General features: G+C 38.8%; 1 protein-coding gene across 1 annotated transcript; it reads left to right on the forward strand.

Moving 5' to 3' along the window:
- Window positions 1-1,241: 1,241 nt before the first annotated feature.
- On the forward strand, window positions 1,242-116,035 carry BANK1 (B cell scaffold protein with ankyrin repeats 1; the record flags this gene model as incomplete). Its single annotated transcript, XM_080343330.1, has 16 exons — window positions 1,242-1,278; window positions 5,506-5,904; window positions 11,656-11,721; window positions 22,683-22,831; window positions 24,002-24,140; window positions 26,100-26,242; window positions 32,953-33,073; window positions 42,411-42,607; window positions 94,779-94,875; window positions 95,960-96,262; window positions 98,469-98,750; window positions 108,080-108,148; window positions 109,797-109,981; window positions 111,256-111,319; window positions 113,048-113,118; window positions 115,991-116,035. 16 exons carry the CDS (start codon window positions 1,242-1,244, stop codon window positions 116,033-116,035), a joined length of 2,367 nt encoding a protein of 788 aa, XP_080199456.1.
- Window positions 116,036-117,046: the final 1,011 nt, after the last annotated feature.

Consider the following 117,046-nt stretch of genomic DNA (forward strand, 5'->3'; position numbering starts at 1 on the left):
CTTCTGTATGTATTCACAGGACAGATCAGAGAGGCCTAAACCAGGGAATAAGGCCATGTCGCTCTTCAGAAGAAACAGCTTTTTAGGCATAATGTTGGCTTTGTCAGGTTTGATAGTCAGGTATCTTTCTAGTGTACCTGGGTCAGGTCCATGCTTTGGAAAGGTACCCCACAAACTCATTTGGCTCTCTGTTCCTGTTGGCACTGTAGAGAAGGTCAATGGGATTTCTTCACAGAGAAAGCCTAGAAGATTAAGCCTAAACTCATCCCATTTGGAGGAAAATCATTCCTCTCCATAGAACTTAATTTTGCCCCTTCCAGAACTCACTGAGCTTAGTGGGAATAATGATGAGGACAGGAGGCTTGATTTTATACAGATAAAGCAAGTACTTGTTTTCACACACAATGTAGCAATTAGTAACAGAAGGTACATAAACAATGAAAATGTTCTTATTACGTGCTAGTTAAATAGGCATTTGAGAACAGTAGTGCAGCAGCTCTGCTGGCTGATGTAGTGATGGCAGGAATGTCCCATGCTTTAGGATAATTGCTTTAATTGAAACAGGTGTGCCACAGTGCTGCAGCAATTTAGCTACTTTGTGATCTCACTCTGAAGTTTACAAGCAGGCTTTTATAATTTTCATTCCATTAGTGGAACATCTCTGAGAAGCAACATAACTGACTTGAAAACATTTTCCATTATCTGCAAGTAGTTCTAAAGTGCTTTTTGCTGTCCTTCCCATTTTTGCTTGCTTCAGGGGATTTGCCTTGCAGAATTCCAGCAACCAAGATCTAGAGATGCATTTTGAGATACATTTACTAGATGTATAACAGGTACACTGACTGGGAAAATCGATGCCTTGTGGATGCGTGGGGGGCAGTTTATTATGCTAAGGCTACTGACTAGTGTTGAATTAAATGTTCTCATTCTGTTTTCAAATGTTAAATTGCAGGGTTTTTTTGAAGTGCTGGTGAAACTTTTTCCATAGTTCCTTATTATATAATTTTAAGTGATCAGGGCAAGCAATATGAAGAGGGGCCAAGAGATTAAAGGTCTCTTGTTTCTGAAATCTCATTTGAACTAGTATATGTGCTTGCCATTCTCATCCTACATACAGCCCAAATGGAAATGATTTTTCTTGATATTAGAAGGAAGGTTTTGCAAATCTCCAAGCAAAGATGGGAGTCTAGGTCTTTCACGTTGCCTTATATTTCTCATTTTCCTTTTTTAATCATTGCATCATGACCCTTAACTATCCTGATAGTTTTATCCTACAAGGTAAGAAGAATATGGGGGAAAGGGAAAGTAGAGATGTCTCAGAAGGAAAACAGACATTTTTCAAACCGTAGTGGTTTTGAAAACCATGGACTTAAGACTCTTTAGATCAGGGGTGTCAAGCTCGTTCTCACCAGGGGCCACATCAGCCTCGCAGTTGACTTTAAAGGGCTGAATGTAATTTTAGGTCTGTATAAATGTTTAGTTCTCACAAGATTCAGCAGGTCTTTTCAGAGAACGCTTCCGATGGCATATTTCCTGAGGTGTTCTTTTTTGGGCAACTACATGCCAGTAACTAGAGAATAGTTCTACTTGTCAGAAGAACCCTTTCAGGTTATGGATGACTGCATAAATTCTCTCACTGTCTCTCATTGCTGAACTAATAATACATTTTATTTCTAACTTTGAGTCAGTTTCCAAGTAGGAGTAGTTGAAGCATGGCTTAATTTTGTCAGGATATGATAGTTTCTATTACATTAACTTTCAAGGGAACAAAATTCATCTCAATGTGGATTATATTCCAAGTGCAGTAACTTCAAATAAATATTCAGTGGGAGATGAAAATAATGAAGGGGGAAAAACTCTAAGTTAAGCATTGTTACTGTGTATTCAATACTGTGTAGTGTTGCATTAAAGTTAAACTTCAGATTTTCTTGTTTGAAGTTAAAGGGATTCTGTTTTGAAAGCAGATATTTGGGTGAGCTTTAAGTAGTCTGCACGCAAGCATCCGCATCTTAGTAAAATTTCTGAAGACAAAAGCATTGTGTAACAGGAAAATGCTAAGGCACATGGAGTAGATTTAGAAAGGGGACTTCATGACTATTCCTGGGGTAAACTGTGACTCTACATTTAAAGTCAGATAAGCATTTAAAAATAGTGATATTTCACCTTTTAATACAATTTTGGGCAAGTAATTTGTAGGTATTGTATTCCTGCTTAATATCAAAGTTAACTCTCAGTCTGAAAGACAGATAAATCAATGGCAGAATAAAAAATCAAGCATATAATTCAAAAAAACCCCAAATTTGGTTTCCCACAGGTAGCTTGATAGCACTAGCTGCTTTCTTCAAACCAATAAACAAACATTGCACCAAACTGCAGCATGAAATACCTTGCTCTGACAAGTTTCTCCTCAACACCATGACTCTTCCCTCTGAATATAGATAGAAAAGAGAAATTAAATATGGCAGCCATATTAAATTAAAGTTTTATGAGATGTATGTTGCAGAGCTTTTCTTCCATCAACTGTGGTGTTAGATGTATTTCACTCCCTTATACAAATAAAGCTTTCTTTCTCATATATAAAAATAAATATAGTTAAAAAGAAATGCAGTCAAGCCTTCAGGAAACATCTTCGAACTCCTTTTGCGTTCATGCTTATCTAAGGCCAAAGCTGCAAACTTAGGTGCAGATAAACGGTAAAGAAATAGAATTACTTCATCTTCTTTTATCATTTAGATGCAGCTTCCTCACTTCTATCTTTAGAATTTCTTGAGTAATCAAGCCTTGTACTGTCCATTTGCACAGGGCTGAACTTTATACCTTGTGCATATTTTTATTATCATTATTATGTAAATTCAGTTCTGTAAGAATATTTCTACTGAAGAGACTGCACAGGAATGAGGCGCAGTTGTGCACCATTCATCACCAGTGCTCTCCTTCTACTTGGAGAGAAAGCTTAGACTCTTGGTAAAGTGGGTGCTGTGGAAGACACCAGCAGATCCGTCTTCTGCACATTTAGGACACCAATATTCTGTGAAGCTGAGGCCTGGGGTGGGGGTGAATTACCTTTTCAATTTAAACATGCTTTTTTTATCCCTTCCTGCAATTCCACTTGGCTATGTCCTTACCCAAATCCATCATAGTAGAAGGAAACACAGCTGAGCATGAATTTAAAATGAGACCTTTTAAGGTAAAGACTGAATGTGAACTTTCTGTGCATATCTGAGGTAATCTCGAATGAGATTATTTTATTCTTCCCATACACTGTATCAATGGAGAGTTCACAAAAGTGCAGAAAGAATGGTAGTAGTTCTACAGAACCTCTCTGATAGTGGGGAGAGTAATAATCCCAGTTTACAAACTCTAATGAAGGCAAGGCTAAGAGTTGCTTCATGAGAGTCTGAAGACCTTAGGGGGACAGACTTCTGAGGGCAGATACTTCTTTGAGTTTGCAGAAGTAGATAAAACTATATTCTGTGACTGGAAGTTGAAACTAAGCAAATTCAAAGTGTAAAGAATGAATTCTTAAATCTTCTTCATAGGCTAAGCATCCTCTTCAAATCCATATTTTTAAGGACCACTACAGTGCTTTTAGAAAATAAGGACTGAAAATAAAAGGTGCTTGGTGATTCTGTTTCTTGTGATAGGAAATGGTGTGGTCAGTCTGAAAAAGCCTCTGGCCTTACAGCTCTGTTAATGTAATATCTTCTTTTGAAACTGTGCAGCAAGTGCTTTTTTTCTACTTTTTATTTACACAAGTTATGGAAAATGCTGTGAGATTGTGAAAATAAAAAACATTGCAGCATTGCATCAAGTAGGTTTCTTGTCTTAGTGTCATATATATAACTTTGCTCTGAGTTAAACTGGAAATATGCTACTGTTTATTTTTACAATTAAACCAGCATTTCAGCAGAAACTGGCATTTTTCAGAATGCTTTAGTCGGGGTCAGTCATCTTGAAGTATCATCACCCACTACCATATTGAACTTGGTCCTGTGTGATTTCGTATGACAGAAAACTTTTTGAAAGTATGAGTATTCACATTTATTTGAAAGATGGCAGCTATCCCCCAAGCAGCTATAGAATTATAATGAACTCAAGAGGCAAAGCTATTGTGTCCCTAGTATACAAGTTTCAGCCAGCCTTCAGCAGGATAAGTATTTCCTGAGTAAAGAATGAATGAACAAAATTTAGAAATAATTTCTTCTAAAAAGAAGGAGACTTCAGTAATTAAAGCACTAATCCTGGACATCTAGGTTCAGTTTCTTCTTTTGTACAAGAATTTATGTGGGATCCTTGATAAGTTTGTTCTCTTCAGCTACATCTGTACTATGCTTTCAGTGGTGCATCCCACTTTCCAGAGCTGTTGTGTGCCCAAGAAACATTTTAACTCTGTGTATGCCCACCACTTCCACTTCTCTTGATATTCACAAAGAAGCAACTTACTGACCTGCACTGCAGACAGGTGCCAGGCAGGTTGCCTGACCCATTGGGAACCTGGGAGACACACTGAAGTTCAATGGAGGTGGAGTTCAGCAGGTGTCTCTGTTCTTGAGTCTGTTACTGGTGCTTCACTGCACTGTGATTGTGAACTATTGCGGGGGTATTAAGCTACCCTGTTATTTTAGTGTATATTGTATCAGTCAGCAAATCAGGGTTTTTTTATGGTTACACAGAATGATTAAGGTTGGAAGGGGCATCTGGAGGCCGCCTTGTACAACTGCCCTGCTCAAGCTAGGCCACCCAGAGCCGGTACCTGTCCTAGCACCTTTTGAGTAGCTCCAAAGAGGGAGATTCCACAATCTTCCTGGGCAACCTGTGCCAGTGCTCACAGTTAAAAAATATGCTTCTTGATGCTCAGAGGGTGCCTCCTGTGTTTCAGCTTGTGCCTGTTGCCTCTATTTCATATTGTTGTCCTAGTAACACTATCAATGACTATTAGTCTTACTAGCGTCACATTTTATGTCTTAAATAGAAAGCAGAACTAAAAAAAAAAAAAAAGTAGTTTTAGATTTGTCAGGTTCATAACTAATTCTGTTAGAGTAGGGGTAGGAAACGATCAGTAATGACTGTCGTAATACCATGCTGCCAAAATATCTTAAAGATACCAGTCCTGTTTCTAATGAAGTCAGATCATGTCCGGTGTTCAAATATATGGTTTTTATTTCTACCTTGAAAAGTTAACTGTAGCATTTTTAATAGTATCACCTATTTGTCAAGTATCTAGGAGTGAGCAGAATGAGTGGATGCACTCTGGTGTCTACACTGCCATTTCAGTATTCATTCTGAAATACTAGTTGAAGCTATTCTAAACATATAATATTCTGAGCTATTTTAACAGCATATCTGTGGATGATCTTTCTGCCTTGGTCATTTCAAGGTGATGACCTGTCTTGTTTCTTCAGAAGCTCAAGTTTTTAAACGGGGAGAAACTATCTGTTTTCTTATATTTATAATGGATTAAAAACGTATTTGAAATTATTTGTTTGTTTGTTTTCTTCTCTCTAGAAAATATGAAGGATATTCTTGTGATATATGAACAAGATGCAGAAGAGTGGGCTCTGTATTTAAAATCTCTTTTTGGACACATTGTGAATGAAGGAGGAATCTTGCTCTACAATCTGGAGACTTCATCTTTCAAGCACCAGGAGCTATTGTCTTTACCCTGTTATAAATGTAAACTCCTGATACTATCATGTGGACTTCTTAACTGCCTGAATCGAAAAAGAAGTTATTTTCTAGAGAAAGTTCTAAAACCTCCGGATGATGTGGTGATTCTGCTTTGCGGGGTGGAGAACTCAGATATCCTTTATGAGATACTGACCTTAGATGGAGGCAGCAAGGAGATTTCTACTGAGCAGGAACCTGAAGAATATCTCTCTGTTGTTACTGGAATTATTCAACCAGGTAATCTAAAAATGAAAACTTTGTATGATTACTAAATAGTTCTCTTAGCTGTATTGATGTAATTTGGAAGATTTTCAGATTTTCTGGATAAATTCTCTCTTCAGCTTTGTCTAACAGTTTTTGTTGGGTAGTGCATTTTTCATTGAAGTGTGATGAAACTGTTGTACTCTTAATCCAGCTTCATTTTCACAAGGAAGCAGCTTTGTAAAGTCTAAAAGCTGCCTGTGGCACCTGTGAACCTACCATCACCATTTCACAGTAAGATAGAAGAGCTGACAACGCTTTTTTCTCTTTTTCAAACTCTACAAGACTATGGGTTTATGCTTCATCTCTTTCAAAATGCCTTAATGTGGCAGTGTATAGGATGTGGATAAATCTGACAGAGAGAAAAATGATTACTGAGACCCAGTTTCATGGATGGTGTCACTTTCCGTTTGACATGCGAAAGCTCTAAGAGAAGAAGTTCCCTTCCCCTTTTACTGACCCATGTAATGAAGCTGTACTGGAAGGACTAAAGCTATCTGGTTTGTATGTGTTTGCACGTCCATGGAAACTACAAATAAGCATTAATGTAAATATTAACACTTATGGAATGCAAGAAAAGCCTGTGTCCTGAGGGTGAGAGGTACTGAAATGGCAAAGTTTGTGCACAGGGTTTAGTTTAACTCAAAGTTTAACCTCTCCAGGCTGCACAAATGAAAGTGAGAAATCGCTTTAGAAAGACAGATAAGTGGACCACTTTGGCAAGATGATGTAATTGTGCACAGGTTTCTGGTAGATGTCTGTGTGTTTTCCTTTGAGATTATGTTTACTACTGCTTCTTTGTAGTATCTAGGTCTTTTACGTCCTCTCAGCTCTTCCTATTTTGTTATGATTTTGTCTGTTAAGCAGAACATTGTGCTTCTGTCTTTGTTACCTGCAGAGTGCCTAATAACAGCACAGAAGGTTGTGATTGAGAGAGACATCCTCCAGTTCAGGAGTTTTACTTGGAGATTAACTGGTTTTAAATGCAGATGAACAACCAGGAATATGCTTTTGAACACAGGGATAGAGAGATGCCAGCTGAGTCAGAGTGACCTAGCTGGTGGATGTCCTTGCCGCCTTGGGCTTGAGGACATCAGCAGAAGCATAGTATAAGGCTTTCAAACCTGCCTAGAATGTGTCTACACACAATTTGGCTGTATCACATCAGTGTTTTCAAAACAAAATTTAGACTGTTCCTTCCAAAACATCTTCTGTTCTAACATTTCTTGCAGATGGGCATTTATTAACCTTTTACTCAGTATATTTATTTTTTTTTTAGCATCTCTCAGACTTTAAGTTTTGGGCCTAATTACAGTTGCCTGGTTTGCTTTCAGGAGATAATGTTTGCAATTTCTGACTATGTCTGATATTTAGCTTCAGATTGAAGTTCCTTGGCAGCTTTTTAGTGGAAGGAAAACAGTGGGTCTATACTATGCATGTCTGTGTGAGTATACATGTATATATATAGGAAGGAACTGAGCCCAGAGACAGTCAGTTGACACATGCACAGGAAATTGCAATGTTTTTTCAAAGATAAACAGTTTCCTAGAAGACAGATGAAGATTCTTTGCTTAGGTCTATGCATTCATTAAAATATTTATTGTATGTACCTTTGGGATTTTACTACATAGTAATGTCAAGTGACTTAATAGCTCAAATGATCTTTTCTTTGGCAGAGGTCAGTATCAGCAACTTCAGAGACAAGTGCAAAGCTGAATTAATGAATAGTTTTTGAAGGCCTCAGTCTCAGTGCATACATCTTTACCAGGGCTGCGTAGACTGTGGCTGGGATCAAACAAGTTGAATTGACTGAACTAGATCCAAGACTGCGATTAGTGTTGCTGCCCGGTGCTTCACAGTGTAAACCCCCTCCGTACACACAGCTGAGAACTGTTCTGGCTCTGTTTTTTTCTGTACTGGTGCACCCTGGCCGTCAGGCAGGCCAGCTCACATCAGTGCTTCCTAGGAGAATTCTGCATTGCTTTCTGTTGCACACTGCAAGTATTCCAAGTGGGAGATTTTTCTGTCACCTGGGTGTTGATTTAAGCTCTGAGGAATGAAGATGCGCGTCTTATCATTATTTACCTTTGCTTAAAGATAATGGTGACTGCTTGCAGTGTCTGTATTTATGATACTCTTTTGTAGAATCCTATTAAGCTCTTAGCATTTGTGGTATCTGTGGCAGGGATTTTGACAGATTACTCATCAGGGAGAAAGATTTTTTTAAAATTATTATTTTTAAATTTATTTATTTTTTAACCCTAGTATTTAAAATGGCTTGCTTAGAGGTTATTGAGTATACTTGGATTATTTTTTCTTTGCAGCATTTTTTTTTATGCCTTTCTTCAGGACTATGTATTCAGAAGATTTCCCATCTCTGTGTGGATAATCACCTGTCTCTTTTAATTGTTTTCAGTGCCTATCTCTTGTCCATTAGACTTCTGGTTTTGGAGGCAGAGATGAAAACACTTCTGTGTGTTTTCCTAATGCTTTTCCATTCCTTTTTTTCCCTGAGCTGTTCATTGCTGTTAACTTGTTCCTCCATGCATTTGTACCTTCTTGTCTCTGAACTAGACTAGTACTAACAAGAGTTGTATGCTACAGTATGGACCTCATTTCCATTTTGCCCTGCCAATGAGTCTTTGAACAGCTCTGCAGGGACTGCTGCCAAGATTAGCAGATTAATGAATGTTACAGAGGTGTTCTGTTTCTCCATCTCCACACAGAGTGATTGTTGGGTTGCCAGTGCAATGAGGATTTGTAACGGGGGTGACTGTCAACAAAAAACTGTGGTTAGTGTCATTAACTCGTTTCATGTGGTACATGATCCTGGCTATTTCAAACCAGAAGAGAAACTGAAGTGACAGCCTGGAGGTGGCAACCATAGACATGATGTTGAGACTGCCATCCCCTGCTGCTTAAACTGTTTAAGTTCATTGTTATTTCTTCTCTTATTTTTGCAAAATCCAGAGGAGCCTTTATTCATTATAAATCAGATTTCTTAGCAGCTCATGTTTTGATCTGTCTAGCCAGTCACGGTGACCTGTACCCTTGGATTCTGAAGTATGCAGCGTGTATGTGATTTTTTTAATCGTATTTTTGACACTAATTGGATGAAAACTGCTTACACCTTGAAAAGTGAATGCACTGACATCTTAAAATGAATGGTTTTTAGCAGCATTTAGGACAAGCTCATAAAAAGTTTTATTAATAATAGAAGTCAAATGATTAGAACATAAGTACTACTGCAGCAGCATGTACTAATATAAATTAATGTACTGCGATTTTACTGTTGTTTATGTTATAATTTTTTATTTTGAAAATGAATTAATGGATTTATATTATCATCATTAGTCTGCTGTTTCAAGGTTGCAAGTGGACACCATCCAAATCTATGTCTTGTTTATAGCACAACAGTCATCAGTCAGTATTTAGTTGCAGTTGTGAGGCTATTTCTATAGCTTACAAATAAGTTTAAGATTTCCAGCAAGTATTTTGCAGCTAGAGCTGTACATCTTCAGGAAATGCATTCTTTGAATATTTTTTGGCACACAAGTGTTGTTATAACAAAATTGCTATTTGCAATTTCACCATGATGTATTTCTGTGAAGTTAGTGTCAGCTTCTTGGAAAGAGGATAAAAGAAGGGTCTTGTTTTCCAGATTAAAAAATTGTAACACCTATCCCTGAAAAAATTAATTGTAGCATTTACTTAAGTTCATATTGAAAAACAAACAAACAAACAAACCCCCAAAACTAACCAATATTAGGATAGAAAAGAACAACTTTTTTTTTTAATAGAATCAGATTTTGCTCTGGCTTGGGCTTCTCTGTAGTTATTTAAATGGCTATGAGGACAGAACTTGGTCCAGAGAATGTTATTACAGTTATGAAGTTAGGTGTTCAAAAGCCAAGAAGTTACAGGTACAAAGTAGCCTCTTAAACTTCAGTTAGAACCCTTGTTCATAGCATTGATTGCCTTTCATTATATAAGTGCATTCTTCCCTCTCTCCACCTCCCCTGGCAAGAAGCTGCCCTCATTAGTACACAGGATAAATAGTACTCAGTTAATTAGCACTTATATGATACTGTGTTTTGTGTTTGAGTTTGCGGTTGCATTATTTATGTATCGAATGTCATTCAGATCCTGTTGAGAAAACAGAATTTCCTAACAAGCCAGATTAGGGTCAGGCATTTCTTCCACTTCTGATACCCCTTTAAGATATTACCTTTCATAACACTTACCAGTATACAGTATTTGTAATGTCCATATTCAAATTCCCTTTAATTTCAGATGTGTTTGTGTCTGCTTGGAGGTCTGCAGGTCAGCTGTAAGGTCTTTCATGGAAAGTGCTGTACAAAACTAATGAGCACTTCTGAAAAGCATGTTTGAAAAGCCTTCTGGGCTTTTGCCTCAAAGCTTCAGTATGGGAACCTGAAATTACTTAAATTCTCTAGAGCAGCAATCAGCTAATCTCTCTTACTGGAATCCTCTCCTCGTTCACTGGGCTCTAGTAAGAGGAATAACTGAATCAGAATACGGTCAACAACACCTTAAGTACAAAACCACAAGCCAGTGCCAGCGTAGGTCTAACCACTGTCCGCAGTACAGATCATTTTAAAAGAAATAAGTCAACAATATACTACAAAGGAGAGAGACTACTTTTGAGTGTTTGGTTTACGCAACCTTAATAAAGTCATTGTAAAGCAGTCACTTTCCCAGGCTCCTCATCCTAGCCTTGGTGTCTTTACCCAGTGACTCTTCAATCTTGATCCCTTGTAATAATACTGGTTGTTCCCTTCTGGAGCACCCAGCGATATGTGTAGATGCTATACAACAGCATTTGTGTTGAGTTAGCTGGATCTCAGAGCTCAAGCAGGCCTTATATCTCTCATGTCAATGTTACCTCAGATGTGGAAAAACAAGTGTTAACTTGATCCAGCATAAAGAAAGCATGGCATAGACAGATACTGCATAATATGGCAGAAAGTCTCCTGGTAGTTATTAAGCCATCGAAATAATTTCAGCAAAGTGGAACTGTCAGAGTTTTTTAATATTTGACCAGTACTTTACAGAATGTGACCATTGTTTGTTTCATTTGTTTTTTACCCAGTACTGGGAACTCTGTAATCAGATTTATTGTATTCTCAAACACAGCCCCTCACAGTTGTCTTCTATGTCTGTGTCCATTTTCCATTTCTCACTTTCCTGCACATGATTCTGTTATCTTTCCTTTTACCCAACTCCTCTCCCATCTTTTGCTATATTGACTTTCAGGGAAACTTCTCTTCTTCCTTAAGCCCGCATTTCCTACCTGCTATAGCAAATGGAAAAGATCAGTCACAGGGGTGTTTAAGAGGATAACTACAATTCCATTTAAAGATCTCTCTGGACTTGTTCCACTCCACTCCCCGTTGGATTTCTTTTTCTCTCTGCAAAACTGTAGCTTTTAAACAGCTTTATCTTACATCTAAAATAACATACAGAATTTAGTCTAAAAAAAAGAAAGTGAAAATCAGTGCCATGGTATCATTTTGTTTGTTTGTTTGTTTATGCCTTTTTTTTTTTTTTTAGCTTGATTTTTGGTGCTAATATCTTCCTTGGAGCAAACTAAACATTCTGTGAAACAATCAACTAGGATAGCAATGATCACTGTCAAGAGAAATGATGACCATTTTAAAGATATTTCCAAGTAGATACCATTAAAGAATTATTCTTTTTTCCTAGATAAGCAACAGAGCGAAAATCGTGGAGACTCTTTGTCTTACATCTATGAAGCAGTTCTTGCAGATGGTGAGTTGAATTCACCTTGCATTTACTCAAATAAAACCAGTGCTCTTCAGAAAATTAGATTTGTTTTCTTACATCTTGTCAGACATGGAATGCAATAAACTAATCGTACCATAGCATGCAGTTGTGTAGAGGAACGTGCCTTATTCTCAAACCTCTATTCACACCTCTCTACTCACACATTCTGGTGAGGAGTATGAAAAGGGGAGGGGATTCAATAGGGACATTCTTTTTCCTTTCATTTCAGAGCAGAGGAAAAAAAAGAAGACATGGAGAGCTTTCCTTTTCTGTTCCCAGGATGAGGAGTGTTGCTTGTAGTAAAGAGAGAGCTGATTTGAAATTTCAGATAGATCAGTCCTACTTGCACTATGTTTGTGGCATCATTCATTGGCAGCCAGTAATTGGGAGAAGCCCTGCATCCCGACTTCAGTGCGTGTTGACACCGGCCATTCTGGTTTATTTATTTTTGTGAAAGCCCCTAATATTAATGGGGAAAACAGACTGACAAAATCTCCACTTGCATTTACTAAAGAGCTACATAACGTGTTTCCTGTCCCCAGTTCTTCCTTAAACACCTTTATTTCTGGGTTGACACATTTGTGAGGTGTTTGGCTTAACAGCACCAGCATGCTGACTGAGGGAAAAGGATGAGTAAGTTATTCTGGAATTCCTGGCACAGACGTTTCTGCTGCTGGACTCTGAGGTTACTGGCTCTGTGGGTCTATTTTGCTGGCAAGGTGTAAGGGCAGAATGATGCTGCAAGCTCACTGGCTCTTCCTTACTAGCACAAATTCAATATACATGTCAGTGATGTATGGAGTTTAGAGTTTTAGCTTCTTCAGTTAATTTCAAGACACGAGCATCAGCCAATGTGTTTTTAAACACTCCAGTCATTCCCATTTTCCATGTGTTGGTTCACAGAGCTGAACAATCTTGGGGCATGTGGATTTGATTCCTTTCAGATAAGTGCACTCAGGGAGCTCACTAGGTGCAATTCGGACACTAAAAGGTGTGCATTCTACAGGTTCAGAGCAGAGTTAGTTGGAAATATGCCCCTTTGAAATATGTATAGTGTGGAAGGGAGTATTTAGTGCCAACCATTTCTCTCTATTAAATCTTCTCCTATTAGTCCCTCTTCCTTTCCAATAGAGACTGTTTGTGACTCTTGACATCTTGGATGTACTGCTGTGATCTCAAGCAGAAAGCTGCTGTAAAGCTGCCCTATAGACCTATTGCCAAGGCTCCTAAGGATGTCTTTTTTGGTCCTGTGTTGAATGTGCTGTGGATCAGTGCATTGAAGAAGGCTTTTTTGTAGTTACTTGTTCATCATCGAGGTGTTCAATAAGCTGGCATCACTGTTACTCTAATTCATTATCATGATGTCCAAAAAATGAGATAGTAAAGAGAAAACAGAGAAAATGGAGAATCTCAAGAAAACAAAAGACTGAGATGTTCTGCCAAGCTACTCCCACGAAATAAAGAATTTTTACTAGAACCCTATAAATTCACAAAACAACAGCATTTTATAAAGTCTTAAGCAGAGACTGGCGTGCCAAAAGCTGAAGTTTGTTTTGAGTATACAGATACTGGACAAAAAAAAAGGATAGGCTGAGAGAAGATGGAATTTAGACTTGAACTGGAATGAGAGTTGAACAGATCAGAAGTATAAAGCTTAATGAGAAATCTAAAGCAACAAGACTGGAAAGAGCAGTGACTGGATGACAGGACATATTAAAAACAAACCAAAACAAACTATATCCAATAAAACAAAGATAGATGGGGAATGAGCAAGAGCCAACAATCAATAAGAAGTGATTGACTAAAGTGAATTGTGTAAGGCCTTGAGGGAAAAGGTCAGATAGTACATTGGAAAATGGAAAAACAATATGATCACTGAAATCCTTTGGGGAAATATGAGCTACAAACAGATGTGAAAGCAATTGATTAGCTAGTGAGTGATGGAAAAGATCCAGTTGTGGAATGCTAATCACCATGATACGAATGTATGAGGACTCATTCCTGTAGGTGATAACTGAACAAATCAGCTCTTTGGCCACTTACAAATGTTATGTGTTTATTTCTGGTTTCTATATAAGAAAATTAGACTGTTTTGGTTTTTTATTATTACTAGAAAACTCTATTTGAGAAATTCCCTGTGGTTCTTAAGGAATTTTTTCTGCTCTCAAAGAATCATTATTTATAGTTTGTACTACAGTTGGAAAAGTGAAGCAATATTACTAGGAACTGAGTATACAACCTTGTAACCACATAGATAAAATGTGAATGCCTTATTGTGGAACTGGTATTCATTATTTTACCTGCAAAATAGAGCAAACCTCAGATTTAGATACCAATTAGGTAATTTTCAGCTTTAGAAAAGGCTATTCTTCTGTGGAACAGCTTTGTCTTTTTTAACATTTTCTATTAAGGCTTGTATCCTAGCATTCATTTACTGAACCAATTAGGGATGGGCAAGCGGAGCACAAAAAGGTGATTTTGAAGTGAAAGAGCTGTCTGCCTATTCAAACAGCAGACGTCTGTTGGTACTGCCCAAGAGTCTCATCAACTAACATATATGTGCATACTGTGTTTCCAGTATCCTTTACCTAATGAAATTGGAGAAAGGCCAGCACTTTAAAAAAAAAAAATAGTAGGTGGCATCCCTTCTTCAGATAAAGAGCTATTGGGGCACCTCTGCTATTCTTTCCTATAATGCTATCTGAAATCCTGGTTTAGTAAAGTGTGCCTATTCAGGGGTCTAGGGTTTAGATTCAATGACAGTGCCTTAAAAGGTAAAGACTTAAGATGACTTTCAAATCCATAACCCTAACAAAAGAAAAATAACCAGAAGTTAGAAAACAAGCATGTTTTTCAGATGTCCCTAAAAGTATCACTCCTGATGGTGTTCCTGAGAGAGCTGTGTACCCTTTTAGCTCACTTTATGGGTCAATAGGTTTTAGCTATTTCAAACCAAAGGTGGGAATAAATTGCAAAGCAGCCTGTCCCCCAGTGAGTCAGTCTTGCTGACAACTCACTTTTTTTCCCTTCTTTAATAACAAATGTGCCTGGTGTAAGTCTTTCTGCTGACAGTAGCTGTGGCAGCATGGCACGAGGCGACATGTGGTCTCTTAGATAGACAACTTCCATGTAATTTGGAGCTGTACAGATCAAGAACAGCATCATAAATTTTGTCCAGGCACTGATAAGAGCCCTGTGCAGGTATCGGAGCTCTGCTGTCATGCTCAGACTGATACACTATTTGGCAAATGAGCTGCTGCAGTGCAAGCTAGCTTCTGTTACCAGATTGATTTAAGAGATGCTATAACGTGGAGCATAGTGTCTTATGTCAGTAAATATTTGGATACTATTAATGATAGGTATCCTGTACTTGGAGTGGGGTGGAGTCTGAGAATGCCACCTGTCAGTATCTGTCCCCTCAGCCTCTTCCAGTGCAGTTGTTTAAGGTCTTTTCAGTTACATTAAACTTCATTCATTATAAGAGACTTGAATTGTAGTTTGGAGACAATAGAGACAGCAGGCAGCTGCAGCTAGCCCCTCTGGAAGAATAAGGAAGTTGCAGGACCGTTTGATCAGGCAAACAAGTTTTGGAGGTCTGCTCACAACCCTGGATGCTCCTGCTGCCAGTCTTTTTGTCTTGAGCAGTAATTTGAGTCAGCAGCAGGAGGATAACCTGTCTCTATAATAGCGCAGCTCAGATTTTATGCAGTGTTTGGTGCTGTGTAATCCTTCACTGAAAGAGAGGTGAGATATGTGTTTGCTAATACCACAGAGAAATGGAACAAAAATGCCGAAGTGTTCTTGCTGTAGTAGAACTCCTCTAACTCTGAAGTGAATAGATGGACTCTAATCAAACATTGGGCTTTAATAACTGAGAACTGTTGCTGCATACAAAGGGCCAGACTTCAGTTTGCCTCTCCCTGGAGAAGAGGCAGGATGAAAGTTTGCAGAATATAGAAACTGGAAATAGCAGCCTTGAACTCCATCAGCAGTCCGCTCAGCACCGAAATAACCTCAGGCAGATAGTTATTATTTCCAAACTAATCAGTGTGCCTAATAGTTTAGAAACTCTTTGGGACAGTCCTACTATGTGTTTAAGGCTCAGCAGAGTGCTCATGTTATTAGTGCTGCTACTGCAGCTGAAAATTATATAGTAAAAGATAAATTTAGTCCCAAAAAGCTTCTAATCTAAATGCGTGCATCCTAACCGAAGCACTGATTGCTGAGTTTAAGTCAAATTATGCTTTCCAGCCACAGACCAGGTAGGAACTAGTTAGTTGTCATAGCCATACATCCTCTGAATATACAGTTAAAATCAGAAGAAAGTAATATGTGTATATGTGTAAAGAAATGCCTACAGTCTCATGCAAATTATTTCTTAAATATTATTGATGGTAAATTGTGGGGGTTTTGCAGTTTTGGGGTTATTTGAAGGCAGGATTTTTTATTTTTACTGTGAGATCCAATATGGCTATACATAATAAGACTTCTACATTGTGTTTAGATGCTTTTATGGTGACTCCATTAGGCTGCAGTTATATCAGATTGGTAAATTGTTGTGTACAAAAACATACCTGATAATATGAGAACAAGTGAGGATGCACCTTTCTAGTCAAATCAGTCTTTGCCTACACATATATAGTAATGCATAAAACAATAGATGTGGGGGTGTTGCAGGGATTCCTCTGTTACAGGAGAGAAATAGATGTGAATGAACCTTGCAATACCATCTGTTGCTAAAATGACAGAATCACCAACTCCATATATTCAGAAAAGAAAAAAACTGATCTTTATAGACTTAAAAGAACTGTCAATTTGATGCTTATTTGCAAGAAAAATTGCTCACCATGAATGAAGTAATGGAAACATTTTGGAGACCTGGGCAAAACAGGCCAACTCACAGAAAGCTACTCGTTTTGACAGAACAACTCAGCCATGCAGGAGAAACTGAGACTGAGAATGTTTTGGAGAAAAACAAAGATAACTGTCAATGTAGTTGCAAAAGATAGACGATTCAGCATAGAGAGAGATTATTTATAGCTTCTTCAATAAGGAATATGTTTCTTTTGGTCTGGAATTTATGCATGATAGAAAACAAAGGGGAAAAAAGTCAGATGTTTATATGTTTGAGTATGTATTTAATTTTTTTTTTTTTTTAGAAACCTTTCCATCCTAAGCCCTGTCTCACCATCATTAAACAAACAAACCAACCTTTTCAGCAGAGCAGAGAAGGGAATTTGCTTTGAAATCCGATCTTAGAAAGCGCTTATGGTAAAAATGAATAAATGCCATGTTCGTACTGAGTAAAACAGGCTCATTGACTGAAGCCCAGTGTGGTGGACGTTGTCTACCTCCATGTTTTCACAGCCTTTCTCAGATCATTTATAGAGCAACTTGTGCAGTTAGAGGCTGCCTTTCAATCTCACTCTGCTGCACTCTCTGCTGAGTTCATACAGCATGTACGAGTACATGTACTTTAAGGGGAATAAGTCATAAATGTCTATGTTAAACTTGTGGTGGAAGGGAAGAAGAATATGATGTGCCTGAGTGGTTTTTCCTCATTTTTCCACAGTACAGAAGGTTACTTTGTGGGTGCTTATTGGTTGTTTTGGGGTTTTTGATTGTTGTTGGTTTGTTTGTTTTCCTGTATGGCTCTACTTTCATCCACATTTCTGCAGAGTACTCACACATGTGTTTGAGTTTAAGCTTTTGAATTGCAAGGAAGTCGCTTATACACCAGCATCTTTTCAATTTTACCTTGTGGGACCAGCTCTGCTTTACCTCACGTTGTGCTGAGGAGTGGTCCTGCCATATGACATGGGATGACTCCTGCACTTAAATGATATGCTGAACTTAACCTAAGTGCTCTTCCCTTTAAGCCTCTTTATTTTAATCTTTGACACTAGAACACCTTGTCTTTTCTTTCATAGTAAGTTGGCCACATGTACTTACTAACTTTTCCTTTTCTTGTCATCTGCCTAACCCGATTTGCCCATATTTATCATCCTCTTACATGTTGTGTGATCTAGGGGTAAATGAGGACCTTTATTGTAATATAGTTCCAGTTTTCCAGCTAGCATTGCTTTAGCAAGACTCGAGGGAGAACTGAAATTTGTAAAGCTAGCAGGCGTTTTGCTTTGTTAAAACCAACTAAATTTTGGCTGTGAAATTCATTCCATGGGTGGCCTTAGAAAACACATAAATCTTTCATAAGTTTTTCTGCTATTTTTAATACCCCAAATCTGTCACATACATTGTTGACTCAAAATATGTAGCAAGTACCAAGTAATCAAAGACAGGCAATTTATAATCCTCACGTAGACTGCAATAGGGATAGCTAAAGAGTTTATTTGAAAAGTTGGAATTTGGGGGGAGTGGGGTTGAATGTGGCATGAAAATTGTTCAGAAGCCATTGTGGGGAATTAATTGTTGAATCCACAAGAGACTAGAGAGGCTTAATTACAATTTCTCAGTTTATGCGAAGGAATGCAATTTTGAAGTCATTTCATGAATTCAGTTTAAAATGTTAAATCAAAAGCAATAATGCATTCCAAAAGATTTTTGTGTAAAATATACCAAATTGATGTATTGAAGTTATATGAATTAATAGAGAACATTAAAGTAAAATTGAAAACATCAGCACTGTGCCCAATTAAGAGAATAACTCTTACAGTAAATGTGTATAATATTTTATTATTTAAATATGAACTTAAATTTAAGATCAATCCTTTCAATGTGACCATCAGTAATAGATATTTGACAGAAGTAAGCCAACAAAAGTAACCTGATGGAAATGGAGCATTAGCCTCTACAATAGACAATAATTCCCGGTAGGACTGTCCTGAATACTCAAGGGAAGATTATAATAGATTTTCTTTCCTTTTTTTGCTTCTAGCTCATACTGCTGTCTAAGCATCATTAGATATACTTAATAATGTCTTATACTTCGATCCCACAAGAAAGGGTCTGGTTTTATTCATCCATTATTTTAATTGTTACTGCTACATTTTAAGAACCTCATGGATGGGGCACCGTTATATAAAATATTTGAAGAACACATTCACCAAGAAACAAATACCCTTTAATAAATCGCCTCTCTTAGATATTCCAGCATTATAATGATGTTCCTTTCATTTATTTAATTTTATTTTAAGCTAATCTTCACTTACAGTTGAAAAGTCTTGTTAAATGATTATTTTTCTGAAGGCCTGTGCAATTGGTGGAGCTCCCTAGCCATTGCTTTCAGGTTAAAAGCAAGACTATAAAGAGGATTCACAGTGAAGATGTCCAAAATGTAAGTGTTCAAAAGACCTGTACATCAGGGGACACCTTCTGCCTACATTTAATTAATATTGTCTAGACGTTGCTCCATTTGTGTTACTAGAATATTACTGCTGTAGTATTAACCCCTTGTGAGTTACATTGGTTTAGTTAGTGCCACCAAACCAAGGCTTGCTTAATCTCTTGTATATTGCTTGTTCAGCATTTACAAGTAACACTTCATGTGGTGGTTTCCTGTTCCACATTTTAGGACAGATAGTGTGCAACTGCCCTTGGAATCTGAGTGCTGGAGATGGTAGCTCTGGAGTTTGGTTATTAACTATACAGTAGTGATAATATAGATTCCTGTTATTTTTGGACTGCTGTACATGGCTTTCATTGATTGTCAGGTAGACCTGACATTTAGTGAAAGACGTCTTGCTTGATGATTTTTAGCTAATAAATTGCTCACCACTTTCATAGTCAGCAGGGGAATCCCTCATTTTCTTACATCAAAGATGGGGATATTGAAGAGCCACATTTCTTAATAATTTATCTAAAGTCTGGGGCTGTGCAATCCCAATACTGACAGGGTTGGAATCCTGATGCTGTAGTTATATGTCACTAGGCATAATAAAAACATTAAAATAAAATAAATGTGGCAGGAAAACATTATCCTAGTTTAAATCAACTTGTTAGCACTAGCATTGGCCTTCTCAGTAGATGAATTATTATGGACATTAAGAGGTGGAAATGACTACTGTCATCTTCAATAAGTAGAGTGCAGACTATAGAAGTAAAGCTGTCATGAACTTTACGTAGATCAGAACGTATCCACACGATTCTTGACGAATGATCACTGATGGAAAGCTGACATCTGAGAACACAACGCCTGCCAGATTTGTTATTCACTCCTTAGATTTTGTCCATCGTATAGTGGAATGTTTCTTGTCTTTGCGGGATTCTTTTGCCTAAAGTGATAGAAAAAAAAATCAGAAGCATGCACCTCATATGAGTTGTCTTCTGGAGTAAATTCTGTGTGTTTAAGATTTATGAGTGACTTAAAATATGAACACATTCCCAAAGTACATGCTGTGGGCATACAGTATCTTGTTCTCCTCAGCAAGGGCTCAGGCCTTCCTATTTCTGAAGGGTGGTGCTAAGTAAAGTCTAGTCTTCACTGTGATAATCAGAGAAATTAATGTGCTTTTTGAGCTGGATTAGTTAAACTACATAAAACTGGGGGTGGATTCTTATTCAGAATCAAAATAGCCTTGGTTCAGTGTAGTCTATTTAACTTTCAAAATAAATTAAAGCAAATGGAATTAAAACTACTTCAGTAAAGTATGTCTACATATAAGTTTAGTGTATTTTAACAATCTACACTTAAATTCAGAATTAATTTGCCTTAAAGGCATGAGAATATAAGCAGGAAGAGGCTGGGGAAATGTAATAGCTGGTGATGACCACTGAACTCGCCCACCTTAGAAGTTCAAAGAACCTTTAGGTTCCTCAACAAAACATGGACAAATGAGATTTTTTTTTTCTTTCTTCTTGAGATCTCTGTAACAATCAAAGCACATCTCCAGGAGAAAATAAAGATAAAATCTGTATCAGACATGGCATACCCCAGTTTCACTACTACGTTCCCAGGCATAACTCGACTTAGCGAGCACATTTATTACAGAAGTAGTTTACTAAAATCTGTGCCTTCTTGAGCAAGGCAAGTTTGGTAAGGAAAGGGAACATTCTGTATCAGACAAACTGGTACATACGGGGAAAATAAAGGCAAGCCAGAAGTGGGAAACTAGTTGTAAATTACTAATACTGATGCTGAATGCAAAGAGTTCTGTGCCTCTTAGGAGCATTATGTGGTTTGTGTACCTCGTCACTTGGGTGTTTTTGGAAAAAACCCAAAATGGCTGTGTTACTAGTTTGGGCAAAGCCAAATTGCTTCTGTTCTGTATTCTGCCCATCACTAATTTATACTAATATTCTACATCCACTTAAGAGGAAAAGATGTGCCTGAAAAGTTATTTGTGTCCTTGAATGTAATTGACTGTGAGTGTTCCATAATTTACAGTAACATAAGATGCTGTTGATGTCTCTCTGGATATTTTCTCACCAGCCAGTCAAGATTTTTTAACTCTGAGCTGCTTGGAATGGTATCATTAATCTAACTAGGTGACTGCAATATGCTGGGTAATCTTGAATGATGAAGAGCTGCTGCAGTCCTTTGAGATGGGTAGCAACAGCGTTTTGTACAGGGTAACAGAGTGTCTGGAAAGGAGTAGAAATGATACAGCTGAGAAGTAGCAGGTGTGAAGAATAGCTTCCCTAAAACACAGGCTTAGTCAGAGCTCTGCAGGTGTACTTGTCAGTTCTTTTAGATTTCCTCATTAAAATTCTGTGATTTGGTAAAGGATTCACTATGGCTTTTGGGCCTCTACTGGTACAGCAAAGAAGAGAAGAAACTGGTTGTAAGCTATCTGTATGAATGGTGTAGCATTTCTAAATCTGGAATATCTTACACAAATGTCATGGTTTAAACCCAGCTGGCAACTAAGCAGCACACTGCCACTCGTTCACTCCCCACAGTGGGATGGGGAAGAGACTTAAAACAGTAGAAGTGAGAAAACTTCTGGGTTGAGATAAAGACAGCTTAATAAATAAAGCAAAAGCTGTGCACACAAAGCAAAAACAAGGGCTTCATTCACTACATCCTGTTGGCAGGAAGGTGTTCAGCCATCTCCAAGAAAACCAGGCTCCATCACATGTAACAGTTACTTGGGAAGACAAACGCCATCACTCCAAATGTCCCCGTCTTCCTCCTCTTTTCCTCAGCTTTATATACTGAGCATCACACCCTATGGTGTGGAATATCCCTTTGGTGCGTTGGGATCAGCTGTCCTGGCTGTGCCACCTCTCAGCTTCTTGTGCACCACTTGCTGGTGTGTGGTGTGAGAAGCAGAAATGGCCTTGACTCTGTGTAAACCCTGCTCAGCAACAGCAAAAACATCCCTGTGTTAGCAGCACTGTTTTCAGCACAAATCTGAAACACAGCCCCGTACTAGATACTACAAAGAAAACTAACTATTATCCCAGCTGAAACCAGCACAACAAAAAATGTACACCTTCAGTCTATCATTTTGTCCATGAAAGAAAGCAAAGTCTACGAAGTCTCTGAGGAACATCTCTATCTACTCTCACACTTACCTGGTCACAGGTGTCACTGCCTTTACATAAATCCTTCCTGTAGACAGGTGGGCTGATGTTGTAAACTTGTAGCATTTCCTTGTTTACATATAGGGAAAGCAAGAGTGGTAAAAATTCCAGTTTAACCCAGTGTATGAGAGTTTGTTCTTCTGAGAGCTGGCTGATCCCTGATCCCTCATTGGTCATGAGGACTTTGGTCTAAAGGCCTTCTCCCTTTGGATTTTAGTATGAGCAGAGCCTGTTCATATAAATAAAGGCTGTGGGATCAGAACTTCAGAGGCAAGCTCTTACCAAAGAGGGGAACCTCACCACATTTACATGAAAAGGAATTTTGCCAGGCTTTCGTGCAGTAACCTTAATATGACTCTAAATGCCATATGAGTCTCTAATATGTTGGAAACCACTTCATTGCTATGTTTTATTGATCTGGGATTATTAGTAATGTCCTCATTCCACATTATTTGTTTCAGATCACCAGAGTAGCTCCAACGTTACCTTGTCAGATGTTGGGGGAGCATCAGAAAAAATAGACCTCAGTGTTAAAACAGAGATACTTTCTGAAGCATTAGAAACTAATGAACAATCGATATTGGTGCTTCCAGGAAGAATACCATGTGAGGTAAGGTTTTTGAATGCTAAAATCTTTGGGATAACAGTCAATATTGTTCTCCTCTTCCTGCTGCAATCTTATTCATACTATAACAGTTTGGAAAACAAATAGGAGGTAAAGGGCCAAAAGGAGAGTGCATTGAGGCTGCAATGGGATTTATTTTGCCTTTGTGTCACATCAACACTGCAGCCAAAAGATTTGCAAAGAAAATAGTTTTGAGATACCCTCTGAGGGATTTTATATCTATTAGAATAATTTTGCAGCTTGGGTAGACATATCACTGTCATTTAGACCTTGCAGTTTAGAGGAACTGTGTAGCCAGGCACTTCCTGAGAGAGATGGAGTGGTTCTTGGCAAGAATCCGTGATAGGTGTATGGGTACACGCATGTGTGCCATACCGCGAGTTACACAAGTGCTTGTGTGAGCAAATAGCTTGTCTGATTTTAAAATAAATCAGAAATATTTGTATATTCATACCTGCATGCATATCCGATGGGTACAAATGTTTGCATGTGTTTGTTTTTAATCAGAGTTGCTGTGAGAAAATGTATGAAAATGTGCACAGAGGAGGTACAATATCTAGCACTGCATTCCTTTATATAAGAGAGTGGCCACAGTCAGATATGGAGGTTGCGATGTACGTGGAATGTCACGTATTTTGTTTGCCATCTGTCTTCAAAGGTGACCTACGCCCATCATTTCATTGCTGAGATCAGTACAGTTCTAAGGGAGTAACATTCCCTCTGGTTCAGAAGGCAGTAGAAGGGTTTTGTCTCACATTACCTGCTGCTTCTGTCTTACTGAACTGACAGCTTGCTGGAAGAGTTTAAATGAGTTTAAAGTATTTTAGTGTTTTCTTATTAGGGTGAATGTCATTCTTTTAGACTACAAAGTAGAATGGTCTTAGGAAATGTAACAATTCACCTACACATGCATTTAAAATACTGTTTTAAAATATTGTTAGGTAAACTGAACTTTAAATTCTACATTAATTTTTCATCGATGTCAGTAGAATACTAAAGGGTAACACTGAGGTAGCATCATGTTTTGGTGTTGTTTTTTTTTTGTATGAAGCTGTTGGTAAATGAACTTTCCTTCCAACTCATGTTTTCATTTACATTTTACACTTTCAGTATAATTTTCTGACGGACTAATGGGAACATATTTTAATTTTATAGAACCCTGGTGAAATATTCATTTTGTTGAAAGATGAAATAGATGATGAAACTTTAGAAATTGAATTTATAGCAGATAATCAACGAATTAGGACACAGCCAGCCTCTTGGAATAAGAAGGTCAAGTACATGAAAGCTTTAGGTAAGACAAATATTCTTAAAGTAAACAGAACATTTTGGACTCCCTTCACTTTTTCTGATAAGTAGTTTCACTTCCCACTGTTTTGTAGGTATTTCCTGTACATGGGTTTTGCACGCAGAACATTTATTAATAATGCAGGGAAGCAAGGCCTCGTGATTTATGGGAAACTAAGTACTAATAGTTTGGTTTTGTGTGGTTAAATGGCAGGTGGCAGTCTTAAAATGTCATTGATTAGTCATAGATTAACATTCTTCAAAATCACTCCCATAAAATGCAAAGCTAATATTGTCTTCTTTTAACACTGTCACTAAAATGTTTCATTTTATATTTAATGCAGTAAAATTGGTTTTAGTCCTCTGTATCATTCTTACTGACACAGGAAATAATTTCTTTACTTTGCTCATGTCCATGTCATTTTTCTATATCACTCAGCTATGCTGGATTCTAATGATTTTTTCAGCTGCTCCATCCATAACTAGTTGCCAACAGTTTCTCTTAGTTTCTGTGTGGATTTAAGGGCCACACCAATCCCCACTCACTTAAATTTTTTAATTCTTAACTCACATTTTCACCTACGTATTCAGAGTGTAGCTTGCTACCCCACTGCATACTGTGAATTCAAAGGAACTTACATATGTTATTCTAAAACCATTGCAATACAACTTCAGGGAGGAAGAAGAAAAAAAATATAGGCTACAGTTTTCAGCAGTGGCTTCTTGGAGCTATGTTTAGGTAATTTTGTGGCCTGATTTTCATCCTGAACACATATGGCTTGAGAGTTCTTTATTACTGGGACGGTGCAGGGAGTTTGTCTTTAGAGACCCTGTGATCAATAGGAAACTCAACTGGATTTCCGAGAAGGAAAGCTGAAATCCTCATTTACAGATCTTTAAAGATGCTTCCAGAATTATTCTTTGAAAACATTGTTGATTGCAGGAAGGTTTCTGTAGCGAATGAAGAAGTAAAATATGAACAGTAGATGAAATATGAAAAATTTGGCAGGGACCTGCAGCCCAAGTATAATTTTGTTTCTTATATCATTTGCATTCAATGCATCTCTCTGTTTCAGTTCTCTCTGTTTCAAAATCTAGAAAAGCTGGAAGTTTGGGAATACTCCTTTTTAATAAGGATCCAGCTTATCTGACATTATAAGGAAAATGTTTATTTGTTTTTCTTTTTTTAAAAAAGGCATTTGGGCAGTTTCCATTCAAGTGATTTAAGATCATGTTCTATTCACTTCATTTCTTTGGCCCTATTTCTCTTCTCCATTTTCAGGGTTGCCCATTTTTATTGCTCTTTTGTGTGCCGAGTTGGAATGTGAAGAAAACCGTGCTACTGCTGGTGTGGTACAGCAGGATGCCTGGCACAGTGAATCGTAATGAATTATAAAATGTGCTCATAAAGAAGGCTCATGCTGCATACGCAGAGCAAGTCATACTTATGTAACAGACTGTACAAACGCCTCTTTCCTTTGCTTTTACTAGGTAAACAACTGCAATGGAAGTAATTATACTGCAATTTCTGCAGCCTAGTTCAAATCTGATTTGAAGAACCTTGCCTGCAATTAAGAAATATGTTACAAAAGATGAATAGCAATTCCACTATTTGTAATAAATGAACTTTTCCTTAATTTGTAGGCATAAGGGAGCTGATTATAGGTCATCAGTCTATCAAAGGGAAATTGGAAATTTGCAGCATACTGTTTTCATCTCCTTTCTAACGTGAAGTAATACAATAGCTTTGTTTTATTCAGATTTACAGATATGAATTTTCTTTTGTCAGCTTTTTAATGTTAGACTGAAAGACCTCACTACACTGAATCATCTGTGAAATGCAAATCCAGTTCATCGACTCTATGCATTTTCTGTGATATTTTCCCATTCTTTTACCTGTTTCCTGAGACCTCTGTCTGAGATTGTAAAATACTTTCAGCTACTGTTCTGATTTGTGTTTTGTAAGATTTTCCTGCTGGCCCTGTGTATGTAAATGTCTACTGTGGAGGAGTCATTAAGAGCACAGCGCAGATCGAGTACTATACTGCACTAGAGGAGATTGAGCACATTTTTAAGAAAGTGGCTGACCCAATAGCTTTCACTTGTCAGGTAAGTTGACTTCTCCATTTTTATTAAAAAAGATGGAATGTAAGTGTCAATATGAGCTAAAAGATAATATACTGTGTTGTAAAGGTTTCTTTTGATTATACAGTAGTGAGTAATGGCTCAATAATAGGCTCAGGATTCCAAAGGCCTGTCTTTGAGGTGTCTAGCTGTAAACAAGTCAGACAAGTGAAATCAAGTTTTCTCTCTTTTTTTGTTTTGGTTAGAGAGTGATATGAGCATCCTTTGTGGTACATACTCCAAACAAACAACACCCTGCATTACAGAGGATGAAAATAATAACAAACACTAGCGATGTCCCTCTTCATTGAAAGTGTTCTTTTTAGTGTGTACTAAAGCCAATACAAGCAAGTAATCTTAAATGACATTGTATTTGGAGGATTATTATTCATTCATCAGCAAACTGGGTTTTTCTGGCATGGCTTGTATGGAAGATATAGCTTGTATGTTGCTATTCATATAAGGTCCATTTACAGCTACTGAATTATCATTCATGTGGTTGCTGATGGCCATGCAGCTTCTTTCCATGTATTTAGAAGAATTCAGGTTTTGAGCTGGATTTTAAATCAGCACAGCGGGCTGTAGTGCTCTGCAGCATGTCCTTTGCCAATGGCACATAAAAAATGGTAGCCCAAGTAGACTTGTCATGATGTCTATATTGTAATTGCAAAGCCAGAGCAAAAATAATAGTCTGTGTTTCCAGTGCAGACAGTCTCAATTTCCTGTGACAAATCTACCATATCTACCAGCTAAGGCATTACACTCACAACGAAAGTATTAATAAAAAATGATATATTGCATTATTAGTGTTCTATTAAGCATGGGGGTAGATTCCTTCCAAGTAGAAGTCACTTCTGTTCTAGGAAAACAGCATGTTGCACAAGAAAAATAGTGCAACTCTTAAGTATGAGCGCGTTCTTAAAATCTCCATAGTATCCATGATTCTTTAACCTATATTCTGAAGGACATAGAAGTAAGCTTCTAACAGGTTTCATGTTAAAATTTTATGCATAAGAGTGTGTTATAATGATTAAAAAAATTCTAATTAACATAGTAACGTAGTTACCTACATCACACCTGGTATTTCCTCTGGAGAATTATGTGTGTTATTCAGGAATTTGACCCTTCATTTAAGCAGCATGGCTAAGATTTTGGTTATGACTATCAGGTATGTTTAAGAATTTGCTCACTTTTAATCATCTGAATAATAAGCAAGAGTTTAAATGAGGAGACACTGTTGCCTGCTCTTAATTTTATTATGGCAAGTGAAAAATTAATGCTGAGAAAATTGTTATAATTGGATAAGTTTTACAATGCACACAATATCATGGCTGCTCTGTGGGGAAGTAGACTAATGGTAATTCTTTTGCAAGTGTACATACACACTGGAAGATTTATCATCATATTTAATGGTACCTGCTGAGCCACAGTGAGGTGCACTAACTCCATAGGTAGCTAAGCTGTTTCCACAAACTTTTTTAATACTTTAAGCTCTCATGCAAACCTGATTTAAGGGCAATAAGATACATTGTAAAGATGCAATTTACAGAACATGATTTAACTTACCTTTAAAAATATGTTCACACAAGGAAAACCAAAACTGACTTGATACTAATTAGAATTCCCATCAAGTAGCAGGAGGAGTAGTAACTTTTATTTAACCAGGATAATTAAAACCTTTGAGACCAGCAGCTTATTTGTAGAAGTATCCTGGGGCAACAGTGGTTTATCTATGCAAAGTAACAATCAAACACAATGGAAAACAAAATTAAAATAAAATAGAAAAGCTTACAGCAATTATTGATCAAAGCAATATCATTCTGTGGTTCAAAGAAAAGTTCAAGATTGTGACAAATGCTAGCAAGCTGAGAAGTATCTCCTTATTAAAATCCTGTGATGAAAGCAAATTGCTGCAGTAATGCACACCAAAGACACAATGCTTTGGTAAAATGCTCTCATTGTATTGTATATTGTGTTGTCAGCCTTTCCAGCCATTCTAATGATGGTATCATCATTGAGATTATTGTCCCCTTCTCCATTTTCTGCCCCAGTAAAGCCAAACAGATAAACATAACCCAACAAATAGGCTTACAGCTATCCATTCCTTTTACCCATGGTCAGCTCAGTTCATGTATCTTAGTGGGAGACCAACAAAGTATAGTACTGCTGCACTTCTGAATTCCTGTTTTGAGAGAGGAATTAAAGATTATTGTAGATGAAAGATTTTTACAAATCATGCCACATCTGATAGATTGTCATTTTCTATGTTCCAGATTTGTCTGAATGTAAAAAATATTTACCAACTTTAGCAAGACATTTTAAACAACCAAATAAATATTTTAAAAGTAAGGAAATAAATAGGTTTTAAAAATGTAAGAAGTTTCCTTGCATAGATTTCAAGAGAAAAAAAAAGAAAATTTGCAGCAAAGTAGGAAGGGGTAGCCTCAAAAATGAATCATAATGCTGAATGAACTTGCTATCAGAATATATGAGGGTAGGCATTTGCTACAGGCCATAATTCGTTTTGTTCTCTCAGTTGCATGTAATTCTGCATTGCAGAAGCTCTTAGGGAATTTGTGTTCTTACAGTAAGCCAGTGTACAGACTGATTTTAAGTTCTTAAAATTCCTAATTGAACATTCGTATTTTGTCTTTTACTTTTCATTAACTTCTCATTTCAACATTCTGTGGGATTACACGCTGTATTGAGTTTTCTCTCAGACTTTCTACCAAATGCGGCTGTTGATTTAGTTATTTAGTGCTGGGGTTTCCTGGTACAGGCTTCATAGGAATTAAAAAAAAAAGATGAAACTAAGGTCATATCCTTCTTACAGAAATTGATAGGTTCATGTTGGTTTGAGTGACTTAGAATATCTCAAAAGATTCAGGAAATCTTTATGATGAACTTTGGTTAAATAATACTCTTATGATTCTGAGAAACTTGGTATCTTGAAGGATGGTTTTATCATAGTCACCAAACAGGATTCCAGTTACAGTATGTATTGAAAAAGAAAAATGCAAATAAACTTCGGCAGCTGTTATTTTTAAATGTTTCTTTCTTTTCCTCTAAGGATGAAATCTCTTCATATTCTGTCACTCACTAGCATTGTCAGAAATGCCTAAGTGATTTTTAAGCCTAGCCCATTCTCTTTGGCAGAAGTAATCTAGATATTGAAGTGCATATAAAGTAGTGTCTGATACATAAGAGCTACCAAAGAAATTCATGTTTATGTAAATGTAACCTTGTTAGTACTGCTAAGGCCAGTGAGAAACATGTTAATTTACTGGCTGTGTACCTTGCATTTTATTGGCACACATTTGGGGGGCTTTTTTAGCAGTTATTAAATGGTCATCACGTTCACAAAAGTAGCAAAATATGTACTTGGTCTTTTCCATTTTCGAGGATGTTTTTGGAAGCCAGGGTGTGATGGCTGGGGCTTGGGCCTTCACTGTTCACAGCTGTGCCCTGTTGCTCTGAAAAGTGGGTGGGGGCATGGAGATATTGCTTACACCCAGGCAGGTGGTGCTGAGTGAGGATAACCTGCTGCTGCTGAGCTCTAGGGCAGCTATGAGCACTTGCAGAAGGACCAACATTGAAGGGTGGAGCAGAGAGCAGCTGGCTGTGCTTTGGAGAGCATGGCAAGAACTGCCAACAAACTCACTGGCTTAATTCTAAGTGGCTTCTGGAAAGAACAACTTACCTGCAAGGACAGAGGGAGAAAGGAGTGCTTTTACTTCATTTCTGTTGTGCTTTAAATCTTTATTCAGATGCAGTGTGGGTTTTCTCAAGCTGACTGCTCCAGTGTTCACTTGCAGTGTCTTTAAATACAGTTCTACTTCTCTTGGCTTTGGTGAAGACTCAGCATGAACTTTAGGTGCGTAGTGTTGGTGGGATTTCTTTGGAAGACTTCATGGGCCTGTAGAAGTTTATATAGGGTAAATCAAAACATGTAAATGAAGCATACTTGGCGTCTGGGAATGCTCTGGAGCACGAATGGGCAGTAAAGGAAAGGCTCTAAACTTAATTCCTTCTTGGGGGAGGTGACGTTTATGTTGGTATGGAGCTGCAGAGTGGTCCTATTGCTATTTCTGTTTCACTGTTATTTCTGCTATTATCTTCATATAAGTACTGGAAGAGACCTTCCTGTACATGAGATAAAAGACATTAGCATAGACTTTTTAAAAATAACTAAGTTTTCCTGCTGTGTCTTTGTAAAGTAGCAGAATAAAACTACTTGTTATGGTTTAGTTAATGAGATAGCTTGTTAAATCATTGCTTGAGACTTCAGATTTTAGATCCCTGGAATAAGAGGAAAAAAAAAATGAGGTGGAAACCTTGAACCAAATTGTACCAATAACTCTGTATAACAAGTATATTGTGCCTGGCTTGGAAATTATAGAAATGGATAGGCTTGTTGTCAGAAGGCAGGCCTGATAAAGCATAAGAAATTTAGCTTTAATTTAATCTGTTCCCATTGGGAGATCAGACAGTCTAACTTCTGTCTCAGAAGCTTGTAAAAGTTAGCTAGCCTGATGTGGTTAAGCTGAGCAATTGTTTATGGCCTTGAAAATTTTGCTGCAAGTTGCTGAAGTTGTGTGCTCTTCTCATTTCAATACCTTGCTCCATCTTAGACTGTTAAACATCGTTTTCTTCCATGTAAGTTTGGTTGTCTGAGTGTAAAGTAAGAGCTCTATGCTCTTTAAGGTACTTCTCCCCCAGATTCCTGCCTGAGTAAAAGGGAGAAGAAAGGGTTCCTCCCTCGGCCCACATTAAAAACCAGAGGAGCTTTATAGGCAAGATTACCTTGAGTGCTTGCTGAAAAGAGGCTGCAGGGTTTTATTTGGCTTTGATATCCAAGGATTCTCTCTACAATCACTCTTCAGGCATTTCAGGGCAGGTGGTGTTGGGGTGGGTTTTGTGGTGTCTTTGTGTTTGTCTTGTTTTCATGTTATTTTTAACAGAGAAGGCTAGATAGGTAGCAGGATGCGTAGGGGGTATCCCTGCCATTTTAAATGGAAATTTAAAATGTTACTTCAGATGTAATTTGTCTAGAAGCCCACCTATATGTTTATTTTCTATATAGTGGAATTTCTGCTACACAGTTGCTTTAGTGAATAGCAGAGGTTTTGAGCTGCTTTTTTCATGCCACAATTTCCACATATATGCTTATCTGAGCTAGTTCCCATGTTATTATTATTGTCCTGCGCTAGATTGGACTCTGTTAATGTAGTACCAATGATGATACCATATCTAAGGAGAGTTCAAGAAAGAGAGAATAGTATGGTTTCCTAACTGAAATTTAATATTATTTCGCTAATGATTTTTAAATCTGATGTGGTTGTTCATGTTAATAGAGGCTTTTTTAATAGATATTTGGGAGGTTTTGCGTATCCTTTCTCAATTCAAACTGTAAGTCTGGTATTTAGAACAAGCCTTAAAGATTCCTTTTTTCAATGCTTGTTGTTTTGGTTATTGTGGACTAAATTAAGTAGTCAATTATTGAGTAACAAATAGAAGGAAATGGTGAATCATGGAAATAAATAGGTTACAGGTTACTAAATATTACGGTTTTAATGTATCATAATAAATACTGTTAACTATGGGAAAAATAAAAAATCTCATTTTATAATTGGTAGTTCCTTAAGTGCACTAATTTGTCTTCAAATTCTGGGTCATTCCTGTAAGACTCAGGTGAAAATTGTATCCTGCCTTGTGTATTTAACATCTTCTAATCACGTCACACTTATTTTGTTATTCATTTCCAACAGCCTGGGGAATTAAACTTCATGTTACATCAGCAGATCCCTCTCTGTCCTTTTTCTCCTCACTGTGGCAGTCACAGAGTTCCATTTTAAGTGTATGTGCTTTATGTGTCTGCAGATGTTCCCTGTTAGTCATCCCACAATTGTCTTAACCAGAAACAGTTCAGCTGTGGGAAGGCAAAATGAATACAGGGCTGCTGCCCTCTGAGCAGAGCAGCTTGGTGTAAGATATCCTTACTCTTCAAGTCTCTGTGCTCGAGCTTCTCTTGTCTCACCCAGCAAAGAAACAATTAATTATGGCTACCTTTACAGTCATTAGCAATAGGCCTTCTGTGCAGAAAGAGGTAAACAAAAAAAACCCCACTTTGTGGCAGTCAATAAGGATTTCCCTTGTCTAAAAACTGTGTATTTAAATTAGTAATCTAACTGATTGCTATCAGTTTCTTGGCCTGTCATCAATATTAGGTTTTGGCTGATGGAACTGAAGCCGTTTCCTACCTAGCAAAATACGCAATCTTACTGTGAAGGGTTTGGGTAACAGAAAGCTACTGTAAACTCATCCTGAATTACTGTCATAGTAAGACGTGGATTTATTGGCACCTCACATCTGTCAGAACAGTTCTTGCTTATTACACTGCATTGTTATAGTTAAATTGAGAGCAAATAAATACAAATACTTTGTTCTTACCCTTCGTCTAGAAGTTTTTTCGTGGCTGAACTTCATAATACCTGTTTCTCTTCAATTCCATCATGTTATAATGATCCTTCTGCATTAGAATATCACTTCTGTAGCTTTCAGAAGCTATGCTGCTCTTATCAAGAGTGAGTTTGTAATAACACTGTTTTAAATAATTTGATTCACCAACACTCTGAGGATAAAGTTAAACAATACATATGTAACAAATGCACTATTTTCTTTTTTCTTTATAACAGGCTTTTAAATTTTCTTCTGTAGAGAAGCTGGACAATGTTCTGACTTTGTTATTGAAAAGCAAAATATCTACTTACCAATTCAGTCCATTCCAAAGTGAAGAAGAGCACCATCAACAAGCTAGTGAGTCACTTCTTGTATGCATTGATTTTTATTACTGATGCTATGGTTATTACTTATAAGTGTTAACAAGACAATCTTTAAATATTTAAAGCCACTAGTGAAATGCAGGAATCCACAATAAACAAAACATAAACAGGAAAAATGGGGGAAATAATTCTGTAAATCATTGCTTCGTGACTCGGTACTATGTATTTATACTTGTCTGGATGTTTGATCAGCTTTGGATCAACTGCAAATTGACAGCTTTACAGCCGGGCAAATTTATACTGTGGTGAAAATGAGCAATAAAAGGCATGAGGAGATGCTGGTACATGATATATTTTTTACTATTTGTTCTTCTGCAATACAACTTCAACTTCATTTTCTCAAAATTTGGTGACATAAAAAGAAAATCAGAAAGGTTTCTCTATATGAAGAGAATGGATGGCTTTTGAACTTAGAACAGCATGAAACTTCTCCATTCACTTTAGCACTTATGCACTTATACAGTTTCCATTACTCCTGGCCAAAAGCGGTTTTTGTTTTGTTTTTAAAGACATCCTATTGAGTTAAAGTAGGATTGCTCTCTGAAATAGGCACAGTATATGCACAACTCAATAATTTATCAACAGATGCTACTGTTACTACCAAATGGAGGGTCCTGGTTGAGTTCATTAACCACTGATTAAGGATTCAGATTGGTCTGCAGTAAACCAAGAGTGTGATTATTTAGTTTGTGTTTTGAAAGCATCATTACAGTGTTATTCTACATGTGTGTTACACCTCAGCTTTTCTAAGAAACTTTTGCGGAAGAATAAAAGCCGAGAAAATGTGTTTCCCTTCTGAAATACTTAAGAAAGAAGTATTTGAGTTGTTGGCTGACTCCTGTTTTGTGTACCTGGGCTACAGTTTAGAGACAAAATAAGCTCACTACATTCAGGTACAACATGACACTTCTCATAGCCAAATATAATAAGTTTTGGAGGTGGCTCTACTGTGGTCATAATTGTCATAATTGTACTTCCTTTCCTTTTCATACGGTTTCTTTGATTATTAAGTTTGCCCCTCTGTACTAGATAAACATTATTCCAATTGTCATCTGAAAATGAGTTTAAATATGAGTCTAGGTTAGTGGAAGCAAACAAGTAGGCTGTTAAGTGACCCACCCGCCCTTGATATTTTCCTGTGCTGCAAACTGGGGGTGTATAGAACACATTAGACACTCATTCCTAATGTGAATTGTTAGTTCTGATGAACGAAAGATTTTCTGTTTCTCTAATAACCAGTTAGATCTGGGCACATTTTAAGATATTGAGAATAATGCTTACCAACCTGCAGTCCCTCCCCAAAAGACATTTGTAGTTCAAAAGCAAGTTGACTTGTTGTGAGCTTGAGCCAAGTAGGGACCTTATTAAAATGAACTGGTTTGATATATGGTGCAACAAGAAAGTATGAAGTTAGATGCCTAGATTCTTCAAGAAAGAAAGATATGATTGCAGAGCTTGAAGCACTCAGAATGTAGGAGGCCTAGGCCCCCCGCTTCTGCCCGAAAGGTATGTAAACCTGTGTCTGTGATGCTTTCCAATCAGGCATTAGACATGTCAGGTCTAATAGAGGTCTAACATCTCCTTGTTGAGCCATTTTTATAGCATTTTATTCCAAGCACCATTTTTTTTTTTCCAAGGAGGAAATTTCAAAGAACTAAAACTAATTAAACACGCTTTGGAAGGATATGAAGCTATTGGATGAAAAGCTCTATAGCACCGAGATTAATTATTCTTGTATCTCTGAACAGGCACATGATTCGGCCCTAATTTCATAATTCTGTATGTGATGTCTTTCCTCAGTGGTCAAAATAGGCTAACTTATGGCAGAAATCCAGGGCGAACACATACACTTTACGTTGAGACATACTTGGTTGAAATAGAGGCATGTCAATAACTCAAATACAAATACTTGTGTCTTTTAAGTGACTACCTGTATATGATTCTATAGGATTCATGCCCACTTAACCTTTGCTTCAAAAGGCTTCAAAGCCTATTGAACTCAAGAGAGCCTCTGATTAGTTCATAAAGCTTTGAATCTGTAATTTTCCTCCAAAAGCTAGAGTGAGGATTTTTGTGTATCCAGCATCTAATGGACTGTAATTAATCTTCTGGCTTTCCAGTCTGGGTGTAACAGCTCTAGCTTAATAATAATGCTTCTACCCAAAGGTAGGTGTGCCCCTTGGAGCTGATTCCTGTCCAAAAGGTGGCAATTTACTTGAGGAAAGCCTGTTTCATTTTCCTCTATGAAAAAAAAACCATACTGCTTTTAGTCACCTAAGACTCCTAGTAATGTAACAAGCCCTATCCTGATTTCTCAATTATTTCTTTCAAGCTGAAACATCTATAATAAGAGAAGAAATAAGAATCTGGGTTTTCAACTGCTAGGAAACAAATGAAAGAAAAGGTAGACTGGGAGAGAAGAAATGGATAGGGCTTTAAGTATTTCTTTGGTTTAATCAATACTAACATTGTAGAAGTCTTTTTAAGTGTCTATTTAAATTGCTGGGAAAAAAAAGTTATGTCCTGTATCAATAATTTGGAATATAAAAAAGGATGTCTTACAAGATTTGCAGAAAGATCACTGTAGGCTGTTCTGTTTGCTTACTGCGATTTTATGAAAAGTTCTTGCAAGCTGAGACAGTGCTACAATACCATAATATTAGATTTTTATGCTCTGTTTTATAGCTGAAGTGTTCCAGAACGCTCTGCAGAGAAGGTATTATGACAGGACAGAACATACAAAACAGCACTTCCCTCTTAACTTTGTGCATGTCTACTAAAACTTTAATTAAAAGCAAGCACTGGCCTTAAAGTTAGTTAAAAGTTGAAGAAGTTACCTTTGTGTACTTAAAACCTGCCACTTGGGCACTTTAACCTTTCCTTCCTGCATGTGACCACCAGCTAACTAGTTCTTAGTGCAGTTGCTATAGGTGGCAGCTGTTCTCTGTTAACATTTTCATTAAATGACTGCTACTGAGTAAAAGGAAAAGGTAACTTCTATTATAGCTACTCTAATAACCACTACTTCTGTTCAGTTCTGTATATTTAGCTGCAATGTATCAGTTGTTCCAGTTTCACAGCTGATAAAAGCTCCAGCAATTTTTCCCAATTCAGTGTGACGAACTTGCAAGTTCAAGAATGGTATTTTCTGCCTGAAGCATGTGTGCTTTCAAATAATTACAGCATCTTCCTACTGTGTATAATACAAAACTCCTGTTAAACACAGTATGGTGGAAATTTCTTTACAGTAGAAGATCTAATTTGTCTTAAGCACTTACTGAATTTTGTGAATTGGCAATTAAGCGAACAATTATAATTTTAAAAACACACATGCAAATAGATCTTGCAGTGGGTTATTCTTACGTGGTTATTTTGACAATGGTACTCTTAGTTATCATTGACTTTTGCTGTAGAATCTGTTGGAAAGAGAGAACTTCACCTTTGTCAGGTGATTTGGGAGGGATTTAGCCTGTGGTGTGCCTCTTCTCAGAAAGAAGGCAAAAAGAAAGACTGGTAGGCTTCAATTGTCTCTTTTGAGGTCTTTAATCTTACTATATTTTTTCATTAAATATTCAGAGGAGGAATTTCTGAGAGGTCAGGTCCAACAACATCTTTTTCCTCCCTCACTGCATGGTTGGCAAAGTTGTTAGCTTAGACAGGGCAAAGAATGACTCCTGGTACCACAGCCACATGCAGAATAGGCTTGGTAGTGGTACTGAGGCTGCTCAAGGAGTAGCAGCTATTTTAACTGCTAGTATAGCATTTACCAAGAAAGCGAATATACCAGGGTGGCCTCGAGCAGTTCAGTAGTTCAGAGTTTTCTATCAGCAAGACATGAAAAGTTTGACACACGAAGGCTACATCCTACTTTCTGTCGTTACAGTTGTGTTGCCTGGAAAGGCTTTGCAAATGAGTGTTAAAACCTGCCTTGAATTGGTGGAGCTCAGTATTGTTGTCTGATGGTCCTCACAATAGCTTTTTGCCTTGTGCTGCAACTTGATGGCACCAAGCTTCTGTTTCACGGGCAGAACAAATTAAATCTGTTTGATCCACTCAAAGCCTTTGCGTGTGGCTGCTCTAATGGGTAACCGATCCTTCACAGCGCTGAAACAGGATGTGGGAGTCCTCTTTTTCTGAGTAAGGCTAGTGGTGCCATAGCACTTGAAGGTGGCAAGAAGTTAGTGCCTGTGGATTATTATTGCTTATTTTCTGTATTTTGTCAATATACCACGATATATTGATACCTGGAAAAGCTGTCGTTATGAAACATTTAGTGAGTGGAGGCACAAGGTGATGAGTCAGGGGCCTCCTAATCCCAGCTAGTGGACTACATAACTAAAGAAAAACGTTGCACATCTGTTTTACTTGAACCTGAAGACACTCTTATGGTCCAAAAAGGTTGTGATAGTTAAATGATATGGAATCTCAAAGCCTAGGACCAATAGGCAAAGCCATGTACCTGCTTTCCCCACAAGTTTCTGGTGTTTGTGTGACTCCCTCCACACTGCGTGATATATATATGAACCATCTGTGAGACTAGCTGGTACAGTTTGATGTCTGAAACTGTTCATGGCTGACTGGAATGCAGGAAAAGCAGTTGTGGCTTTAAGCCGTATCCTCCTACACTGTTAGCTGCTGAATCTTTAACTCTGCAGCAGCAACTGGATCAGTCTCATGCCTACTGTTAATTCCTCAAGGGGAAAGGGAAAAACAAAGTCTGCTTCTAATCCCACCCTTGTTAGTTACCCAGTCTAGGCTGGAAATGAAATATTGTCATGCCCAAAAGAAAGCAGCTGAAGTCCAGAGTAAGGTGCTGGTGATAGTATGATGTGGTTCAACGATGTCTGAATTCCTTAAACAGTCTCCCCAGGTGGACTCACGAGTTAGAAGCCTGTGTTTCTTGTCAGAGTTTTGGGTTATCCATTTAGGAATAGGGACGCTTAGCTGAGGAGAGCATGAGGGTAAGTTTTGTTATCTGTGATCACCAGGTGGTAGGACTTGTGTGACTGGAGTCTGCTATTTTCAGACAGCTCTTTGCTCTTAATGCATCCCTACAATAGGAAGCCCGAGAAGCCATGTGTGTGCTCATCTGATGTGCATTTTTTCTACAAAGTGTCCAAGCAACCACTCTACTGTGTGAGGCCTGTGTAGTTTAGATTTCTTTGCATGACAAAATAAGTCTTTGGATTGTACTCATTTTGAGCTGAGTAGAAGCACCAAGAAGTTCAGTAATGTCCAAAGGGAAGGGCTTGCAACTTTTGAATCTGGCTGTATATTGTGTTTTATGATCATGTCCACAAGCTAACAGTGACACTATGTGTTATGTTGCGTGGCCTGGCAAAAATCCAGTGTTTTGTTAATACTATATTTTGCTAAATCTTTGCTGGGAAGGAGAGTGTGTTCATAGTTACGTTATTGAAGAGGAACCGTGTTTAATTTCATGGAAGGCTTGTGGCTAAATATCTGGTCATAGAAAGTGCAAACTACATAATTAGCAATACAGAATATTTCAAGCAGCCAATTTTACTCTGTATGACTTGTAATACAAGAGTACCTATAATGGTATAAGTTAATATACTTGTAACAGTTGACCAATAATGGTATGTGATGTTTTTTTGTTTTCCCAGAGCTTTCAATTCCTGTTAAAATTGCCATTATGCCATCATTTTTTTACTACTAAAAGACTTTCATTGCAAGGGTCAGTTATTTGTTTATTCATAGCTAATAAAGCCGTGTTTATTATAGAAATGGATTTCACTGTAGTATTTAAATTTCTCTGTAACAATAGATGTTGCAGAGGAATCTCTTGAATGAAATTGAAAGGTCACAATAATTTTGTAATCCTGATGCAGCCTATGTTGTTTGTCCTTATGGAATTTGGGGTCTTTTGGTGACACTCTTGTCTGTCGTGCCTGTTTTAAACAGGGGTAGAAATTCATACTGTGAAAAGTCATTTGAGTTTCTCTGTGAACAGAACTTTCCCTTTTGAAGTGGATGCCATAAAAAGATAGAAAAGATGAAATAACGTATAATGATTGTCAGTAGGCTTATGTCTCAAGTAAGATTTGAATCCTGGAATTAAGACTTCAATAATTAAGTTCAGTCTTTAAATTTAATACACTCCCAATAAAATAATGTAGTTCTTGTACCTTTTCCGTTCAGAGATGTAATAATGAAACTAGCGTTGGTGCATGTTTAAGATTAACCTTTTTGGAAATTGCCTTTCAATCTACAATCTCATTGGATCTCGTACAAAAAGAAAATCCCTCTGCTATTGAGTAAACCGGTGCTGATTGTATCTGCATATATATAGGGGCTTTTGTTGCACTAATTTGCCGACCGACAGGTTGGTATGTAGCAACAGCACCATCCTCAATGGCTTCTTCAGCTATAGCTGTAACTTGAACCAGTATTTTGAGGCTGTGTGCTTTTATAGCAAAGCTCGTGTAGCCCAAATGGTTATGAAAGCATACAGGTCAGATTTATCTGAAGACTCATTCTGCAAATAAGAAACAAATGAAACTATTTCTGTCTCCTGTTCTTGGTGAAAGTGCTTTAATATCCTTTATTTGGTGTTAAAAACATATGTTTCACTTACGTCTTTTTAAAAGATCTCACTACCAGTTCTGCTGTTCAAGTTTTTGTACCTGAACACAGCCCTTTTTTCTGCTTACTGCAAGGAACAATATTTTTTTAAAAGTTTATCTTGGGAAACCGACTTATTGATTTTTACCATCCTCCATGGCTCCTGAGGTATTTAATTTGTTGATGATGTACTCTCCTGTAATGCTCAAAGTAAGTTAGTGTCGCAGTCTGCTTGACTATCAGACTTAGTTTAGGAGAGGTTGGGTGGTGACCCGAAAAAACAGTGAAGGAGCTGAAGGGATTTTGGAGTTGGTTCCAGGATACCTCTGTTTTGTCTAAGTTTGAAAACTCAGATATAAGCTTAGAACAGCCTTCCGAATACCACTGACTCTTTATATTGATGAAGAAATCATAGCATCCAGACCACTGGTAATATAGAGTAGATTTTCCTTTGGGATTGTAACCAGTTGTTTCAGGTTTTGTTAGCATGGAGTGGAAATTCTTTTAGAGCAAGTTTATCAAGTTAGTTTATCAAGGCTCTTTTTACTGACTGTATTTGACCTTTTAGAGTCTGCTAACAGGATGCAGACTATTGATTAGATTTTTTTATAATTTACTATTTTTTAAAACTACCGCTCAATGCCTATTTAATTGCTGGACATCTCAAAAAATAGCAAAAGACAAAAGCTTAAGAAATGCAATTTGTTGATTTGTAGGTGTTTTTTAAAATATTAGCTCGAGCTGGGAGAAACTGTGGAGATTCCCAGGCTGTGGGCCTAGTTGGGAGATACGTGCAAAGACACCATCCAGAGTTGAAGGAATCATAATGTTATAGCAAAAATGGGCGGGTTGAGCACAAAGAAATTACCAGGACTAACTAGTGTTCATTAAGAACTCTGAAGAAATTAGTAAGTAAAATAGCTGGATTTCTAACAGTAGTGCACAATTCTTCAGTTGTGTGGTACTGGAAGGTGTAACTGTGATGCCAGAACCCGGGTTCTCTGGGGATCTTGAGAACTAGAAGTGAGTTAATGTGTTGTCTCTACCGGACAAATTAATAAAAATTGTAAAATAAATTTTCAATATTGTGAAGTCTGGCTTTATAGATTTCTTGTAGGTTATTTTGTAAGAGTCAGCAAACCTGGTCAGGTTGGTAATTGACTGGGCATGGATGAATAACTGGCTAAAACCAGGATGCAGATAGCTGGAAAAAACTTACGCTGGTGATACAAAGCATTCAGGGTAATGAGGAGGGCGGCTAATTGGGAAAAAATGAGAGAAAGGTCTTATGAGATTTAGTAATTATGCAGTAAAATATCAGCTGATATTCCTTGTAGGTAAAAACAAAGTGATGCAAGTGGAAAAAACAGTCCCGTGTTGTCATACAAAATAAGAGGTTTTGAGCAGGCTGTTAGCACTGAGGAATAAGATCACCCAGTTCCATGATAACATCAACTTGTTGCTAGGCAGCAGATCAAAAAGCAAATGAAATACTAGAAACTATTAGAAAAGGAATAGAGAACAAAACAGGACCTAATTATGACAGCGCATAAATTACATGGCTCACCCACAAAATGAGTATCATGTGCAGCTCTTCTCCTGTCATCTCAAAATAGTTACATTAAAGCTGGAAGAGGTTCAGAAAAGAGCGGTGGGGGTGATGGAGTTGATTCTCTGTAAGGTACAATTGAGTAGACTGGAACCCTTCTAGAGAGTAAGTCTGGGAGTGACTAAATCACTGCAAGTGCAGAGAGAGCAGACAGGGATGGTGAATAAGATGAATTAGGGACTATCAATTGAACCTCGCAGGAGCCAGGTTCAAAACAAACTGGAGAAAGCACTTCTGCAGTTAGTAGTAAAGACAGCCCCAAAAGACCCTGAAGGTGCAAGAATTTGATGGTGCCTGGGGCAAAGAGAGACACTGCATGCTGATATATATATATAGAGAGAGAGAGAGAGAGAGACAGACACAACTTGCTACGCAACAAAGCACAGGTGATTAGAAGGTAGGGTATGAAGACAGAGGGAAGTATTATCTAGGCTTGATCTCTTGCTTTTGTTGGTATATGTAACGTATGGACTTAGAATACAGAACTATGCTGAAATAATAAACTGACTTCAGATTAGCTTTGTCCCAGTCCTCTAAGGCGAAAAGTAAAGTCTGTGGTAGAAATTAATATAATGCAATTTCAGATAAATCCTAAAAAACATTATCTGATACATTCATCTTTAAATTATCTGATTTTTTCATTGCAGGGATAAGCAAATTTTTGCATGTCTCTGGTAATCGTGAATTTTCAGAAAAGTCTCTTAATAAGAAAATATGGCACCCAAATCCTATAAAAATGTCCCATTCCAATGTCTCAAATTAAAAATATTCCTAGAGCATTAGATAATATACACCTAAACAAAAGCATATTTGGGCTGTAGAATCTTCTTTTCCTTGCAAGAAAACTTATTTCTCAATAGAACTAAAGTGCTTTAAAATCCCTTTGTCAGAGAAAATGACATTTCTTAGTTACACTTAAGGCTCCTTTATGGAAATGTGTATGTGAATTGTGAAACAGTTAGTTGGAGGAATTGTTCTTTGTGTGCTAATTCTGTATTGGAGGTTTGATAATTGTGATTCCATAGCACTAATATTCAAAGTACTTTTGTAAAAAAAGTTGGAAGGTGTTCTATAAAAGCAAACCTGTTCTTTATGAAATCTTTGTTTCCATGTACAGATAGTCATTTGGAAGAATTTCCTACTCTACTTCACTGTGCAGCCAGATTTGGATTGAAGAACCTTGCAACGTTTCTGCTCAGTTGTCCTGAGGCCACATGGGCTTGCAAAATAACAAACAAATATGGAGATGATCCAGCAAGTATCGCTGAGAAGCACGGACACAGGGAACTAAGAAGATTAATCGCAGAATTGTCAGTAAGTCCATATGCTTTTTCAGATGTCATCTATAACCAGGGGATTATGATGATGTACTACTGAGATTTCATAGTATCTCCTCTCGTAAAGCCTAGTATGTTGGAGTCTTTCTGTCTGAAAATATTATCATACTCCCACTGTCTCAGAAAGAGGAGTCAAAATGGGGTACATCCACTTTTTGCGCACTGTCATAATAGACATTGGAGTTTTTCAGCACCCAAACAATTGTTATATTGTAGGTAGTCTGGGTCAACCATCTAGAGGAGGAGATAAAGACTTCTTTAAAACTCAATTTAAAAGTGACTCAGAACTCTCATCATTGCCACACTTCAGCGTTCAACAAAGATTTTACGCTAGTGTTATAGAAACTCACCCCCCTGCACTTCAGACGTGTCTTTGCTGTGCACTGCACGTGGGACTGGGGGCTTCAGAAAATGAGTCATTTTATTTTTATCCTTAGAAATGCATTCGTACTCAACCTCGTGTTATAGTTTGGGGCCTCTCTAAGAGGCAGCTTAAGCACGCGTGGTACAGGCAGGCTACGGCTCAGATGTGTTGAGAGAGCGCATTGCGCTTCTGTAGTCTTTTTTCTGTTTTGGTAGACTTCACCAGTGACGGAACGCGGCATTTGTGAGGGTGATATGTTTCTGGATACTTAGACCGGCACTGAAATAAAAACAACTCTGCTACCATAGTTAGACGTGCAGTTGTACTGTGGATTTTCAGTTGATTCAAATGGCGTGGCTGCTAATGCAACACAAGTAAGAACTGGAACATGCTTCAAGTCTGCCAAATGTGTAATATGGTATTTTAGAAATTTTAGCTCCAACCGCTGGAAGAAAAATGGCTTATTTGTGTCCCCTGTAATAGTGCACTTAAGAACAAAAACACTTACTGTACTTCTGTAATTGATGGGAATGTGGAAGAGAAATATTTGCATGGCTCTGAGCCAAGCAGAATTTAGTTTAGCGACATTCCAGGAACTTCCCATTACAGCTGGATTATTGAAATTGCTTATTATTACAACAGAAGTACTTCTGTACTTGGCATACCTCTCACTGTTTTAAAATCGTTGCACGTGTTTTGCTATTTACTTAAGGAATAACCTCAAAATATACACAGTAATTCATCACTTCTATCTTTAAAGAGCAATAGGGTTCCAGGAAAATGAGTGTATTAACATATGTGTTCAAGTCGTCTGCAATCCTGGAAAGCATCTGTCGTGTGCCTTTGTGTCGGACAGTCCTTAGGGGAGTAAGAATTCCCTGTGGGGTTACGGAGAAAGAGAGAGAAAGAGCAGCAAAAGAAGTGGCAACACCACAGCTGTATGAGTGGCAGAGGGAGAAGAGATTTTCTCCTTTCTGTACCAGTGTTCTGTGCAGGGTCATTAAATCCTAAAACATCACACCCTTTAAAAACTTGTATAAATGGGTGCTCGCACAAGGTCTGCCTTCTCTGTCAGAAATTCTGCATTTCAAACACTCCTTCAAAGTGCCTCCTTTATGCAAGGCTTGATCCATTTGTATTAAAGGTACTAAAATGATGGAGCTGTCCCTGAAGGAGTCTTTAATGGGGTTTATGATAAAGCTCAGTTTCAAATGTACTGGCAGTTTATTAAGCAAGTTGTATTTTTCTTGCATTTTAGCACAAAGCCACCTAAATGGACATTCATTTCTAGTTTCTGCGTGTTTCATTATAGTTTAGATGAAGTAATTCCCTCTTCTATAGCATAACAGAGGGATATCACTTAACATTCTGCAGTAACATCCAGAATTGTTACTTTGTCTTGTGCTTTTATTTCTCCATAGAACCAAGTACTTGAATATTTTGCATAATTGCTTTTAGGCTGAATTGCTTAAATCAGGTGTGTGAATTTAAAACTAGTAAGAGACATTCAGTAGGAATCCTGGTGGGAATCATTAGATCCGAACAGGGAAAACAATGAGTTTAGTTGACTCAGTTGATGGCTCAAAAACTGGTAAGAAAGGCTGAAGTACTTTAGCTTTCCATTAACCACGGGTTTGAAACGTATCTGCGGTCAGTTCTTACCGTACCTGTGATAGGTAGGACCTTGTTAAGCATCAGTACTTTGCTCAGATATTGGGGCCCTATTTCAGATGTTCATCTCTTGCGTATTTTCTGTCTCTGAAAGCTGCTTTGACACCAGCTTGTTGTTCTTGTCACCAGCTGTGGTCTTCTAAGCCTATGGAAAAGTTCTGCCCCCGGAAAACAAAGAAATCACTAAAATGAGGTTCTTGTATAGCACACAAAGGAAGACTTTAAAAAATAGATGATTTCTAAGCATTAAGTGACTAATGAGGGAGTATGTTCAATTTGACCCAACCATTTAAAATTGAAGGTCACACTGGCAGTGATTTTAGGCATTTATGCTTGGGTATGGGTGGAATTCTTTGTTCCAGCACCTTGGGTTGCTAATTTCTCCCCTGCTTTACTAAGAACTGTGCTGCTGAATGTGTTGTAGTCAGGAAGATTGCTGTGTACTGCTTATTGTATACATCACAGTTTCAAAGAAAAATACAATCCAAAAAGTGTTTTATTGGTTGTTTAATGCAAATAATTTCTGATCATTGGCTTTGGCCTTTAAAGCAGATTCCTAGGGGTGATATAAATGTTATTTAAATATAAAACTTGAAACAGTCATTTCATGTTGTGACCACACAGTCAAGACAGCACAAATTCATTTTTATCTTTAAAATACCTTCTAATGTTACAGAATTGGTTGCCTGAAATCTAAGGCAGAAAAAGCATGTTAATTGAACTTTTTTAACCTGCGCAAAATCCGTGGCCAGGCCTGTGACAATCCATGGCACAGCAGTGGGCTGATGGAAGGATCTTCTTCCTCTGCCACCAGCAAAACTCTGTCTACATTTCTTGGTTAATATAATTTTCCACCTGCTTAAGCAGCTATTGAAAAGACAATAGGTATTCTGTACATATTGGTGAAGTCCTTTAGAATGGCACAGGTTGCGACAATGCCCTGCATAGGCCTTTCACAAGAAGTTAGTTGGGTTTTGTTTTGTTTTTTCCAGAAGGGAGAGTTACATCAATTCCTTTCTAGCTCTGTTGAGCTCCATCCTGCAAAGTCTAGATCCATAGTTACTGCGTTCGCTACTGTTATTAATGGCAGTTCTCTCAGTAGCAGAGAGAAACAGCCGTACCGGTGGTCATAATTTTCCCTCGATGCCTGTTTTATGGAAGAGATATGGTTCAGATAAGTTGCAGGTGGGGGGAGAAATTTTTATTTCTGAATGCCAAACTATATTTTTAAGAAACTGAAAGGGTGATCAGGGATGGAGGCTGGCAAGTAAATCAGCATAGTGCACCTCTCTTCTCTGTCTTGTTTTGAAATGCATGCTGGAACCAGAATACAGAATTTCTTCAAGTATCTTCAACTTGGTGAAACATAAAGAAAATCTACAAAACCAGTGTATTGTGGAATTGAGAGTACTTTTTCCTTAGTTGTTTTCTGCAAAAAGAATCTTACCTGGCTTTGTAGCTACTATTGCCAAATGACAATACATCTTTAGGCAACAGGAATCCCTTTAACAAGGATATTCATGGTTTATTAGAGAGTTCTAGAAGCTCACCAGGAATCAGCTTTTTTGAACACAGAAGTATTATTGTTAGATTTAGATTTAGCTTTGTGTTTCTATAAAAGCCTATATGATATGGCAGAGCTCCGCAGCATGAAACTATTATGTTTTTAAATCTGGTTGCAATATCTGCCTGAGCTATTTATTTTCTGCTGGGGAAGGACACTTATGGAAAGATAAAGTGAATATGTATAAAAGAATATTAAATGAAATTAATCTGATCGCTATCAATATTTGTTTAATTACTTCAAATGCTACTGTCGTATTGCACTGGCCCATAGCTCATTACTTTCAAATTGCTGGAAGAGTATATGAAAAAGGAGAGGATTAGTCTCATTTCTGAAATTTGTGTTAATCCACTAGTGATTCCGCAATGAAACCTGCTGAGATTTTATTCTTGACACAATATTTTAATGTTCAGAAATGTTGGGTACATGCATCCTTTAGGAGATTGGAAGTTATTTAACTGAAATGAATAAGTAAATGTACTCTTCAATACTTTTTTTAGTGACTGGATATTCACAAATCAAATCTTTAATCTTGAGGAGTTGAAGTCCTGTGAGCTTCTGATATGCTGATGTTATCCCATGATTTCAATCAGATGTTTGTTCACTGGGTTCTCTTTCTTTTCCAAAATTGCTTGTGGAGAGGCTTCTTATTATAAGTGCTTGGTGTCTTATATTTGAGATTTGGTTTGGGGAGTTTATTATTTTTACTTTTACTATCTGACAAAGTTTCTCTCTCTTCTTTTTTGCATGTTCTCTTAGGGACATGGTCCCTAATAACTTGCTGGCATATACTGCCTTTTGAGGTCAGACAATGTTTTAGTGAAGAGATAAGGTACAAGGCTGAGCATGGATAAGCTCGACTTTAAGGAGAAAAGGCTAGATTTATCATTTTTTTTTAAATGAGTCATTACACTAAACACATTTTTAAAGTTTCCGTATTGAGGTTTTTTCATGCGAGAACCTTGCACCTTAACTGTGATTGAATCTTTTGCCATAACTATGCAATTGAGTACAAACTTCTTGCAAAAAGAATGATAAATGGAACTGCAGATTTGGAAACCTTACTTCTGTATGAGATGTATATTGACATTCGTGTGTAATTTTAAATTAACTAGGATGGTTTTTCTAAAGAGTTGTCTGGTATTTTGTCTTATCTTTTAATGTTCTGTAGGTGTAGCAGTGACACAGTGGAAGTCTGTTATTTGCAATTCACCTTTTTAAAAAGCCTTAACAATTTTTAAGGGAAACTTGAATACTAATGGAATTTCAGGCAAAATCCTGTGAGTTAGAAGCAGGGAAAATGAAAGAGTTCTGTGGTGATAGCTTTGTTCTTTAAATGTATTTAGGATTGTAAAACCAAGGGATTTCCAGAGGTGATCCTGATTGTTTTGTGATAGGGCAACATCAGCAAAATTGGCCAAGGGACTTTATGGAAAGGGTGGGATGGGGAGTGGCCAGTTTTTCACAGGTAGTATTTAGGGTGAAAAGAAACATCCATATTGATCATCTGTATTATTAGGCTCCAAATTTGTTTGAACATATGAGAAACATTGGGCTGTTTATGTGCAAATACAAAAGCAAATACAAAACTTTACAGAAGTGAGAGAAAATAAAAGTGACTGTTACATTGTAGAAATCAATGACATACCTATGTCATATCTGCCCTCTGCATCTTTCTTTAAGGTGTGGAAATAAATATGTTCAGGTAGATGAAGACTCTACTCTAGCTGTTAGAAGGTACATGGTAAAGATATGTAGAATAATGACTGTTTTCAAAGTAAATGAGCTGCTTCTGCTTAATGTCTTTCATGGTAAGTGAAAAAACAAATTTGACATGAAATACTGTTCTGCAGAAGATGTAATTTCTCTGTTCAGTTAGTTAAGATACCACTGAAGCTCGAAGAATAGAAAGGATTAAACAGGCTAGAGATTTTTGTGGATGTTGAAAACTGTTAGACACTATATAGTGTATTGTTTCCATCAGGAGGGTATGAATCCTCTACCCAAATTACAAACCAGTTGCATAAGCTTAAGGATGAAATTTACCCAGGGAGAAGCTACCCTGTTGTTGTCCATTAAAACAATTGTTCCCTGCAGTCATTCCAATAACCCTGTTATTAGATGAGAAGGCTGCCTTTTTATTTCTTTTTCCTCAAATACAGACATGTCAGAAGCCCTTACAATGCAAAGGAAAAGGTGAAATGATCTAAAATCACCTGCTAGCTCCAGGTTTATTACAGAAGGAAAGATTGCTGGGGCATTCCAATGCAAAGTCTAGAAGCAAGTTCTGGGTCTTGCCTCTGTCATTTGAAGCAATTTAAAGGTATATGTATAACTGTCAAAAAGCAGGTTTACCTTGATATAGGGTATGCTCCCCGTGAGACTATCTGGAATATGCCTTTTGGCTGCATGGAATCAAACGTCTGTCATATCTTAACAAGTTGTTGAACATGAAGAAGGATGGCATATCAAGAGTGCCTTTCTCCAGCCCCTCGGAAGGGAGATGACAGAAAAAAACAAAAAGACCCAAGAACCCCACAAACAAAAAACACACAAACAAAAAACCCACAGAGCAAAACTGTAATAAGGCTTTCAGCTTCCTGGGGGAAAATGAAGGAAAATTAGGAGGGGGAAGGAGCTGTTAAAGTTATTGTGATAAATGTCATCTGTGAGCCAAAACCACCTACCTTTTGACTGACATTGTGAGAGCTTATTGCTCTCAAAGCCCTAAGAAAAACTAGCTGGAGGAGCAAGAATTAATGAGTAAAGTTAGGTAAGAGGCTTGCTGTGTCCTTAGCAATCTGAATGTTCAGAGCTCTGCACAGATCTAATAGTGACTTACCTGACTTTCCTACAGCTGTAATTTATTGCTTAATTAGAAAAACTGTCTTTAGGCTCTACATCAATAGAATGACCATTAGGGAAAGGCATTACTCAAAGCTACCAAGCCCATTACATGGAAACTGCTTAAGAAAATCCATTTCTGACCTGCATAGTGTTAGTTCTGTTTAACAGCCATGCACAGTCTTAATTTATAACTCTTGTCTGAGGACCCTGCACAGAAGGCTCACTCTTTATTTTGCCTTCTACTCTTCACACCCCCACATATTGTTTTACAATAAATGATTCAGTATTTCATTGCCAGCACTACAGGCTGTCTAGCAATAATAACTTTTCTTGTGTTTGTTGCAAACTTAGAAATGGTGTCTGAGTTCCCACACTCTACCAAACTCAGAACAACGTGCAGCAATTGACATCCATATGCTCGCTTTAATGAAGAAAGCCAGTATGTTAATAGATGGCTTTATAAGACATTTAATAACCATCACAATCACTGTAATTGAAATTGTATCGTGCATCTGTAACAGAAATGGGCAGCCTTAGTGAACCCTATGAGCTCCATGCCAGAATCTTCACGTGGCTGGCAGCAACAGCGTACCTGTGTCAGAGCTTTGGGAATTGTTCTCACCGAGAAGTTCTAATGGTTCTGAGTGTGAGGCATGTAACTGGACCTTGGCACTCTCTGATCATGCCAATCCTGTGAGCCACGTTGGCTTGATTCTACTTGCTCCTGAGACTTCAGGCTATTTTGCTGCTCCTGTATGGCGTTTGGGTGACCTGGGAGCCATCCTTGAAATATTAGAGAACTGCTTAAAACCAGACACCTGTGGCCGTTTGAATTCCAGCTGAGTTCATCTGTTAATAAATGGCACGTTCTGAGAGCCACAAGAATGAAAGTAGGCAGGAAAGTCTCCTGCCATATGGAAGACACCAGCAAGTTCCCTTCAGGCTACCTAGGAAAACACAGGCACGGAAGTAAGTGTGATTCCTAATTGGATGACTTCATCAAACCTTCAAAGATCTTTCTTAATGAGATATATTTTTAAAATATGCTTCCAGTTGATAGCATGTACTGTGTTACATAAATGGGTCAAAGGATTGAACAAAAGTTTCCATGGAGACTTTATGACTCCAAGGTGCTTTCCAAATTAATTAAAGTCTTGCGTTGCAAGGAAAAGAGGTTAAAGGTGACAAAAATATAGATCTGCAGTCAATTCTGACCAGCTTGTTCTAGGGATACCTGTCACTATGGAAAACATAATCATTGAAGTTGTAGCTGTAAAAGCTAGTGATTTTTGTAGATTTCTTTGTCCCTTTCTTCCGAAAAGTTAAACAAGACAGACTTGGATGCAGGCCTGAGCTAATCATGCAGATACAGGAGAAGAAAAGCCTACCTCTGGAAAATCCAAAATAGATCATTTCAGAATTTTGAAGGCATTTGTGATCAAGCCAACGAGTCAGAACTCTTCACCCCCTTTTTTCTCAGATTATTAATTAAATGATAGTGGTTTTTTTTCTTTTGTGCATACCTCATTCAACCACGTAATGCAGAAAGATATTTCTTACTAGTTTTTTAGTAAATAAAATGTCAAAGAAGCAAGTGTGCATATACAGTACATTGGGACTGTGTTGTGTTGCAGGTCATGAAATGTGTTTAGTTAGAGCTTGGGCACTCAGTGCACAGGCGTCTGTCAGCCCCTTGACTGTGAGTCATTACTGAGGAACAAGTAATGCACAGTGCCAGGAGCAAAATGCGGCACATTTTTCAGGCAGCACTTAACTAGGAGGGGTAGTTAAAAGACTTATTGGAGTTGAAAATCTCCAGAAAGGTGGTAAACAACTGGGTAGGGTTTTAACAGTGACTCACTCTGTATCTGCAAGCAGTAGATGCCGGCAAAAAGAGGAGATGGTAGAAGTGCATGGGCAGCAGCTTTTTTAAGCAACCTTGAAAAAATGGGGAGTTGGTGGGCTGCTGCTGAACAACATCCATTCCATAGAGCAGAAATAACATACTTAGAGCATAAATGAAGAAAACCATACCTTCATAAGAGCTGAAGTTTTAACTCTCTACCACAGTAGAGGTGAAAAAAGTGAAGAGATTTGGAAAAGAAGATGGTACAGGGATTTGCACTTCCTTGGAATTGAGAGTTTGTTCCTGGGGAGTTATTTCTAATCTGCAGCTGAAGATCACTGGGGGTGAAAATATACATTGGACAAGGTATGCTGGTTGAAGTAGAGAAGCTAAAAATCATCACTGAAGTGTCTGGAGTTCTGAAATGCTGTGACACTGAGCATCAAACTAAATTATAAAGTGTGGCACCGTGTTCTCATAAGCATGTGGTCAAAATTTGGTACTTGTGGCTTCTGTAACATGCCCACTAGCAAAAATAAATGCCGTTATACCAAGCAAATGAGAAGGATTTAGCAGCATTCCAAGAATTTTGAAAGATTAATATCCTTTTGAAAAGCTTGTGTTAAATGAAATGAATCATAAACGACGTTATTGTCGTTGCCCAAGAAGTCCATGAGGAGTCTGGGGAAGGCAAGCTGTGGATTTGTGGACTGAACACCATACGTGGCAGGCTGGTTATAAATGACAAATTAAAAAGTATGTATTGGATTTGGAGAAAGTGAACTTTGTAATCTGCTGCTAAAAGGGCTATGGAGGGTTTGTGGATGGTAATGATGGCACAAGCAATCATTACAAGTACAAGTACACAAGGCACAAGTACAAAGCAATGAAGTTTGCATATTGCCAATTATTACTGCAATAAGAACTGCTATATAGGCAGGATTTGTTCTGGGAATTTTTTATACTGATTTGAGTCAATGCATCATAAGGGATACAAAAGAATACAAATGCATTTAAGAACAGAAAAAACTATTGCAAGGGTGGCAGAGATATTTTATACTTGCATTGAATGAACAATATGATTGGGGACGCAGTTAGGAATTTTCATAGGTGTCAAAACTACAGGCCAGGTCAAGTGAAAGAATTAATTGCTTATAGTTTATGAAGAACTGGCTCCCTTGAGAAAAGTAGACACAGCTTTGTTTTGATTGCAAGGGATGGGGGAATTGTGCATTCTATACTTCTGTTTTCCAGAAGAGAGCTTCAAAAGATGTTTCTATACTTGAACACCAAATGTAGATAAACTAGTGCCTGAATATATCAAATCTTGGGTTTGATGGATAACACTATACCTCCCTTAAAAATATATGAAAATTGATCATATTTGAAATTAGATACAGGTTTAAAAACTTGAGTGCTGCTGTTCATTGTTTTCATTCTTAAAAAGCTAGTGAAAAATGGCATTAAAAAGTAGCAATATGGTAACACATTGCAATATTTCAATCTACATTAAAACCTGTAAATTGGCAGGATAGTGCAAATGGATCATGGATTGTCATCTGTAACCAAACAGGTTGTGCTCCTGGGAGCAGAGGACAGTTGCTGTAAATGTGAAGGGCAACAGAGAACAGGCAAAACTCAACATGAATTTGTGGTCTAGCAGCTCTTTATACACTATTTCAAGTGGTCTCAGTGATTGCGGATTTCAGTGTTTTCACAAGAAATAGTGGACTGTTTTGCAGACTAACAGGAGGTTACCATGAAAAGTTGAGGCATCAGAACTGCAGGATATAACCCATCCAGAAGAAAGAAATGGGGTTTTGCCACCTGACAGCAGTGATGTTGACATATTTTACAAGAATTGAAAATCTATCCACATTTACAAGGAATCACGTGGAGTATATGAATGCTACTTAGTTTGTTTAGTTAAATGGATTGTAAGAAGTTTAATTGCAAAGAACACTGGCTTCACGATGCTCATTTCAAATATTTTCGCTGATATTTTGTGAGATTTGAATTCATCATAGCCTCAAGAAGTTTGTGAGTCATTTTTGATATTCAGAATTGTAATTTGACCTTTCTTTTGGATTTCTCCAATTACAGATATTTCCATTTCTAATACTTAATAGCTGAGAAATTTTATTGTGTTCATTATAATTTGCTTAGCAGTGAAAGGTTAATTGAATACTGCTAGTTTGTTTAGGTAATAGCTCTAGATTAATTTGCAGGTTTTTCTGATTGGAGGAAGTTTTGTGTTAGATTGGTACACGAATTATTATAATGGTCTTACAAGTGTTACTGATTCTATTGGTACTACACCAAGCTCATAACATGCTGGTGTGTAAGGTAGAAATGTGGTGAAGAATGGTTCCTGAGTGATTTGGGGAGAAAATGCTTCCATGGTTACTGAATTCTTCAATTTGTGGTCTCAGCATTGAGAGGAAAGGTATATAAACATCTCTCTATGTAAATCAGTGGCAGTAGTGCAATTTAACAAAATTAGACTAGTCTTTGGCTCGTAACACTTGCAGTTCTATGTTTTTAGTGAAACCTTTTGTTATTTTAAAGATCTTGATTATATCCTTCAAGTGTTGCTTTAAATGTGATATTCATGTATCAGTGTATCTTGTATGTAAAAGGACATGGTGATCTTTTCTAGAGCTCAGACACAAGAAACACCATGCATTCAAATTTGATATTCTGAATAACAACTAAAATCATCTAATGTTACAAAAATCTGCCAGTAGTTGTCATCCTATATATCAGTGGTTAATTACCAAACCGTATACTAAATTTTTGTCTGAGGTTGCACATGTTTCAAGCATTACGTGCTCAGGGTATGCTAACTTTTTTCAAGAGTTAAAATGTGAAGTTTGGTAAACATTCATATTACACAGATTAGACAGCCTCTGTCCCATCACCTTGAATTATGTGCAAAAATGACTAGAGATCTAAGTTCAGAAGTTCTGACAAAATAATTTTATCCTCACCCATTAAGCTCATATTCTACATCTGGATACAGAAGAGAGATGGAGACAAATTGCTTGAATCACAGCCTTCACATGTGTTACTCCATATTTTAGCTATGTAACGACCAAGTGGAATGAATGCCAGAGCAGTGCCTATGAAGCCATATATATATATATATATATATATATAGGAATATCAGCCTTCCTGATATTTGCAAGCTTCTGAGTCCAGATGTGACTTCCTGTTACTCCCATCACAGCTGATCTCTGAAACAGGCCAGAGCCATGTGGACTTAACATGCCTGACCCAACAAAAACTCGGATTTCTTTTGTGATTTTGATTTATTTCTAATTATAATCATATTTTTGATGTGGTGCTGCTTAGGGATGAGATCCAATTTCATTACAGGTTTTTCCCCTTAACACTAGGAGTGTATTTTAACATCATAAGTAAGGAACCTATTGTACCTAAAAAACAATACCAGCAGTGCTCAAAATCATAATGGTGATGTGCAACCTTTGAGTAGTGTTTGCAGAAACACAAAATCGTATGTCTTTTGTCATGGGGAATCCTCTTTCCCTTGACCAGGCTGTACATGATGCTTAGGCATTAATGCTAAGTAAAGTTGGTTGGTCTGAGATGGAAAAGGCCTGCTTGTTATTCCTAGGGAAGCTTTAAGTTCTTTAAGAGGCCTCTAATAAATAAAATCCTTTAAACTAGGCTCTGTCTGGGCTTAGTCTTGCACTGTGCTTTGTACTTCAGCTCTTGTAGACTTATTCAGGCTTTGAGAATACTCAGAACATAAAGTATTAGGCCCGTGAAGCAACATAGGTTCAGTGGATGCTGCTAGGCCTTCGGAAAGGAGAAAATGTCCTTCAGAATAGTTCTCCAAACTTTCTTCAGCAAAAGCTTCTTTTCCTAGCCTTTTTATACAAAAGGGCTGAAATAAGTGAAAGAATTATGTGGAAGCAAAGCAGCGTTTAGGTGAGACTCCTTGCATTATTTGCAAAGCGTTGGACAGTGTTGAGCAGAAAGCAGAATGTAAAGATGACTCTAATCTATGGCCTAAGCAGAGATCAACACCAGGAGAAGTCGTCAGTGCAGAAATTTAACACTTATTTAGTTTATGATTTCTAAGATAACAACCAGTTCTGCTTCACAGAAGTTATGTATGATATATATATAAAATTTAGATTGGTAATCTGATAATTTTATTTATTCTGTCTACCTCACACCAAGATTTCTGATACTTTATCGTGAAGTTGCTAATACAGTAGAGATAGATTTGTGGTCATCTACCCAATTCTTTACAGTTTTGGCAAGCAACAGTGCTACAACTTGCCCATTACATGAGATTATGTCCTTTGGGCTGGGCAGTTGATCCTGTCCCAGGAAACTCAGTAGATAAGGAATTGAACCCCCAGTTGAATATAAAGCTATGAGAGTTAACTCTGATGATTTTTGTTAGACCTGGTTGCTGTTCTCAATGCAAACCATTTTTTAATATCTATTCAGTTTATCAATTTATTCACAACTACTGCACTTTTTAATGACTTTGTTCCATAGTTCCAAGCCCTTTATAAACACGTCATAGTTTAGGTGCTTTCACTGTCATTTCTTCTTCATCAGTTCTTACCTCAGTCAAAATTATGTTCTGTTTTCTATTGATCATAGAAGTGCAACACTACTTAAGAAAACAATGAATGCCATTGGGGCTGTCAAGTTTTATTTTCTACACAGAAATAACAGGGAGGGTGTTTTCTAGGATTAGAGAAAGATAAAGGAAGTAGAAGTCTGGAAATGTTGTATGTACATGTAGGGTTTTTATGTGTGTAAGCTTTTTGTTTACTGCTACCTAAATTATGTATGCTAATAAAATTATGGTGCTTGTATATGCTCTTGTATTAATTATGTATGACATGTGGATATTTAAGAAGGTATGAAGCTATTTTAGTCTAGTGTTAATTTTCTCTGACCTAATACAGCGCTGACTGAGGGACTTGGAACATGATAGAACTGTCGTTCAGCCTTATGTGTTCTTATTTCACGTAGAGAAATGTTTCATAAAAAGTCTCTTTTATTTTGAGGTGTGCGTCTCTGACCTCTCTCTCTCTTCACCATTGTAACTCTACTTATTGCTCCCAGTGGGATTCACAGTACATGCAAGTGATGATACCCTTGGACAGTACCCCTGAAATGCTTCTAGGTCTGGAAAAAAGGCAGCAAGTCTTGAAATTGTTTGAAATTACACGTTATCCTGTGCAATACTGCATGTGTTGCTGATCAGCATACAATAAGAAGTAGAAATAAGTGGAGCAGAGGTTTGAGCATAGCTTGCCCTGATCTTTTCAGTGATAGCAAGCCACAGTGATCTGCCACAAAACCAGCTATATTTTTGTCTGTTTTCCACACTTCGAGGGGTATAAGGCAGCCAGGCTTTTGATGTTCAGATCATGAACAGGGACTTGATAGTTTTTTGAACACAGGCAACTTGACCTAGGCAGTTATCTACTTGGAGGGCAGTGCAGGTTAGAGCGTTATTTCTGAAGAGGAGAAGGAATTTGTCTGTATGACCCCTGCTATGTCTGTCTTTCTGTGGAGAGAAAAGCAGATAATGCTCTGAGAAAATAATACAATCAGCCTAGAAAAGTAGTAGGGCTTCCCAGGTTAATAGTGGTGGACGCAGAAAGAGCATTTTGTAGTGGTTTTATATGCCAGTGTGGGCAACTGGATCCATTCTGCAAGTGCATGAATGTGTTCTATGTTAAAATGACTAGAAAGATTAATGAATTTCATTAAAAAAATGGAGACGTGACTTCTGAATTTGAAATTTAAATTCAAGTATGGCTTGTTTTCCTTTTATTTGATGCAAAAAGTAGGCTTTTTTCCAGAGATTTTTTGTTCCTTGTTGAATACAGACTTATGCTTCTTTCACCATTCTAGTCTTCTGAGTGAAACAGGTTATTGTCTAGGTCATCAGTAGCAGTTTCACATACAGGCTTTGCCATCAAACTTCTGTATCTCCAAATCCTGACTTAGCTGAATAAATATGGTGTCCTCATCAAGTGATCTCAGCCACACTGTAGCTGGCAGTTCAGGGTGTTTCTGGGTGTGTACCCTGCATGTGTCCTTTAAAAAAACTTGAGCACTTACATGACAAAATAGAAAACTAATTCTAAGTTCTATAGATAAATCTGCAATTTCAAAAACTGGCAGACAAGACATTATTTGACAATCAGTATCTTTTTAAGTGCTTCCAAATCTTAGTCCTGCTGAAGGCCTAGTAGTAGACTGGAGATGAATACAGCTACAAATACTTATGTGAACCTCTGTTTGCAGATCAAATATATTATAAAAAAATACATGTGAAGGTGGGCTTGGAGAGGTAGAAAGCTTCAAACTTCTATGTGGGAAAGACTGAAGAAGTAAAAGCTATTTTTACAGAAGTACAATTTATTTTGAAACTTAGGAAAAAACTAGATAAACTTTTGTGTAGTGTGTCTTGCCTGGTGTGATTTCTCTTTGCTCTTTTCCCTGCCACAAAGTCTGGGAACACTTAAGTGGATTAAGAACCTATAGAATGAGATGCTACTGTGTATTACTGTGGTAGTTTGACAACATTTTATAGATTGATTGTGTTGTTGAAGTGTACAGGCACAATATTCACAGCCATATTAAGGGAGCAGACTAACTCCAGTGACAACAGATACGTTATCCATTCATTCATATTTAGATGATTGATCATATATTCTGTAGTTTGGCAGGTTTTTATCTAACAGCAAAGAACAGATTCAGGTGATGAAACCAGCAGCAATCTATTTTTTTAATAAAAATAAATAAATAAAGGTGAGCAGGACAAAATATCAGAAGGAAACTCTTAGAACAAAACCAGTCCTGGAGGCTCTGTTTGACATCCAGTGGAAACAGCATGACAAGGCTTCTGCTTGGCTTTTGTGCTGCCATGACCAATAAAATGTAGACAATAAAGAAGGTAGTGAACGGTTTGCACTATTTTTGGCATGTCTGAAGTTGGTTTGTGCATGTTATCTCACCTCTTTTCATAAGGAGCTGTAGACTGTACTTCAAAAAACCAAAGGAAGTGGCCAGTGTGTTATGCCATGTATGCAGCGAGATGGCAAAGATTTTTGCAAAGTCAGACTGTATGTAAGCTGAGGTTTTGTGTCTGCTATCACTCTCCAATCTCCATGCTACGGGAGGGCTAGATAAGAGGGAAAAATGAAGGTAAAGAGCTGCTTTCCCTGCCACTTTAGCTGTCTTGCCCCTCCTTTCATCCTTTTCTGGCTGATGTTGAAGGATCCAGAGAGCAGCAGATTGTGCTAGTCTAGGGATAGCCTAGTTCTGTTTGCAGTTCCCAAAACTTGCAGAATTACCAAGATGTTTTGATCAGGGCTTTCTAAATGGTGTTTACTGTAGCTGATGATTCATTCACAGCTGTTTCAGTAACTGTTACTGTATCATTTATGCATTTCATACAAAACAGACAAATTAAGTTTGGCAGGGACTCATGCAGCAGGAGCTCAAGATTTGTAAGCGGTGCAGGAGCCCTGCCTCTTTTGTGAAACCATGAGATAAGGGAGGCCTTTTGACTTTAAGGAATGTTTCTAGTTTTAATTTCTGATATTGTGGATCTGCCGTGTCTTCTACGAATGGAGCAGTGAAAGGAAAAGTCTCCCTGTCCTTTTCCTGCTTGAGTGTTGGGGGAGGATTGGTTTGCATTGGATCTATGCACACGTGTCCTACCCAGGGTCCTTTCTGTTATAGCGCACTTGGAACCTGCTTCTTGTTTTGGGATCATGGGAAAAGGCCAGCATATAAACATTGAGGGAAATTTAAGGCTGCTTGCAGGCAGGCCAGTGGGATTTTTACCACCCTCTTCTGATATTCGTAAATCGCACAACTCAAATTGTGGTTTTTACACTGCAACAGTTTGGAAAACTTCACATTGATACAGACTGTTAAGGGTGTTTACTGAGGGCTTCAGAATAAGAGCATGGAATTTGTTAGTGTCAGAATTGCTGGGGCTTAGCTAGAAGGCTCATTCTGGCTCTGTTTTTTTGCATGCTTGTATGTGTATTTCAAATCCAATTTAGAGACCAGTTCCTGTCTGCATTTGCTAATCTGATGTCTGCTAATCTGTATTTGGGGTTTAGGATTCCCCATTCTGTTCTGGGTTCCCCATTCCAGAGAGATGAGTCATATGCTTCTTGTGAGTCTATTTAGAGTCTCTTGGAACTGGAGGTGGAATGAAATCACACAGCAGGCTCTGCGGAGTTGTATGGTAAGAAGAGTGCACGCTAGTTGCCCCTAATTCAGTTGCTTGGGAAAAAGCTGCAGCACTTAATGGTTTTCAGAAGGCTGAAAGAAAAGGAAGCTTTGACAAACGTGATTTTTAAATGCAAAGTATTATTTTTTAGCCTAATGACTGGAATTACTGGGTCTTAGTTCTTAACCTCCAATAATTTTAACTAATATAGCACCATATGATGCCCAATTCTTGGTAATATGCTCTTACATTAGTGATGGTGATAATGTATTATCCTTCTATTTTATTATTCATCAAATGAATCCCTTGGATATTTATTTTAATTTCATTTGCCTTACTTCTGGAGTTACCCTGTCTTCAGCTCATTATATGCGGCTCAGCACACCTGTCAGCAATTTTTCCATATTTTTCAGTAACAATGAATTATTTTTTCTTTTTCCAGCAAGGCCTATGTATCAGTAGAGAGGGTCCTCTTTAGAAGGTACTTTTTAAGGGAGCTGAAATGTTAGACGTGCAAACCTGCTACAGATATATTTTTGGAAACATAAAAACCAAAGATTGTTTGACCATGGCTCTTTACAAAGTGATTTGTGTTTTCCACAGGTGTTCTAGAAAATACTTAAACACTAGAGGTATCTAGAACTTGATGCAAGCAGAGTAAGACTTCCACAGAGTGAAATATCCCATCATGCAATCATCAGCATTCTTTGTTATGTCCCCTTCATGAGATATTTTAGTAGTGACTCTCATACCAATATAAGAGATTATAACATTTTTTATTTTCCTTTTTGAAATACTCTTAATGATTAGAGCATAGTTGGAGATTTGCAGTTCTGTGCGTGCTTATACATGCTGTAGTAGTTGTGATTTTAAAGATGGCTTCAGCTAAAAAACATTTGATGCTGACTGTCAAAATATTGCTGAGCAGAGTCTGATTCCACAGGACTTGATAATGTTTTCTAAGCAGATATTTCCCCTTTTTATAATACTATTGATCTTAGTTCTACCAACACAGTCTGAACTGCTGCAGATATGTTCACATGGCATATGTATATGTGAAGTAGTTTTGTCAGAATATCTCAAGCATTGGTTGTTCCAGAGACGTATATGACAGCAGGTCACTATTTCGCCATCAGTATTCATGGCTGAAGTATATTTTGGAGTATAGATTTAATTTGACTTGACACATGGCAGAAGACATCTGTCATCTGTTGTTTTTATCACATCCCCCTACTTATATATTTTTAGAATAATAGAAAAATAGGAGAAAATGTATATTAAAATTTTGCTGACAAGAAAATCTTGCCATTTTACCTTTCAGCCTTAGTGCTGGTTTCATAGAACTTTAATTTTAAACCCTTTTAAATTTTTATATTGTTTTTATAACTTATGGAAAATGGTCTCCTTTTTGCAGCTCAAGCGTTGATTAATTTGATCCTAATTTGTGGAACTAATGTCAATAACGCAGTTCTTTTAGTTGCATCAGACAGGCTAAAAGATTACCATTTTCTGCACTGTTTTTTATTGTTCTAGTAAAGTAGTGCCATTATTACATTTCTCCTGTTTTTAAAAGAATTGCATAGAAACTTTCGACACTAGCTGAAGGTATTTTTCACTTGACAATGAGGAAGTTCCTGACCTGGGTCAGTCGTTATCTGAATAAGATGTTTTCCTCTATCCTCTGCAGAAGTTGCAGTGTGGTGGCGGTTGGGGAAGGGGATGGGAACAAAAGCAAAAGCAAACCCCACACCTTCCATAATTCTAATACACCTATAACATGTTTCATCTCATTAGCTGGGTCCTGGTCATATACATTTACCTGTGGATTGATGATAAATGTTCTGTATACGTAGCTGAGGAGGTAGTCTTGTGTCACGTTCGCCATGTTATGTTACAGTACTTGTGTATATAGCAATGCATACACTTGGAGAGAGCCAAGTTGTACACCACTTTACATCCTCTTTCTGCCTCGAGACTGGTGAAAGATAAGACTAGAGACTCTGTTTCTTGGAAGAAAAGTTGGTTTTGGTGGCATTAGTCCCCAGAGTAGGAGCTCTTTAGAAACTATAAGGGAAGAGAGGTTAGATATCCTCCGATGTTTGGAATCAGATCCTGTGTAGGTTCAGAGCCGTGCATCCATTGGGCTACCACGCAGTTCTCTTGGGCCCCATGGAAATGCTAAGACAGAGGGTTACGTGTGCCTTCGGACCATAGACTTGTGGTCTGCTCAGTCTGGTTCATGCACTGAAGGTCTTTCTTCAGGAATGTGCAGGAAATCCTTTTTACAGATGTCAGTACTTTGTGGCTGACAGTGAGGCAAACATCAGGGAACGATATGCAATGTACTGCAGGGGAAAAAGGAGACCTTTTTCTCCCCCTCCTCTCCCCCCCCCCCCCCCCCCCCCCCCCAATAGATATGAGTCCAAGACAACATCCAGTTAAGGCAATAACTTCATGGTTTAAGTTGTAGAGGGTTTTATTGATATGACTGTACAGCCTGAGCTCCCATTTGAAGGTCAGAAGAGCCTGTGTTGTTTACACATCTTGCATTAGTGTTGCTGTGCTGACCTTTCAGCTCTGGAACTGATATGGCCCTAGAGATGAAGGCAATATACTTCCTCCAAATTCACTTGTCTCTTACAAAAATACTTACACAAAGACAGTGCTTCCCATAGAGCCTATGGGTAAAGGGGAATATCAAGGTTTTATGAAACTATGTATTTATTCCCCTTCTCTGTTCCTGAGTCCCATGGAGGATGGAGTAGGTCCCAGCTGTGGCAGAAAGGAAATGCTCTAAAATCAAAAGATAGAGAACACAAAGGGTGGGGCGGAAAGAAGCATCATAACTGCTTTGGATATTTTCATATTTCATTCCTCTGAAGTCTGCAAATGGATGCTGGCAGGACATTTTTCTTTCTCCTTCACTTTTGAGTTTGTAGGAGGAGAAGGAATAGATGATGGACAGCAACAGCTCAAATCTCTGTACTAGCTAAGCCATACAGCACAGTGCTGGGCAAACATCATCAGTGTTGACAGCAGCAGAGATGGGGGTGGACAAATGATTACTAGAATAGCATGTATATCACCAGGAGGGTGTAGTCCACCAAATGTGGGAGCTGTTCCTGTTTTTTGAGAAGCTAACTCACTTCTTCCTTTTAATAGAATTTGTCTGTGCATTACCCAAGGGGTTAAGCTGCTCTGTGTTCAAGTCATCCTTGTATGCTGTTGTAGGAGAGTAGTATCTGCATTGCAAGGTATTTAATTTCCTTGCATAATTAAACTAGAAGGAAAATGAGTACTGTTGTACAAACAGTAAATTCCTTAGTGATTTACTTCACATTAAGTAGATTTGTGTAGAAATTCTTCATGTGAAAAGTAAATGGTTCCTATCTGCAGTGCCATCTGTCTAGATTAGCTGTTCCGATCTACCCCATGTCAGCAGAGACTGAAAGGTGGCAGTGAAAATTTAATTTAGCTCTTGTCATTCACTTTTCCAACATCCTATGACCACTGCAGTTACTTAGTGTCTTTGTTGAATGTCTCGGTGGAAAGGCCACAGCACGTTCTCTTGGGTGATGGACTTCTGAGCCAAAGTTTACAGGCAGAGCGGGGTGGGAAGTCTGTATAGTTTTTCTCTCTTAGCTGAGCAAACAAACAAATCAGCCTTCAACTGACACTTTACCATCTTTATCTGAAATGCACTGGGTGTCGTTTAAATGTAAGAAGAATAAAGTCTACTTTTCTGGAAGCCATCAGAATACTTGAACAGACTATAGGCAAAGCTACATTGGGATGCTGTAATTAATGCTTATTAGTAAAAGAATGTATAGAGCAGATATTCAGAGTATGATTTTCCTACTAACCTGACTGAAAGAGAAAATGCAGTCATATTGCAGAATTATAGGGAAAGCTGAGAGGCAGCACTGGACTGAAGAAATAACCATGTGTGGACTCCTGGATTCAAGAGCAGATAAATGTTTTTCGTCTGTGACAGCATGTAGAGCACTAGAGTATTGACTATGGTGAGGGCTTTGCAGTGATACTTGTTAACAGGCTGGGGTAATTTTTTACTCATTTTACTGTTCAGTCCTTGATGCGTAGCAGAAAGAGGCTTTTCTCCTATATTTTCTTGACAGGAAATTTCTGTTCTGGTTTGGGGCCTTTATTTTTATAAAGGTGGCCCACAGCTGCACACTCACTTTGGCTTATAAATGTTTTTGGGGTATATTAAAGAAGACATAATAAATACTAATGCACAGAACTTAGCCTCACATCGGTTTATGTTTACTAAATAAAAAGAGAAAGCAAAATTTCAATGTAGTTCATGGGTGCGGCAAGCAACAGGGAAGGAGTGTTGATACCTACGTTGTTTTAAACATACGCCAGAAGAGGGAGACAGTGATGCATCCAAAGAGCATTATTGCTAATTAGCCAATCATGGAAAAGGAGAAATCAATGGTGTCAAAGTGTGGACTGACTGCTGTGCTCGGAGGAGTTTGCTGTCCTTGAAGACCACAATTAGATAACTCCAATACAGAGTATGATGCTGTTTGGGCAGATGGTCCCCATGAATTATTCCAATGAAGACTCAGTACAAAACTTCATTAGAAGGGTTGATCCCTGAAGAACCACATGGGTGCCAAGTGGAGCGACTGCACCTGAAAGGCACTTGTGTGCTTGTCTGCTCCTGTTCATCTCAGATGGAGAAGATTAGATTAACTACTTCCAGTCAAAACTGATGTAGCTATTCAGAGTTTACTCATAGGCGAATGAAGGGACTTGCATTGCCTCCATCTATTATTATAGGTTAAGAAAAAAGAACATTGAACTGCAGTCTGTCAAAGGCTGGCAGACTTAGAAGAATTTAAAGCATCAATTGACAAATGGGGTAAGGGAACAAAATTTGAAACCACGGTTTGTTTAAAAACCGTTGCTTTTGGCCACGGGGGTGAATGCAGCTTGCAGAGTTATCGTTTCTCTTCCAGAATCCATCAAAACTACTGCTGCTTGACAAAATTACAATGATATGATGATTCCAGTATTTTATTGTGTCTGGCAAACTTTGTATTAGTTATGCTAGTATGCTGTAACATATTGATGGTAATGTTCTTCAAATCAGAAGGGCATGAGTCAGATTTCAGGATGATACATTTCACTTAGATAGCATTGGGATTTAAATGTCAGGCTTGTCTTTAATTTTCTCTTCTGTATATTTGGAAGGGTTTTGGGCATTGATTTTTATGCACAAGCACTAAACAATAAGTTGTCTGCTAGAATCTGACTACTCCTTTTGTTCTTGTTTGTTGACCACCAAACTCTCAGTATGTTGTAGTTCTGTGTACGGGTTAGAATTTGATTACATTGATATAATTTTTCCAGTTTTCCATTCTGTCTTTAGCCTGTATTGTTTCTATCAGCTGAACTGGCAAACTGCTAACAGTATAAGTATGAATTTGGCTATGTAAACAGAACTCTCCAGCAATCTCAGTGGATCCCAATACTGGTATTTTTCTGTGATCTCAAAGGTAACCTGGGAAAAGAAGAAAAAGTAAAACAGAGTTCTGATTATTGGTAAACAAAAACAATACATTCATGACAACAGAGTTTAGTGTGCAGAAGAGTATTGATCTGGCTTTTGAGCTTGGACCTTTGCTCCTCTGCATCCTGTTTCTTTGTCTGGGATGATAATTCCCCATATGGTAGGTGAAAGCAAGTATGTATTGTAGAAAGAAAGAAAAAATGCATGAATAGGCATGAGTTCACCATTTGTCTGCTCCATTTTTAAAATTTTTTTTAGATTTCTTCTGTGATCTATGTTCTGAAATACGAAATGAAGCACTCCCAGTCACAATTCAGCAAATTATCCATAACTTCAGAATTTAACCGTTCACAGAACACATAAAATCTTTCCTCATAATTTGTGTCAGGGACTCATTCAAGAACATCCTAGAAACCACAGATCCATTTGGCTGGACTTCCTAATGGTTATAGCGAGTTCCTTTGGCTACAGTAGGTAGCAGTAAGGGAACCATGAATGGAGGGAGAATGCTTCCTCCTAGATTTGTATTTTAAAACCATGTTGTGGTTTTTATTTTTGTTGGTTGTCCTCTGAAAGCTGCGTTTGCTGAGTGCTGATGTGGTAGATGAGCACATTTGACAAGCAGTCAGGCTCTCCTACACCTCTCTAGTAGGACAAGAAGTGATAATTTTAAGATGTTTGTTCACTGATAAACTGCATTCTTCAGGTTTTTACCTTTGTGTGTTGTCAAGAGGTGACAGATCTTTAAGTTGAAAGTCTGTGGATTTAGTTGAAGTCTGCGTGGAAAACAACCTGATGTGAAACCCATCTATATATCAACACAATCCTCCTTTTGTTCTGCTTAGTGTGAACTAGTACTGTCTCTACTAGTGCTAGTTTCATTGCATTGTTATAAGTCCTTGTGCTACCATGACATTTTATGTGAGACTTACTTGAAAGATGTAAACAAAATGTAGGCATTCAACATCTTTCTTCCACATAAGCATCAAATACTTGCTTAGCTTTCAGTGGAGCTGGTTTCCTGTGTCACATGCTTATAGATGCCAGCTGCATGGCTTATTTGGCATCTGAAATACAAAAGAATAAAGTTTCGAGACGTTCAAACAAGTGTTTTTAACAACATGTTCCACAGAAGTATGTATTGTACAAAAATAGCAAGCTTGCAGATCACAGGGAAAATAGTTTCTGGAGATGGATTTTCTCAGAACTGTTTCTTGTGATTATTATGTAGGAAGACAAATGCTTCTCTGATGTTACATAATCAAAAAAATAGACTTTTAAAGAAAATTATGTTTTAAATTTATTTGGCAAGCAGTTCCATTGCCCAGTACTTAGGAGAAAAGCAAGTCCATCTTGGCTTGACACCACAAGAACAAGTTAGAAACTATAGACTGTCCTTAGGACTTGAGTAGTGAAACTGTACATTAGAGAAACAATGCTGCCCAATCCAAAAAGCTCAAAATGCATCTTCCTTTTTCATATACCTGAAGTGTCAGCATTGTGAATTAATTTCTTCCACAGTGCACAGAGTGGTAGTTTTCCATGTCAAAGTAAATCCTAAAATCCAGGCCTGAAGGAAGAGTTGCTTTTGACATGTCTTTGTGCCTAGCTGCTTGGAAAAGTGCTGCAGCACACCTAACCAGTTGTGGCACAGGAAAGCAAACATGACATGCAGTATTTGCTTCATAGTGTGAATAGTGTTTTCTCCTTTTGTAAAATACAAAGCTGCAGAAACATGGAAGATGACCTGACACTGAACCCACTTTTACATGCGAAGAAGACTTGCATCTCACTTTGTTATTGCCTAATGCCACCACGTTTAACACATCAGTTTAGAGTAAGTAATTCAAACAACTGAGCTATACAATTACTCAGGTATTTGCCAAGGTAGCATAGCAAGAACATAGTATAACATGTTAGTTTTAGTCACAATATTGTAATGTAGTAGCAGAGAATACCTATTTCAGGAATCTTGCAGCTTTCAGCTGGAAATACATAATGGATTGAAGCCACTTTTATTATTGTTGTAATATGTATGTTTCTTAAGAGTCCTCAGGATGTTGAGCACAAAGTCTTCTTTCTGATCATGTTCAATAGTTCACACAGAAGTTCTGGTAATCCCCTGCAAATGCATAAGCATAATATTTTCCACATGAGTTTCGCCATAACTGTAAAAGCACATCTGGGCTTTGGTTTGCTGGTCCATTTCCAGTTCACTATGATGAAAGGATCAGTATTTGGTGGAAAGGAATTTAGTTACTGTTACCTTTTAGAGGTGTTTGCTTTCTGCAGATTTTGTAAGAAGGGATGACAAGTGTGATTGTGCTCTGGGTGGGAAAGTGGCCCGTGGGAGCTCATGCCCCGATACTCAGCACTCTCACGAGTTGTTACACGCTACTGATGAGAAACTTCACTTGGAGTTTGAGACCATACTGGAAAACAGAAAGTTCACTCCTTTTCCCAGCTTTCTCTGTCTCATGTGTTGTGTGCCCATTTCTGGAGGAGCTCATGTTGCAGACTTAGTATTGGTTTGGTAAACAGTACCTGTAGGAACAGAGACCACAGCTGAATCCATTTCCATTAGCATGGTACAGGTAGTCATATACGATAGACTGATTGCATGCATTAGCTGAGACCCAGGCGTGTGCACATACACACACACATGCGCGCACACACACACACACACACACACACACCCCAGTGATTCCTGTTTCTCTCACTCCCTAGTAAATACTGTCTCCAGTTAACGTTGGCTAAAATCAAATGTATTTACTGTAATATGTAATGAAGGAAACAGAATATAAAATATATTTAAAAGGAACTATACTAAAATACGACATTTTGCTACGATGACATCTTTCTCCTTTATGATGTGGGAGAAAGCATGTTCTAGTTTATACTCATCTGTTACTATCTTGCTGCAGTTACCTCCTTAGAAGTAGTAAGATTCTGTTGGGGTTTTTTTAATTTGTATGTGGTTCATTATCAAAGTTTGTTTCAAATAGAGTACTTTGGTCTTTAGACATTTCATAAAATGTGAAAAAGCCTGTACACTGTCTCCATAGGATAACCCCAGCATTATGTACTTTCAAAGTTTTCAGTGGAGCAAAATTTAGATATGAAAATAAGAAAAAAAACAGGTGTTGGGCTTGTGCAGTTGTGATTTAAATAGTAGTTTGAGCTCTTAATTAGGTCTGAGTTGGTCAAAACCAAATGCATTAAAAGGGTGATGTCGCCAGAACTGATTTTGTGTTTATTGTGTGTGTATCTTAGCTCGAGCTCTGAGGTGAGCAGCGTTACCCGTGGATGGGTGACGTGGACATGGAATTTGGTCCCAAATACAGAGGGTCCAAAAATGTCCAGGTACAGCTCATCTACTCTCTGCCTCCTTGCCCTCTGAATGTTAAGTTGGCTCAAGACTACTCATCTCACACCTATTCTCCACTCAGTTGCTATTCTCAATTATAGCAATACTGAATTTAGCCCAGTTCTTTTCACAAAAGTTTCTTTGACTGGACCCCATGCTTTTAGCATAGTGTGCTTCAAGTTAGGTGCAGCTTCAAATCTAAGTAGTGAAATTACCATGATTAAAAACTAAGTTGATGTCAGAACAAGTTTGCAGTTGTATTGCTTCAGAAGTGACCTCCTGTGTGACCCAGGTGACTAAAAAATAGAGAAGAGTCAAATATTGACATTTCCAGGCCAAAGATTAACTCAGATGACTAAATCTGTCAGGTGTTGTGATCATGGTGACTGCGTATGTTGTCAGCCTGAAATGGTATTTATACCCTTAGACTGTTAAGTCTATCAGAAAATTGTGAAACAATTGGAAAGTTTTGAATAATCTACTCCCAATTCTTACACAGTTACTTTATGGATTCAATATCCTGGGAAACCCTCGTAGACCATAATGCATAATAATTTGGAATTAACATTCAGAATCATCACCACTTTTATGACATAGAATTGAGAGCTTTTTTCGTTACACTCTTCTCCTGAAAATACACATCAGTCTAATCAGTGGAAAGCCAAACACTTATTCTTTTAGTTGCAAGAACAAAGGTGATTGTCAAAGATTGAAACTAATTATGTTTCCCTTTTAAATGGGGAAAATTTACTCTTCCCACATCTCTCAATATTTGTCCTCACTTACGTTGCATTCTGAGCTCCCTGTATATCACAGTGGCAAAGACTTGGGCTTCTGATTTTCTGCATTCAGGGAGCCACGAAATCCATTTGCTGATTGTTCTGCCCTCCTGGGCTAAAATGGAGTAAATGTATTGTCGATGGGTGTGATTTCACAACAAAACGCTAAATTAATGCAGCGCTCCATTCTAGTGGAATGATACTTAGTATTGTTTTCCATACTTCGGGAGCAAAATGAATTGGGAACATGCTAGCACCAAAACACAGCTGCATCGCCCGCAGTTCTTTAATAACAGAGCTCGCTGGCATTGTCTAAGGGTCACAGGAGGCCTCACTGTGGCAGATATTTGATGAGGCTGATACCAGAAAGTGTGGACACTGCGTGAAAGAATGAAAACGCGACTGCCAGTTTTCACTGAGCTCGTTTGCAACCTTTGGACTGTCAGGCACATTTTAATTTCTTGCTCTCAAAACCTTGATTTGATGCAGGAAGCAGTTGGACACCTCGATTTTTCATAGCTTTCTATGAAATTTAGAACAAGATAAATCGTGTCTATTTAAATGAAGTGATAGCACCTTGCTTACTGGCAGCTCTAAAAGTATTTGTTCCTTCCAGATGATGAGCCCTGATTCAGCAAAGGGTCTCAGTCCTGAGTTCATCAGCACTGCAGCACTGCTGCATTTGAACACAAAGCATGCAAAATTCATAAACTCATGTCCAGCTGAATGCAGCAGATTTGCAAAGACATCTCTGATTCTAAAAATAAGCTATTTTGATGGATATCTAAGGTCTTTGGATGGTGGTTTTTAGAAGCTTCCCATGATTTTGTTGCTATAGCTCATCTGTAACCTTCGTATTGTTTTTAATTGGTAGAATGCTGATAAAAGCGAAATCAGAATTCATTGGGTGTTTTGCTGTAAAAGCAACTCCTGAATTTTCAGAGTGGAGTTTACAGAAGCCCATTGATTCTTACATGCAGACAGTTATTGTGGTAGTGACATTCCTGATTTATTTCACCCTAATTTGTGGGGAAAATCAGGTCTAGAGAGTTTGCTACATTTTCTGGACTTTCAAAGGTGAAGCAGCAGAAACTGATACAGCATGACAGCTCAATGATGTAAATCGTTAGGGACTGGTGTTGATTTCATTACAACTCCTGGGCTGCAGTGGAATCATTCCTGACCTATACTACGTGTAAATGAACTGAGAATTAGCCTGAAAGATCACAGACAAGGTAAAGCCACAACTGTTGTTTGGTAATATACACAAGTGCAGCTTGATACCATAGTTGTAGAGAAATGTCAAAATGGTGACTTGAGCCCTGTGAGTAATGCCAGGAGCTTTACAAAGGCTTTTCTTGTTTGAAACCCCAATTTCACTATTGCCATGGATATACTAAGATATAGGTTCCAAGCAGGGGCAAAGCAACCAAAATAATTCTGTATTTGGTTTTTATTTCCCTACATCTAGATATTCAAATAAGAAGTAGAGTTTTCAAAGGACTGTGTGGCATAACGTGGTAGATTTAAAGCTGCATATAATGATAAAATTTTCAGTTAGGTGAATTTTAGTGACCGAATACTATCATATTGACAAAAGCTATTCTATGATTTTATGACTGTTAGAAAAAGTTCCTTTATAATTCAAATTCCAGGAAAATATTTTATTAAATCTTTTGAACATAAATTCATAATGCAGATAGAACTGAAGAGTGGTGTTTGCATTTTTATATTTTATAATTCAGAAACAGCCGGAAGGATTTTTATGACACTTTTTTCAAATTCAGAAGAATAAAATACAGTTCTGTCAAGAACCTGACAATCCTGTCAAGAAGAGGCTTTAGCAGCAGTAGTATTTTTACAGATCTTTGATTTGCTTGGTGCAGTTTACTTAGAAAAGGAGCCACTTTCAGGGCAGGATATTTGTTTCGGTTAAAGAGCGGATAATTTGTTTTGGAAAAGGAGATACTGTTACATGAGCAACGAGCCAGATCTTTTGAATGATTTTTAATCCCAGCAAAGAGTGAGTATAGGTAAACTTAGGATTCCTTTACAGTCTTGGCCCAAGACTGATGCAATTCTGTTAGAATACGTGCTTGTTGAAGAGTTTGCTTTCCTGAAGTCGTGTTCTTCAGCGAGGCATCAGTAGGTGGGGAATGCAGCCACTTGAGGAATAACAGTGGCCAGGACCAAACCTGCCAAACGCCTTGCAAGCAAAACCAAACATTGAGGGAAGTGGTGAAAAGCGACAGGGTCACCTCCAGCAAAAAAACAGCTTCCGCAAAGCAAAATAGACTGAAAAAAAACGTTCCCTTCCTAAAGGGAACAGCAGCCTTGACCTGCTGAGGAAAATGGTGCTTTGCTGCAAAGCTAAAGGCAGGTAAAAAACCCTTGCTTTAAATCCTCAAGCCATTCAGGATTTAGCGCTAGGCTTAGGTCATGCTTGGGTCTCTTCCAACCAAAACCATTCTGTGTTCTATCAGCATCTCTTCTGATGCAAGACATTGTTTTTCACAGATCAGGCAATGCCACAGGCTGCTGTGAATGCTCAGAGGTCAAAAGTGTGTCCCTTAGGTCAAGAGGAGATTGGGATAGTATTTGGAAGAGAAAATCATGGTGGGTTATTAAGTAGAAGGAAACCATATTTGGCTCAGGAATTCTCTTAAGCTGAAAGTAGTTGTTATGGAGAGCATCAAAGGTGTTTTGCCTGATGCCTACTGTTGGAACTGGCTTGGCCCAGTATGTTTTTATTTTCTAGTTGAATTAAATGTTGTAAAGCAGTTCATTTGCCCTGGGATTCCAGATGAGTTGGTGGCTAATGTAGTAATACTTTCTGACAGAGCCATGCATGGGGGCCACATCAGACTGCAACTGGACATGCAATTGCAGCAGATATCAAACCCCTCCTGACATTGGCCCTTGACTGACTTGGTTGATGGATGAGGAAAGTGGGTTCAAACTCGCTGATATTCTCTGTTTCACATATTTTAACAGCAGAATTTACCTGTCTGGCTTTACCTTCATAAAGGTGATCACTTGATCCCCAAACTAAAAAGAAGCAAGGACACTTAACAGCATTTATATCTCAAAGAGCAGAGCAGAATTATGCCTCCTTTTCATAGAATCATTTCAGTTGGAAGAGGCCCTCAGGATCATCAAGTCCAACCATAACTTAACCCAACTCCAGCACTAAACCCTGATCCTAAGAACCTCATCTAAATGCCTTTTAAACCCCTCCAGGGATGGCGACTCCCTGGGCAGCCTGTTCCAATGCCCGACAACACTTTTGGGGAAGAATTTTTTCCTAATATTCAATCTGAACCTCTCCTGGTGCAACTTGAGGCCATTTCCTCTTGTCCTGTCACTTGCTACTTGGGAGCAGAGCCCAACCCCTCCATGCTCCAACCTCCTTTCAGGCAGTTGCAGACAGCGATCAGGTCTCCCCTCAGCTCCTGTTCTCAGGCTGAACAGCCCCAGCTCCCTCAGCTGCTCCCATCACACTTGTGCTCCAGCCCCTCACCAGCTCCGTTCCCTCCTCTGCACTCTCTCCAGCACCTCAATGTCTTTCTTGTGATGAGGGGCCCAAAACTGACCCCAGGATTCAAGGTGCAGCCTCACCAGTGCCGAGTACAGGGGCACAATCACTTCTGCAGTCCTGCCGGCCACACTGTTCCTGATACAATCCAGGATGCTGATGGCCCTCTTGGCCACCTGGGCTCATGTTCAGCCACTGTCGATCACCACCCCCAGATCCCTCTGCCAGGCACTTTCCAGCCACTCTTCCCTGAGCCTGTAGCGCTGCCTGAGGTTGTTGTGACCCAAGTGCAGGACCCAGCGTTGGCTTTGTTAAACCTCAGCCCAACAATCCAGCTGGTCCAGGTCCCTCTGCATGGCCTTCCTACCCTCCAGCAGATCAACACTCCCACCCAACTGGGTGTCATCTGCAAATTTACTATTTTGTGAGATATTATTTGAGTATTTACAGGAGTATTCTTGGACAGTCATCCAGAAATGAGTCCTAGTTGTGGATTTTCATAAACTACTATGTTTATTGTCTCCCGTAATTAAGGTTTCTTCCTGTTTTATTCAGATGGCTATGGAAATTCTGTAACTGAGCCAATTTGCTGCATATTTTAAGATCGGTGCCTTTTCTCCTTTGCATATGTACCAATAGAAGAAGCGAACATAACTTCATAGGCAGTCAATTTTTTGCTTGAGAAATTTTGGTGCAAAGTTTCACGCACAGCATTATCTTTCAGAAGACATGGTTCATTATATATTTCCATTATTATGATTATAACTTTGCTATTATTTATTTTTGTCTGCTCTTTTTTATGGAACTGTCAGACCTCCAGATTAGAAAAGCCTATTCTGGCTAGAATCTTTCTGTTAATCTTCTTTTGCTGCTTGTTGTATTGTTTCTGTTAATTTATTATGGAATTTATTGATTGGGCTCAGAAAACTTAATTTAAGCTAGCATCTTTTACTATATGTCTCTCTTGTTAAGTTTATATTAAAAATGGTTCCCTCCTTAAGGAAAAGTGTGCATAAAATTATGAACATGAAAGTAATTAAAATCATTGTGAAGTTGTCATTATCAGTAGATGACACAAGCTCTGTGGTTTTGCATTATTTGTACAGAATTCCATTTTGGGTTTCATTGTGTCAAGGCAGAGATTTGCATTTTAATGGAGAAAGCATGAAACACAGGTCCTGTAACTGTTGGATTGTTATTTAACAAAGGGGCATTGTTCACAGTGTAGAGCCGGTTGTTTTAAAGAGCTGGTGGTAATGTAGTGCAAGGCAGGTCTATGTTTTCTGTCACTGCAAAATAGGGTATTTGGGTATATGTGTGCTTGACCTCTTAAGCTTTGCTGTTTTCTTCAACTGTTTGCTTTAGCAAAGCTGGGTTGGACTGTGGTGTGGTGAATAGAAATCGCTTCAGTCCATGAGAGAAGTAGAAAACGCAGCTTCCTTTGCACATCAATGTGGGCATACAGGCAGCTACAGTTTCATCCCTCAAAATGGGACAATGGCTTTTAATTCTCACTTCTTTTAGCATTCCCCAAATTCTTCTTGGTAGATTTCAGTCTTCAGTGTCTCTCTACCCTCTTGTGGATTTTACTCTTCTTGAGACTGTAGTTTTTTTAGGGAAATGAAGCAAACTTCATCCTACATTTGCATGGCTTTGGGAATGCTCTGTTAGTCTACTTCTGGTCATCAGCTAACCAGGGGAAGCAGTTTGCTGTGTGCTTCAGACTGTGTTGCATCTAAACCTTCAGTGAGCTGATGTGGATGTTTCTGTATAGGAGTGATATTCTTGTGCATATCTGTGGTTGCTTCATATCTGTGATTACTTCACCTTGATTTTGAAGTTCTAAGCGGCCTTAATTGCAAAGCAAGAGCATAGTTGTGTCTGCTTTATATGATGTGGGAGATAATATTTGCAGTTTCTTTGAATATTGAGACAAAAAGAGATTATTGCTACTCTCTTGCTTTAATTAGGATGCCACTTTATCTCCCAGTACACTGAATTAATATTTTGGTAAAACGGGACTCTTATGTGATATAGCTTAATACATAGGCTGAATGGAAAGAAAATCCAAGATCAGAAAAGGCTGTGTACAGAGCTTTGAAGTGACTTCTATTGGTCAAAACATGTAAAAACTGAACACAAGGCGTGTGCTTGCCTGTGGCTCTGAGATTAGCTGCCCCCAAGAAGATACACGTACCAGTTTTCATGGATATATTGTATTTGTTTCTCCTTGTTTTCAGGATAAAAATGCTTTTTTCACTGGGAACAGAGAATCTTAATGGCAATGTGAACATCACTCCCCCATGTCAGAATTAGCAGTGAGTGTGTATCAGGAGAATTGATGTAACCAATCAAGAAAATAATAAGGCCTTGGGACAGTGGGTTATGCAGCTGCTTGTAGAAGGCACATTATGCATCTCAGTATAAAAACAGTTAAAATAGCACACTCCCATTATCAGTAGTCATTAATATAGTCCATTAAATCCCTTCAATAATAATTGGACCTCTAGTCAAGAGGTAAGGAAGTAAATAAGTGCATCTGTATTCTCAGTTTAATAGAAGCTTCAGACTCTCATAAGGCAGCTCCTCAGCTGACATAAATTGATTTCATGACTCCAAATCACTGAGGATCTGCCCCACACAATATAATGCAGTCAAGGGTTGTGTGCTCAGTCACAAATATTCAACATCTTTAAACTATAGTTGTTGCTTAGAGAGAGCTTTCTATTTTAGGTTTATATATTATCACTCCTTACTGCATTATGTTCCAGCTTTCAGCAGAAGAATTGATAGCAATAGTAAGGTCCCTTGTGGAACCTTTATCTTTTTTCAATGAAAACCTTGATTTATTTTTTTTTTCCTAATGTTTTATTGCAATTTCATTATTGCTTCACAATGCTAAGTGAGGTAGAATTTCAAGGGGGTGGAAGCACAGGTACGACAGAGACATAATGCAAATATTTTGAATGCCACAACATAAATACAAAAAGGAATTTGTCCGATTGGTTTTGGAAGGAGAGCAAACTTTGTACTTAGCACAAGCTGAGCTTCATACTTTGGTTGTGCCCTGCTACGCTTTTCAGTGTCATCACCTTGTTGGTAATCTCTGAGAACGTGAACAGCACAATCCCAGCCCTGTTCTGAATTCCCCCCTGGCACACAGGTCCTGCTGATGGCAGTGGTGACCATAAACGCATTAGTGGCAAATAAATGGCCTCCAGAATAAGAGTCTTTTATGAGACAGCATCTGAAAAATACATGAAGGCTGTATTCCATTACAGAGCAGGGTCTCTGGAAGGCCCCTTGGTGCGAAATGCGGACACAAATGTGGGAAGGGAACAATTGTGCTTTCCCGTAGGTCCCCTCTGTGGCCATTGACAGCAGTCTAGACTGCAGCAAAATACAGCTGCCACAGTTAGCTCTGTCTAAAAAAAATAGCCACATATTTGGAGCATTCTCTTCAGGTTTGTCATGCACTATTAAAATGTGGAAGTATTTTTTTTCAGTTCTTGTGCAGCATGGGACTTCAATGCTGGGAACAGTCTGTGTCAAGCTGCGAACCCCACTTTGAACAAGGAGTTTGGTTTCTTTCTTGACAGCTTCTGTTCCTTTATTGTTACAAAATCTACCAGGGAGAAGATGGAAAGTATCTGCAGTGCCAGAAAGCAAAAATAACAGGTCATTTTAACTACAATGAACATGTATTTAAATAGAGAGATATTTTACAAAAAGTTGGCTATTGCCCCAGACAGATCATTTTTGAATCTGAAACACAGAGGAATAGTAACTAAGCAACAGATCGGCTGGTGGGACTTGGATCACCTAAGGAAGCTGATGGAAGAGTCCCCAGGTGAAGAGGGGATTATAAAACCAGTGCTTTCAACAGGGAGGTTCAGAGAGAAGAGGAGGAAATAAGTTGCTTTAAAAAGGTGAAATTGGTTCCCTTTTCTTGAGAAAAGCTGAACCTCTGACCTAACCCCAAGGAGTGCTGAAATGTGACAAGGGATTTTAAGTGTTTTGAAGGGCATGTGAGAATCTGTTGTTTCACAGATACCTGTATTTTTGATGCTACTGCTTTAGGTAAAGCATCTGGACTCCTTGAAAAATGTAGATACTGTGTTAGCTTTAACTTGTCCCCATATATACAAGATTGGGGCTTTTGACAGATTAATGGCTAAGGAATTACAGTGTCTCAGGAGCCAACTGAGAATGAGAGGAGTAGAAAAAGACATTTTATGTCTGTATTTGCCAGAACCTTTTTTTACAGGTTCTGCTATGATAAAAACAAAGCAAGACGTTCTCAATCCTGTGAGTCTGAGCAGAAGCTGACAGGCTTTTCTTCACCACTATAGAAATTGTCCAGCGCTACTTGTTGGGTTTTGAAGAGGAAGTTTAATCGGTGGTGGTTGTGGTTGAGACCTACAAAAGAAACAAAAAAATTTGTCTTGAGATGGGTCTGCTAAGTGTAAAAGGCAGGAGATGGCTGTGCAGTTCTGCTGGTGCTTAAGGAGTTAATACATTTGCAAAGTACTGCTTGTAGTGACTATTTCATTACAAATTTCAGCTACAGGTGTTATGACTGTTTTCATAAATATCATGTATATGTGTACATACAAAAACCTCTTTTCATATGAAGAACATTAACTCGTTTGCTAAATTTCAGTCATGGGAGTTACCTCTTCTTCTGCCTGAACAGGAGGCATAATATTCCGACTATTCTGTCGAAAAGCACTGTAGCTTAATTTATTGTTATTTTCTCCTTCTTTATTACTTTCTCTTTCTTTCTCACTCTCCTCTGTCTCTTTCATTTTGTCTCTTTTTGGTGGCTATATATAAATCTGTGGTACATTCTTTGGAGATTCGGAAGGGTTGGTTGGTTTTGTTTTGGGGTTTGGTTTGGGGGTTTTTGTTTGTTTTTTTGGAAAATACCTTTTTCAATATTGAATTCTGCACTTAAACATTGCAACAGTTGCTAACAATGACACCCTTACCACTGTAAATAGAAGAGAATTAGGCTGCTTGATTAATTTCTACCTTGTAATTCAGTGAAAGCCTATTTACATGTGTACCCTACAGAGTCTTGGTTGTGACTCAGGTCTTCCACAAGATGTGCCGATGTAGATGAACTTCTGTAATTACATTGCATTAATACATTGGATGTGTTATTCTGGGATTTGTCTGAATATGCACAGTATTTTAGGCTGTGATATCTGTATTCATGTGGATTAATTTGACAGAAAACTACAATGAAAAGCATAGTGTATTTCAGAGATTGGCACCCTTGGTAGGTGCTTTTTGAAGCAAGAAGTTTACACAAAGAATTTCTCTAGGCAGTTTTTCTTTTCTGGCTATAATAGGACATTGTCTGAAAATCTACTGGGCTGGTAAACGACTTTCTAGTATGTTAATTAGATACGAGACTTTCAAGGTATTAAATGTGGGAGATACCTCACTCCTCAAAATTTCTCTCTGTTGGTCTTAATAAGTTTCTCCTAGTTATTTAGTTGCTTTTTAACGCCATGAGTGTGCAACTGGACATGGGTTTGGGATACACAACCGTGCACTGAGAACTGTGAGGACAAATGAAGCTTCCCAAGCTCTTTGCAGGTTCAGGAGCCTCTCCCCAAGCCCTTTCTGTGCCAATACTTGGGGGCTCTGCAGAGCTTTACTTTTCATGGGTTTCTATTTGTTTTTCTTATATTAACAAAAACAAATTGGATGTTGCACTTTCTTTTCTAAACCTGGCATTTACATCTTAAACACTGACAGGGTTTCATAAGGTAATCAGAAAGCTGAACTGGCAAAAAAAGGGAAATCTAAATGTCTTTGCTGGTTAAACAGCAAAACATGTAGAGCAAAACAAAGTAAAATATAAAAATGTAAGTGAAAGGATCCCTAAAGCTTGTAAATTGCTTATTTCACTAAATTGGAATAAGTTGTAGTCACTATTTCAATATGTGAAGATGGGCTATGACAAAGAACACCATGATATGTCCTTGAAATAGTCTCTTCAGGCAACAGAGGTTTTTTTCCCCTCTGAAAATGTGGGGGTTTTTTGTTAACTTTGGTAATTCCTTTGGTCTGCTACGATGTTAAAGTACTATTACTTTAAGTACTAAAATGTTGTGTCCCTAGAAACATCCATGCCTTGTCATAGAAACAAGGTTGTCATTTATCTATTAAGATTTTAATTGTGTCAATAAATAACCATCTTGAGTCTCTACACTGGAGGACTGCTGAAGTATAAAACCGTAATTCAGTCTCTTGTGTTTAATCATTTGTTATTAGACAGTGAGTTTGGTGGTGTGTTCCCTGTTCTTTCATCCTTCTCTTAAACTTTTTATTGCCACTTCTCTGCTCGCTGACTTCAAAGACAAATCTAGGGCATGGAGGGCCCCATGGTTTCCAAAATTGTGCATCTTGAACTGCACAGGAGAGAGGTATGATTTTACTATTCTTTTCCTATTTGTCTTCTCTTATGGGAAGAGAAGATAATATAGCATAATACGAGGTGTGTGTCTGTTGGGCTGTGGAGTCCAGTTCCTTGATTGGCTTTCTGGCAGCACATCAAGAGGTTGTGAGTCTTGTACAGACCTTGGGAAGAAGATTCAAAGCAAGAGAATCTACTTGCATTTCAGTTCTTTTTTCCCTTCCTTCCAGATGTGCCAAACCACCATCGTCATTACTGAAATGTTTTTTAGTGAAGCGTCAAAATGTAACTTTTTGCTGGAAAATGTGGGTAGTGTTTGTATTCTTTTGGTGTTTCCATTGCATCAGTCATACAAAGCACTTACATGACTGCAGAATCTGCTGTGCTGAAGGGAAGGCATCCTCTCTGAATTGGTGGTAAAGAAGGAATGAAATCATCTCATAAGCTGATTTTCATGTATTAAACCTGAGCTCATCTAAAATATAATAAACATGATAGGGATAGTCTGCAAATACCCTAAGGTATGAAGCATTAGAAGTCACCCATGGAACACTGAACTGCAGGCGTGATGAAGTGTCGAAGCCGTGTGTCTTCTGTATTGATGATACCTGTTCCTGTGTGGTTTTTACTGCTTGCTATTTCACCATGGGTTAGCGAGGGCCTGGTGCTACACAGTGGAGTAAGTCAGTGAATTAGTGACTCTGGCCCCAAGGTCCTTGTTCATCTGTCAGTCTCTGGCTCTCTGTTCTGCCAGGCTACCCTGTCTACCTAGCGACTGAAGTACAGACAGTCTGGAAATGGAGGAAAATGGCAAGTTTCATAGTAATCTATCATGTGACTGCCTATTTTTCAGGAATGCTTGGGTATTTTTAACCAGTTTTTTTAAGTGAGGTATTTGGTCTTGTATATCCCTCCAGCCCTGTAGGTGTGGTGCTGATTTTCTTGCTTATTCTTGGGTTCCTCAGCACTCAACAAGACAACAGTTTATCCAGCACTCATGGAGAAACAAACTTTTCAAGCATTTTAAGCTGGAATGGAAGCATCAATATGAAATATTGTGCTGGTTTTCATATTCTTTAAACTGCAATAGTGTTGTCTTTTCTTTATGGTGTCTGCTGAATTTTTTGAATTTAAAAGTACATTGAATTTTAAGGCTTCCTATTCACCCATTCCTCCTCAAACAGCAAACTTACATCTCACAATGTTTCACAATTGCCTGCTGTGACAATAAATAACTTCTCTTCAGTATTAGAGATTATTTTAAAATAGTTTCCACCCTCCACAATAAATCTAATTTCTAAACTTCTTCAATATCATAGATTGCTATGTGAAGTTACACATACTATGAGTTTGTTCAGTGAAACGTGAATATCAAAGATTTGCCCATCACAGGAACTGCATGTCAGAGTTTTATGCATTATTAGATTTCCACAGAAGGGATTCACACTGTAACGGTTAGAGAAACAAAAAGACAAGGCAGGACACTCAGCAGTCCATTGAAAAGCGGTACCGGAGTGCTATGGGCAACAGAGTGCCATCCCTATCTTCCTTTTCTTATTCCTGCCTGCCAGGGTAGCCACATTTAATAGGAGGTCAGTTGTGACGAGTGACCTTGAAGTTATAGTTGGTCTCAGTAGTCCATTTGTCTGGAACTCTTCTTCCTCCACAGATCCGTTTTTACAGGTGCATTTTATAGACCTTCAGATTCAGACGTTCTTCCTACACTGCTGCTACACAGGTTTTGACAAAAACTAGTCCTCAAAGTGTCATGTAAAGTATTATAGTCCCTTTGAGGCTGACGTACATTTTACTACACATGAAGATCTGCCCCAAGAGTGTTATCTTGCATGCACATGTTGCAGCAGCATGTGTGCAGCATGGCTAGCAGAGGCCCCAGGGGAAAGAATGAAATGGGACTCCACTTCTAACTGCCCACTGCTGTTCTTCCCATCTGCTGCTGGGGTCCTTCCAACTCCTGAGCTCTTGTGAAGTTACTCAGTCTTTACACTTAATATCTACTTTCTCTGTGGTACTGAGGGGAGAGGAGAAGAAGGGGAATGAGTTAGTTAAAAATCACTATATGTCCTATTAGGGAAAAACTCTCTTAAAAAAACTGAAAGTGAAAAGGTAGAATCCAGTTGCTTCTTACCTCCAATATCTCTGCTTGCTTGTATTGCTTTTCTGTTATATAGTGTTGTATTATTTATAGTAGTGCCTACAAGGTGTCTGAGAGAGGGATGAGAGCAGGAAAAAACAATCCACTAATGTATTACATCCCAAGTTCATTAGCATCTTGTTTTACTCTAATGCAGCAGGTATGTCTGCCAAATGCAAAACTTGGCCCACTGCTCTAAATTATAAAGCTGAGCAAATAAGCTTCTGGATCCTGACTGTGATTTAGAAAAACGTAAGCAACAGCAAATGGAATTGCAGTAGACTAACACTACAGGTATTAAATAAGAACGTGATGCTGTAGGAAGCCACACGCTGAGTGTCAGATGTTAGTTGCTTTATAGTTGCTTCCCACCTCAGCTTTTATTTTGTTCTTTGTTCCTTCTTTCTGGTCTTCAGAATTGAAAGCGCTCCCTGAAGGGGTAATATTTGAGATCCATGTTCATATCAAGTGCTAATCTAGTATCAGCTGCCTTTAAAATGGCTGTCAAATACATTTTTAGTGAGCTGTGCTTGCTAAGCGTTTTCTAATACTGATGTCATTAGCATAAAAGAAGGCTGATTATCCAAGTTTGATTAGTTCCCCCCCTTAAATTGAGAAGAAAAAAATATTACAGACATTTTCTAACAGAAATTACTTAGACCAATGTCTTAAGGTTCTAATTTGTCTTTACGTCTCTCTTGCCCTCCTGAAGCAGTAGGCTTCAACACATCATGCAATCAAAAGAAATGTTTATGACTTTTAGCAGGTACACAGTTGCTTTCTGAAAGCAGTAACTAATTGTATTTCACTTGTCAGTCCAGGAATGTATTTCTGTCAGATTTATGAGAAACACTCATATTTGTTTAACCTTTCCTCAGCTGGGACAGATCTTATGGTATATAGCATACAATTCAGTGCATTATGCTGCTCAACCTTATTCATTCATACAAGATTCCGAGGGCATACAGTGCTGCAGGTAACATATATTTAGATGCTTATTGTGTTTCTATGGAAAGCAGTTACAGTCAATGGCAAGCTGTGGTAAAGGTGGAACAATGCGACACCGTGGATCAAGAAGGATGCTCTTGTCCAGAGGCAGAGACCACACACCATGGCAGGTTCACAACAGGTCACCGAGAGTCGCGTTACCTACAGCCCGTGGCACAAACCACATAGATCTGCTCTTGGAAAGAGTGGCAAAGCACAGGTGACTGCTCACTGCTGCTTTGGTACTGTTCATAAACAAAGCTAAGGGGACTGGGTATTTCCCTTAAGATATGACAGAGAGAAATACGTTATAAAATTAGGACAAATAAACTTTTATTTCTTTCAGTAGCATCTCCTGTGGACTCATATTCTCTGTCGTCTAATTTTTTGCTCAAACATCAGGAGTTTCTCTCCATGGAAATATTCAAGTGAAACACAATGTTACTTTATGTTACATAACAGATCATTGAAAATAATTTTATTTTGCTGAGTTGCAAGTACTTTGGTTTGACGTTTGAAAAAGTAGCTTGGTAGTCTTTTTCCTCTGTTGCCACTTTCTCTCCTCTGGGGGTCTGGATTGTCAGAGGGCTTGTGGAAGCCATGAAGGTGAACTTCATCTTGTTTGCATGCTGTATGCAAAATGGACCTAAATTAGACTGGATTTTTTGCCTCTTTTAGCTGCTTTCTGTACATGTGGGATTTATTTCTGAGATGACAGAGCACAGTTTGACGGTAGTAAGTATATAGCCATCAAATAAAACCAATTGTTGACGAAATATATGAAAGCAACAAAGCACCTTAAAGGGAGATTATTTGTCTGAAGACAGTAGTGTAGAGGTCACTGATCAAATGCATAGATTTTCTTTTTGACAGAAGAGCTTTCACTTAAATTGATGTCCAAAGGTGTTGAAGTATTTTGCAGCCTCTTGCCAAGTTATGAAACTTGCTTACAAAATGAAAACATCAGCATCTCCGTTTTACAAAAAGAGAGGCAGATGCAAAGCCTGTCTTCTGATTTACTTCCTATTGTTTTCACTTCAGTGTCACCATCCTTCAGTTTATACATGAGGATGTACTTGAACCAAAACAATAAAGCAGAATGGCCAGGGTACCAGCAACAATTTTGTAATAGCTGAATCTGGAAGTCAATACATGAGCCAAGTTTGGATCTGTTTGGAGTTAAGCAAAAGTAAGAGAAGGACCTTGGCCTTTGAAAACTAAATTCTGCGGAGGCTAATTATTAATCTGACTAGAGGTGTAATTTACATGATACGTGTTTCAAAGGGGAAATTGTGTTTTCCCTTTTTTTCTGCTTTTGTTTCTTATAAAGTGCCTACTTTTACCACATACTGTACCAATGTTTTCCCTGCAGAAGAAATGTTTCACTAGATAATTTGTGCTGGTGTGTATATGCACAGCCTGAGAACAGTAGCTTTTTAATTGACACACTTGAGTGCAGTACAGATAATAACTGCTTTTCTCATTCTTTAGCATAGCTATTGTTGAGGAATGTAAAGATGATTTTCAAGGACATGAATATAAAACTCTGTATCTGAAAACTCTGATTATTGACGGCATATGTATGTGGAACATATTCTAGAAATACCGTGGCATTTCACAGATTTAGACCCTTTATCCCACTCCTCTTTAATTCAATATTAAAAAGAAAATGTTGACTAGACAGAGCAAAACTCCTGCTGGCTTCTGTGCAAGAAGAACAATTCCTGGGCATGCAGCAGCATCAGGAGGAAAGAGCTGAATCTCAGAGGTCACCAGAGAGCTTAGAAATTTCTGTTAGTTGAGTGCAGATGACAGACGATACCGTGACTATCAGCATCTGAAATGTAACTCATCTGGTGCAAAATACAGCATCTGCTTAACATGTTAGAGTCGCGCTGTGCAGCACCTGCATAGAATACAGGGCAGAAAATGAGGAATAATTTCTAGATAGTGGACAGCTGGAGCCCAGCGATAAATCAGAAATGTCCTGCCAGCAGCATATATGCAACTGTCTTGGACTCCAGCGCATGACGTGTTTTCCAGTGATCTGGAGCGGTGGGCTTTGACAAACACCTCCCTGACAGACTGCATGTTCTGCTCAGCCACTGGAAATGCCTTGAAAGGCTCGTGAGCTGTAGGCACATTTAATACTTTATGCCTTCTTTTCCCTCCATGTAGAGTCACTGATTATTTCAGTGGCCCAAAACATTGCTAAATACCAGTTATTTAGTCTTCCTTTTTAAGCATAAGCTGTCTGATTGTGCTAATCTTGTTTTCCACAAGTGTTACTCTTCCACTAGCTGGCTACCCTTTCAGCTGCATTTCTGTCTACCTGTTATTTAGCTGCTGCAATATTTGAAACATTTCACATCCCAGCTGAGATTATGGTCATCTAAAACATAATTACACTCTACAAAGGCAAGGTTCTTATCTTTTCATATTCTTGCTGTCTAAAAGAATCGAAGAGCTCTTCAGAGCTAATGAGCTTTTTCTTGCTTTGTATATAAAAAAAAAAGTTTTAATATGTGCCATCTAGGAGAAAAAAAGTTACTGTTATGCCACAGGATTATACTTGTCTAATGTGGTGAGCTGACCACAGCCAGTAGCCGAGCACCCACACAGCTGCTCACTCACCCCCATTGCCCCACCTCCAGTGGGATTACAGGGAGAATAGGAAGAGCAAAAGCAAGAAAACTCGTGGGTCGAGATAAATACAGTTTAGTGTGTGAAGGAAAGAGGAGGAAAAACAAGTGAAGCAAAGGAAATCGTTCACCACCTCCCACAGGCAGACTGATATACAGCCAGTCTCCAAACAGTAGCCACCTTGGGAGCCAAAAACCCACCCTCTTCTTCCTCGACTCATTTTTATTGCTGAGCATGACATTATATGGTATGAAATATCCACTGGGCTGTGTCTCCTCCAAACGTCTTGGAAGGGGGACAGAGGAGGAAAAGATATGATCTTGAGGCTGTGTAACCAAAACATGGGTGTGTTACCAACATTTTCCTGACAAATCCACAACACAGCACCATAGAGGCTGCTCCGAAGAAAGTTAACTCCATCCCAGCCACACTCAGTACATCTGTATTTATAAATCCTGTTCAGATTCTCAACTTATGGAAAGGGTTCTTTGTCTCACAGCATACACAAATGCTAGATATTACTTAATAAATCTTCCACCTCCTCTCTCTGCTACCAGTTGGTCTGCTAAGGGAGCGGTAATTTAGTAACTACACTGAAAGTTCAAACAGTGTAATTGTCATCAAGTGAAAAAGAAGCTCTCTGGAGAATGGTTATTATTTTGCCCAGAAAAAAAAAAATTAAGAAAAGCAAGAAAGAAATCTTATCCTGCTAGACTAAAAATATTAAGCTGTTGGCAGGATGGGAGTGTTTTTGTGGAGTTTGCAGTGATTACACTGTCAAACAGCAGTAGAGATTTTGTTGAGCAGAATCAGTACTCTACAAGATTTGAAAGTCTTTCAAAAAGGCGTGTGGGTGTGTGAAAAGTGAAGTAACAAGGATTGTCATTAAGGAGAAATGAGCTAAAATGAGGCTGAGGAGGAATTTTATTTTTGAATGCTCAGAAGAAAAATCCCTTGATACTCAGTAGTTAGATTAGAGAACAGCACAAATGCTTTGGAGAGAGAGCGAGCACAAGTTCTGCAAATGGAGACTGCAGTGATTTGATTTAAAAAAGGTATATACCAATAAATGAAATTCTGGGATTAGAAGTCCCTTTTTCTTTCTCCTGTGGTAATTTTTCTCTCAAATCCATGGTCATGAAGGCTGTGTAATAATAAAAAGACTTTTAACACACAAAGAGATATATGATTACAGATCGACACAGCAAGCTTTCAGTTTGTTTTTTGTTGATGGCTTGTTTGTCAGTGTGGGTGAATTTGTACAAAGGGAGGGCTTTTTCATTCAGAAATTCAGTTAAAAGCAGGAGTTTAAAGTTGCAGAAAGTTTACTATGATTTGTTAGACAGGTGTACAAAGTAAGTGTGGAGTTACAAAGAATAACGGTGCAAATAGGGATCAGTTTAGGGATGCTTGTGGGCCAGTACACGATGTGGTAAATCTGCTTGTAACTAAACTTAGTTTCTAACTAAAGGCAGACATGCAAATGAAATGGTTTAATAAGAGAGCCCAAAAGGAAATTACTGAAGCTTACAATAGATTATTTCAAACAAAGCAATTCTTTTTGCTCTTATTAAAATATCTGAGGCCAACATTGGGTATTCATTGATGTTTTAATTTGTTTACTTTCTCAATACACTGCAAATCATCTGTTTCAGTCATACATTTACTCCAAACCGATACCAAAATCATTAGATTTTGGCAGCAGAGTTCTTCATGTCTTACTGTAATTGTCTGTCTTTGGTAGTTGTGTGTGTTTATATACTTTCAGCACATTGACATGAGAAATTGTAACACTTCCTTATTGTTTAGTATTGTAGAAAATATGGTAGCTGTTGGGACTTTTGGCAAACCATATGCAGAAGGAATTTTACAAATTATTGTGGATGTCACAATATTATTTTTACTGGCATTGTTTCCTTACTCAGTTTTCTGCCTAATTTAGTATGTGTTTGTTTTGTTCTAATTTGTTTGGATTAGTTTAATGAGAAAATAAGTATGCTTGTCCACTAGATCCTGAGACACTCCTGATTTGAACTAATATGAACAAAGCAGAAACTGGCCAATTAAACAGAAATCCATGCAGATAAGTAAGGCAATTATACACACCTATGACCCAAAAAGAGAAATCTGTGCTCTGGGAAAGATGATGCTGCAGTTTTATGCAATGAGAATGTGCCTTTGAAAGCAAATTGTGTGTATGCTGGGCTAGAATCAGAGAACAGTTTGGGTCAGAGGGGGATTTTAAAGGCCATCAAATCCAGGGGTGTCAAACTCATTTCATTGATGGCCACATCAGCCTTGCGGTTGCCTTCAAAGGGCCGAATATAATTTTAGAACTGTATAAATGTAACTACTCCTACATTTATACATATATACATGTATACTTATATAAATGTAGCTACTCCTACATTTATACATATATACATGTATACATATATAAATGTAGCTACTCCTACATTTATACATATATACATGTATACATATATAAATGTAGCTACTCCTACATTTACACAGGCCTAAGATTACATTTGGCCCCCAGTGAAACGAGTTTGACACCCTGATGTAATCCACCCCCTGCCATGGACAGAGACATCTGCCACTAGGCCAGGTGGCTCAAAGCCCCATCCAACCTGACCTTGAAAACTTCCGAGTATTAGCAGTTAAAAGCATAACAGATCTATGTTAAAAGTATAACGGGGGTAGGGGTCATATATTTAAGAAGCAACAATGCTGCATTTATGTCCAGACACATGATAAAAAGCCACATGATGTAAGCAGCCATATGAGAAACTAGAAGGGCCATGAGCAGGTCTGCAATAAGTTATAATTGCTTGTTACTTTGAGAAGTCATTTTGAGTAATGGAGCACTCATTGCCTTTAGTTCACAGAACGAGCAGCTTTATGGAAAAAAAATACAGTTTCTGATCTTAAATACTCGTTCTTTTTGCTGTCTGACTTCTGTGGCTCTGACAAGTTTGGGTCAGTTGCTTCTTACTCGGGTGGCTAATGGATGTTAACAGCACTGTGAATGCTGTCATCTCGTATTGATATCAGAAGACCTTAATAAGGCAGGGAAGACTGAAAAGAAAACATAGCATTGAATAGCATCAGTGAGAGAAATCCCAGGAACTTTTTATGGCCTTGCACTTTTCCTGTAAATTAGTAGAGCAGAGAAGGGTCTTCTGACTCATTTCTGGGCATCGGATGTGCTGATCTGTCTGGCTCAGTGATGCTGCATGTGCAGCTCCTGGGCATGGTCCAAGATGTGGTGTGGAGCTGAGACACTGGCAGGATAGTATATGCTCTTCTCTTTTTTGGTCAGAAGGCCAAGTTCAAGTGTTTGAAGTGTTTGTATCCAGCCCCTGGGCTACTCAGCCCACACTGCTTCAAAACTGCTCTTTGTTTGAGCCTTTTGTGGCAGAACATGTGCAGCAAAACACCTCTCCCACCCTCTCTTCCCACCTGCCCCGCTTTGAAACCAGCTTAGATTGTCAAGTGGGTTTTGTCTTTGATTATAACACTGTATTGAATATTTCACTGTACTCATGCTGTAGGAAAGTCTGTGGTTTCTCATCTGTTTGGGGGTTTTTTTTGCAAGCGTGAGTTATCAAGCCAGGTAATAGGGTACTAAAAGTGCTTAACATTAATAAAACTAATGAACAGCAATGTTGGATTTGTCCTCATGCATGCAATCAATTTTATGAAGCTGTCTTCTTCAGTCATTTCTCCAGGTGCTCATACAGGGCTCTGGGAAAAATGAGTAATAAATACTTAAACACTTTCAATACTTTGATGAATATTTTACATTGTAGAATGTGTGAATATTACTAACATTAATGCAGACTTGAGAGTTAGAAAAACTTTTATAACCAGAATGGCTGGTCACTAGGCTGTAACTCAGGGAATACAGGTGGAACTGAGTGAAAAAAGTGTTTGCCAAATTGTCTGCGTGCATTTTGTGAAGCACTGAGAGTACAAATGGAAAATGTTTCCTAGAGCGTATCTAGTTCTCAGGCAGGCCCAGTGACAAAGGGTGTAGTGTAGGCCAGACCATAGCAAGGGTGAGACAAAAGGAACGATAAATAAATAACCTGTCCTTTCTAAATGAGAGGTTTTTTAATGCATTGGTAAGGTTTTGATGTTTAAGGTGAAGGAAATAGCCAGAGGAGTCTTTTCTTTGTAACCAAAGGAGAGAAAGTCACGGAGGATGTCCAGACAGGGTAACGTGGTGAGAACCATCTCAGAAATGCTATCATATACCATTCCTACGATGGGAATGAGAAACAACAATGTAATAGTGGTAGATTTCAAAAAAAGCATGTCTAAGTGCAAGCTTACCTCACTGTGGAGGAAAGATTGGAAGTGCAGTAAGAGAACAAACCCAAATGGGAGAATAGGAGGTGGAAACTCTATCTGGTTCCTAAGGTCAGAGACAGAAGTGTAGCACAGGCACTTAAAGACATTATGGGAAAGACCCAGGCACAAAATGAAATGCGGCTAACAAGAGAAATCAGAAGTAATAAGAAATTTTTAATAGGGCTAGTTGTCAGCGATTCATTGTCAAATGGAAAAGCTTATTGATTAGAATCATCCTGGTTCCTGTACTATTCAGTGCCCTGTTAGCAATTTAGATAATAGAATGTTTTTTTCAAATTCCTGCCAACTCCACAATCCAGTGTAGTGACTTATGGGCAGACATACTCTTATCCAGTTACGTGAAGTTTCAAAATGTTCCCAGTTCACATTAACTGCCAGGTTTTCAAAGCTGTTGATTTTACTTTTAAGAAAGGTCTGTATTCAGTATTGAGGTTGCACTGAAGAGAAAAAAGACAGACACTGAAAATACAAGTGAAAATGAGTCCGTGTCCGCTCGGTTTTCATTTACAATGATATTTAGAGAAAATATTGGTTGTTTCTTTGGGATGCCCTGAACACAAAGACATAGGCATACATGGACCTGCATAGTTGGAATGAAATCAATTTAAAAACACACCACCACAGGTTCAGTTCTAGGTGACAGGCAATGTTATCTTGTTTACTAGTCAGATGATCATCTCTAAAGCCATACCAAGGTTGTCCTCTGATCTGAAATGCTAAGGCACAGAGTGGTGGGAGATAGATGAGTGAGCAACACACTTCTTGGCAGAGCTGCAGGCTTTGAATATTGGGAGTGCGATAAGATGAAATGTGGTGGTGACATGTTATAAACAAATCAAGCAACCAGATCTGTCTGAGCTCTGAAAGAATGGGCTTCAGTATGACTGGATAAGATTTTTGAGATGTCTGATAGCAAGCTGGAATGCTATCCACCAGACAGCTGGAAATGCCCTAGAGTCCACAAGAAAATTAGATAGTCTTTCTCCTAAACAAATTTAAGGCAGCACCTTCAGTTTAATCTAGTGTCTGAAGTCTTGCTTCTACTAGAAAAAGGCTTAATGAAAAAAACTGCTAGGGCAGATAGTCTGACTGAAGTGTGAAAATTGAATTAGAATTAAGATTAGAATTAAAATTTAGATGTGGCCTGAGGTAATCTTATAAATTATGGGCTTTGCAAGACTGGCTGCAGAGAGCTACCTTTCTTGTGGTCTTGTATTTGGTGTACTGGCTACAAGAAACATAATTAGTAGTGAAAAGAAGGGGATTGCCTGGCTCAGCCAGTATTGCACTGACCTTCAGGAAAGAAAATCTTGACCAAGAATCACACTATGTTCTTCAGGCATCTTTTACACACAATGCAAAACTATAGTTTTGTACTGTGGCAGAGGATACCTGGGGAGAATGCTACCAAGTATATCCTTGCAGAGTCTGACTTACCTGTAGGAAAGAAAATAGTCTAAGTCCCAGTGTTTAATGGAAAGATTCGCTGCAGAGCCTCACAGAATGTACATTTCATTTAGCTTTGTAAGTGGTTCTGCAGTAATGTGCCTTGTTCAGGTGTAAAAGTTTGCCAAGGCAGCACGGGAACTATCAGGTACAGTGACTCTGAACAGCACAGACTGTGACTTGAGAAGGCAAAGTCTTTCAAAAAGATGGAATAGAGATATGACTCTGACTTTAGACTCACAAGGCATGTAATTATTCAGTGTAAAAATTATATATATATATTTATATATATATATATAGTTGAATTTCAACTTATTAAGGGCCAATTTTCTGGAAGAAAAGGGCAATTAATAAGTAGACAATTCGGAACCAATGGAATCAAGCACATAAGAATCACATGCATTAATGAATTATTAGCATTGAATGATTATGATTAATGAATGACTAGCATTGTCCTAGACGCAACTGAAGCATGAAGATCTGATTTTGAAAGCTGTTGAACAATATACCATAAGGAGTTCTGTGTTACTTTGTTTCTAGGAAAATAAGATATGGATATATTTGCATGTATGTATACCCATTTATATCTTACACAGGCTACCGTGAGCTGTGATAGATGTATTTACCTGTGAGTTACTGTCTGTAAATGAAGTGCTGATGTCCAGGTGCTTCTCACTATTGCCATAACTTGATACATCATCACTGTTGGGTTAGATTCGTCTGAATTCTTTCATGTTTCAGTCCTCACTGTACAAGTACAAAGCACCACATTTCGATGGGATGGGCCTTTGCCAGCCGGTGGGAGAGCACTGGTTTTGAACGGTAAGAAAATCCTTTCCATAAGGAGGAAATCTTTAGAAAACATGCCTTTCAAAGGATGGCTATTCAGGAGAATTTTAAAAATGCTGACAAAGTGGTTATAATGATTTTGCTGATGGCGTTCCTGAGTAAATAACTGAGGTCAGTCAATTCAGGCTTTGTATAAGAGGGACAGCTTTGAAGCTATTAAAAAACTTGGCCTTTTTGAAAGTCTTTAATTTGACGTAAAGCTTAATCAGGACAGTTAAAATACATAACTGAAAAGAAATTAATATCTATGTTTTGATGTTGAGAAGTGGCATTTAATCTTATGACTTGAAACATCATCAGTCTGTCAGAGGACTTTCAGTTCATTCCAGCATTCCTGTTGCATCTTGAGGTAAGGAAATTTTACTTGATAACTTGCAAACTAGAGTTTCAAACCCTCAGAGCCCTTTTCAGTAGTCTATTGTGAACAGTTTTGTGCTGCAAACAAGTTTTTTATACCTTTTCTTGTAATACCAGTTTTCAGTAAAGTTAGTTCATCCTTTGGAAGGTAGCTTGACATCCATAAGAAACCTCAGTGTAAATCCAAGTGCCCTTTTCAGCCAAACAGACTCAAAGTTTTTAAAGTTGAGGTCTATGTGTATATTGTACAGTACACCCTAAATTCTACTGTAGAAACATCATGTTATTACATTCAGATTAAGTGACCCAGCCCATATAAAAGACTCTCCAAACCCAAAGTATGGGCATTCATTCAGGACATCGTGGCAAGGTTTGCAAGCTGAGCCATGCCATTATTCTGATTTACCTATGTTGCTTCGCATTCTCAAATAAGGACACTCTCCGCTGCCTTTGGAGATGTTGCACCATTTTCAGCTGCATGGTGTCATCATGCCCATTGTCACAGGAGGCTTTTATCAATAACTTTTGTATTATACAGAATCTTTTTCAAGTGCGAACATGTTTAGTTAAAGACTGTTTCCATGTATTCAGCTTTTCTGTGTCTCCCAGGTCCGGGAGACTGTTAGGAAGTGTAGTCGGGGGCTAAACTTCTGAAGTGCATCCTGAATTTTCTGAGATCCAGCATTATCAGAGGACCACCATAAGCTAGCAGGGCAGGCTGACCTTCAATCTTCTGAAACATTCAGCTTTCAAAGATGTATATTAATCGTTTCTATTATGTTGGTTTCCTGTGAGTCACCAGGTTTCCTTCAGCTGAGAAACACTCCTGCTGAAGGACAAAATCAGCAAGTGCCACTTGCTTCCTCCATTTACCTTCTGACCTCATTTTACCAACTGTATATCCATGTGTACTTCATGTTTGCAAAGATAGAAGTGAACACCTTGAAATAATTCCTCTGGTGTGGCACTCCACTGTAGTAGCAGGATATGATAGCTTAATACATCTAGAGCTCTTCTTGCTTGATTTCCTCTGCACACATCTTCTGTTCACAGAAGTATAGAATTGGGCAGAAGGCCATTTTTTTTTCCCCAGCTGTACATTTAGCACATGCAGGCCTAAATCTTTTGAAGAGAAATATTCTGAAAAGCTCTAATTTAAGGGCTTTTAAGAGGTATCCTGTTTCTGTGAAGAACAGGGGAACCAGGTAAGCAATGGGGAAGCTCAAACAAAACGGAGAATTCTCTCACTAATGTGCTCATATTATGGGTATAGAAGATAGAGATTAATACTTTATTGTTGTCGGCAGGTGTAGCCTTGTGGAGATCCAGGTGTATTCTTAAAGCAGCACAGCAAAGCAGGATGAGGAGGCACCTGATGCACGGGACAATGGCTGCGCTGTGCACCAGAGCAGCAGGGAAGGAGGCATTCTCAGTTCCCCAGAAAAACCCACCATTTCTCCATTTCTTTTCCCCTTTCACACAGTGACATTAATTTAAGGCCTGAGAACTCTGACACAGTGACCGGGATCCTGCTTCTTGTGTCTAGCACAAGCTCATGGGATTCAGTTTCTGTACCATGCAGAGGGGTATGACTGCTCAACAGTTCTTCCTCATTACTTCAGTGTCCGCTAATCTGCTTGTAAATAATCTTGCAGACTGGGTGATATATGGACCATGCTTTGGGGCTGGTGTATTCAAACCCCCAGAGTTAACATTTTGTGATTCAGAATTCCTAAATAATGATTGAGGGCTTTGTTTTGCCTATGCAAGGTAGTTTCATATACGTTTACATGGGAATCAAGGTCCTGCTGGGTTCCTTGAAAAATCTGTCACCTTTTGAAATTTCAATTGTTTCTGAAAATCAACAATTAACATATGTGTGCTGTATATCTCAAGACAACGGAACTGTCTGTATTTGTGTTACAAGTTTGCTGTTAGTGGCTATGGGTGAGCAGAAGTTTATACCTCTTGAAGAAATACACCTGCTTGAAGAAATACATTGGTAGTATTTTAAAGAAACAATTGTTCTGACCCTCCTGAGGCTAATTTTGAATAGTGCTGTGTGAACGCAACAGCCTTCTAGAGGAACAAGAAACCACGCCTTGCCACGTTTGGGCGCTAAGGTAGAATTGCTAACATACTTTGTAGTCCCGTTTCTAGTTTTGCAGTGCACATGTAGCTCTTGCTACCAACACCTAGTATACAGGAACTGTTTGTAATGAGCTCTCCAGTGATTTCTTGTATTCTATGCACCCTTGAGATATTCAGTAATGTCCTATAGACTTTCTGTTCTTCTGTTACTGATCTTTCTCATTACCTATGAGTGCCTCATAGTTGAGAGCAGAGTTGGGAACTGTCAGGACAGCCCAGCGCAGTGCTAAGGAAAGATCAATCCGCTTCACTCCTTGCTGTGCAAACTTGGATACTGCTTTGTGACAGAACTTTTGTCCTTTATATGTACCCAGATATATACATTGCTTTTGCTTGTAGTATATTGTGCTGGTTTGGGCTGGGATAGAGTTAATTTTCGTTCTAGTAGCTAGTTTCAGATTTGTGCTGAAAACACTGCTGCTAACACAGGGATGTTTTTGCTCTTGCTGAGCAGGGTTTAAACAGAGTCCAGGCCATTTCTGCTTCTCACACCACACACCAGCGAGTGGGCTGGGGGTGCACAAGAAGCCGGGGGGGACACAACTGAGACAGCTGATCCCAATGGGCCAAAGGGATATTCCACATCATAGGATGTCATGCTCAGCATAGAAAGCTGAAGGAAAAAGGATGGAGAGAATGTTCATTACTCTTCCGATTCTCTCCCACATCGCACCAGGAGGGTGGTGAGTGAGTGGCTGTGTGGTGCTTAGTTGCCAGCTGGGGTACGTACATAAACCACTACATACTTGTAAATGTGTGATATTTCTGTCTCTGCTTTCCCCTTGGTAGAATATTGAATATTGTATTGATATCAGGGTGTGAAAGTAGGAGAGAAATCTCTGCCAATACACTTAAGTTTTGGATAGTATCAAAAGAAGAAAATGTTGCTGTTTGTCCTCAGGCTAATGGTTTCCTTGCTGATCCTACACAGCTTTTCTTGGGCCTGATGTCACCAAAGCAAATGTTCTCCATTATTTTTCTTTCTAGATTAATACAGCAGATAATTTCACCAATTGCAAGGAGGAAACAGAAGATGATGACACTTACGTGCTTATGTTAGGCTCAGAAACTCAACCAGCCATGAGTAAGTCATGCTGTTAGACAGCTTTATTGGTAACAAAGCATGCGTTGTATCGAGTGAGTGAGATTATGGACAAACGGAGGCAGATTATTGTAATACTTTCAATTTCCATATGTTACTGGAACTTCCAGGGAGGGCAGATGTTTTGGGAGAAGGGGAAAGCAGGTGAGGGATTCAGTCAGGATAACAAAGTCATCACTCAGTAAGACAGACCTCAGTGCAACCTGGTACATTCTGGAAGTTTGTGATCTCTGCTCTGAATCTAGAAAACAGCTGAATCCTCAGTTCTCAGAGAACATCCTTTATATAAGGGGAGACACTGCCCACAGCTGCCAGCAGCTCCTGTGTGGAGGCACAGATAGTAAACATGTTGCAGCTTGGTGTTCATACATCTAAGCATAGATATTCATAATCCATGTCATCATATGCGTTCCCCTTGAAAGCAAAGTTGCTTGTCTGCGTTTATTGATGGTATATATTTAGCATGTATTTTACAGTTTTACTTCTGTAGTTTACTCTGTCATGTTACTGAGGTTGAGTACCCAACTCTTGGTGCCGTATGTGGTGATTAAAATGTGCACTTTCACATCCCTCCACTGTGTTCTTGGTCTGTGGGCCACTAAGGACAGAAGAGCTCGATTTCCACAGGAGTGCAGCCATGTCTCCCCAGAGCAGTGTTTATTTCATTTTAGAGAGATTTAAATAAGCACCCAAACCCCACCGCATAAAAACAAATTGTTTGAGCTATGGCTTTATTTTACTAAGTGTTGCACTGTGCTGCACTGAAAGTCAAGTAACACAAATTACCGAGGCAAGCGTGCGATTTCATTCTGACAGCAACTCTAGAAAAATTTAACATTGCAGGCAGAAAGATGGTATGTATCAGAGTAGCAAGATATTATAAAAACTTCCACTGTTGATTTGGTAAATATTTAAAAAGCTGTTCACTGACAGTATGTACTTGACAGCTTTCCTACTGTATTAGTTCATGAAAGTTTTATTAGCCCTTGTGTTGCTTCTATGGGAATCCTTGAAACGAGAAATGTTTCCAGATGGCAAATTTTAAATGAAATAATGCATTCTTTAGCATTAAAAGCCAAGCAGAACCCAGGAGATCAGTATGGAATTGAATCAAGATGCCAACAAGAAGCTGAGGTGGATGAGGAAAAGAAAGATGATGTAGAAGACAGCAGAAAGGAGACAGAACATGAAGATCAAGAAGAGCAAGATTTATACAGCTTTCACAACAGTCCTGACGGTTTGTATGCCAGCATACCTGATGATCTCCAAGAGAACACAAGCAGCTTTTTCGGTAAAAGGCCACCCCCTCCTCCTCCTCGAAATCTGCCCGGCATCCTAAACCAGGACGATCTCCACAGTTTATCACAAGGTATGATCTTGGGGGGAAAGTAACGCCAGATGCAAACATGTGCAAGTGCAGACGAGGTGCTGCTGTAGAGATTCTGTATGATCTCTCTGGCAGCAGTAGCCGGGTGGTATGGCCCGAATTCTGCAAAGCAAGCACGTGCACGTGAACTTTGCTGCATCGGGATCCTCGTGACCAGGTCTGTCAGCTGATGCTGTGGCACGGCCTGCTGGCCTTGGCTTTCAGCCTTTCCTCACTCTGCCCATCTCAGAGAACTGCCAAATAATACATGGTGCATTGGATTTACAAGAGAGGCTTGAAACAAAAGATCGAGCTTGTGTTTTTGTCAAGTTGACTTAAATATTTACCATTTTAAAATATTAAATAATTATCTTGATTTAATACAGCTTGGGATTTTGCAGGTAGAATTAATACAAAGTGACTGTGCAGAGATAAGTAACAGTATTTTATTAAATTGTGTTATGGATAGAAATCATAGAATCATTTCAGTTGGAAGAGACCTTAGCACTAAACCCTGTCCCTAAGAACCTCCTCTAAATGCCTTTGAAACACCTCCAGGGATGGTGACTCCACCACTGCCCTGGGCAGCCTGTATAAAAAGTTACACTGTGTTGCAGATTGAAAAGAAACAGAGAGGTTTTGGCCTTTAATGAAATGCTTTGCCTTTTTTTTTTTTAATTCTTCCACCCCAGAGAAGTAGTTTTAGTCAAGTGATGAGAAGCCAAAGATACTGTTTCAGAAGGGATTATTATCATTTTTTCTCATTGGAAAAAACAAGTATGCAAAAGAATTCAAGCTTAAATACCAGGCTTAAATAGCCACATAGGAAAAAAAAAACAACACTTTCTTATTTGTTGTGGACACTACTGATAAGCGTGCCCACAAATTGCATCTCAGTTTCTCCACTGCTTATTACTGTTAATTCTGTTTTTAAATGTGATGTAAACTATTGGAGTCTTAAATTACCATCACCAAGCACTTTGAAGTTGACATAACTAGATAGAAATAGCTATTTAGCCTTATAGCCTGCTATAGGTAGGTTTTCATCCTGTTTTTTGCTGTAAAAGACAAAGCTGGCTATATGCGGGAAGTCGCAGGTGGATTCTAAGAGAAAGATGGGCAAAATCAAGTCAGTGTTAAAGATGTGTTTAGCTTCTGTGAAATGCTCAGGTGCAGCTCTGTGCGTGCGGAAATGAGGGCCCAGGTTTGGCACAGAGGGTTTGGTAGTGTGGGTTTGATATAAATGCATGTCTTGCAATAGCTCTGATGTGGCTCTACCATCAAGTAGCAATGAGACCCTCTCTGCCAAATGCCCCTTGTCTGCTGTGGGCACCAGCAGAGAAAGTTTCTTGGCTACACAGTGTCCTGTGCTGGTGAGGCAGCTCTAATGAGTCATTACTATGTATTTTTAGGTGTTTCTGTGGAATAACTAAAAGGCAAGTCCCCTCTTCTTGGCATCTTTCTTTTGGCAGTGGCAAGAGAGTGCCCCCTGTGGGAGTTAAATGAAAGAATATCCTACAGAGAGAGAAACAACATTTTTATGGTGACATGGAAACAAAATATTTTTCATATTAAATATGGCGGGGCAAATTTTAAGTAATTGTATGTATATGCAATACAGGCCATACAGAGAGTCAGGAAAATGACTGGGCGCTGTGGGTGTTTGGGTAGTCTTAACACAGATTATAAGGGGTCATAATTTTATCTGTGCTGTAAAGTACCTCTTGGGAGAGCCCTCAAAACAAGTGGGACATTGAAGATGTAGGAAAGACAAAATCCAACATTTTCCGAAATAGATTTCGATTGTTAAGTCATTGTTGCAGTAGCTAACAAGTAGCTCCAAAATGCCAAGGGCCACAGGTACCACTTACTTGGCTTCACCATTAAAGAACATATTTGTGTGACTTGTGGGAGCATCTGGGGCACTCGGTATTTCTTTTAAGTAACCCCTGTGTTTTGAGGCTAATAGCTAAGCATCTATTTTTGATAATCTGATCTGAAATCATGAGGAGGCCCTGAAGTTGGAATTACTCCTTTGGGCCATCTTTTCTACTAACTTAGACCATCAGAAGCCTCTGAAAATCAGAGCGCTTCAGTTTAGGAGTGAAATTAGCTCTCTGAGTTGCTTCAGGAAACTCTGAAGCTTTCATTAAAGTCTAAATCCCCTTTCTTTACCCTATGTATGGAACACAATTCCTTGCTTTTTCAGAGAAGAATTTTGTGGAGGGCAGAAATGAAAGAGAACATGGTGATGGACTCGTAAGAGCGTGCTGCAGAGAAGACCAAGATACATACAAGGGAGACAGCAATGAGGAACACCCGTACACTTTTGCAAATTTGGATGAATCTGTGTACGATTTCATCCTGGCTGAGGAGAACGAAGAGAAAAGGAAAGAACGCGGGTCTTTCATCCTGAACAGGCCGCCAGCCCCTGCCCCTCGTCCCGTATGTTCACCGGTCAGAGAGGAGAACACTCCCTATATAGTACAAGGTTAGTGCTGCGGATATTTGCGGGTAAAATATATACGTCTCTTCTATTTGATGAATAATATTTTTAAAAGACTTGTTCCGTTACTTTCAAACTAACAAATTGATTGATTCAGTCAACCTGTTCTCACCTTTCTCTGACTAACGTTAATTTTCAACTTGCATCTCAAACAGCATCATTTTTTGGTTTACTTTTACAAAAATTATGATAATATAATGGAAAATTAAGAATTGCTGGGCTAGCTGGGAGTGTGTGTTTTAACAGTGCAAACAGAACGTGCTATCTGGATCGCTTTGCCTTGCAGTTTTACTTCATTCTGAGAGAGATTTTAGCCATATTTTATTTTATCTGATGAGAGCAGTATGGAGAAATGCCTGTGTGAGAGCTCCTCTTTCAAATATCCTTTCTTAATGCAAGATGCTAGAAATGGCCCGCTGAGGAAGAATTATGTCCTTTTAGCTTTTCTGTGAAAATTGGGGGATCTTTTTGAGCTTATCCATGGAAACATAAGGCTGGAAGAGATTTCAGGTACCTTGTAGTCCAATTCAGGCTGAAGCCACATTTCAAAATAACAAAAGGAACTTCCGTGAACCTACCGCAGAGATCTCTGTATAAGCACCTAAATCCATCCTGTCTGCATTTCCAGAGTCCTCTAGAAAAATTTGCCAATGTACAAGAATATGCCTAAGAATAAATGGTAGAAAACCAGGCTGAGAAAGGACATCAGTAGATTGCTTACTCTATCTAGTGCATGGTTTGTACTTAAACGGGATTAACACTACCCAAATCATCCTTTTTCATGCACCTCCCTTTTCATGCCTATTTCAGTCAATTATCTCTTTTATTCTTCCTAGCTAGCCTTCCTCCTCCAGGCTGTGTAACTCTAGGTGAGGGCCAGAATGTGTGGAGTAATGCCTTCACCATTTAGTTGCTCTTTCTTCAGTGTGTTCAGGAGGTATAAGGATGAATCATTACAGTAGTTAAAGTGTAATCCAAGAACAGATGTATATATAGGGAGCCTGTTACAACTTCAGAAGTCCTGAAATGGCTCCTTTTATTGAGATTGCTGGAGCAGTGTCTTGAATCTCCATGCTCCATCATCACAGACAGGCCAAGTGACTTGAAAACCCTTACTGTGAAGATGCATCATTTGGGAGATTGCTTTCACTGTCTTTTATTGCACTCGAGTTCCTGCTTTGTCTACCCTAACTGTTCACTAAGGAGGACACTGTCGGAGTGTCTTTGATGCACTGCAATGTTTTTACACCATATATATATATATATATACACAAACACACACTCCCAAGGTTTTTAGCTTTGTTTTTATAAAGGGGTAGTGATAGACAAATTAGGTTCCTGTTGTTCTGTGAAATCAGCCTCTGGCTCAAGTTCATTAACTTATAGAATAAATGAGAAAAGTGGAAATGCTTAAGAAAGCCCTAGCTGAGCCCTCCAGCCTCTGTTCTGCTGCTCGTTGCACATCTGGGCTTTCTCACGCTGTTTTCTCTCCTGTTTTGTGCAGAGATTCCTGAGACAGTGCAGTTTTAGGCAGAACTGATATACCTTCAACTGAAAGATTTTTCTTGCTACTTGGATTGGCAATTTTTGTCCTTCTCCACAGTGATTAAAAAATTGTTACCCAGTCCAGCAGTATCCCAGTTTCCAGTTTATTATATTAAAACTGCTTATAATTATGGGGTAGGGTGGGAGGGGAAATATTGTTCTGGCTGTAAGAACCAGAAAATTTCATTCCAGTCCATCATTACAATCTGCATGTGTTTGCAGCCCTTGCTTTATAATTTAATCTAAGCAGTGTAAAACAAAATTACTCTGGCTAGTGCATATACACATTTTTCATCCCTCAAATAAATTGATGGTAGTTTCAGTTTTGTTTTCATATACCATGTTAAAAAGAACATTGCGGAAGGTGCAAAGTCAAATAATCACAAAGTTGGAACTGAGGTCGTTTTTCTGTTTTACTACTTTCTCCCTGACACAAACATGAGAATACAGTTCTGAAGGATACAGCTCTGTGCTGCTATTTATCACAGGTATTTTGTTTCATCTAGTGATTAAATCAGGGGAGCAAAAGATGCAAAACTCTTCAGTGTTTCTCATTCTCATTTTTGTTTAAAATACAATATGTGCCTGCCCTAGGTCCAGTGCGTTGGTTCAGACCCTACTGTGAGAAATGCTGTCATTTGTTCTGTATCCATGGAGTGTTTGGATGCCCAGTATGAAGTAACTAAGCTACTAAGCATTTTGATGTGAACAGTATTATACAATACTTCCCTTGTTCAAAGCAGAGATCCCTTTGATTTCAGTGGCAACTATGAGTGCTCAGAACTTCAAATTCATGTGTCTGTTCAGCACCTAATGTCAGGGATTCACAAGCCCAATTGCTGGCTCAAATGACTTGTCTTGGATTATGTGGAAGATTTGTTAGAGAGAAAAGTCCTGTTCCATGGGGCAACTTTTACCTACTCACCTGAGATACCCTTCCCTCCTCTCTATTCTCTCTCCATTCACTAAATAGCTTTTAACTTCCAAAACAAATAACATTCTTGTAAGAAACAGTCTGTCTTCACTGCACAGTTCTGGTTGATCTTCATAACCGTTCCCTTCTGGCTTTCAGTAAGGAGCCATGAGATTAGAGAATGGAGCATGATGCAAAGAGGGGGGCTGTATTACGGCTACACAGCCTCCACAAGTGCATCCCTGTGTACCCTGGGAGTTAATGGAAAGAACGAGCTTCATGCTGCAAGCACTGCAGGGGCTGTTGCGATAGTGCCATGCAGAGATGCAAGAGGAGGATTTCTTTCTGCCCTTTGCCTGCCCACAGATTTGTCCATGAGGACAAATTGAGTGGCTGAAGTCCCATGAGAGCTTTCAACACACACTGAAATCCATGAAGGTCCTTTAAGCAAAAGTGGTGGTGTTTCCAGAATAGCAACAAAGCAAGCAAGCAAACAGCCTTCTTTGTAATAAGTAGCTTTCAGACACATGCAAGCACACATTTACACCCGGCAGAAAGCCTGCTCAGTATGGATTGACACAGGGTGCTCTGCAGAACATGATAGTGTAACTGTTGATCTGTAGAAAACAAGCTGATTTTTAGACTCACTTTCAGAGCAGGATCCCTTCCAACCCAAACTATTCTTTGGTTCTATGATCTACACTTCGAAACCTAGCCAGTAGACACTCAGTGATGCACGTTGTCTTAACTGAACTGCAATCTATAGTTTGAGCATCTGACCTGAATTTGCTGACAAATACATTCTGCTAAGTGTTCTAACCACTTTTAATTGGTTTCATTTAGTCTATTATCAAATTTTAATGAACATGCAAACTACTGTATTGAACACTGCTGAACATACAGCATCTTTAACAAAGGGTACGTCTATTCTTTAGACTGCTGCAAGAATTCTGCCTTCTATGTGAATGGCTTGTAAACCAATGGAGCGGCAGAATGGTGCCAGGTAGCTTGTTGTCCAGATGGTGTGCACTCTTGGTGTGCTCCATTGCCATTCCTCAAGTGCTTAGTAATCCTTTGTAGATTATTTCAGTGTTTTTTCAATAGTCTGCTGCCAAAACAACTGTTAAATAAATGGATGAAGGTGTCGTATTTTCAGTTTACAATGCAATTTTAATGCTTCCTGTTGATACCAGATTTGATTAAGCTGGAAACCAAAGTCCCCAGGATACTCTCAGGAGAGGCGCCTGAGTTTCTGTAATGCCTCCCTACCGTTTCTGAAGTCTGACCTACCAGCACTGCCTCAGGGCTTAAGGATTACATTAATGTCCTGGTTTGATCATTTACCTCTTATCAGACACCAGCATAAATAAAACTTGGTATGTGATAGCCTTAGTTGCTTTGCAAACCTCTCACAAAGCCCAGAAGGAATGCATTTCCCCTCTGTGCACTGGAAATGTTTTACTATTTAAAGATAGCTGTCCGTGCCACTTCACACTAGTGTTAAAAGAAGCGGAAAAATATGTTTCTGAGTTAGAATCCCAGAAGAGAATACTAGCATTCTCCTTGCTCATCGGAGTCACAGGGTATGCAGGAAAAGTAGCAGCCAGGATGATTTAGGGAGGAGAATATCTCATGTTCAGAATAGGCAACATAAACCCCAATGAAATGAAAAAACCAAAGTCAAGAACAGAGCTGTTGGTGTCTTGGCAACTCAGGTTGGTTACTGGGAACCATAGTGATCACATCCTGAGTTACCAATTCATGTTATGCAGATAGTTTAAATGGTCTAAAGCAAGGATTTCCGAAGTGAAGCTTTAGAGCCCATGCACACTGCAAATTATTTGTGTCCCACAGAGGGATTTTTTAGTACTTTTGTACAGTGAGTACAAAGTACTGCACTGCAAATGAATTTTATTATGTATCTCTAACTTCATGGGGTTTTTTCATTAATAAAACACCAGGAACTATTCAGCTGTCTTAGGGCACTTAGACTATTTTAACAGCCCTGACTGGGAAGTGCTGTACTGGCTTCATCTGCTGTGTTCATTCAATCAGATTTTTTGCTGTCTTAACTGTAGTAGATTGAAGCATGTACTGAATAGAGTGCACAGAGAGGGAATATTTATAGGATGCTGCCTGGTTGAAAAGCAAACTGTTCTAAATAGCATATTTCTGGTAAAACCAGGTAAAGAGTCTTCCCCTTTTTGCTTTTCTCTACTGAAGAAAAAAGGGACTGCAGAAGTATATTCAGGTTTGACATGCCGGAGCAAATATTCTTGAGTATATTGCTAGAATCCTTCCAACTCCCATCATCCACTCAGTTACATTTCTGACGAGAGCACCAGTGGGAGAGTTCTCTTTGTTGCGTATGCTACAGCAATGACATTGACACTGCCTTCTGCACAGCATCTTCCACTGACCACCGGTACCTGTTCCCTCTCACTCTGCCCTTGCCATAAGAAGGAATTCTGGTATTATTTTTATTATCTCGGCTCAGTGTAGGGGAGTCCCCTGAGGTCCCTCCCTGAGCTTCTAACGGGTCTGAGCTCCTATCTGTCAGAGTCAGAATCTCACTGCAAATTGGGAAGAGAATTGCTAGTGAGCATGTGTTTATTTTTGGTTTAATGTTTTCACGTTGTCATTACGCTGTGATTCTTTTTAAAGTCAATTTACTTTTGATCTGAGAAAACTAGGGGTTTTTTTCAGTCTCAACTGACTAATTATTTGGCTGTGGAAGGCAGAGGCTGACAACAGCCTGGCCTGGTTGTGGGGAGCGGATGTGCTGCTGTCGCTGAAACCTCCTGCAAATCACAGAGCGGCACGACGCTTTGGTATTGCTGCAGCTTAGACATCACCTGGCCTTTATTCTGATGAAATGACTGTTGTGTGTTCTCATAAATGTCTTGAGTGCCAGGCAGCACATTTAGAACAGCTCACAACTCCTGTACCAGTTAGTGCTTTCCCATTGCCCCAAGGGTACGAGCACATTCCCACACGGATGCTCCCAGGACAGAACAGCTGCTGAATCTTGAGCCTTTGTTACCCTGCCCAGCCCAGCCAGTCCGTCTCCACAATGCTGGGCCTAACTAGACCAGAGCCAGGAGTTGTTGAGCTTTTGTTCTGTGCTTAACTCTGCCTCAGAAAAATACAGAAGGCTGTACTGTTGACAGTGTCCCATTTCCTTAGTTGATTTTGTGTCATGAATCACTAGAGTTTTTTGTTTTCATCTTAAGGATGTGAAATATTTTTAATAGATTTTAGGAGTGGTCCTTAATCATCTCTGTCTTGTCCTCATTGATGCTCAGTGTGTCAGCAAACAAAACAGACAAAACCAAAACGAAATGTAAAAAGATATGAATAAACATCTGCAGAGTTCTTATCTCCTGAATCACAAACATCATTCTACTATATTCCTTCCTTAGTATTCTCTGTGTATTTGTCATCCCTTGCTGTGCTACATCTAATTTACAATCTAATCCCTACCAGAAAAAGAACTTGCAAGTTTTATTTGCCCAGGTACTATACACACAGAGTTTAAATGGTGAAATAATGGTGGAAAAAGTTGAGTGGGCAAAGATAGAAGTCTCACCCTGCAACAAGTTCCAACCAGCAATTCACCCCTCCTTCTCCATTCTGCCGTTAATCACGAGTTAATTGTGTGACGATTCTAAAATGAATGAAGCAAAAACCTACTTAGATCAAGGAGGAAGCTTACAAACTCACTGTAATTTGCAACTGAGTTGAGATGTGTTAATAAGTACAACCCTAGTGTATTAATTAATTTGCATTATTACTTAGCCTTGTGTTTCTATAAAGATTTTGTTCCCCTGGATTTTAATTTTGAATGTTTCCTAAATAAAACAGTCATTGCCGTAGATAATTTAGTTTGGAACATCAGCTCAATTAAGCTGATGAATAAATGCATCTTGAATTTCCCTAAGCAAAGTGAATTCCAATTAGTTTTCCCACTGTGTGTCTTCTCCTTCGTGTTTGCTCTGCTGGAAGTGTGGAGTAAGTAGCATTAGGTGTGAGTAGCCCACATATGCTTCCAGGAGGGACGTTCATTGCTCTGGCTTCACGTGAAGCGCTGGTGTATAGTGCCAAACAGCGGCTTGATTTTCAGAGATAATGTTGCTAATACAACAAAGTAGGCAACAGCCCTCGTAGTTTAATTGGGTAAAGTAAAATGGCAATTAGAAACCATATCTTGGTTGATTGTTGCTTTTTAACTGATAGGAATTGTGCTATCTCTTGATGTAACTCTTTCCACATTTTGATTGCCTGTGTTTCTAATTCCAATCACTTGTTCCTGGTCTGTCACTAAGCAATTTTTGAAATGTCATAGCGCATCTCTGATTCGGTATCATTACAGCTTTGTGTTAGAACCTCAATTCATTCTGAAAATCAAATTCCTGTCCTTTTCGTCAACCTGCAGCTATTGTAAAAAGTGCCGTTCTCTCTTTCCAGACCATGAAAACTCATCACAGTTTCTTGCACAGCTGTGTAACTATAAAATGCTTTTTTTGGGCTGAATTATTAGATTTCCAGTGTTTCTAGCCCTTTCATTTGTGGTGATACCATGAAAATATTAACCACATTTCAAGCCTCATAATATGACTTACCCGCATGTGCAGACAGCCTGAAACCACATCTGTAGCTTGGGAGACTGACATTAAAAAGGCAATTGAGAGCTCCTTGGATCTCCCTGACGTTTCAAGCCTTCTGTTAAGGATTTTCCCAGAGTTCTGCGTATGTGCCATGAAATGTGTTGTGTCACGCTTTTTAAATGTTGTTTTCTGGTTTCATGTCCTACTAGAAAATACTGCAGTAGTTTCTTACTCTCTGAGTTTGCTTTCCTGGAGAAATATTGAGGTTACATTACATTCCTAAAAAGCGATCTTACTACCTAAGACATAAAAATGTATTTAGGGCATGCAAAGAACCTCATCCGTGTCCTGTAGCAACTGAAGACAGGAGGGGGAATAAAGTGGAATTACTTATTCTCTCAGCCTCCTTTAATTCTGAGAAACAGAGAGGAGATCCATTGGGGAAAAAAATGATATAGCATATATGGAGATGGGAGGTTTAATTAGTAGATTTTGGACCTACAAGCACCTATGGGTACTTTAGCCACTCGTAACGTGATTAAAAATTGAACAGGACTCTCTGTTCATACAGATATTACTGAAGGGTGCACATTAAGTAAGAAAGCATTACACAAGTACTGCATCTTTTTAATCAGGCAAAGAGGCTCTGAAAATATCAAAATATATGTCTCCTTCCTCCATTGAAGGCCTATGGCATTCTTCCATAAGAAATGATACAATATATACCAGTGCAAGATTACCTATTTCTTTCATTCCTTTCATACCCATTTCTTTGATTCCACTCCACTGTTCATAAGTAACTCGAATGTGGGAATGAAGGAGTAAATAGGTGGAGTCTTCGCTAACCCCGTGGCAGTGGTGTGTGTCCACACGTCTTTCCAGGCATTCCAGAAACAGGGATTTGTTTTCATTTCCCTCAGCCACACGGAATACTTGCTGCCAACTAAAGCCATTTCAGCATGATGCAGCAGAGTGCTTTTAACAGTTTTACTTTGAACTGAAAGAGTAATTCCATTTGTGATTACTCCAACACTGCTAACTCAGCAGAAATTTCAAAGCCTATCAATTAAAATGCTTTCCAATCAGGGCCATTGGTGAGTACATCCCTTCTCCTTATGCAGTAAAATTCAGGCTGCCTGCATTACCTTGGTGTTCTGGTTACTTTAATTTCCTCTTTAAAAAGGGAATACTATTTCAAGTATAGAAGAAAACTCCGCAACCATAGTTAGCAGAATTCTCTGAGAATTACAGAGTATTAGAAAAGTTAAAATCTATCAGTGTTACGCTGAGCTAGGGGCGTAATATCAGCAGATTGTGCTGCCTGTGATGTTGTTTTATGCTCTCCATGTAGCCTGAGAATATTTGAAGGAACATCAAGTCCCCAGGTGTTCTCATTCATCATCACCTTCCGTAGGAGCCTACTCAGGAGTCAGCGGACAGACTTAGTTCTGCAGGGCAGAGCACACACCCTTAGGGATTGCTCCTTCCTCACCTCTGCGTGTAGCAGTTTAGGTGTCCCAGGCGTGTGGATCATCCATTTTACCAGTTTCCCTGCGAGAAGTGGCTGCAGCTGGAGCAGACGGGGCAAACCAATGGCCAGCGGGTTTCCCTGGTCCGGTGCAAAGCGTGTGTGCTCTGCCGCAGGAGCGCAGTGCCCTGCGCCGGGCCCTGCAGCCTCTGATGAACCCGCACATTTGCTGCATTGCAGGGATGTCAAAAAGATCACTGAATGGGAAAGAATTCTTCTAGATTCCCCAAGAAGGGGGAGGATGGGCTAAGTGAACGTGCTTTGCTGCTCCTGGTGCTTGAATACGGTAGGCAAAAAACCACATGTACTGTTTCCTAAGCAGCATCATTATTGTCACCTAGAACTATTGTTTTTTTCTGCATTAGCTTTCCCCATAAAATAAGAGACAGGCTGCAGTAGGTGTCTGTACCATGTGAAGAACTCCCAGATCTAGCTGGTTTTTCTAAACAAGTAATATGTTAATGTGCTACGTCTATTTTATTTTCTTCAAAGCTTCTTGTCAGTATATCTGTAATATCAGTAATCCTGCCATTCTGTGCAACAGAACAATTGTTCAAGTAATTAACATTAGACTGACAGGTGTGTTGAGAAGTACTCCTAAGCTAGAACAAGACATTTATTCCAGCCTGCTTTCATGAGCCTCCTTCATTTGTTCAGAATGTGTGATGGGTTTTTATTGCCATTTTTTACCAACTTCCTTGTATTCTTAATTTTGCTGCAGTGTTTCAGCAGAAGGCCACTCGAGTGCCCGGCGATGACAACAGGACCTATTGTGATGCCAGGAAGCCCGGTACAGAATTTAATTTAGCTCTTTAACTGCCTTGTTGCTTTTCAGTAGAACTAGAGATTTGCTGTGACTGGATTTGGACTGATTTAGCATCTATTTTCCCACATACGATTTATATCCTTAATGGTATTGCAGCATTAAGCCATCAGATTAAAGAAAGAAAAATAAAAGTTACTGTCTGTGGGCAAGATTTGTAGAATCAGTGTTACTTTAGTCTCCTTTCTCCATTGTGATTAAAACCTGAGTACCCCAAGATCCATGTAAAGTGAATTACTGGTGGCAGTCCAGTTGTTGGTTGAGCTGTAGCGCATCAAAATGTTGCTACCATAAATTCCATTAATGCACCCTAAAATAATTAAGAAGGTTATGTACAAAATGAATGAACACTGAGTTAAGATTTTTCCTCCCTCTTCTGTTAACAAGTAGGATTAAGGCACATAGAGCAGCACATAATCACCTATTTATTTCTGCAGCGGGGAGCCGCAGTCTCCAGTGCTACTGACATTACTTTTCATGAATGCTTAACCACTTTAGGAAAAGAATACAGGACCTTCTAGATGTTATTATGTTGGTGTATTGGTAGCATACCTCTGCAAAAATTATATATGTGTCTATAAAACAGAGTAGTTTGTAAGGGTCTGAGGAAATACACCCCACCCCCTTTTGCTGATATGAAAGATGCAGTTTTACCTAAACTGGTCTGATCTTCCAGATAATCTCACCAGCTGCCAGGCATTAGGGACATTACTCTGTCACAATACAAACAATTAGCTGAGATGCAAAAGAGTAGAGATTCATGACTAATAGGTGCTAATGTTGTGTACAATCAAAAGGAGGGAGTGAGCTAAGCCACAGTAGCTGCTTTTTCCCTTCCTTAGCGTGTTTCCCTTTGCACAGCCCTTCCTCACTTCAGATAACGACACTGGTGCATAACAAAGCAGATCAATCTGACCCAATTCATCATTATGGTTTAAACTTTTCCCCTGTGCAGGGAAACAGACGCTTTATGGCACCTTTGCATCAGCATCATACGGGGCTTGGAGAGCCCCATTTAGCGGCTGCGCTTGTGTTCTGTCAGCAATTTCAGCATCGGTATCCTGGAGAAACGTGATGCGTCACCTCCCTGGACCGAGCTGGGAGCCTGTAACACACCTCTCCCTGTCATTTCCCGTCGGTTGTGCAGCTGCATCATAATCTCTAGGAGGAGCATGTTGTGATGTTTTCTTGTCACTGCAATGTATTCAATAATGTGGGGGAAGGAAATAGTGTGACATTTCAAAATGCTTTTTGACCAGATTTCAGTCCCAGCTTTTGAAAAATGTCATGCGTGAAGTTGGAGAAGGAAAAATATCAAAGCGGCACTGTGGATATTTTTTGTGTTCATGTAGAAACAAATTCCTTTTAAAAGTCCTTACTATAGTAGTATAGCTTTAGTGCTAGAAGGGAATTATTGTATGAAGTAAAACCAATGGAGAATCCATGGATCAGGGCAATAGGAATTAATGAAATGTTTAAGATGCTACCCTGCTGAAAAAGAGTTATGGTAGAATCCTCATTCATTTATTGCATTCCTCTCATTAAAAGAAGAAAAAAAAATAAAATATAAACTATATAATAATATTTTCTACCTTTATCTTTCTAGGTTGTGTAGCAGCACACAGAGGCCGCGCTGACACAGTAACTGATGGCGCTGTGAAACACGGCATCCCCGCTCAACAGGAGGAGCTCATCCGCCTGCAGGAACACGTGAAAAAGGGGGCGGTTTCTGTGGATGAAGCTCTTGACAGATTCAAACAGTGGCAGCGTGAAAAACAGAGACTACAGTCCACTCAACAGGTACGAGTCTGAAATGTATGTTTCTTGATACAAAATTCCAAAAACAAACTCTTGTGTTTTGGCTTCTACATGTGAGGTCAAAAATAAGAGTCATGATTTATGTGCCCATCAGCTCCCAAGGAACTTGCTGCTTATGGTTCAGAATCTTCTAGATACCTGTTTCCACTGTTGGTTGATTACTTGAGAGGCTTCCTGAATTTATTTTGCCTGACTTCAGGTGCTGTTGCGTTTGGTTAAAACCCGGAGTTAAATACTTCAGTCTTCTGAGACTCGTGTTTTAAACTGCTCGGTGATGCGTGGATCTGTGCATCTTTTATGAAACCACAGACCAGTGCGCTATTGAACAGCGTCAGCTAACAGAAACATATCAAGTTTGCGTTGTTAATATATAATGTCTTACCTCGGGCTTTATGCCTGTCTGAAAATGCTGAATCTACTTAGTGAAGTTCACAATTGTCAGCAGTGCCCTTCAGCTCTTTTATATTCAATATACAGAGCAAACCGAGGTGCACAAAAACAAGATTTACAAAAACCCCCACGCATTGAGTCACTGAAAGAACTGCAGCAAAGCTAGAAGCTAAGGAGAAAGGCACGGGGAGGAGGTTTGTTAATTACCTTTAACAAGACAGCTGGAGGAAGAGGTCATGCCCTCATTTTATATGACGTCCTGCATTAACAAAAATATTTTCTGGTTGTCCTTTCAGTGCATTTAGTAGACAGAGGCAAAGCAAAGCTGGGCTGCTGTTCTACAGAGTAGGAGAGCTAGCGGATGCTGCCAACAGGGAGAGATTAAATGCTCTCTGTGTTTGCATTTACCAAAGAAATAGCATGAGCTTTGTCATCACAGTGGAACCCCGAGCAGCACAAGTGCAGGGGCTTCCAACAGCTTCGGAGCCCGCTTCCCGGGCTGGGCACCGCTGTGAACATGATGAATTTACCGTATGCTATCACTGCACTTGTCCGGTTCTCACTGGGATTTTTGAGGAAAAATCACCTGTCCAAAGCAAAAAAATAACCCCCCAAGGCTCCAGAACCAATGTAACTTCCTCATGGGGAAAAACTCCACAGGGCGCTTAGGTATAAATTCTGAAATTAGCGTCTACTTGTAGCACATCATGGATGTTTTCCAGTTTTTTAGAATTCTTTTCCTGCAGAAAGAAGTTCCATGTTCAGAACGCTGAAGAATCCAGCTTTTTATAGTTAGTCACTGTTTCTACCGTAAGCTTCCATTACTGATTTCTGCTGCTGATTTTATGCTTGTTATTCACTTAAAGGAAAAAGTGCAGCACCTTCGAGACAGCACTGCTGCAAACAGACTGGAAAAGGAAAACATGAGTGGTAAGTTGCACTTTTCTCTGCCTTTTGGAACACTGAAACCCCGAACTGTAAGTAAACTGCGAAGGTCCGATCTAAAGCATATGCAGACTTTTGGATCAGGCATTGAATCCGTAATGAGCATTTTGTGTCAGCTGTTTCAGTGCAGTCAGGCCTTGGGCAGGGTCAGGATTTCATCCCAAAGATGAGCTCACTGAGATTTAATGGGGCAGAAAATTTATGAAGTCTTTGTGGCTCAGCTTTTCTAGAGCGCATTTCCTACTGCTTCATCGCAATGAGGGGAGATGATTGCTTTAGAACAATTTACTTGATGACTTCAATATTTTACGAATCAGCTATCAATTTGCACTTGCAAATTCTTGATGAACTTTCCACTGCTACAACAGTTTAGTAGTGCGAGTCATTAAAAAAAGCTGCACCATTGGTCATTTAAGATGTTTTTTTTTCCCTTTGTGATGGAATGTCATCTGTAACAGTATAAATCACCTGCATTTACTGCAAATGGTTTTCCTCTTGTTGTTATGAAAAGATTGTATTAGAGAGTATTGACTTTAGGCCTGTGATTTCTGTAAACTTCAGTACATACATGTTCTTGGAAGGGAAATCTCGTATTTCTTTTTTGCATTGGACTTCGTGTATTTGTGTATTACTATTTAAAATTATCACCTAAATATGATATTTCATCACTGCAAGAGAAAAAAAATAATCCACAGTACTGTATTCATTATTCTGTTAGAGTGTGTTGTATTTACGTGGAGCATCTCCCGTGTGAGGAAAGGCTGAGGGAGCTGGGGCTCTGGAGCTGGAGGAGACTGAGGGGCGACCTCATTCATGGTTATAAATATGTAAAGGGTGAGTGTCAGGAGGATGGAGCCAGGCTCTTCTCGGTGACAACCAATGATAGGACAAGGGGTAATGGACACAAACTGGAACACAGGAGGTTCCACTTAAATATGAGAAGAAACTTCTTCATGGTTGTGGAGTCTCCTTCTCTGGAGCCATTCCAACCCGCCTGGACACCTTCCTGTGTAACCTCATCTGGGTGTTCCTGCTCCATGGGGGGATTGCACTAGATGAGCTTTTGAGGTCCCTTCCAACCCCTGACATTCTGGGATTCTGTGGAACTCTTGCTCGCCCAAGTGGCGGAGTTGCAGGCCAGACTATTTCTGTTTCAGCTTTAACACCCTCTGTGGGTGGTAGGGGTGCAGCATCCTGAGCACGTGAACAGGCTCAGTCCATCACTGAAACACTGAAACGTACCAGCACAAAGGTAGTATCAACACCAAAATTGTACATTTTGTGAAACAGTAAGGCTTGTATTAGCCCGTCACTCAGGTAATGATCCCTATGTTCGCTTCTGCTACTACCTTCTCTGCCCTCTGTTGCACTATCTTATATCCTGTGACGCACAGAAATCCATGGGGAGAATCATTCTGGAGGCCCCTGTCTTGTCCAGCAGTGCACTTTATTACCAAAGATTTAGATTCTCAAAAATAACAACTTCTAAAAGACAGAACTCCCTCTACAGCTGGAGGCATGTGGATGGCAAGAATAAAGAAGGGTGTTGGAACACTAGGACCTAAGTCTGACATATAATAATAATATATAAAAATATACATTATTATATGCATAATAATAATATGTAATTATATATATTTTATAATAATATAATATGTAATTAATAAATTGCCTGAAACAAAAATTACAATCATTTTCTTTTCTCTTTTGTAGTTCCTAAGGAAGTAAGACCAGAGAGCATTAATTTTAGAGACTTCTTGTTCCACATGCCATTTAATAAAGTGGTACGTATGAAGTTAGCAGTTCTCAGATTTGTTTAATTAATTCTAGTTTTCACGTCTCTATGCGGACTCTCCAGCTCTACCTTTAAAAACATGGGCATCCCTCTCCAGATTCCATGTTTGAAATCAGGATTTGGATTGTCTTTTTCATAGGCAGTTTTTGAAGACTTGATTGAGGATTCAAAGAGATCACATCAGAAACCTGTTAGAAAAGGAATTTGATTTTATTTTAATGAGAAAATACAATATCTGCTATAAATTAATATAGGACATCATTTTTAGTTTCTTGATAAGTTTGATCTTGCTTCCACTGTAATGAAAGTTATTAATGGGAGTGGCACTCAGTTCAGTCTTCCATTATAACATTTGATGCTATCTCAAAGTTCATGTCTCATTTTGCAACATTTAATATAGAACTGAATAACACCCTCAAAAAAAGCAACTGCAAAGCAAAAAGTTCTGTCACTCTTGCAGTGAAATATCTGCAACAGCCTATTTTAAGAACAGCTAAATAAGGATTAAGCATGTAGAATGTTCATTTGCAGAAAGTACAGGCACAATTATTTATCTTGTAATTATCTACATGCTACACATAGGGTCTTGCCCACAGACATTGATAATATCTTTTGTCCAAGAAGGGAAGATGTTAGCCAGCACAATGACCGAAAAAGGCACAAGGCACCAGCATCCAAATGGAGTTAAACCTCACCTTACTCTGTGGTAACTGATTCCTTGCCTACAGCCTTAAGCATCAGATAAGGCTTAAGAGTATTGGGTTTGTGCTCATCCACTAACAGATTGAATGGCAGCAGCTTAGACAAAAGTTCTGTAAGAATGACTAGACAAGTTTCCTTTGAAGTCTAAAAGACAATACAGCTTTCACACGGATTCCCTGTCCGTACTTTCTAGCACATAAGAATTTTTAAAAACCCTATATGATGCCTGTCTGCATCTTTGGACATTTGAATTACCTATGTGAATCTCATTTAGCTGTCTCAAAATGAGATTTCAAAATCTGCCTTCTATTGCAGTTACATTATGGCACCTTATGTGCCACATCCCACAGATTTAGTCATGCAGCATCTAAAAATAAGTGCAAGATTGCAGAAACTACATAAGATGATTTTAATTGCTTGTAGTTAGTTATCCCCTCAGAGCTAATCTCTCTAGAGCCTTGAACCTGGTCTTTAGGGATACAGCTAGCATAGCATAAGATTCCTCATCCAATCCAGGAATGACTGATGTTCTGTCTGCTCTCTTAGCATAGCAGCAAGAACTGAGTAGCGGGTGTCACCGCTCCTTTGCTAGGTAATCACCAAGACAGAGGCTGCAGAAGACAAACTAGAACTCACTCAGATGGACTTCAGAAGACCAATACTGCATTAAGGAAATGTTAAGCTTGACTTCTTGGGGTGTTTTTTAGTTATTATTATTTCAATGCAAGCAACTCACAGAATAGTTTTCAATGAATGTCAGTCTTGAGAAACATCAGATGCTTAGTAGTCCTCCAGTGACAAACATGTCCATGGGCAAATGAATAATTGAGTGTCTGCATCTGCTCCAGTCTTGGGATCCTTGGCAAGCCCGGCAGGGCAGCGGGCCTGCTGTGGAAAGGTCAAAAGCTTTTTCCACAGGGAGCTCAACTGAAGCCATTTATTTCTGAGCTGTTAAAATCAGTAGGTACTTACCCTGGAAGTGGCCTTCATAGCCAAGGAGGACAACTACACTGTGTGTTGCTATAGGGTGTTCAATACTGACCCACTCCTGTAAGGCGCTGTAAACAACCAGGTCATCCACTGTGGTAAAGGCATCCCCCACAGAATTTCTTCTTCCAGATTTGTAGATATCTATGACAGTAAAGCAGGTCTGGTTTAATTAAGTTTGCTAAAGCAGCTGCCAAACACCAAATCTCTTCCTCAGCTTCATCCAAAAAACACTCAAAAGAGCACTATGCACCTTTTGCAAACTGGTAGGTTATTGATGAGGTTTGCTACCCTAAATGTCTGGCTTTATTCCCCAACCTACCTTGTTTTCAGTCCAAGTTGCTAGCAGATTGCTTATTCATCAGCTGATGTCTCTCCAGCTTGCAGGTAGTGTCTAAGTAGAGTTCCCTGAAAACTGAAACAGTAGCACTTAATTTTGCGCAAGTTCCATTGTCTCTGACAGATCAATAGGAAGATGAACAGAGACAGACCCTAATTTTGACATTTGAATCCATGGGAACTCAACCCAGTTAGCAAAGCTGGAATAACTCAGGATCCTGAAGCGCAGAGAAGGTTTTGTATGTGCGGAGAGTATGGAAGTCATAGAGAAGACTTTCTTTTCTTCGTGACTTCAACCACATACATTTCACAGGACTTCTAGTCTTTAAGATACTCTTTGTTGGTGCCCATTGAACTTGTGAAGCTACATCTTTAGCCTGGCTTATTTCCAGTTTCTTAAGTATTTTGTAGCTTCACACTATGCTCAAATTTAAAAGCAAGAAAATAACAAAAGATTAGTTTCCTGCCTATTCGTCACTAAATCTTCATGAGGCAAGCCCACAGACGCACTGTTGACTGCGGAGGTCACCAAGACAACTGGATATCCTTGTACCTCAGCCTCTCCTAACGGCCACCAATAAAGACCAGCCATGCTGTTAGATTTGTACAAAATCCGACTCATGTCACTCTCCCACACAACACCTGCCTTTTTTATGGACATCTCTTGCTCCACTGCTCCCAGGGACATGTGTAGTATGTGAAGTACAACATAAAAAGTGACTCATCCTAGGTATATATTTTGTGAATTATTCAGCTTTGAAATCCATTCTGCACTGGTCTGATTTATCACTGATATACATGACTATTTATTAATTGCATCTGTTTCTTTTCAGTCTCCAACTAGGAACCCAGCAGACAAGGAACAGATGCCTAATTAGCTGAGGTAAGAGCATGTAGATGAACACACGCACAGACATTATTTGTCATGGAAACTAACGCCTGTGGAAGTACTTTCCATCAGAGTACGTTTGTGTAACAGTAGAATGAAGTGCATCTCAGAGGTTTGATATCATAAACATAATCATCTTACGTTACGGTTTGCAAAAGAACTTACCTTTGTCAGGCGTCCACCTGCTCTGCTTGGGCAGATTTGGAAGCAGTTAGACACTGACCTGACTTGTCGATGCAGTTGAAGAGTGTCCCTGTTAGTTTTTGCAACTAATTCAGCTTATGCAACTAAAAGCTGTATTAAGAGTGTAGTCTGACATACTGATCACAGGTGCAGTATCAAACGTATAGAATACCAAAATAGAGTTGCAAAGTAGAGATGCAAGGATGTGTTCAGAAATGCTGATTAACCAAGAGACCAGCAGCCATTTAAGTGCTGAAAAGCTTATGGGTGATGAGACTGTCTCACAAACAGCAGACTTGGCTGAGGGTTGTGTTAGTGATTGGGAGTTTCTTGAGTTTGGGGCAGCTAATGAGATCTTCAGCAGTTGGGGCTTTTAATTACTCTTTGCTACCTGTGTGCATCCACTTGTATCTCACTGCAGTTTTAAATCTGTATGTCTGCCTTTCAATGAAACTTGATCATGAGGCTTCCTGCTAGGAGACAAAAGTAAATACATCTGTTTTACAGCATTTAAGGGGGTTATTTGGGATTTGATGGTTGGTTTTTTGTGTGTTTTTTTAAATCAGTTCTGGTTTTAACATCTGTGCTGAGATACAGCTTACCAGGAACTGAACTTGGATCACCAGCTGAGGTTTTAGACCTCATGAATTATCTTGCATTCTTTCTGAGAACAGGGTACAGTGAAATAATCACCTGGAAAGTTTCTTATTTTGCTAATCCCTCTGAAAATGAAGAAGTCATGCGGCTTTTCTTATGCATGGAAGGATGATTGCTGTTAAAAGTTTGAGGCCAAGAACAAGGATTTCTGTTAATGCAT

This window comes from Nesoenas mayeri (assembly GCF_963082525.1).
Source record: "Nesoenas mayeri genome assembly, chromosome: 4".
Lineage (NCBI taxonomy): Eukaryota > Metazoa > Chordata > Aves > Columbiformes > Columbidae > Nesoenas > Nesoenas mayeri.